The 144,179-nt window shown below is 35.2% G+C and overlaps 1 protein-coding gene across 4 annotated transcripts; it reads left to right on the top strand.

The window, feature by feature from the left end:
• The first annotated feature begins 45,275 nt into the window (after nt 1-45,275).
• LOC131145103 (transcription factor CSA-like) lies at nt 45,276-47,812 on the top strand. 4 transcript variants are annotated; one of them, XM_058094189.1, is made up of 5 exons: nt 45,276-45,593; nt 45,695-45,824; nt 45,915-46,377; nt 46,698-47,156; nt 47,352-47,812. In XM_058094189.1, exons 3-5 carry the CDS (start codon nt 45,948-45,950, stop codon nt 47,585-47,587), a joined length of 1,125 nt encoding a protein of 374 aa, XP_057950172.1. In that variant the 5' UTR covers nt 45,276-45,593; nt 45,695-45,824; nt 45,915-45,947; the 3' UTR covers nt 47,588-47,812. The 4 variants fall into 4 exon arrangements, with proteins under 4 accessions (XP_057950172.1, XP_057950171.1, XP_057950173.1 ...); XM_058094188.1 differs by having other exon boundaries at nt 45,695-46,377; XM_058094190.1 differs by lacking the exon at nt 45,915-46,377 and having other exon boundaries at nt 45,276-45,824.
• Nucleotides 47,813-144,179: the final 96,367 nt, after the last annotated feature.

Raw genomic sequence — 144,179 nt, 5'->3', positions numbered from 1 at the left:
AAGAAATTTGCTCAACTGCTCAAACATCACTAGGAGATTGCTTATGGGTACTTGACAGTGGAGCTTCCCGACACATGACCAGCAAAAATGACTGGTATGGTTCCCTTAAGCGTCTACATAAACCTATGAATGTGATTGTCGGAAATAATTCAAAGTGTCCAGTAGAGGGCACTGGATCCATTTCCTTAAAAACCACAAATGGTCAAGGTAAAACTCTTTCATATGTCCTTTATGTTCCTTAAATTAAGAGGAATATTTTATTTGTAGCTGCTATCACTACCCGTTACTATGAAGTACGATTTATGAAAACAAAAGCTAAGAACATTGATAGCAATGGCAGCATTGTGGGCGAAGGTATTCAAAAGAATAACCTATATGAGTTTGTGGCACTTGCTGCAACAACTAGAGATACAACAAGCAGACTTTGGCATGAAAAGTTTGGACACATCTCCTATGCAGTTTTGAAGGAGATGCAGAGAAAGGAAATGGTGGTTGATCTGCCTGTAGTAGTTGATACTGTAGAGCCTTGTGAAGCTTGCATGCTAGGCAAGCAACATCATACGCTATTTCCACAATAAAGCAACAACAAATCAAAGCTTCCTCTAGAGATGGTACATGCAGATCTCTATTGTAAAATGACTACTCCTGCACTAGGAGGATCTGTCTATTTTATGCTGTTAGATAACGATTATAGTAGAAAGATGTGGGCGTACATTCTTCGTGATAATGCTGAAGCTTTTGTAAAATTTAAAGTGAGGCATAAACTTGTTGAAAATGAGACAGGTTTGAAGTTAAAGAAACTTCAAACAGATCGAGGAGGCGAGTTCACATTAGGGGAGTTCAACAATTATTGCAGTGCATTTGGCATCAAGCACCAATTGTCGGCACCAAAAACTCTACAATAGAATGGCATTGTGGAACAGAGAAATCGCACTGTGATGGAGATGGCTAGAGCAATGGTGAAGGCACAAGACCTTCGAAAATCGTTTTGGGCAAAAGCTGTTAATACAGTTGTGTATATCCTCGACTGATGCTTAACTAAAGCTTTGGGGAAGAAAACACCTCACGAGGCTTACTATGGTAAGAAGCCCTCCGTTTCTCATCTTAGAACATTTGGTTGCAGATGTTTTATGCATGTTCTAGATGACAATCGAAGGAAGTTAGATGACAAGAGTCGCAAGTACATCTTCTTAGGATATAGTATAGAATCAAAGGCATATTGTCTATATGATGTAGAGGAAAAGAAGATCGTCACAAGCTGAGATGGGGTATTAGATGAAGGACCATGTTGACTTTTTGGTTAGATCCCTATTTTCATTATGACAAACCACAGTATCCCATCTGTGTGATTTGAGTATTTGAGTAGGTTTATGTTTTAGTTAGCATAAATGAAGATGCAATGTGGAAATCGTAAGAGCGCCTGAACAAGCATATCATGGTGTATTCCATGGAATTGCAAAATAGCCACGCATGAAGATCGATTTATATTTCAAGTTATATTATATTTTTATATTTATCATTTTGGGTATGTAATCTTATATGGTTTGTAATAATTAATGCATTGCATGCATGATAGGACTGATAAGCTCAAATGACAATAAGGATCTGAATGACCTTAGGGCACGCCTCGGTCGATCGACGCCAGATTTTTGGCGTTATCTCTCAAAGACCATAGATTGAATTTAGCACCCCAAAATATCACATAAAAATTATCCTATAACTTAGAAATAAGAATTATGTGAGAAGGGGTGACTTTATATAGAAATCAGAACTTAAATGCACAATTTTTGTATGTTTGGTCAACCGAACCAAAACATACAGAACACTTTCGATCGACTGAACCTCGCCAAGGTTGACTCTTGACCACTTGGTCGACCAAATCAAAACACTTATAGATCTTTGGTCGACCGAACCTCCATAGGGTTAACAAGTTTACTCTTTAATCAATAGACCAGAAACGAGCTACAACGTTTTGGTCGACCAAACCACCTCGGGGGAAGTCCCACTGTCCTAGTCGACCGAACCTTCAAGTTCAAAAGACCTTGGTCGACTGAACCTTGGAGATCAGAAATCACCTCAAGTCTAATTGACCAAACTTGTAGTTCAAAAATGCACTGGTTGATCGAACTAGGCAATATGGTTGACCGAACCTTAAAAATAGTCAACTGAACGTCTCGGGTTAGGGAATTTTTTACCGTAGTTAAACATGGTTATTTTTTATTAAACATAATTAATATTTTTCACAAATACCCTGCATGTCCCCAATGGCTATAATTTTTCCAAATTCTATATATAGCTCTTCATTTGCAAAATTAAGACAGATTAAAGGTTTTGAAATTAAGTAAATTCCTCTGAAAATATTTTTGGCCAAAATAATTTATACTTCCATATTTTTCATACTTACTACCAAAATCTCTTCTCCTACACTCATCTAGCCATTTATTTTGAGTAAAATTGTTTTTACATAATTTTCATACAAGCTCAAACTCTCTCTTATTTATATTTGTTTGTCTATTGATTCTTAGAGAGTTGCTTAAGAGTTTTCCCATAATATTTCACTCACAAAATATTTGATTGGGAAAAATCCTTGCTTGGCCTAAGATCTTGCATCCTCATGCAAGATTCATAAGCTTGATTTGTTCTTCAATGAAAATATTTTTAGCAAGCTTAAAACCGTATTCTCTACTGTGCTTTATATTTGAGAAATAATTCTGTGATATTCATTTAGGGTTGTAGAGGTTTTTTTATTATTCACACAAGAAGCATATTAGCTTAAGATCAAAAGTCTCACTCTCACTTACACACATTGATATATCAAGGCATTAATAAAATGAAATTTTATCACTAAAGATCGAGTAAATTGGCCACATCCAAATGAAAGAAAATAAACACTCTCATTAAGCATCAATCGAATGTCATGTAAACTAGTTGATGAAAATCATAGATTAAATCAAGGTTTTGATATGCCTAACGTCAACAACAATACAAGAAATAAGAGCTAGCGATTTATCAACGATACCTTAAATTTTCGGGTTCAACCAAATAAAAGTTTATCAATAATTTCTTAGGAGAACTAATAAACCATAGAAAGCAAACAACATCGACCCATACCCCAAGTTACCGAACTCAGCCACTCATGCTAACAATACACACTTTTCGGGTTAAATTAATTCCATGGTGGCTCATTGCATCAATAAAATGAAAAATTATAAGAAAAATACAAACTTTGATAAAACCAAACCTAATCTAAATTGAGTTTCAACAAAAAAATAAAAATAAATCTTGAACAAAAAAAACACAACTAATTTAATTTTCCAAAGGCAAAAACAACTTAACAATTATTTAAAATCTAAAATAAACCTTAATACTAATTTAACCATGTCCAACTTTCAATACAAAAAAAGTAAATAAATAAATAAAAGAGATAGAAAAAAAAAAAAAAAAGAGATAGAGAGAGAGAGTCCCCGGAGCTTGGCTGCTGGAGAATGGCCGAAGCTGGAGATGCTCTGTTCTGAATCATTGGTTGGTCTGTGGTATGGCTGGGCTACCGGACTTGGTTGCAGCCTACTGATTCCTGCTAAGGAGGCTGCTCCCTAGAGAGAGGACAGAGGGTGGAGAGCTGCTGTGTTGGGTCTTCGACTAGAGCTGGTGTGGCCGGAGCTGTGCTGGGTTGCAGAGAGACTGGAAGAGTGGCCGAGAGGATCTGCTGCCGGCTAGAGAACCTACTATAAGAGAAGGGGGCTAGTGGTTTGAACAGAGACCTAAGGGGAAAGATAGAAGAGAATAGAGGGTAGAGAAGAGAGGCAAGAATAAAAGAAAACTGAAGTAGGAGAGGAAGAAGAGAATGAAGAAAAAGAAGAAGAAGAGGGAGAAGAAGAGGAAGATGGAGAGCAGTCCGTAGGGCTGTCTAGGAAAGAAGGGAGAGAAGAATAAGAATTTAAAAGAGATTGGGGGAAGCCCTAGACCCGGTTTAGCCAACCCCACCCGACAACTTGACCCGACCCGGCCTGCATGGCCAGGTCACATTTTTGCTCTCTGTTCATCTCAATATTTGACCCTTCTGAAACCAGTTTCTCACAAAACTTAAAACACAAAAGTTGTAGATAATCCTTTCTTATTTTTCTAGAAATTTGAATCGCTTCGAGAAAAGTTTAGACGGAAAAGTTATGCATGAAATAAAAACAGGTGTTAGTTTTGGTTCCTGGGACTTTTCCTGCAATAAAAATTATCAAAAACTCGTAAATTGCACAATAAAACTCAAGCATGATAATTTCAGCACTTTATTGAAATATTGGACAAATTTGGACACTTAATTAAAAATATACGCCATAAAGACCGGGTTAAAGTACCCAATTATGCAATTTGCACACGTAATCATACCCCCCAACTAACATTTTGCTAGTCTCTAGCAAATGACGTGAATGAATTTCAGGGTAGTGCCTACAACTACAAACTCCAGTGATCATGAAATCAATGCACATGCGACACAAGCATACCGTTTCACATACAAGAATATAACTGAATTTCACACATGCTCGTTCATATTCGATGCACATTCTCCAAAGCACATCACTCATGCAAGTTTCATCATATATATGTCATTTAAGTGCAGTATACTCATATGAAGTTAAACAGTGACACATTCAGAGTTAATGCAGTCATATAAGTCCGCGTATAAACAGGTAGACTCTCGAGGTGTGTGTGTGTGTGACTCAATACACTTAAGATACTAGTGGACACCTACAGAACGGTCGCTTTGACTCGGTCTAACCGATATACCCTCAAAAACACTCAAAAGGAATGGGTTCACTCGTCATACGTGAGGAGGAGTGTCGCGATCAAACATCCCACATATTAAAAGGAACAAACACTATATATATGGAGTGGACTAGTCTGAAAAGGATCTAACCTATTTATGAGGTGTCGGGTCCTTCACCCTAGCATCTTCTTACCTACTCGCCATATCCAACCGAGACCACCCTAGATCAACTTATTCACAAACTTGTCGTGAACACATCTGAGGCATTAACTGGTTGAAGAATCTTCGTACGTAGAGAACATGTGTTGTGTCCTTGACTTTTTGTGATATTTCTATGGAGCAGACATTAGCATTTCATTTCACGCATATTTTTATTTCTTATCATTTCTTCTGCTCATTCTTTATTTTTCTGCCTTTTCTTGAACAATTAAGACAATCATTACACTTCATTTTTTATCTTCATACCATCAACGGGAATTGAGTTCGAATAGTGGTCCATGAACTAAGTTTGTCTCTAGGGGTGGCTCAGCCTTCAAATCTTGAGTAGGCTACAAGACCTAGGTTTCTATCTCCCGACTAGAAGTCACCTCTAGGCTAGCAAATCAAAAACAAAGACTAGTGTACAAGGAATCATCCATAAAAAAAAGAATTGAGTTCCATGAACTCTGATTTGATATTAAGGCTCAAAAGGACGATACATAGCTCAAGGATATCTCACAAGGTGTCATAGTCACCACAGGTGTTCTCTCAATGCTCACAGGAAACCCTAAGTGCAATGAATCACGTGAGTGTGTATTCAACCTCGTGAGATGTCATGTAAATACAGAAAATTAAATAACCAAATTAACACGAATGTACTAGCAATCAATTATTCATGGAGTCATAAAATCATATAATGAGAAACTACGCATAAATGACTCAAGTGTGCAGTTCTTAGGTTATATGCAAGTATGTGAAGGGTACAAGTCAATGTTAAGCATAGCATAATTCAATGTAATTCCTCACTACTCTTCCTTTCTTTCTTTCCTTCTTTTTGATTTTTGATGATTTTTTTTTTTGTTTATTTATTTGTTTTTTTTTTGTTTTTTGTTTTAAATATAAAACCCAATACGTATACGTGCATAGTGTCACATGTAAATGCTCACCCCCAAACTAAAATGGAACATTGTCCTCAATGTGAAAGCATAGAGGAAATAGAAAAGCTGTGCACGGGAAAAGTGGGGCGTACCTGGATGAAGAAATAATGGAAAAGGAAAACTGAACTAAAGGAAATTGTACCTATCAATAAACCAAAAATAAGACATAATGAAACAAAATGAAAACAAAGGAAAGCAAAACATCATAGTGTGTCTGGAGGAGGCTCAGGAGGAATTTCGTCCGGTGGGTGCAGATTTATAAATTGAATTGGAGGGTCTCCAAATTTGAGCCACCATGATGGGTCAGTTTTGTTATCTGCACAGAAGTGATCTTGGAATAAATCAATTCTCTCCACAATATCAGACAACACATTTTCAAATTGTCTTTCGTGTTTTAACAAGAAAGGATCCTTATCCAGTATAGTTTCCAGGAAATATACTTTTTTAAGAACCAATTTTTAAGGAAAATTTTTCGGAATAGTTACCTTTGGTTCTTCAAAAGCATCAACATTAAAATTTGTACCTGGTTCCTTAAAGTTAAACTCGCACCATTCTGCTCAACTTCTTCATCTGATGCACCAGTCACCTTACCACTGCTGAGATTTGCTTCAGCATTGCAATCATTGACATTTGCTTCAATAGAGGATAACGGTTCCCTGATTGCAATCTACACTTGAGTATCTAGTTGGGCTTGAAATTTAGATTCATCTATCTCCAAAGCATTCAATAATGTGTTCAGCCTAGTCAAATCAGTGCTTATCTCATTGAGGGCTTGAGAAGTTTGAGAGTTGATCACATTTTGGCTTGCCATGAATTGTTGCAAGCTAATGGCTAGCTGCTATATGGAATCTTCCATTTCCCTTCTTTGCATTGGAGGAGGCTGATTTGCAAAGTAAAAGGGTCCCGAGTCTTGGCCACATGCTACATAAGGAATGTATTGACTTTGTTCCTAGGGAGATGGCTCCACTTGGTCATTCGTCCAACTGAAATTTGAATGACTTCTACAACCTGCATTGTAAGTATCAGAATAAGGTTCATAAGAAATCTCAGAAACCATATACACCGGGTTAGACTGATCAAGCAAAACTTCCTTAAGAGCAGGAATAAATGGACATGCATCAGTCGCATACCCTGGATCCTCACATATGTTGCATTTTTTAGAAGATGATGGTAAAACATGCATTTCATTTACCTCCTTAAGCTCAATGGAATCTAACCTTTTGGACATCCATGCAAGCCTAGCATTCAAATCATCAACTTCTTCCAATTGATACTTACCACCCCCACTAATACATTTTTGCTTTTCAAATCTATCATACACATTAAAGACATCTCAAGATTGGGCATTTTCAGCCAAATAATCAAAATAGTCAAAAGCTTCTTCAGGCTCTTTATTGAAAAACTCACAATTGCACATTGTTTCTACAAATTGCCTCATCTTTGGTTGCAACCCCTCTTAGAAAAAACTGATGACCCTCCAATTCTCATACCCATGGTGAGGACATGCATTTAAGAGGTCTTTGAAACGTTCCCAACACTGATAAAATGTTTCCACATCATTTTGGAAAAATTCATGATTTGTCTTTTCAAAGCATTACTTCTTTGCATAGGAAAAAATTTCTTTAAAAACTCAGTTTGCATTTCTTGCCAAGTCCCAATGGATCTTGGCCTTAAGGAATAAAATCAGGTTTTTACCTTGTCTTTTAAAGAAAAAGGAAACAATTTTAGTCTTATTACCTCCTTAGTGCATGTTCCATCCATGAATGTGGCACAAACTTCTTCAAACTCTTTAATATGCAAATATGGGTTTTCAGATTCAATGCCATGAAAATGAGGTAATAATGGAATCATCCCAGGTTTAAAATTAAAAGCATTTGCATTCAAAGGTAGAATAATGTAGGACAAGGTGCTGGTCCTAACAAGTTGCAAATATTCTCTGAGTGTCCTATTAGGGTTCTCCATATCATGAGGTTCATTTTCAGCCATGATGCTACGCGTGTCAGATGGTGATTCAAGTGAAACAGGTTCACTCGATGATGAGATGGATGAGTCTGTCCTGACTAGTCTAAATGTGTTATCTCTAACCCAACCAGTCATACAACTCGGTATAAACGCAATAAAAGCAAACAGGTCAAAGGAGAGGAAGTAGATATCACCAAGGTTGTGAAGACGTTCACAGCTCTAAAACACCTCTCTGAAATCTGAGAAACACTTCGATGACACCAATTAGTCCCCGGCAACGAAGCTAAAAACTTGACTCGTTCTGAGTTGTGCTTCCAAGTGCAGAAGTGTCAAGTTGTATCAAGGATGAGTCCAGGATCGTATTCCATAGGGACTACTGAGTATCAAAGTATTTGCGAAAGTTTAGTGAAATCCTGTTGCTGTAAAATGTAAGTTGAAAATATTTTTGGTCTTTTATGATTTTAAAAACAGTAAACAAAGAGAAAGATGCTTGAGTAAACTATCAAAATGAGACTGAAATTTTATCAATTTTTCAAAAATGTAAATCTAATAACGCACCCAAAACTAAACAGATTAACTGAAACAATTTTACCAAACACTCGGGTTTCGGGTTCAACATCTGTTTGCTTCCACCGTTTACTAATTTCCTAGGCCTTACTCCACTTCTTGTTAATCCAATCAAGGCATTAATAAGATGAAATTTTATCACTAAAGATCGAGTAAATTGGCCACATCCAAACAGAAGAAAATAAACACTCTCATTAAGCATCAATGGAATGTCATGTAAACTAGTTGATGAAAATCATAGATGAAATCAAGGTTTTGATGTGCCTAACGTCAACAACAAAACAAGAAATAAGAGCTAGCGATTTATCAACGATACCTTAAATTTTTCGGGTTCAACCAAATAAAATTTTATCAATAATTTCTTAGGAGAACTAATAAACCATAGAAAGCAAACAACATCGACCCATAACCCGAGTTACCGAACTCAGCCACTCATGCTAACAATACACATTTTTCGGGTTAAATTAATTCCATGGTGGCTCATTGCATCAATAAAACGAAAAACCATAAGAAAAATACAAACTTTGATAAAATTGAACCTAATCTAAATTGAGTTTTAACAAAAAAATAAAAATAAATCTTGAACAAAAAAAACACAACTAATTTAATTTTCCAAAGGCAAAAACAACTTAGCAATTATTTATAATCTAAAATAAACCTTAATACTAATTTAACCATGTCTAACTTTCAATACAAAAAAAGTAAATAAATAAATAAATAAAAGAAAGAGATAGAAAAAAAAGAGAGAGATAGAGAGAGAGAATCCCCGGAGCTTGGCTGCTGGAGAATGGCCGAAGCTGGAGTGCTCTATTCTGAATCATTGGTTGGTCTGTGGTCTAGTTGGGCTACTGGACTTGGTTGCAGCCTGCTGATTCCTACTGAGGAGGCTGCTCGCTAGAGAGAGGACAGAGGGTGGAGAGCTGCTGTGTTGGGTCTTCGACTGGAGCTGGTGTGGCCGTAGCTGTGCTGGGTTGCAGAGAGACTGGAAGAGTGGCCAAGAGGATCTGCTGCCGGCTGGAGAACCTATTGGCAGAGAAGGGGGCTGGTGGTTTGAACAGAGACCCAAGGGGAAAGATAGAAGAGAATAGAGGGCGGAGAAGAGAGGCAAAAATAAAAGAAAACTGAAGTAGGAGAGGAAGAAGCGAATGAAGAAAAAGAAGAAGAAGAGGGAGAAGAAGAGGAAGATGGAGAGCAGCCCACAGGGCTGCCTAGGAAAGAAGGGAGAGAAGAAGAAGAATTTAAAAGAGATTGGGGGAAGCCCTAGACCCGGTTTAGCCAACCCGACCCAACAACTTGACCCGACCCGGCCTGCATGGCCGGGTCACATTTTTGCTCTCTATTCACTTCAATATTTGACCCTTCTGAAGCTAGTTTCTCACAAAACGCAAAACACAAAAGTTGTAGATAATCCTTTCTTAGTTTTCTAGAAATTTGAATCATTTCGATCGGAGTTTGGATGGAAAAGTTATGCATGAAATACGAGCAGGTGTCAGTTTTGGTTTCCGGGACTTTTCCTACGATAAAAAATTATCAAAAACTCGTAAATTGCACAATAAAACTCAAGCATGATAATTTTGGCACTTTATTGAAATATTGGACAAATTTGGACACTTAATTAAAAATATACGCCATAAAGACCGAGTTAAAGTACCCAATTACACAATTTGCACGCGTAATCATAAACAGTGTCGCTCCACCCGTTAAGTGAGCCATAGTGGAATCCTTGTGCTGGTAAGTCAAGGCGGGAATGTAGGCAGTATTGGCCAGACCCCGATGACATATCTAGTGTTGATTTTATTTTTCGCAATTTACTTTCTGCCCCTGTATGTTTATGTTTATTATTTGAATATTTATTTGGGATTGTGAATACATAGAAAGACCCTAGGTTTGTGAAATACTACCTACTGGATTAGCTAAACCTAGGAAGAATTTTTTAATTTCCAATTCACCCCCTCTTGGGAATACACCGAAGTCAACAATTGGTATTAGAGGCTCGTTGCACTAGGCTTAACAAGTTTTGTAAAAGATCACAATGGCACTTATTAGTGTATCCACATTCAGCAAAAGACGATCACCTTTTAGTCCACCATTATTTTGTGGTGTTGATTACACCGCCTAGAAAATTAGAGTGAGCATATTTATAAAATCAATGGACTGGAGGGCCTAGCAAGTGATTGTCAAAGGAATTTGTATGCCAGTAAATGAAAATGACTGGAGGGCCTAGCAAGTGACTGTGATTCATGCAAATTCACATACTATGGATATACTATTTTGCACTTTAGATACTAATGTTCTACTTGAGATTATGACATGTTCTAGCACAAAAGAAATCTAAGATGAGCTAGAAACAAATATGGAGAGCCCAAAGAGAAGAAGATCACTCCTCCAAATGCTCCAAGCTTATATGATCAGGAGGAGGTAAATCATGGGCTAGTAATATCAATATACACTGAGGTATGTAATCCTTACTCTGCTTTATTTACTAATTCGTGCAATAGTGCATGTGATGTTTCTTATGCTGAAGCCTGTGATATATCATATATTGAATCAGTAGTTGCCTCTAATGATTTCTTTGATGGTAATGCACATACTAATGATTCTCGTGCTGAATGTTATATTATATCATGTGTTGAATCATTTTTTAAATCTTGTGATGATACTGTAAATGCCACATGCAATGATTCATGTAATGATTGTGTTAAATTTTGCAATGAATCATGTGTTGAATTTGATTATGGAATCATGCTTTTGAATGATAAACTAGAAAATGTTTTATGTAAAATGCATAAGCTTCTAGATAGAGTGTCTAAACAAAAAATGATCTTGAAAAAGGAAAATGAAAGGTTGGCTGTGCAATTGGAAACTTTAAAAGATTAACATGCCACCTTAGATAAGAAAAGGAGTGTGAAAGTATTGAAAATCATTTGTTTAGAAAGAAAGATTAAAGATAATCATGAAATGATTTTCAAATCCAAAGATGGGAAGTATAGTTCAAATAAACTCTTAGGAGTTGGAAGAAATAAATCTTTTGAAAAGGGATCATCTTACAAATCTCATTGCCAAGTCTTATTGAGCAAAAACAGAATAAATAAGCATAGTCTTTAGTGTATATTCAATACCTGCTTATTTTTCAAAACTATGTGGCACTTATGGTTTAATTGTTTACTCAGAAGTGTCAGAGGCTTAGAAAATGAAATGAATTGGATAATCAGCAAAGCAAACCTCGTAGGACCTAAGGAAAAATGGATTTAAATTGAAATTATTTTCTAGTTAATCTTTCCTTAGTGTTTAGGTTTAAAGGTAGTGATGACTGTCTAATTAGGAAGTAGTTGGTGCTTAAAATGAAAATTTGTAGTAGATATGAATACCATGATCATTAGAAATTCAAGAAAATATTAAAATCCAAGTAATATATCCAATCTTATCACTAAATGTAGAAATATCAAAATGATTGGGTAAAATATGATATCATTGGCCATTGTATGATAGACTAAATCCACTTCAAAAATGGATAGAGGCATTCTTGCCTGCTATATATTTCTAAACACTTAATCCATGCTCGAGTATAAAAATCTTAAATTAAACATATCTTGTCCATTACACATAATTGAGCTTTAGGGAATTCGTCTTGCCTTATATCATTTTACCCTAAACTCATTGATCAAAATTGAGTCATCACTCAAGGTATAAGCACCAATGATAATAAATTTCATATCTATCGAGCATTAATAAGAAGTCATCCTCCTTGTAATCAAAATAAAAGGCATCCACCAGGGGAGTGTTACTTTTAAGTTTAAATTGTAAATCCTTTAATCTTTGTTCACTTCTTCCATAGGAAATCTTTACCATATCACAATCACATCAAGTAAGGATCCATCATCTCATTGGTTCGTATCCTTGCTCCAAAAATTGTCATCATAGTCGAAGGATACATTCCAAATCTCCAAAGAGCATTGGTCAAAAATATTCATAATCTCCTATATGCTCTTTGCCAAAACAATTAGGACATTTTCTTTAGAATGCTTATTTTGTATAATGTCCTACTACTACCAAAATACTCTGCTGAACATATTAATAATTTAATCTTTAAGAGTATTTATCCCTGCTAGCTTCATAAGCTCTCAAATGTTAACATAAAATTATTTAGAGCTTCATCCGATTTGATCAAGCTGAATGACTAAGTTGGTTGCACTAGGTCTTAATCTAGATGAATGCATAAACTTCAAGGAGACCTATGCACATGCATTTGAAATTCATAGCCATTCGAACTCGAGCCTCTCACTCCTTAAGATTCATAAAGAAAAGAGGCAATGTAGGCTTAGTTCACTTAAAGAAATATCTATTGTGACTTTTTGATCCTCTAAACCAAAAGCATTTAAAGCCAATATATAATCATGGAAACTTAAAACTCTTGGCTAAAGAACATGAATAATAAGAAAAGGCATAAAATGAATAAGTGCATAACTCAAGGGGAGCATCTTTCTTTGATTGTTATATTAACTAAATGCTCTCATAATCATACTACATGCTTGAATGCCTTAGTGAATAACAGCCTGTGCTGAACTCAAATCTATCCTCTGCTTTCTATTATATTTATTTATTGATAGATGAATTATATTTTGTTAAGTTGTTGATTACTACTTGATTGCATACTTAGTTTAGAGTACCTCCTACATGGCGGATGCAGTGGATGTGAACTGCACACAAGTAGTAGATATAGGTTCTTGTGTACCTTGAACTGAATTATAAATTGCTTATCTAAACCTACCAGGTACAGGTTTTATGAGAAAATGTTCGATTTACAGACGGCATGCTGCCAAAATTTCGACAAGATTTTTCCCAAAAGTAAAACCTTGTACAAAGATGATTATGATAAAATAAACGTTAAAATCTTTTTGAAAAGGACGAGTGAAAACTGAAAATTTTGAATTTCATCCTAGCATAATCATCAAACATTTAAAAATACTAAAATAAATCCCTATAGGAAGTGTATAAATGACTTATATGCATCATTTCGCTTTTTGAATGTTGAGGCTCTTCTGAAATCCCTGAACATTATATCTAGTGCTTAAAGGCTTTTGATTTGATATGGAATGTTCATGGGTCATGAACATTATTGCATGCCTTAATATATACTCTCTTATGCATCTATGGTCTATAGGGACGACTATACTAATCAAGTGACAAATGTAATTGACAAATACTCAGTATAGTTGATTTTAAAGATTTGGATTGATGGCTTATACTACTAAACATAATGAAATAATTCTCTACCTAGTATAAGCAGCTTATTGCATCTAAGTTAGAATTCAAATTGATAAGGGGAGCATCTAAAATTAAAATTCCTATCATATTATGCTCACAAACTTTTTAGCTTAGATATGTTGTTGAATCAAATGTGGCATGTGCTTGAATAAAATGGTTATATTGAAAATCCTAAGTTGAAATATGATGTTTTGCCCCAGTCACCCGTCTTTGCCATATGAACTTATTTTAATCTTTGAATATATCTTTAAGTTTCATATGGTTTTATTTTTCTGGTCATGAGATGTTCTATGCTTAAATATTCACTAGAAAAACTCTGCTTACATGTGTTTTAAATTAAAGTTTCTTTTTTAGCAAGCAACCCCCAGTACCTTTTTGCAGACATCATAAGGGGGATATATATTTATTATATACATATATATATATATATATATATATTTACATTGCATAACTAGGTCAATGACTTCACATAAAAATGCATGTAAACTTGTTGGACTGTTTTTATGCTCAAACCATCTATTTGCTTTCATATGTTGTGTGCTTTGAACTAAAATCTTTCACGGGTCTTATGAAATATTTGAACTAAAATGGTTTGTGGATAATTTTGGTTTGACTATGTTTTTCATGTCATTTAAATTTTTTAATGACCAGTTACTCTGTTTTTGTGCTTAGTTGCCATTTTTTCAAGAACACTTACATTTTTTATATGCCCTTTTGCTAATGAGAAAAAGGGAGATGTTTTGTACGAGCAAAATTAGTCCTTCTCCCTACACTTTGGTTACTCAAAATAGAAAATAATTGTTGCATTTAATTGCACAACTTGAAAAAATCTGTAGTCTTCGTGCTTGTATGTGAATTGTATTCGTCCCATGTTGCTTTCATTGTGGGCTTCTTTTTCTTCTTTTCCTTCCTAAGCTAAGGGTCAACTCGCTTGATGTGTCTGGCCTTTCTACAGTGATAGCAAGTGGGAGGTTCAATTTTGCTCTTGTATTCCTTTTTACTATTTTCACATTTTTCAGTTTTTGACCTTCTAAATTTTCTAGTGTATTTTTTGTTTCGTTTGAAGAATTTTCCAAGTCTTCTAGTTATTAAAGCTAATTCTTCATTGTATAAATCCCTGGAGTCATTATCTTCTTCATTTGAAAATTTTTTCGAGGCTTTTAGAGTTATAGACTTCTTATTTTTATTTTTAGTGTTTCTTTCTTTTATAGCCATTTCATAGGTTAGAAGTGATCCTATGAGTTCATCTAATGAAGTTGTTTTGAGATTTCTACCTTCCGTTATAGTGGTGGCTTTCGGTTCCCAAATAGGTGGAAGTGCTCTTAGAATTTTGTGAATCATCTAATGGGTGGAATATTTTTTTCCTAAAGAACTTAGTGAGTTTATTATATGTGTAAACCTAGTGTACATGTTTGATATGGTTTCATCGGAATTCGTCCTAAAAGTTTAGTAATCACTAGTCAACATGTCAATTCTATTGTCTCTAACATCTATTGTGTCTTTGTAGGTTACTTCCAATTTATCCCAAATTTATTTTGTTGTTTTACATGCCATCACTCTATTGAATTCATTAGCATCAAGTGCACAATAGCGGGTGTTTATTGCACTAGAGTTAACTTGCAGCATTTTGTGATCTATTTTGGTCATCTCCTTGTCTTCCTTAGGTACTTCTTTTCCATCCACTAGTTTAGTGGGGATTAGGTTACCATTTTTGACAACCTTCCATGTCTTCCAATCCATTGTTTGAAGGTACATTCTCATACGCTGTTTCCAGAAGGTGTAGTTAAGTCCACAAAAAATAGGTGGTCTAGTTGAGGATTGACCCTCACCAAAGGGAGCTAATCCTATTTGTACCATCTAGATCTTTGCATAGCTCCTTGTTAGGATTTACTATAACGAGGCTCTGATACCAATTGAAAACAAAGGTGTAGTCCCAAGAGGAGGGGTGAATTGGTTTTTTTTTTTTTTTTTAAATTAATCCTTTTCAATAATCCTTAACCTCTTTTAATTCTTTTGATGAAATATTGACTTATTGTTGATTTATCCAATACACAAAAAATACTTAAATCTTTATACATATCTCAAAAATAATATTCAATCCACAACCATATGCCAACAAAGTAACCAATCAATCAAACATTCAATCAAGAAAACTTTAGAACAATTCTCAGCTTTTGTTAACCGTCCTATGTATATAAATTTGATTTAAGTCCTGTAGTAATGAATATGTAGGCCCTATAGAGAATGCAATTTTCCTTTCAACTAATAATCAAAATAACATCCAATCACTCTTTTCAAAATCAGAATTCAAATAAACCTTCAACTAATAGGTTTTGGATTGTTAACCAACCAACGTACTCCCTTACGGTTTCCGCAAAATATTGATTAACCAACGTACTCCTTTTCGGTTTCTACGAGCCCAAGAACAAATTAAGCTTTCTATTATTTAATTTCCACTATAAGTTGTTTTTATGATTGAAATAATTACAACATCCACACAGTTTATATTTTTTTTGGAATTTAAAGAGAGTAAGGGAAAAAAAGTGATACCGTTGTTTTTATGAGATTCGTCTTATCCCCAAAGCAAATACTATGTAGAAAATACAAAACTCGAGATTTAGATGTCACCAGAGGTTCTTTCTTATAGATTGAGATAACTTAGGTGCAAATTAGAACCAAGGCTCTTAATCAACCAGCAATTTCGTAGAGTTCTCTTAGCAAGAGTGTAAGCATGTATGGATTTAGGAGAGTATGAATGTAGAATGATTTGTATTTTTTGGGCATTTATTTTCATTGAGCAAGGGAAGTATTTATAAACTCCTTTGTGGAAGAGTTTCCTTATTCACCAAGTTGACTTGGAGTGTTTGGTCAATTTCAAAAAATATTTGAAATCCTAGCATTAATTTTGAAAAACTTCCCGTTTAGTTTGAATTTCAAAAACTTCGTGGAGTCAGTCAGATGACTCACTTAACTGGGTCAAATTTTGTGTAGGTCAGTCGGCTGGGCAAGCGGCTGACAGCGTTCTATTTGTCCAAAAATTATTTCAATAAATAGTCAATCAGCTAACTAAATATAGTTCAAAAGACAGACTAGGGTGTTAGTCGGCTGGGCAGATTTTTCATTCTTTATGTTTGTCAATTGGCTGGCTAAACTTAGTTGAAACCTAGTCAGTCGGCTGGACAGACTAGGGTGTCAGTCGGCTGACTAATCCTAGTTCAAATTGTTAGTCAGCTGAGCAGGTTTTTCATTCTTTATGTTTATCAGTTGGCTGGCTAAACTTAGTTGAAACCTGGTCAGTCGGCTGGACAGACCATTTCTTTTCAAATATTTTCATTTTTGATTTTTAAACTCGAGTTTATTTTGAAAAACTCAAATACAACTTCATCAAAATCATTTTCAAGAGTTTGTTTAAGACATAGTCTCTAAGTCTTTTGATCCTAAAGAGCTTCATATATCTAAATAGTATTGGATTGAAGTACTTACAAGTATCTTTCTAATCATAAACTCATTTAGCTCTAAGTCTTCAAGTCTCTTGAGGTTCAGCTTTACTTCAAGTCCCACTTAGCCTTTAAGTTTCTTCATTTGTCTTTTATTGCTTCAATATTCTTAGAAGCTTTCACTTGATTGACTTTGATTTTCAACATGCTTCCATGATCATGAGTGTTGTTTTACTTAATCCTGAAATAAAGTCACTCAACAACATATGTTAAAATATCCTTCATTTATTATCATCAAAACAAGATTGAAAAGCCTAGTTAGGCCAACAATCTCTCCCTTTTTTATGATGACAAACGAGGAGCAAAGATAAGAATAAAATAATCTCCCCCTTACTATAAGCATTCTTGAACATGTGACATCAAATATATATAGAGTATGGAAATAATCAGTGTGCTCAAAGTCAAAGATAACAATATGCTCAAGTCAAATAAGGCTCATCATTGTTCAACATGTTCATCATAAATATTCCATACACATCATAAATATAACATCTTTGCTTTTCACAATCTCTCCCCCTGTGGTCATCATTCAAAAACAAAACTAAAGAAACAAGCAAAGCAACCAAGCTAAGTGGTTTGTCATACAACATGCCAAAATACAAAAAAGGTTACAAATTTCATATTTTTAAAAAACAACATCAGTTTTCTTCATCAGAATGATGTTCTTTTTTCAGCCGCATTCCCTTCTTCTTCTCTTGAGTCATCATCTTCTTCTTCTTTAGAACCATGCTCTTCTTCTATGTCTTCCTTATCACCATCATCTCCATTTTTGGAGTCATCATTATCACTTACATCATCACTAGAAGGAGCGAAACTTATATCCATAGGATTAGTGGTACGAGAGGAATTGGCTAAGTGTTTCTCAATGCGACTCAAACGGTCATCTAGTGACGAGTAATTAGCTTAAAGGGAAGAAAAGTTGATTTGAAGGGATTGGAGCCCTATTTGCATATTTTGGCTGAAGGTGGTCAATTGCTGGTAAAAAGGATTAAACCATGCACAAGGAACGGTAACAAGGGGTTGACGTACTTAACCACCACTTCCCTTTAGAATCCATCCATTGTCATACTTTCCATAACCCATTAATTTGAGAGTTGTGGAATTGAAAATGTCATATTGGGTGAATTTGACAAAGAAATCAGAAGAGGAGGATATGTGAAGTTTTTCAAAAAGCATATTTAGGATTCCTCCATAGGGAAGGGTAACTTGTTGTGCCTCTACATGCGATAGCATCCATTTAAGCATAAGACTCAGTAAGTCTAGTTTCTTGCCCTTGAGCAAGCACCAAATGACAAAGCAGTTAGCATAGGAGATATATGCATGGGATCCAACTTGAGGGTGTATATTATATATAATGATTTTTTGCAAAATTTGAGCTTGAAGATTCAAATGTTTGTATAGTGGAGGATTGTCAAAAGAAACGGACTCGAAATCTAATATTGAAGGAAGAAATTCTTCCGGAGTGAAGTCCTGTTCTAGAATCCAGGAAGTACCAAAAGTAAGACATTCAAAATCTCTATTGGTGATTTTAAAAATTTTGGCAAGGGATTCGAGACTGGGAGAAATAGAATTTCTCATTACTTTGGTAGAAAGTCTATGTTCTTCCTTAACAAGATTTGCGTAGAAAATTTTGACAAAGTTTGGGAAGTGTCCCTTCGCGTGATGGAGAGTGAAATTTTTCCATCTTTGGGCCTCGAATAAAGAAATTATTTGCAAGAAATTAGATGTGAAAAAAGAAGCATCAATGACTTTACCTAGGATTGGGTCCGCCATACTTAGAAGATTTCGATAAAAGCTTTTGGTGTGTGGGGCTACAAACCATTGCTCAATTGACGGATCTTCAGTAGGTTAAGATGAGGTGGAAGGTTTCTTACTTCCTACAGATTTGATCCTTGACATTGTGGAGCTTTTCTATGGAAAAACAAAGGTGGTAGTGTTAGATTTTGGAAATGGAAAATAAGGTTTTGGTGATTTTTGGAGGATGAAGAACTAAGGAAAGGAAGAGAACAAGAGCACAAGTGAGTTGAAACCCTAGGTTAGTTGGCTGACCACTTGAATGACTCGAGTTTTTATAAACAAGTCTAGGGTTTTTCCGTCAGTCAGTCGGCTGACTGCAAGGTCAGTTGGCTGACTGCTCTCAGTTTCATAAACCATAGCTCAGTCAATCGACTGGGTCATGGATCAGGCGGCTAATTGTAACGCTCTTCTCATTCATTTTTTCAGTCAGTCAGCTAGGCCTATGATCAGTCGGCTGACTTACTAATCTTTCTTAAATTTTGACTTTTTACTCAATTTCTTTACTATGCAATAGGCCAAGCTCTTTTCTAATGTTTATGAACCTATCTTCTGAGAGAGGTTTAGTGAAGATATCAACCCATTGATCATTTGTATTGATGAATTCAAGAGTTATATCTTCTTTTTGAACATGATCTTTTAAAAAATGATGTCTTATGTCAATGTGTTTGGTTCTTGAGTGTGAAATAGGATTTTTAGATATGTTTATCGCACTCCGGTTGTCACACTTAATTGGTATAGTTGTGTATTTTAAATTAAAATCTCTTAATTGTTATTTCATATATAGTGTTTGCGCACAACAACTCCCAACTGCTACATATTCAGCCTCAGCAGTTGACAGGGACACGAAATTTTGTTTCTTTGAAAACCAAGACACCAATGATCTTCCTAAAAAGTGGCATGTGCCACTAGTGCTCTTTCTATAAATTTTGAATCTGGCATAATCTACATTTGAATAGCTAATTATTTCAAATCTGGTGTCTTTTGGATACCATAGTCCTAGTTCAATTGTACCTAATAAGTATCTTAGAATTCTTTTTATAGCATTTGATGAGATTCCTTAGGTGCTGATTGAAAACATGCACATATACACACACTAAACATTATGTCAGGTCTACTAGCTGTTAAATATTGTAAACTTCCAATCATGCCTCTATAATACTTAATATCTACAGGTTTTCCTTTCTCATCTTTATCTAGGCATGTTGAGGTACTTATAGGGGTTCCTATGGGTTTACTATTTTCCATATCAAATTTTTTGATCATTTCTTTTATGTATTTGGATTGACTTATAAAAGTTACATTCTTTATTTGCTTAATTTGTAGTCTAAGAAAATAGTTTAATTCTCCCATCATGCTCATTTCAAATTCTTCTTGCATACATTTTGCAAATTCATTACATAGATGTTCATTAGTGGCACCAAATATTATAGTCTATCCCTTCCTCTTAGTTACACCCTTTAGCTACAAGTCTAGCTTTGTTCATAATGACTATACCATTTTCATCCTTTTTGTTTCTAAATACCCTTTTAGTTCCAAAGATCGAGTGATTTCCAGGTTTGGGTACTAATTGCCATACTATACTTTTTTCGAATTGATTTAATTATTCTTGCATAGCAATTATCCAAGAGGCATCTTTAAGGGCTTCTTCAACATTCTTAGGTTCATATTGAGATAGGAATGCATAGTGATTGCATAGATTCTTTAAAGAAGATCTAGTAGTTACACCTCCAAATGGTTCACCTATAATTTGATCTTGAGGGTGATTTCTTACAGACTTCCACTCTCTTGGTAATTCAAGATTTTCACTAGGTTTATCTCTTGAGGTTTCTTCATTTTCTTCATTTTCTTCATTTTCTTCCTTAATTTCTAGATCATCCTCCTTTTTGAAAATATCATCATTTTTTTCATTTTTGACTTCTTTTGAAAATGGGTTTGATTCATCAAAGTTTACATAAATTGATTCAATAATGGTTAGTGTTCTTTTGTTGTAGATCCTATAGGCCTTACTATTTGTAGAATATCCTAGGAAAATTTTTTCATCTGATTTAGCATCAAATTTTCCTAAGTCATCTTTGTTATTTAGAACAAAACACTTACACCCAAAAATATGGAAGTAAGCTATGTTAGGCCTTCTTCCTTTCCATAATTCATAAGGTGTCTTGTTTAGGCTTGTTCTAATAGAAACCCTATTAATTACATAGCAAGCTGTATTTACAGCTTTGCCTAAAAAATACTCGGGTAAGTTATTCTCATTTAGCATAGTTCTTGTCATTTCTTGAAGGGTTCTATTTTTCCTTTTAATAGCTCCATTTTGTTAAGGGGTTTTAAGTGCTGAAAAATTATGGATTATACCATGATCGTTGCAAAATTTTTCAACGTTCTTATTTTTAAACTCTCTTCCTTGGTCACTTCTTCGGTTTGAAACATTGTAACCTTTCTCATTTTGAAGTTTCTTGCATAGAGTTATTATCAAATCACAAGCTTCATTTTGTTAGCTAAGAACAATACCCATGTGTATCTAGAGTAGTCATCAACAATTACAAAGGCATATTGTTTTCCTCCTAAACTTTGAGTTCTAGTAGGTCCAAATAAGTTTAAGTGTATGAGTTATAGGGGTCTACTAGTTGATATATATTTCTTCTTTTTAAAACTTGTCTTGATTTGTTTTTCTAGTTGGCAAGCATCACAAACTTTATCTTTGATAAAATTAGCATTAGGCAACCCCTTTACGAAATTCCTTTTAGAAAGCTTGGATATAAGGTCCATGCTAGCATGTCCTAATCTTCTATACCAAAGCCAACTATTTTCACTCATGGCAGCCAAGCAAGTTACATCTTGAGAAATTAGGCTATCAAGGTTTATGCAATACACATTATTTATTCTATGTGCTGTGAATAGTATTGCATGATCCTTAGGATTTTGTATTATACATTTGTCTTTCTTAAAGATTATTTCAAATCCTTTGTCACTAAGTTGACTAATACTTAATACATTATGCTTTAGACCATCCACTAGCAAAACATTATCAATAGTGAGTGAAGAATCTTTACCTATTTTACCAATTTTGATAATTTTGCCTTTTGCGTTGTCACTGAAGGTTACATATCCTCCTTCCTTTTGAGTGAGAGAAGCGAACTTTGATTTATCCCCCATCATATGTCTTGAACAATCGCTGTCCAAGTACTTTTTTCTCTAGATGGAGTGGTCCTAAAGCAAACCTACAAGAAAGGATTTATGTTGTTACTTTTGGAACCCAAATTTTCTTAACTCTCTTTAAATCTTGTCTAGTTTTAGTGTTTATCTTCCATTCATTTTTTACTTTGATGTATTTTTTCTTGAGTGGACAATTAAACATTATATGTCCTTTATTTTTACACATGTAGCAAGTAGTATGTTCATAAATGTTTGTCGATGAAGTACTTGCATAGTATTTAGATTTATTTACAAAAAATCCCATGAAAAAATTTTTCTTTCTTTTGTTTGGTGATCCATTGTAACCAATTCCTTCTTTATTGTTAGCCATCCTTTGTTGTCCTACCATTTTTTGAAAGTTTTCTTTACCTCTGGTAAAGTTGTAAATAATCTTTTCCTTATCTTGAATTTGCTTTTTAAGGTCAACTATTTCTAGTTCTTTCTTGTCATCTTTATTCACTTGAGACTTTGCTAATTTTTGAGACAAGTAATTTACTTTCTTCTCAAGCTCATCAATTTTTTTAAGTCTTTCATTTTTCAACAATTTTTTAGGATTCAAGCTAATTTCTTAGTGAATCATTTTGTTTTTTTAAAATTATGTTCCCTTTTGAGACCTTGACAAACTTATTATGAAGAGAGAATAATTTAACTTGAAGTTCTTTACAAGAAGGCATACTTTCACATGAATCATTACATGATTCATCACACGAATCTTTTGAGAAGGAGTAATAAGAGTTTACCTTTTCGTTGTGTGCCATGAAGCACATGTTTGCCACTTCTTGTTCACTGGATTCACTCTCTAATTCACTTGAACTTGTGTCATCGCATGTTGCTTTCATTGCAGGCTTCTTTTTCTTCTTTTCCTTCTTAAACTGAGGGCAGTCTGGGTTAATGTATCTGGCCTTTTTACAGTGATAGCAAGTGGTAAGTTCATTTTTGCTTTTGTATTCATTTTTACTATTTTCACCTTTTCCAGTTTTGACCTTCAGAATTTTTTAGTGTATTTTTTGTTTCTTTTGAAGAATTTTCCAAGTCTTCTAGTTATAAAAGCTAATTCTTCATCGTCTAATTCACTGGAGTCATTATCTTCGTCACTAGAAAGTTCTTTCAAGGCTTTTAGAGTTATAGACTTCTTATTTTTAGTTTTAATGTTTCATTCTTTTATAGTCATTTCATAGGTTAGAAGTGATTCTACGAGTTCATCTAATGAGGTTGTTTTGAGGTTTCTACCTTCTGTTATGGTTGTGGCTCTCGGTTCTCAAATAGGTGGAAGTGCTCTTAGAATTTTAAGAATCATCTCATGGGTGGAATATGTTTTTCCCAAGGCCCTTAGTGAGTTTATGATATGTGTAGACCTAGTGTACATGCTTGTTATGGTTTCATAGGAATTCATCCTAAAAGCTTTGTATTCACTAGTCAACATATCAATTCTACTGTCTCTAACATCTACTGTGTCTTCGTCAGCTACTTCCAATTTATCCCAAATTTCTTTTTCTATTTTATATGCCATCACTCTATTGAATTCATTAGCATCAAGTGCATAATAGAGGGCATTTATTGCACTAGAGTTAACTTACAGCATTTTGTGATCTATTTCGGCCATCTCCTTGTCTTCCTTAGGTCCTTTTTGTCCATCCACTAGTTTAGTGAGGATTAGGTTACCATTTGTGACAACCTTTCATGCCTTCCAATCCATTGTTTGAAGGTAGATTCTCATACACTGTTTCCAAAAGGTGTAGTGGAGTCCACAAAAAATAGATGGTCTACTTGAGGATTGACCCTCACCAAAGGGAGCTACTCCTATTTGTGCCATCTAGATCTTTATATAGCTTCTTGTTAGGATTTACTATAACGAGGCTCTAATACCAATTGAAAACTAAGGTGTACTCCCAAGAGAGGGGGGTGAATTGGTTATTAAAAAAATTTCTTTTAATCATTTTCAAGAATCCTTAACATCTTTTAATTTTTTTATGAATTCTTGACTTCTTGTTGATCTATCCAATACACAACAAATACTTAAGTCTTTCTACAATTCTCAAAAACAATATTCAATCCACAACCATATGCCAATAAAGTAATCAATCAATCAAACATTTAATCAAGAAAACTTTAGAATAATTCTCAGCTTTTGTTAACCGCCCTGTGTATATAAAATTGATTTAAGCCCTGTAGTAATGAATATGTAGGCCTTGTAGAGAATGCAATTTTCCTTTCAATTGATAATCAAAATAACATCCAATCACTCTTTCCGAAATCAAATTCAAATAAACCTTCAATTGATAGGTTTTGGGTTGTAAACCAATCAACATACTCCCGTACAGTTTCTGCAAAATATTGATTAACCAACGTACTCCCTTTCGGTTTCCGCAAGCCCAAGAACAAATTAAGCTTTGGTTTATTTAATTTCCAATATATGTAGTTTTTATGATTGAAATAATTACAACATCCACAAAATTTATATTTTTGCTAGAATTTAAAGAGAGTAAGGGAAAGAGACTGACACCGTTGTTTTTACGAGGTTCAGCTTATCCCCAGCCTACGTCCTCGCCTTAGGCAAACCACCAAAGGATTCCACTAAACTTGTTTCTTTCTAGGTGGAACAAAATCGTTACAAATAACCTCTTTTTCAGGAAGAGAAACCTCTCCAAGCGACACCCCAAGCTTGGTCTAACGATCCAAATCAATCCTGAATCGTCAAAGAACTACTAAATAGAAGTAAGAATATGCGTACAAGAACACTCTCAAAATAGAGCAAATTTGTACAAGTTAGAGCACTTAATATACTTCAAAGCAAATACTATATCAAAAATACGAAGCTCAAGATTTAGATGTCACCAAAGGTTCTTTCTTATTGATAGAGACAACTTAGTTGCAAATCATAGCAAGGCTCTTAATCAACTAGCAATTTCGTAGAGTTCTCTCAACAAGAGTGTAAGCACGTATGGATTTAGGAGAGTATGAAGTAGAATGCTTTGTATTGCTTAAGCGTTTATTTTCATTGAGCAAGGGAGGTATTTATAGATTCCTTTGTGCAAGAGTTTTCTTTTTGACCAAGTTGACTTGGAGTGTTTGGGCAATATTACAAAAGATTTGAAATCCTAGAATTAATTTTGAAAAACTTAGAAATGAGAATTATATGAGAAGGGGTGACTTTATATAGAAATCAAAACTTAAATGGACAATTTTTGTATGTTCGGTCGACCGAACCAAAACATACAGAACATGTTCGGTCGATCGAACCTTGCCATGGTTGATTGTTGACCACTTGGTTGACTAAACCAGAACATGCATAGATCTTTGGTTGACCGAACCTCCCTGGTCAATTGAATCTTCAAGTTTAAAAGACCTTGGTTGACAGAACCTCAGAGATCAAAAATTGCCTCAAGTCTGGTCGATTGAACTTGTAGTTCAAAAATGCCTTGGTCGACCGAATTGGGCAATACAGTCGACCGAACCTCTCGAGTTGGGAAATTTTTTACCGTAGGTAAACATGGTTATTTTTTTATTAAACATAATTAATATTTTTCACAAATACCCTGCGTGTCCTCAATGACCATAATTTTTCCAAATTCTATATATAGCCTTTCATTTGCAAAATTAAGACAGGATAGGGTTTTGAGATTAGCCAAATTCCTTTGAAAATATTTTTTGCCAAAATCATTTATACTTCCATATTTTTCATACTCATTGCCAAAATCTCTTCTCCTATACTCATCTAGCCATTTATTTTGAGTGAGATTGTTTTTACATAATCTTCATACAAGCTCAAATTTCTCTCATTTATATTTTCTTGTGTATTGATTTTAGAGAGTTGCTTAAGATTTTTCCCAAAATATTTCACTCGTAAATATTAGATTGGGAAAAATCTTTGCTTGGCTTAAGATCTTGCATCCTCATTGCAAGATTCATAAGCTTGATTTGTGCTTTGACAAAAATATCTTTAGCAAGCTTAAAATCCTATTATCTACCGTGCTGTATATTTGAGAAATATTTTTGTGATATTTATTTAGGGTTATAGAGGCTATTTGATTATTCACACAAGAAGCATATTAGTTTAAGATCAAAAGTCTCACTCTCACATACACACATTAATATATCTTGTGTTGAGAGTTAACAAAGTGGTTAACAAAATCTCACATGAGCTTAATATCCTATCATATGTGAGTGCATTATTTGGTTGAGCATATTGTACATATCTGCTTAGTGTACGAAGCACATTTCTGTGTACATAAATTTTTTATATCATTTGTTGTATTCCAGGCGTGGGCCTGAAGAGGGAGACTAACCCTATTGAATAGTCTCAGATTGGCTTAGACCCGATTAGGAAAGTTAGGTGCACCATCCTGGTAAGGTGCGGTTGTAGGTTGAGGTCAGTCTCGCTAATTGACCTTATTGTAAATGGTTCCGCTTCACCCGTTAAGTGAGTCATAATGGAATCCTTGTGCTGGTGAGCCAAGGCAGAGACGTAGGCAATTTTGGTTGAACCCCGATAACATATCTCGTGTTGATTTTATTTTTCACAATTTACTTTTCGCACCTTTATGTTTATGTTTATTATTTGAATATTTGTTTGGGACTACGAATACATAGAAAGACCCTAGGTTTTTGAAATACTATCTACTAGATTAGCTAAACCTAGGAAGAATTTTTAAATTTCCAATTCACCCCCCCCCCTCTTGGGAATACACCAAAGTCAAAAGACCACACTCAATGGGAGATAGAGATCGACCCACTTTATCATCGACTGATAAAGTAACCCACCATGTGCCTCACTCAGAGCAGCAAATTGAGGTGATTAATGAAGAAATTCAAAACCAGCCTGTTGTACCAATAGCACCTGTTCAGAAGCAACACCCCAGGTGGGTACAACAGCTCTTTGACAAAGGCAATCCAGAACCTATGAATCAAAGTTCACAACCTAATGGACCTCGAAGGTCAACAAGAATAAAGAAACAACAATGATCAGAAGAACACTTGGTAAATATGGTCTTAATGGCTGATATAATCAGTATAGTTGAGGAATCAAGTAGCCTAGATGAAGCACTGGCTGATCCGCAGTGGAGAATGACCATGGAAGCTAAATATGAAAGTATCATGAAAAATGATACTTGGGAGATTGTGGATCGTCCCCCTCATAGGAAGGTAATCGATGCGAAGTGGATATAGAAGGTAAAATATAAAGCTGATGGTACTTTAGAGAAGTACAAAGCATGTCTTGCTGCCCAAGGATTTTCTCAGGCAGAAGGTTTTGATGTTACTAAACCTTTGCATCAACAACTCGCATGGAAATAATCCATCTGGTTTTGGCTATTACTGCACACAGAAGCTGGGTGCTATTTCAAATGGACGTGAAGTCTGCATTCCTCAATGGTCATCTTAAAAAGGAGGTCTATGTGATGCAACCATCTAGATTTGAATCGCTAAGTGTGCAGGTTGAAGAAAGCCTTGTATGGGCTAAAACAACCCCTCAGAGCTTGGTACTAGAGGATTGATTCTTTTTTCACCAATTATGGATTTTGTAGAAGTACCTCTGATGCAAATTTATATGTACTGAAGGAGAATGGGATGTATGTAATAATTGTACTATATGTAGATGATCTTGTGCTTACAAGTGACCACAAGGAAAAGATCAACAACATCCATGAAGGCCTATGCTCAAAATTCAAGATGACGGACTTGGGGCTACTCCTCTTCTTCTCAGGCATTGAAGTGTGGCAGCATCGAAGAGAAATCTTTATTTCTCAGCAAAGATAAGCTTAGGAGTTATTGAAAGCATTTGGGATGGCAGAATACACTCCATTGGTTACTCTAATGGAAGTAAACATTAAGCTCTCCATTGAAGATCCCTCTCTATTTATTGATACAAAGAAGTACATAAGCCTAATTGGGAGTTTGGTGTACCTGTGCAACACAAGGCTCGATATCAGTTTTGCAGTTGGTATTCTGAGTAGATTTTCAAATAAGCCACGAGAAATTCATTGGAATGCTGGAATGATGGTCCTCAAGTATATAAAAGGGACTCCTTATTTTGGCATCTCTTGTACATAAGGGAACTCCCTAATTGGATATTGTCACTTCGATTGGGCAGGAGATATTGATTCTAAAAAGTCAGTTTTTGGATATTGTTTTCTCTTTGAGAAAGGAATTATCTCGTGGACAAACAAGAAGCAGCCAATAGTGTCGTTATCATCCACAGAAGCCGAGTACAAGTCAACTAGTCTCACCTCATGTGAAGCTGTCTAGATAAGAAGACTTCTTACTGATATTGGGATAACGATAAATGCCACAACTCTAATTCATTGTGACAATCAAAGTTGTTTAGCTATTAGTAAGAACCCGACGTTCCACGCAAGAACCAAACACATTGAGATTCAATATCACTACATACGAGAACTCATTGAGGATGAGGTTGTTAAGATGGAGTATTTCCCAACAAAAGATAATCATGCAGACATCTTCACCAAAGCATTAGGTAGTTTCAACTTCTAAAAGCATCAAGATGCTCTTGGTATTGGTCCAAGAGTGTAGGTGGACATTGAGGGGGGTGTTGGTGTGCCCACCTTCCACATATTAATTGGCACACTTACCTGACATATGGTTCAGATGAGGTCGAAGCGGTAGACTGCAATGGTACTACGAAGATAGAAGACGTTCCCCTCTGAGACATAGGGGTTCAAGGGCAGTGCCCCCGGTGTGGGGTACGGGGGGCAACGCCACCCCCCCCCCCAAGAAGGTATGGCCTATCTTGTGTGAACGGTGGGCACGGTATGTCAAAGACAGACACTAATGTCAAAGATGGCCACTAAGGTCAAAGATGGCCACTGATGTCAAAGTCGGCCACTAATGTTAAATATGACCACTAATGTTAAATCTGGTCACTAATGTCAAAGCTGGTCATGGTAGGTGAGCCACCCATGTGCTTCTTCCACAGACCAGAGGCTATAAATAAGACCCCCCCCCTCCACCGGAGCACTACACACATCTCGACTGCAAGATTGTGTCTTCCTTTGTTTTTCTCTTTGTTGACCTTTTGTCATTGAAGCTTATTTAGTGAGTGCATGGCTGGACAGATTGTTTTTATCTGATTGTTGTAATAAAACTTTGTGTGATCTCCTCAATCATTTCTTCAAAACAGATCATGGTGTTGTTATTTTACAGGATTTTGTAACTAGGTTACCATCAGAACTGCGTGGGCAACATGCCATTTGAGTAGTGGTTGACCGTCTGATAAAGACTGCCCATATCATTCCGAGTAAAGTTAACTACTCCATGAATAGGCTGACAGAGTTGTATGTTCAAGAGATAGTTAGATTGCATGGCATGCCAGTGTCCATCACATCAGATCGAGACCCACAGTTCACCTCCCAGTTTCAAAAAAGCTAGTAGAAAGCCTTGGGATCACACCTTACCTTTAGCACAATATTTCATCTCTAGATTGATGGACAATCCAAGAGAACGATTCAATTATTGGAGGATATGTTGCAGCCATGTGTGCTGGATTTTAGAGGTAGTTGGATTCAATGTCTGCCATAAGTGAGGGTCACTAATAAATTTGGGATGAGGCCACTATGTGGGTGGCTGCTAGCTCATTCTAGAACCGAGTGAACATTTTAGTAATTCCAGAAGTTGTGACAAATGTTGGTTAACAAATTTCAAGGATGAAATTTTTATAAGGAGGGGAGGATGGAGTGATCCTAAAAAAATAATTAAATTTAATTAATTAATTAATAAGAATTAGTAATTAAATAATATAAATACTAATATATTAATATTATATTATATTATAATGGTACCTCACTCTCTCTCTCTCTCTCTCTCTCTCTCTCTCTCTCTCTCTCTCATCAATCTCTTTCTTCACTCCCTCTTCCTCTCTCTTAATTTCTTGGTTATTTCTCAGCTAAATCGAAAAACTAACATTATTTTTGGGTCCCAACTTCGCTCCTGAACGTTTTAACCGGAATGATTTCGTCATTTAGACGTCGTAGGCACCACGTCAGGGTTAAGGTAAAGGGAATAGATTATGTCAGGTTTTGTTTTTTAATATGCCTTGTTTAAATTGATTATTTTTATTTTAATTATTTCCATATGCCTAGGTTAAACTAAACTGTGGGAATTTATTTGAGTTAAATTAAACTGTAGGGATTTGATTCAATCGGATTTTTGGGAATATATTTGAATTAAGTTAAACTGTTGGGATTTATTCGGTTTTTTTTTTTTGTATAATTAAACTTGTTGGTTTTTAATGTATTATATAGTGAAAGATAAGGTTTTATATGGATCTTATAAAATGTTGAGAATGACATGGATTTATGATATGACAGTTTTATACCGATTTATGAATATGACAGGTTTTGTATTGATTTTGTGAATATGTCGGTTTTATACCAAGTTGTGAAAATGAGATCATGTTATTGTTTTTATTATATAAAATGCATTATATGGTATAAGAATCCTGATGGACCAAATATGTTGAGAGCATGATACCGTAGCTAGTAAGTTATGTCAATGCATCCAAACTATTTTGGCCTGAGAAGAGCAGGATACCCTCCTGGGTCTAGACCAGGTTGAGGCAGATGAATCTTACTTTAGAATATGTTATGTTGACCTAGTAGTGATCGGCCAACCAAATTGCTAGGTCTAGTCTTCGAACCGCACAACCTAATCATGTGGGGTTAATACATGATGTTGTATGATTGTCCAATCAAGGAGGTTCTTTTATGCATATATGTAGATTTATGTAAATAGAGTTATTTATTGAGCCAAAGTATGTTTTGAGAAGAAAATGAATATTTTCAATTATATAAGCATGAGTACAAATTTCAAGTGCTATTTCATTTAAAGATAAATTAATAATTATATTTTTCTTATATAAAAACTCATTTGCTACACACTGATAATAATCTATTTTGTCTTACTAAGAAGTGTCTCACCCCAATAATTTGATCACATTTTAGGAAATACAAGGAGCTGAGCCTAGCGTGCTATGGGGTTGGGATTAGAATTTAGAGTTTTATTGTAAGTACTTGCGAGATACTGGTTGTATTATGTTTTTTTCTATTTTGGGATGTAATATGAATACTTGAAGGTATATGTATAATTATTGTGGTATTAGAACTCTGGTATAGTTTTTTTGAGGTTAAAAATATTTTTCGCTACCCTAATTTTAAATTGAGTTATGGATAGGTGTACCCGGTACCCCACTTTGGGTTCAGGTCGTTATAATTATGGTATCAGAGATATATGTATAGAGAATAGCACTCCGGGCCCCACCGGGTTCAAGGCGTTACAGATGGTGCTTTAAATACCGAACGTGAGCAAAACCCTAACTTTTTGAAAGCTCGGGCACCTGACGTTGTTTCTTTCTTCACCTCCACCTCTTTTCCTTCGATCCCAAGTGCTCCTTCACTCAAAATCCTCCATTTAATCTCTAAGTAACATCATCCTACTTCATTCTCATCATATTTTAAAGGATTTCATCGTTCATATTTTTTGAAATCATCATGCCAAGAATGAAAAATACGGCAACAAAAGGTTTTACTTCAGGAAAGGATGACAACAACAATAACAAGAAATGGCTTGTAGCTCCATATGCAAAGCGGCTATACAGAGAGCATCTTCGTTCAATTTATCCTTGGTAAGATCTTAGACACGAATTTCTTTGAAGAAGACTTTAACAACATTTTACCCATGTTTAGAACCTTAGGATGGAAAAAGTTTATTACTTATCTTGCTAAAGGACTATATCCAAACTTAGTCAAAATTTTTTATGCAAATATGGTTAAAGGAGACACAGTAACCACTACTGAAGTCATGGGAAAAGCAATTGCCTTTACACCATAGACCTTAGCAACAATTTTCAATATCCGATAAGGTGAGTTTGAGTGTCTCCATTTTTTGGAAAATCTGGGATTATGGCACAAGATTTCACCCCTGGAGAATTTCTACCACTGGTCATGACTGAGGAACCTATCTATTTTGGTCATCCTTCATTATACAAAGAACTTAATCTTCAAGCACATATCCTCCAAAAGCTTATTATGTACAACATTTTGCCTCAAGTAGGATCACACAACTACATTTCATATTTAGATTGTTTTGTCATGTGGTGCTTACTCAAAGGGAAAAAGCTTGATTTACCAAACTTAATTCTCAAATGGATGATCTCTCAAATAGAAGCCTGCAGAGTAATTCTTCCATATATATATGGTGGCATTTTGAATCTCATATTTGCTCATCTAAACATCACTTCTCCATCTGAACTTTTCATTAAGTGAACCCATTATGATCTCTTTTCATCCACTACACTTAAGCAAATGGGTTATGAGAAACTTGATCAAGTTTGGTTTCCTAAGTATAATCGTAGACGACTATAGGCTCAAGAACAACAACAACCAGTTTAGCAACCAACTCTGCAACTTGCTCCTCAAGTTGGTGATGTGCCTTCATGTTTCCTTACTTATCATCAATAGTTCATTGATTTTAGTGGAGAAATGAGATTTAGACTTAGCACACTTCAGGACAATTTTGCATGTCTTCAAGTTAACTACTCTTCACTAGATCAATGACCTGGTTGTATTGTGCAGCATATAGCTGGTTCTTCACAAAGAAAGGACCCAATGGAAATAAGTGAAGCAGGAACTAAAGATGATGAAAACGAAGAAGATAATGCTGAAGAAGGAGATGATAAAGAAGGAGAAGATGAAGATGGCAATGATGATGATGATGCAGATACTAGAATTACTTAGATTTACTTTTCATTGAATATCCAATGCTTTTATTACAAACCAGCTTTGTATCATGTTCTTTTTACAAGCTTTTTGGATTTATTGCTTATATGTTTAAGCATGCTTCATCACATTAATCTTATGTGCTTTTACTGCTCTTTGCCTTAGCATTTTATATTTTTTTCTTCATATCTTACTCTTTTTTATTGATGTCAAAAGGGGGAGAATTTTTGGGCAAAAATTAAGCATTAAGTATAATCCTAAATTTTGATATGATGTGATATTAAGCATGATATTACTAAGCATGATCCCAAATATGACGTGACATTAAGTATGATATAAGTAATCTTGATATATAAGTATAATATTGAAATTGATCTTTGAAATATACACTGAGTTAGTATGCATTCATGATATATATGTTTAAATACTGACATACCTTACAAATATTGTTGAGTTGATGCTTATTGTAAAGGGAAGCCTTATAAAGGCTTACTCATTTTTGCTCCTTGTTTGTCATCATAAAAAATAGGGAGATTATTAGCCTCAAAAGGCTTAGAATCTTTTTTTTATGATAACAAGTCAAAGGAACTTAACATATTTGGTTAAGTGAAGATTCAAGACTCAAGTGTTTTAGATCAAGATCAAGTGATTCAAGTGTATCGAATCAATATCAAGTGTTTGACAAGTCTTTTGAAAGCTCGAACTCAAAAGTAGAATACGTGGTGAAGCTAAAGACTTTTGAAGCTTGAAGTCAAGTTAAACATGAAGAATGAAAGCAGTGCATGAAGACTTAGTGATTAGAAAAGTCATAGTCATTAAGAAGTCTCATGTAAGTACTTCGCAAATTTTGATAAAAGTGTTTGAAACTCTTAGGAATCATTATTGACTTAGAGACCTATTTTTGAAAACCCCGAAAAATGTTTTAAAGTCTCATTTAAGTTTTCCAAAATTAAAGATTAAAGTGGCAAAAATCAAAGTTTTTGGAAAATTGTAAGATCAGGAAACTAACCTGAATCCACCAAACAACTGACATATTTATGCTAAATAAAGTGAACACACAAAACAAGATCAGGTGGCTGATGAAACACTAACAAGTGACTGACATTAGTATGCTGTTAAAATCTGAACAGATGAAATAGAGACAGGCGACTGACCTCATAGGCTTAGACGACTAACCCCATTCTGTGTTTGAAAATTTGCTGAATCATAAAGCATCAGGCGACTGACCATGTGAATCTCAGTTGACTAACCTTAGTATTTTCAAATTTAAAACAACAAGGGAAAGTTTCCAAACTTGATTACTTGGCCCCCAAACTTTGAGAAAACTTGGAAAATACTACAAGTAACATGGGGAATACGAAAATATACTTTTTCTATCTATAAATACATGTTAAACCTAAGGATCAAACATACCAACAAGCATCAATCAATCAAATTCTCATACAATCTAAGCTATCTTTTTGAATACTTTTGCTGAAAGTTTTTGCTAAGTTCTTACTGATTAAAAGCTCATGATTCTTGCTCTTTCATTAAGATTTTCAAATGTAAGATAGAACCCCGATGATATCTTCTTGAGTTTCATTCATTATATTGTTATTTTACTGAAGTATTTTGATCTTTTTTGTACAAATTTTATTTAACTGAGAGTGTTTATTGTACGACACAAAGTTTGCTTCTTTGTATTGTTCTTTTTGACGATTCAAGGTTGTTGGATCGTTGCCTAACAAGAAGGGGTATTCTTGTTAGAGAGAGATCTCCATTTGAGAAGGAGAGAGGTTGTAACTTTGCCTAAGTAAGAAAATTGGAATCCTCACAGCGGTTGCTTGGGACAAAGACGTAGGCTGCAGGCTGAACCTTGTAAAAAATCTAGTTTTTAGCTCCTCTCCTTACTCTCTTTAATTTTCTGCAAGACTATTATATGCATGTATGATCTTTACATCTTATTGAGTTTTGCGGATTGTTGGTGTAGTAATCCTAAAAAAATAAAAAATGAAAAATAAAAAATAAAAAATAAAAAATAAAAAAAGTTTAAAATTTTTTTAAAAAAATTAATTAAAAAATCATTATTATTAAAAATAAAAATAAAAATAATAAAATAAAATAAATTTAATTTAATTTTAAATTTTTTTAAAAAATAAATAAATAATTAATATTAATTAAATAATATAATACAATAATAATATAATATTATAAAACTTACCTTTCCTGAAGGATAAAGATCCTTGAGGAACCTTGCAAGATGAACAGGCAACGCCCCCCGCACCCTTCTTCTTCTTCTTCTTCTCCTCTTCCTTTCTCTACCGCTCTCCTCCATCTCGTCTTCGTTATTTTGCTGATCAAAAATTCAAAAATATCGTTGGGCTTTGCTCGCCGCCACCGACATTTCTACTGGAGCGGATCTGTTGTGGGAGCGGTGTAGGCATATCTCCTGGGCTAATGTCAAATTTCAAACTTACCTCAATTTCTCGTAAACTATAAGCCCCATTAACGAACGAAAATTGTCAGGAGACTCGTGAGGAGATTCTCTACAATCTAACCGGAGAGGATTTTCGAATTGTAGCTCTGGGGTACCAATCTTAAATTGGGGGTAAGTTTGATAATTTAGGCTTTTATTAGCCTATTTAGAGTATTCAAAATTTAGGGAAATTTTAGGGAAAGTTTATCTAGGAATTATGACGAATAATATAGTGAATTTAGAATTTCAGGGCTTAGGGATTTTTTTAACGCATGGGGCGTAGGCCAGGGTATTAGCGAGCTTTTTCAGGAATCAGGTAAGGGGATTAAGTTAAGTCAGTAATTTTATGAAATTTGAATTAATTAAATTGTTATGTTTATATAAATATATTTATTTATATATATAATTTATTTATTTATTCATTTGGGAATTTAAAGGCTATTTTGGAAACCAACCGTTCAAAATGGATTTTACAAACTTAGGATATATGGTATGATATTTTTGAATAAAATGAACGGTGGAAAGCTTGTTTGTTTATAAGGATTTGTTAAAATGTGAAAAATCGTGTGGCAGATGATTTAATTTGTATGGATTATTATATATCTAGATTTGGGATTTTGAAATACTGAATTGTTTGTGAACTACTAAATTATTTGTGAAATAATGGAAATGCTTGTGAAAATACTGGAATTGTTTATGAAATGCAGGTATTTGAATTAACGACTAGTGGCTGAGTATTGTTTGATTGGCCAAGGGCTAGGATTATTATTTGATGGCCGAGGGCCGAGTTTTAATTGATGGCTATATGCCGGATTGTATTTTGTGTCCAAGGGCCAGGATTTTGGAATAACAGGAAATATATGTGAATTAATGTTTTAAATGGTGATTTTTATTATTTAAATGGCATGATATGCTTTACGAAACCTGGGGACCAGTGTAATGTGAGCATGGTATCGTTGCTAGTTAGATCATGTGCACCTACACTGTCTGGATAGAAGTGTAGGGGGTCCATCCGACTGCCTGCGTGAGATTGAAGTAAGGGCCTCAGACCTGCAATTTTGCTGTGGATACCTATAGATGTGTTTGCAGAGGATGTTGTATTTGATTTTATTTGGTCTGATCATCCAAGCTTAGTCCAGCCTTTGGGCTTCACAACCCGTGCCATGGGAATGTAAATGGCGTGTTTGTCACAGGGAGTGTCTTATATGCATATCTGTTAATTTATATGAATACGGTTAATTAATAAAATAATTTCGAGGGCTTACTGAGAAAGGTGAGTGCCTTGGTAGTAGTAATGGTACTAGAGCAGAGGGATGCTACTTGTATGGGCGGGTAATCTTCCCTATCCTTGGCTAATTGTGTGTGCGAGTGTAAAATAAGAATGTTTTCATAAATGTATTTATCTATTTAGTGAAGAGGTTATTTTCTGTACACTAAATGCATGCTGGCCACACACTGACATTAACTAAGTCTTTCCCTTACTAAGTTGTGCCTTACCCTACTTTACAAACTATTTTTTTTAGGAAATCCTAGAGATCGGGTCTAACAAGCTAGAGGAGTTGGGCTAGAGGTGTAAATTCATGTAGGTAGTGTGTAGATAAAGCTTCTATTTTTGTTTAGTTTTATGTGATATAGTTATATGGAAATGGATATATTTGTGTATAAAGATAGTTAGAACTCAGGTAATATAGTTTGAGGATTTCATATTTTATTTCCGCTGCGTATGTGTGTTTTATATTTGATGAATAAGGTATTAGGTACACTGACGTCACTAAGGTAACACTCTAGGCTCACGTGGCGGGTCGGGGTCATTACAGGTGGCATCAGAGCCTAAGTTTGCTAGGTTCTGCAGACTTTGAGGATTGATAATTACTAGAGTATAGGTTGAGATAAGATAGGGATAAGAGTGGGTAGGTTAAGATGGGTTTTAGTCTGGAAGCTTGGAGGCAGAAATCTATTGATGAACTTCTGTGATTTTTTTAAATCAGTCATGAGTTTTAGAAAACCATGGTAAATCCATAGATGGTTTCGTTTCTAGGTTGAGGGACTTGAACTCAGGAAATTTAGGTTGGAATGTTAGGATGAGTGGGTATGTGTGTGAAGTTAATGTTGGGATGGAGATTTTACCTTAATGGTTTAGTGATAGAATTGGAATATGAATTATTAAATTAGAACTCGTATATTATATCAATTTCATTATTCCATATTTGCATTAATTATAGCAAAGGCGAAATTTCTAAGTCAGGTTATATCCTATTTACATGCTGTCAGATAGTGTCATTGTATTATTTGATTTAGGTACAACCCACTCATTTGTGTCTCGGGGATTTGTTAAACTATATGGGTTAGAGGCTCAATTGTTAGAGACAGAGTTAGTAGTGGGCACATCAACAGGGTCAGTGCTAGTTTGTAGCAAGGTGATTAGGAATTATCCAGTTGAGATTCAGGGTAGAGAGTTGCCTGCTAGTTTGATAGTCCTTGATATGCATGGTTTTGTTATTATTCTAGGCATGGGCTGGCTAGCATCCAGCTACGCGAGCATTGACTGTCGTAGAAAGGAGGTGGTATTCAGACCTCCTGGGGAGCAAAAGTTTGTATTTGTTGGGTTGTGTGTGCGTTCGGCACCACAGATCCTTTCGGCTATCCAGGCAAAGAGGTTACTTTTGGGGGGATGCTAGGGTTACCTTGCAATAGTGAAGGAAGTTTCGAAGGGAGAGCTCAAGTTGGAAGATATCCTAGTGATAAGGGAGTTCTTTGATGTTTTTCCAAAGGATTTACCAGGGTTGCCTCCTAATCGGGAGGTGGAATTTGCCTCCTAGGTACAACACCAATCTCCAAAGCCCTATACAAAATGGCTCCAGATGAATTAAAGGAGTTAAAGGAGCAACTATAAGAGCTTCTAGAGATGGGGTTTATCAGACCGAGTGTATCGCCCTGGGGTGCAACGGTGTTATTTGTGAAGAAGAAGGACAGGTTGATGAGGATGTGCATTGACTACTGGGAGATTAATAAAGTAACGGTGAAGAACAAGTATCCATTACCCCGAATTGATGACCTGTTTGATCAGCTTCAAGGTACGCAGATTTTCTCTAAAATCGATTTGCAATTTGGATATCATCAGGTGAAGATTAGATCAGATGATGTACTGAAAACTACTTTTCGAACTCGGTACGACCACTACGAGTTCTTGGTTATATCATTCGGGTTGACAAATGCTCCAGCGGCATTTATGGATTTGATGAGCAGGGTATTCCACGAGTACTTAGACCTGTTTGTTATTGTTTTCATAGATGATATTTTGGTTTACTCGAGGAGCCTTGAGGAGCATGAAGCTCATATGAGACTAGTACTTCAGGTGCTCAGGGAAAAGAAGTTATTTGCTAAACTTAAGAAATGTGAATTTTGTCTGGAGCAGGTAGCATTTCTGGGTCATGTGGTATCCAAGGAAGGGATTTCGGTGGATTCGAGCAAAGTAGAGGTTGTGGTTGATTGGGCAAGGTCGAGGAACATGCAGGAAGTTAGAAGTTTTCTAGGTCTTTCCAGATACTACCACCGATTTTTCAAGGGGTTCTCCAAATTATCAAGGTCTTTGACATGAAGAATGTGAAGTTTAACTGGACCGATGAATGTAAGCAGAGCTTCTAGGAATGGAAGCAATGTTTAGTCACTACCCCAGTGTTAACTCTTCCATCAGGTGAGGGTGGATTTGTAATTTATAGTGACGCATCACATAAAGCACTTGGTTGTGTTCTAATGCAGCAGGGGAAAGTCATTGCATATGCGTATCGCTAGTTGAAAGAGTACAAAAAGAACTATCCTATGCACGCCCTTGAGCTGGCAGCAGTTATGTTTGCATTGAAGATCTGGTGACACTACCTTTATGGTGTAAGGTGTGAAATCTTTACTGACCATAAGAGTCTCAAGTATTTCTTCACCCAAAAGGAGTTAAATATGAGGCTGCGCAGATGGCTCGAGTTGATAAAGGATTACGACTGCACCATTAGCTATTACCTAGGAAAGGTGAACGTGGTAGTCAATGCATTGAGCCGGAAATCTAGGGGTACGTCAACCTCAGCAGTTATGGATTCTCATCATATTGTGATGGACCTGGAGAGGTTGGGTGTAGAATTGGAAGAAAGGGAATCATCAGGTGTTCATTTATAGTCTAGTGGTTCAACCGACTTTATGGGAGAGAATCAGAATAGCTTAGTTGAAAGATGCAGAGTTGATGAAGATTGTAGATAAGATGCAGGATGAGCAACACACGAACTTTAATGTTGCTAGGGATAAAGTTCTCAGATTTCACACTCAATTGTGTGTGCTAGATGACGCAGAGATAAAGAGGATAATTCTAGGGGAAGCTTACCGTTCTCTCTATACTGATCACCCAGATAGCACGAAGATGTATAGAGACTTGCGTGAAACATTCTGGTGGAGTAACATGAAGAGGGAAATTGCTAAATTTGTGAGTCAGTGTTTGACATGTCAGTAGGTGAAGGCAGAACACCAGAGGCTAGCGGGACCACTTCAACCACTAGACATCCCTACGTGGAAGTGGGAGCATATCTCGATGGATTTTGTATCGGGATTGCCTTCAGCGTTGCATGGGCAAAATGCCATATGGGTAGTGGTTGACAGATTGATGAAGATTGCCCATTTCATTCCAGTTAGAACTAGTTATTCCATGGATAAGCTGGCATAATTTTATGTTCAGGAGATAGTTAGAATACATGGCATACCTGTGTCCATCGTTTCAAATCAGGATCCGCGGTTCACTTCCCATTTTTGGAAGAGTTTACAGGGAGTGTTGGGTTCTCAACTCACTTTCAGTACTACATTTCACCCTCAGACGGATGGACAATCCAAACGAACCATTCAGATTCTTAAGGATATGCTATGGGCATATGTGTTAAATTTTGGGGGCGATTGGATCTGATATCTACCATTAGTTGAGTTTGCATACAATAACAGTCAAGAGACCAACATTGGAATGGGACCATATGAGGTTTTGTATGGTCACCGATGCCAATCTTTGTTGTATTGGGATGAAGTAAGCGAGCGGAAGATTTTGAGACCAGGACTTATTCAGCAAGCCTCTGCAAAAATCGAGCTTATCAGGGAAAGGATCAAGGAAGCCTAGAGTCGACAGAAGAGTTATGCAGATACTCGCTGACGAGAGCTAGAATTCGAAGTAGGCGATGTGATATTCTTAAGGATTGCTCCAATGAAGGGGGTGATGAGGTATGGAAAAAAAGGCAAGCTGAGCCCTAGATACATTGGACCGTTCGAGAGTCTGAAGAGGATTGGTTCGGCAACATAAAAAATAGCACTACCCCCAGTGCTGTCCACGATACACGATGTGTTCATGTTGAGGAGGTATGTTCCACACCCCTCACATATGATTAGTTATGAGTCGTTGGAGATCTGTGATGCTCTAGCATACGAGGAGGTATCAGTTCAAATTTTGGATCAAAAAATACAGGAACTGCGTACTAAAGATATACTGTTAGTGAAGGTGTTGTAGCGAAATCATATAGTTGAGGAGGCTTCTTGGGAATTAGAAATGGAAATACACCAGAAGTACCCATAACTGTTTAGCGAGGGCTAGTGCCAGACGGGTAAGGGTATAGTTGTATGCAGAGGGATTAGAGTAGGTTGTGTGGTTAGTTATGTATAGTTTTAATTTTGGATAGTTTTTGAAAAAATTTGTTATGGATATTGTAATTTCCCAAAGACAGTATTGTAACCACGGTATTCTTTCGTCATAAGTGAGGGTAGTTAATAAACTTGGGATGGGACCGCTATGTGGGTGGCTACCGACTCTTCTGTAAACATGGATCGTGAGTTAAGGATGTGATCGATAGTAGTTAACAAATTTCAAGGACTAAATTTTTGTAAGGAGGGAAGAATGTAATAATCCTAAAAAATAAAATTAAAAATTAAAAAAAAGTAAAAAAACATTTTAAAAATTACAAATTTTTTTAAAAAATTAATTAAAAAATCATTCATTATTATTAAAAAATAATAATAATAAATTAAATTAAATTAAATTTAAATTTTTTAAAATTAATTAATTAATATTAATTAAATAATATAATACAATAATAATATAATATTATAAAAATATATTATATATATATATATATATATATATAACCTTACCTTTCCTCAAGGATAAAGATCCTTATCCGAAAATATCGTTGGGCTTTGCTCGCCGCGACCGACATTTCTACTGGAGCGGATCTGTTGTGGGAGCGGCGTAGGCATATCTCCTGGGCTAAGGTCAAATCTCAAACTTACTTCAATTTCTCCTAAACTATAAGCCCCATTAACGAATGAAAATTGTCAGGAGACTCGTAAGGAGATTCTCTACAATCTAACCGGAGTGGGTTTTCGAATTGTAGCTCTGGGGTACCAATCCTAAATTGAGGGTAAGTTTGATAATTTAGGCTTTTATTAGCCTATTTAGGGTATTCAAAATTGAGGGAAATTTTAGGAAAAGTTACTCTAAGAATTATGACGAATAATATAGTGAATTTAGAATTTCAGGGCTCAGGGATTTTTTTAACGCCTGGGGCATAGGCCGAGGTATTAGCAGGCTTTTTCAAGAATTCGGTAATGGGATTAAGTTAAGTTAGTAATTTTATGAAATTTGAATCAATTAAATTGTTATGTTTATATAAATTTATATATATATATATATATATTTATTCGTTTGGGAATTTTAAGGCTATTTTGGAAACCAACCGTTCCAAATGGATTTTACAAACCTAGGATATATGATATGATATTTTTGAATAAAATGAACGATGGAAAGTTTGTTTGTTTATATGGATTTGTTAAAATGTGAAAAATCGTATGGCAGATGATTTAATTTGTATGGATTATTGTATATTTGGATTTGGGATTTTGAAATATTAAATTGTCTGTGAAATACTGAATTATTTGAGAAATACTAGAAATGCTTGTGAAAATACTGGAACTGTTTATGAAATGCAGGTATTTGAATTAATGGCTAGTGGCTAGGTATTGTTTGATTGGTCAAGGGCCAGGATTATTATTTGATAGCCGAGAGCTGAAATTTAATTGATGGCTATATGCCAGATTGTATTTTGTGTCCGAGGGCTAGGTTTTTAGAATAATAGAAAATATATGTGAATTAATATTTTAAATGGTGATTTTTATTATCTAAATTGCATAATATGCTTTAGGAACCCTGGGGACTAGTGTAATGTGAGCACGGTACCGTTGCTAGTTAGACCATGTGCACCTACACTGTCTGGATAGAAGTGTAGGGGGTCTAGTCGACTGCCTGTGTGAGGTTGAAGTAAGGGCGTCAGACCTGCAGTTTTGGTGTGGATGCCTACAGATGTGTTTGAAGAGGATGTTGTATTTGACTTTATTTGGGCTGATCACCTAGGCTTAGTCCAGCCTTCGGGTCGCACAACCCGTGTCATAGGGATGTAAATGGCATGTTTGTCACAAGGAGTGTCTTATATGCATATCTATTAATTTGTATGAATACGGTATTAATAAGATAATTTTGAGGGTTTACTGAGAAAGGTGAGTGCCCTGATAGTAGTAATGGTATCAGAGCCGAGGGAAGCTACTTGTATAAGAGGGTAATCTTCCCTATTCGCGGTTAATTGTGTGTGTGTGTGTGTGTAAAATAAGAATGTTTCTATAAATGTGTTTATTTATTTAGTGAACTGGTTATTTTTTGTACACTAAATGCATGCTGGCCACACACTGACATTAACTTAGTATTTCCCTTACTAAGCTGTGCCTCACCCATACTTTACAAACTATTTTTTTCAGGAAATCCTAGAGATCGAGTCTAGCGGGCTAGAGGAGCTGGACTAGAGGTGTAAATTCATGTAGGTAGTGTATAGATAAAGATTCTATTTTTGTTTAGTTTTATGGGATGTAGTTATGTGGAAATGAATATATTTGTATATAAAGATAATTAGAACTCTGGTAATGTAGTCTGAAGATTTTATATTTTATTTCCGCTGCGTATGTGTATTTTATATTTGATGAATAAGGTATCAGGTACACTGACGTCACTGAAGTAACACTCCGGGACCACGTGGCAGGTTGGGGTCGTTACAGTTGGAATCTTGTTTTGATCAATACTAAATCAACATATTATAAACTATTGGTTGGTTTGATATTTTAAATAAAAGGCTGATTTTTTAAAATAAACAACTGAAAGATAATTTGAACTAAAAGTTTTACAAAATCAAATCTGAAAATTGTATTTGATTGATTGAAGTAAACGAAAATAATTATGAGTTTGAGTTTAAACGCTGAAGTTTATTTTTAAACTATCTTAATTTGATTCTTGAAGTTTAGCAGTTGGATTTCAATATTAAAAATTAAATTTGGGTTGAATATAAATTTATTATTAAGAGAATAAGAATTGTAAAGGCTAATTAATTGCTAAAAGCAAATATTGCTGAAATTAAATGGGAATTTATAACACAAAGCAAGTAAAGAAATTTGAAAATTTCAATTCACCCCACCTCTTGAGAGTATACCTAGATTCTCGAAATACAAAAATCATATAGAAATCAAATTAATTTGTGAAATAATAATAATAATAATAATAATAATAATAATAATAATAATAAAGAAAGAGAAAAAAAATAAAAAAATAAAAAGAAAGAAAGATGATGCAAGGCACATATTGCCTTGTTTGGGACAGAACAGGATGTAATTACAGTGTCCATGCCAAATTAGAATATGTATTCCTTTGTTCTGCTGGCATGAACAAGTCCTTTGGATGTATTATAATAGTTGCCTGAACAGGACTGATGCTTGATCGAAGAGAGCGGGGGTGATATTTATTGATCATGCATATGTCACTATTTATTTTTTTTTTTAGTATTTCTTTTTCTACTTTATATGGAAAGTCCGTGTTATTTTATTTATTTTTTCTTCAGTCCAAAAATCAATCAGAACTAATCATTCAATCCGCCGGGAAAATAGTGAAAAGGGAAAAGTTAACAGAAAGATTATTCCTTAATAGTAAAAATAATCAAGTAATATATGTACGTCTGACATGACCCAAAACGTTTTTCTCTCTCAGAAGTCTCTTTACTTCAACTGGTAAATGTTAATGTATATAGGCAGACGACTGAATGAGAGATCAGCCCTATTTAATGATCTAGAATGCATGCTCCTAAACATAATTAATAGTTTAACGATCTCAGATATTTTTGTTATGACCAAAAGATTATATTTTTAGCGACAATGTTTTAGATGCTGTCGCTAAACATCCAAACTGTGGCTATATGACAGGACTGAAATGATCCGCTCTCCGGCTCAATCTCAAATGAAAATTAACTATCCCGTTGCTCTTATATGTGTGTGTGTGTGTGTGTATGGAGCATATATCCCTTGCATGCAACTCCAAAATAATTGAATGCGGTCATTTACTGCTACTGGAGGGCTAATTCATAGTAAGAACATATTAATAGAAGACTCTCTGTCTAGTAATTGCGTTGTTGACTTGTAAAATTTTGAACTATCTGGAGAGTGAAGGATTTTGACGTCAGCAAGAATTATATAAATTTTGAATCTAAATTATTTCCTTTCAAATTTGGAAACAACTATGTGTTAATGAGTATACATAATACTTAATAGAGTCATTGATATTAAATCAGTTATATAAATGAGGCACTTTATATATATATTCGCTTGATGCTCAGCAATTAAAGCAAGAAGCAAGAATTGGTATGTAGAGGAGGATCCAGTTTGTCTAACAAGCTCATTTTAATTATTTTCTATTTTTTTAAAAAAATATGTATTAAAAAATAGTGAAAAGATCATAAAGGGACAAACATATTCTGGTTTTCCAGAGGCTAAAAGGGACAAACTAACAACATAAAGCAGATGTTTAGAGGGACTCCCAGGCCCACCACCCACACGAGCAGTTTTCAGATGCATGCACGAACTCTAGATAGGAGAGAAAACAAAGCTGGAGAGAGAGGGAGAGAGAGACGTGAGAGCCCTCTTCTTTTTGTTTGGATTTCTCTTTCAGCAGAAAAATCCATTCTTTTCTGTGTCTATGAAGCGTTATTGTTTCCTGTGATAACCTTCCAGGCTATGTAGCGTAGTCTCATATTAAAGCTGGCCACGAACCTCGCTGTTTTCACCTCTTCTTCTTTCTTCCTGCTGTGGAACCGAACCTTATGATTTCTGAACGCTACGAGAGAGAAATCAAGAAATGGGGTCTGTTAAATAGCAGGAAGAGATATGTGTTTAATCTCAACAGGGTCTCAGTACACTCTGTTTTCCGATCCTCTAATCAACTGTTTTTTTTTTCCTTACAGGTCTTTGATCCTTCAATCATTTTGCAGTTATTTTCTTGCCATAAAGGGATTTTGAGAGGAAGAACACGTCTTCTTTTTTTCTTCTCCCTCTTCTTATTCTTCCAGTGGAAATGTTGTGTTACTGATTCAGGTCAATGCCCTTCAGTCCATCTCATTTTCTTTGTATGAATTTGTTTTATAGTGGTTTGCACTGACAATGAGTCGTCTGCAACATTTCAAGAGTGATTGTGATAGTTTCAATGGGTTTCCGGATATGAACTTTCTAGTGCCCCCTCCTCTTCCTCCTCCTCCTGGCACTCAACGTTCTTTTTCGCACGTATCCACTTTTGGATCCATAACTCGCCCGAGAGAGAGCGAGCAAGATCATTCTAATGTGGGGTTCCCAATTCTGAGCACTCCATTGGAGAAGCAGAATCATGTTTGGGAGTTTCAGGGCGGGGAAAACTTTGAGTCAAAAAGATTGAGTGATGGGAGTATTAATGGGTATTTTCTGGTTGAGAAGAAAGATTGTGCTTCTAACATGCGTGAGTTAGGAGAAAACTGTGGTGGAAGCACTGGGCATACTAAACTTTGTGCCAGAGGTCATTGGAGGCCAGCTGAAGATGCCCGGCTTAAAGAGCTAGTTGCCCTATATGGTCCTCAAAATTGGAACTTGATTGCTGAAAAGCTTGAAGGCAGATCAGGTAATCCAAAAACTTAATTAATAGGAAAAGGATACAAGAACATGAGGTTTTGCTAGGGAGAGGTTGGGAAATGGTCATAGAAGTATTAACCACATGGGATGATGATCAGATATATAGAAAAAATTAATTGATTTACCTTTTTTTCTTTCATCTTTGTTTAGCGTACTTGGAGAACAACTGGGGGCTTTGAAAAGAATGCAAAAGGTGTAATTAATCGGTTTAATCGCCCAGTTCTTACATTCCCATTTTTAGACCGATGAAAGAAAAAACTATTTAGAATCTATATATTCATTCTTGCATTTCATTTATTATATATACAGGTAAAAGTTGCAGATTGAGATGGTTTAACCAGCTAGATCCAAAAATTAACAAGACGGCTTTCACCGAGGAAGAAGAGGAAAGGCTTTTAGCTGCCCACAGAATGTATGGAAACAAATGGGCTATGATAGCCAGGCTGTTCCCTGGGAGGACTGATAATGCAGTTAAGAACCATTGGCATGTAATCATGGCCAGAAAACACAGAGAGCAGTCCAGTTTTTACAGGAGAAGAAAGCCCACTTCCTCCCATCATGAGCCTCTCCATACGGATTTTGCTATGACTAATCTCAACAATGCACCAAGTGAATCAGTGATAGCAAGCGCCGCTGACGATCCCAGTTCGACGTGCACAGATCTATCCCTCTCTACCTCTTCCCCCAGGGTACCTCCTTCTGTTTCCGCTGATTTCAGTGCATTTCATGGCCATCTGCACCAACCTGCAGCTTACGGTTTACATTTGGGTATGACTAATTAATTTCTCCCCCTTTCTTCAATTCCTCTCCCTTTTTAGAATTTAAATTTATGATTCATCTTATGTGGAAATCTTCGTTTTTAATTTTAAAATTCTCATATTTTTGTTTGGGACTGGGGTATTGATTTAATTTGTAATTAAAGTAAAGGCTCATCTAGAAAAAATGTTGTGAAAATGAGTGCAGCTGAGGGTCTCAACAAATTAAATGGCAGTGGCAACTACGGGTGTCATCTGAGGCTGAAGGGAATGCTTGCGGGAGTTGATCAATGCGGTCATTCGGATTCAAGCGTAGAAGTTTCTGCAACCGAGGAGCCAAACACCAGCACCCACCACCATTTTATGCTTAGAGAAAATGAAAGCCGGAATGAGAAAATGGACACTTCCTCCTTCATTGATTTCCTCGGAGTGGGTGCCACTTAGTTAAAATAGTGAGTTTTGGGTTTTGGGCTAAGACTCTTGAGAGGAGCGAAACCAAGTACAAGAATAAAGCATATATTGAGGATAGATAACATTGTCTCGTTCTCTAGCCTTTCATGTACAGTGAGCTCCAGAGGGGAGAGAGAGAGAGAGAGAGAAGTGGCTTCTTATGGTCAAAACTTTCTTGTAGCTAAGGAGGAATAAATCTGTTGCCAATAATTTTGATCATGGCTTCTGAATGGCCTGTTTCTGTTTAATTTGCAGTGATGGCACAGAGAGAGAGAATCAATTTGGGTTTCAACTAATTTGTAGAAATCAAGAAACCCAAGAGTTTAAAGTTTGATTTTTGATCACTTAAAAACCTCAAACACATGAAATATGATCAACGAGACACTTTACATTCTGTCTATCCCTTCTATTCCCTTGAATATATATCACAGCATTAAACCCAACATATCACTTCTCATAACAAGTCTTATAATTTGGAGAAGAATCTAGTCTTTACATTTGGTAAAAAACTTTTAAATGATTTGAAACTTTTATCCTAAGAGTAAAATGGATATATCGTTTAAGTACATGTAAATAATATGTGAATAATTTTAGAATATTAATTTTTTTTAAATATAATAACTACGGAATTAAATTACCTTTGAATTTCTAAAAATTTAAAATCCATAAATTTTAAAGACTCTCCAAAAAATTAAAATGATTACTTTTTAATAGTTAATGCATTATTTTCCTTTAAATTTTAAAGAATTAAATTAATAATCTTTAATGACACTCCATAAAAGTTAAAATGTTTACCTTTTAAAAGTTAGTGAACCTTTTGAGTTTTTAAAAAATTCAAGTCCATAAATTTTAAAGAATCTAAAAAAAAAAATTAAAATGACTACTTTTAAAAGTTAGTGCATTATTTACCTTTAAATTTTCAGAAATTAAATTAATAATCTTTAATGACTCTCTAAAAATGTTAAAATGTTTACCTTTTAAAAGTTAGTGAATTATTATGAATTTGTTCTTCCAAGTAAATATAATTTTCAAAAAGGTTAAGCATACCAAAAATTGAAAAAAAAAAAAAAAATTGGGATGCAGGAACTCATATCAGAGAAATACAAATTTTGTCCAAGTCAAATTATGTAAATGACAATCAAAATGAATTTAGGAGAGGATAAAAATCATCCTTGCAGAGCAGAATTTGATTATTTTTGCAAAAAAAAAAAAAAGAATTTATTCTTAAATGTTCAAGAACAGATAATTTATTTTTATTTTGTTAAATGTTTCACATTTCACCAAATAAAGGACTTAATTAAGTTGGATAAATCCTTTCTTGAAATGTTAATTAAGGATCAATTTCTAATCTTTTTAGGGTGTTTTACAATTAATATATGTATGTACAAATATTTTAAGAATTAAAACTTAAAAATAGTGCATAATTTTCTTATTGTTTAAAAGAGATGAAAAATGATTGAGATGTTTTAAAATTTTCTTTAGCTGAAAATAAAAAAAATTTATACGTATTTTCATATTTTAGTTACTATTTAAAAATGTAAGGGTGTTGCGATTTTTTTTTTCTCGTTACCACAATTGAACAAAAATTACAATAACAACAACAAAAAAATCAAGTGTCAGTTTCACTAAGTATGGTCGGTTATATGAATCATTTTTCGTCAATTTATGCGGTGATTGACTATTTTTTTTATAGATTCAAGTATATTAAATATTTAGTTACTATCTTTTTTAAAGTTATTTTAAGTCTACCTTACTCCTTCTACTATACCCACGTAGTAGAACGAAAATTGTGATGGAAAATTGTTTTGAATTTATTTAACTAATAATACGTAACTAATTAGAAATTCTGGCAGAAATACATTGCTGTTAAGGGGGAAAATTTTAAATAGCAACAAGACGTGGTGGCCATACACGTGTGCAATGATGATTGATCCGCACGTGTAACGGCTTTCTCGTCATGCAGAAAAAGGCGAAACGACCTCTGCGGCAAACCAGCCAACTGAAATAAAGGTGTGGGTGGTGAGAGAGAGGAAAAAGTGATGACAATAATAAAAGCGAATTTGGAATGAGCGTTGCGAACAAATACAGAAGTAATGCGTTTGCCTAAACACAAAACGAAACCGCTCCTCTCTGACACGGTCGTTTCTTCACACGCGTGCGCTTATCATGCGCAACGCACCGTAACGACTCCCTTTATCTTTGTTTTTTTTTCTTTTTCTTGTCCTACTCACGCTACTTTTGAAAGCCAAAACAAGGGTATTGAACTGTAACAGTTGAAATACTAAGGCGCTTCTACACACATAAATACTATGAGTTTTTCTTTTTTGGCCTTTTTTAATTTTTTTATAATAAAATATTAAAGGACGATTCAGTGAAAGCTTTATTTTTCAATTTAATGCGTTAGGAAAAATTTCGCTGAACCATCCAGTGAACTTTAAATAACAAGGGTTACACGCTGGTTGACGCGTAGCAGCCAAAATACGCTGGATGGTCTAGTGAGATTTGACTGGAAAATGAGCCGTCCTTTGACGCGTGGAAAAACTCGTTGCCACGCATTTTTGAAGTCTTCTTCCTCCTCCATTTTCCTCGCAAAATTGCAGAGTGGCAGAGCAGCAGCAGTGCAATGGCTAGACGATTGGACGCTTGTAGCAAGTCGCCATTGTCAGGAGGAGCCAAACATTGTGAAGCCTCGCCGAATGTTGGGAAGAAAGGTATAAAAAATGGAGATGAGATATGCATTTTACGTAAGCTGAAATTCTTATATTATTTCATTAAGATTCGTTAGTTTGATTAAAAAATTATGTTAGTTTGTGCTACAAACTAGTATTTGATACATTCATTTTTTGTTGTATTGAACCAAAATTTATGATTGGAAGCATCATTCGAAAACCCCCATTTTGAGGTTAGGGTTTATTCTATTTTCCTGTTTAACTTATTTGAATTTGTTATTATTTTTATGTGTAATTGTTCTTGGGCAATTTTTTGTTAGTTATAAGTTTGGATTTTAGATTCTAAATTTAATTTTGTACGAATTTGGATAAAATTTGAAATAAATTTCTATCTAATTTTATTCAAATCCTCATAAACTCAATTTTAGAGACCGGAAATAATGCTTCTAAGTATAATATTAAGTTTTGTTTGAAACTAGCTTGGACTACTTTCTATTACATTAGAGAAAGAACTATATGAAAATATTTACTTTTTGATGTTTAGTAATTAAGAAAAGTGAGCAGAAATAAAATGTATAATGAGTTATGAATAAAATTTAAATTTTATGCATTATTAATGTTCAATTTTTTATTTCATAATGTTAGTTACGGAGGAGTCCATGGGTGGACTTGATACACATGAGTGAACACCAACTTAACCCAAATGCTTAAGCCTATTGGGTCTTGGACCCAACAATGTATATAAGCACTCATTATCTACTCAAATTTTTCAATGTAAGACAAACTCACAAGTGAAATTCTCAACAATCTCACAATCACTTGTGAGTTCCAACTACTCCCCCTTGAATGGAAACCGTCTCTCTTATGGGAGTAAGCTCAATTCCCCAACAGTTGCTTAAGTGGACCTTATCACTGGTGCCTTGTGTGCCTCGGATTGCATTCCACATGCCTCCAAACCAATCCTACCTCTCACGACTTGACCTTATTTGGATCTATCTTAGGCCTAGATTATGCTTATTGGTCTCGGTCACACACTTGGTCCTCCAACTATTAGCACGTCAAGAGAATTAGCTTCACATCTCGACTTTTTTATGATGCCGCTCATCCAGAGTTACGAACCGTCGGCTTTGATACCACTTGTTAGGACCAGAGGAGCTCATGGGTGGGCTTGATACACATGTGTTAACACCAACTTGACCCAAAAGTTTAAGCCTATTAGGTCTTGGACCTAATCATATATATAAGCACCCATCATCCACTCTAATTTTCTAATATGGGACAAGCTCACAAGTGAAATTCTCAACAATCTCCCCCTCACTTGTGAGTTTCAACTGCTCCCCCTTGAATGGAAACCATCTCTCTTATGTGAGTAAGCCCAATTCCCCAACAGTGCTCAAGTGGGCCTTACCACTGGTGCCTTACGTGCCTCGGATTGCATTTCATATGCCTCCAAACCAATCCTACCTCCCACTTCTTAACCCTATTTGAATCCATCCTTAGGCTAGATGATCCTTATTGGCCTCAGTCACACACTTGGTCTTCTAACTATTAGCACGTCAGGAAGAATTAACTTCATGTCTCTACTTTTAGGATGTTTCTCACCCAGAGTTACGAACCGTCGGTTCTGATACCACTTGTTAGGACTGGAGGAGTCCATGGGTGGACTTGATACACATGATGCACATGGGTGAACACCAAAGTTGATATGTGAAGCTAATTCTCCTAACGTGCTAATAGTTGAAGGACCAAGTGTGTGACCGAGGCTAATAAGGATCATCTAAGGCTGGGATGAATCCGAATATGGTCAAGATGTGGGAGGAAGGATTGGTTTGGAGGCATGTGGAGTGCAATCTGAGGCACATAAGGCGTCAGTGGTAAGGCCCACTCGAGCAATTGTTGGCAAATTGAGCTTACTCCCATAAGAGAGACGGTTTCTATTCAAGGAGGAGCAATTGGAACTCACAGGTGAAGGAGAGATTGTTGAAAATTCCACTTGTGAGATTGTCCCACATTGGAAAATTAGAATGGATGATGGGTGCTTATATACATGGTTGGGCCTAAGACCCAACAGACTTAAACTTTTGGATCAAGTTGGTGTTCACCCATGTGTATCAAGCCCACCCATGGGCTCCTTCAGTGCTAACACTTAATTATATTTATATTTAAATATGATTTTTTTATTTATATTTTGTTATATATGACAGGTAAATACAATGGAAGATTTATTTTCCTTAAATAATGTAATTCTTAAATTCAAAATAGAACATAAATAATTTAAAAATAAATGGATTTTAAGTCCTTAGGTAAAGTGTTGAGAAATTAAACATTTTTTTTAGATTGAAACACTTTTAATTGATATTTTAGATTGGATCAACAAGAGTTCTGCTTGGATCAACAATTTTATCCGAGAAAAAAAAATATTAACTTTATTATAGTTTCTCTTTATATAAAAGCTAGGAAATATAAAAAAAATTTTAAACAAAATTAAAATTAAAAAATAAATATTAAAGATGTGTCAAATAAATACAATAACTTTGTGTTATGTTATGTGCTTATATAGACATTTTTATTTTTCGTAGGTCTTTACTATTTCCTGAGGTGACATCTAAATGGTAGAAAGCTCAAGTAGTGTTCTGATGACTATGTTGTTGTATATAGGGTGGGGGGGGGGGGGGAGGGAAAATTATTACATGAGTAGAAAGTGTTAGTTATAATACTAAGTCTGTTCAAGCAAGTCGAATTGGCAGTAGGGCTAAATTAAACAAATTGTATGCGAAGATATACAAATATTTGCATATTGATCCGAACTAATATGTATTGCGGGTGATCGCAAGATACCCTATACGGATGATTATGGTCAGCGCATTTTGTTAGATGCACATAATTCCGCGCACTACACATATAATTATATAGCTATATGTGGAGACAATTCCTCAAATTGGTGTCACCGATGATAGGCAAACAATGACGCTTAGCGAACATGTGGTTGAAATGGAAGAAGGCATCCAACAAACACATCATTATGAAATGAATGTGTGTGGCATGGATGAGTAGTACAAGAGCGCACAATTTGGTAGGACATCTGTTGTGGATTTGAATGAAGGTCCGAGATCATCGTTTAATCCGTCGACATATGAAATCCTTGTTCCTAAAATTCTTGTTGAAGGTTTGGGATCGTTGTTTGCCATCGTGACCATTCTGTTAGACAAGGGGATGCATATGACGAATGATGTTAATTTAGAAAATGAATAAACGTACAAGCCGAAAATTGCTAAAGGGTTAAATGAGTTCACTGACGATGTGAACCCACGCCTTGTGAAATGAATAATGTCATCTATAATGTTCAATTTATGGACGAACCTCCAATGTACACTAAAATTGATGTAAATGTTGCATATTTGTCATGAGAAAAGGAGCTTCCTATATAAGTGACTCGTTGGGATGAGAACATGACCACTAATCTCGTGGAGGGTTTCACCATCATCCTAAAAGAAGCTCGTAACCTCCTAATAATGGCCCTTGTGCAACTAACATTTTATCGCGTTGCACATTATTTCAATAGTGGACGGGAGGTTGCTCATAAGGCAATTGCTGGAGGAAATGCATTTACTTTACATATACTACTAGTCATGGAAAGAGGGAAGCTTAAGGCAACTAGACATCAAGTCACAACATTCAACGGGTCCACTAGTACCTTTAGCATCACAACCGCGTCGATGTGAGGTTCAAGGAAGAGGATAAGGCATTGATGCTACTAAATTCCCTATCGATGGCTCCAACATTCAAAAACCTGGCTACAACCCTAACTTGGGGAAAAGTAACTTTGGAGTTAGAGGATATCATGAGTGCATTACTAGGGTTTCGCCAAAGGAAAAAGGCTAGGGACGAGGGTTTATATACTAAAGGGCTCCTGGCAAAGGGGAATCATGATCGAGGGAGGAGCGGTTTTCGGAGTGGATCGAGTGGTCATAGGGCTTGGTCTAAGTCCAAGAAGAATAAGGACGTGCGGTGTTTTAAGTGCAGTAAAAGAGGGCACATAAAACCTGAGTGTCCGAAAAGGAGGAAGGGAGGTTCCAAAAATAAAGAAGGTTCGTCAACAATGGTGAATGTAGTTGAAGAATGAGATTTTGGGAGCAGTGATGGTGATATGCTCTCGGTTTCATCGAGGTCAGATGAGTTTGTGGATTCTTGGATTTTGGGCTCTGCATATTTGTATCATATAGTTCCACATAAAGACCGATTCTGTAAGAACCCGAACTGTGATAAGTGGGTTTAAATATTCAAAGAGAGGGGCATTTTGATAAAAGAGCAAGCCTCGTCAATGAAGCCAGATTTCATTGACGAAGTCTTTGTCCTTCTCGTCAATGAAATTCAAAGACTCGTCAACGAGGGGAAGCCGAGGAGTTTCAGAAACCAGGAATATCAGGATTTGTCGACAAAATTCCTCGTCTCGTCAACGAGAAGACTATAAGGCCTCATCAACGAGGGCACCATTTCGTCGATGAGTTTTCCCGGGTCAAAGGGCTATAAATATCATTTTCCTTTACTTCTTCATCAAGAAACTCAAATTCTATCTCTCTCTTTCTCTAGAACTCTCCCTACTCTCTCTTTCTCTAGATTTATTTGCCGATCATTGTTGGAATCGTGAATCTAAAGTTACCATGAGAATCATGGAAGGATTCTCTACAAGTTCTACGGATTGGAATCCCGTTTCAGAGATTTTTGGGTTTTGGCGTAAAACCAAGGTAAGGCTCGGTTTTCAATTCTGATCTGGTAGTTTTGTAGGAAACTATCTTGTTAGAAAATTTTGTACTGTGATTTGTAGATTTTGGAACTTGATTCGCTATTTAGGGGCCTTGGAGTTTGGGATTTGTTATCCGGGGAAAAGGTAAGGGGAACTGTGTTTATATTGGTTATTTTTGAAATCGGACTTGGTGAAACTGTGGTTTACGGTCCTGTGTGTGTTTTGGCTACTCATTTGGGGGGATCTAATGGGGAAAATTATGAGTTTTTCACTATTACAGTTTTGGGAAAAAGGGGGTGACGGGCTGCATCCCTGATTTTGTTGAAAACCGAGCGTATATGTTGATTTATACTGTGATATTGGGATGGTCGTGCCTTGACTTATTTAAACTGTATTTGTTTAGAAAACCATGATTTATATTATCAAATGGATGTGGTTTGTTTGGTTATATGAGCATGCATGTGTGTGTGATATGTTAAAATGCTAGTAGGAACGGGGTTCCGAATTGTTATACGTACTGAGAGTGTCTAGCTTTATATCTGAGGGCGTGTGTTTATCGCCTGCCATGTAGGCAAGAGCGTCTGAGTCTATATCCGAGGCCGTGAGCCTATTCCGACAGATCAGGACGAAGGGTGTGGATCCACCAGTTTAGCACGAGTACGATGCCATAGGATTCGGGGACTAGCCATGTGCCGGTGGTGCCATGTTCGTGGGTTGGCTATGGGCTAACACCGTATGTCACGAGCTGGCTTCGGGCCGAAAGGTGTGACGACACCAGGATTGCTGATCATGTGTATATGTATGTGTGCATGTATGCACTGTGTAAACTAGTATTGGATTGCATTTAACTGCGTGTATGTTGTATCATGATAACACTCAAATTCCATACACCGATATAACATGTGTTCTTCCTTACCCCTACTGTACGTACATTTTTACAAGTCCTTCGAGTAACTGAAACTAGCCTCCTGGTGTAGGGAGCGTAGTGGCTGATGTACTGCGTTAGTGCTTGGGTAAGTGTTAGGACTATATTTTTGGTGGGTTGCCATTTTGAGATGTATTTGGGAACTCGTTTGTACGTTGTGATAGAACCATGTTTTGCTCTTGTATAGACTCTAGTATGATAATACATAAATATATATAGAACGACCTTTTTTCACTGCATATATGATTGTGTTTGGATGTGTTTAGGGTGCGTGGGAACCCCACGGGGTTGGACCCTCATCCTTTGTACTATATATTTGGATGTTTTATTGGATACAAGGACAGGTTAGATTACATTTTCACCCTTGGATCCCATTTCAAGGTTCGGGGCGTGACAACTTAGTATCAGAGCTAACCAGGTTACTAGATCTTGTAGACTTGGTTAGGCTTAGTTGTGAGTACATACCAGAGTATAGGATTTTGGATATGGGTAGAGTTGGTTGAGGGTTGTTCGGTTGCTAGACCAGGATTTGTCGACGGTATTCCGTGTTTTTCCTAGGATGACGATTCTAATAAAAGCAGGGCATATCATTGATGACTTTCGTGTCGGTGTGATAGGACGGACCTAGACCTAGCAGGGAGTAGTTAACACGATTAGTGTAGATCATTGTGTTAACTGTATGTGTCGTAGGGGATACTGATAGATTCCTATTGTACTGCAGAATGGAGCCCAAGGATAAAGACCTGGGAAGTGGCTCTGAGGAGACTGCAAGTGATGAGTCTCCTTCTGTGCCTCGTGGTTTGACGAGACAGGTATTGTGAGAGATCGGGCGGAGTGTGAGGAGATGCGAGCACTCTCGTACTACTGCGGGGTGCACCATTGAGAGGTTCACACACATGCATCCTCCGACGTTCTCTGGAGGACCTGACCCAACGACAGTAGAGGACTGGATGGAGAAGACTGAGAGGATTTTGGAAGTCCTACACTGCACAGATAGGCAGCTAGTCCTCTATGCTACTTTCTAGCTATATGGGGAGGCGAGTCGATGGTGGACTGCAATGAATCTGCTGGAGAAGCAGAGGGTGGTCCTGAAGAGATGTCATGGAGCCGTTTCAAGGAGGTGTTCTTTGACAGATACTTCCCAGCTTCTGTACGTGATGTGAAGGCAGATGAGTTTTCTGCTTTTACTTAGGGGAGTTTAACAGTGCAGGGGTATGCAGCTCGATACATAGAGCTGTCCCGCTTTGCACCATGTATGATTTCGAGTGAGTATGAGAAGACTCGGAGGTTCGAGAAGGGTTTGAGGAAGGATATCCGTAGACTAGTGCGTATGCTTCAGATCCGCGAGTTCTCGATGTTGGTGGATAAAGCCACGGTGATTGAGACTGGTATCCGAGAGGACGAGGCGGATCAGGAATTGAAAAAGAGGATAGTACCTTCTGGTTCTCAGATAGGATCTCGTCAGGGATCGTGGAAGAAGAGGAGCAAAGGCTCGGGTTACCACCAGAATACCGAGCGCTGGGATTCTCAAGGGAGCCAGACTGGTGGTCGTTGTACCAGGTGCTTCAAACGGCACGAGCGTGAGTGTCGATCTTTTGATGGTAACTGCTATAACTGTGGTCGACCTAGTCACATGGCTCGTGATTGTCGTGCACCGAGGCGAGATGTGCCTGTATTCACTAGGAATCGAGGGAGCAATCAGATACCTCGGGGAACCTTTCAGACGAATACAGCTCCAGCCATAGTATATTCTCTTACTTTAGTAGACGCAGAGCATGTAGGTATTATGGTGACAGGTACCTTATTATTGCTTTCGAATAAAGCTTCTGTTTTTTTTTTTTTTATTCGGGTGCAACCCATTCCTTTGTATCTATGAATTTTGTGGGATGATATGGGCTTGAAACCCGAGACATGAATGAGGTGTTATCTGTTACTACACCATCTGGGAGTGTATCTTTCTATAGGAAGATGTGCGTAGACTGCCCAGTGGAAATTCAGGAGAAGCTGCTACTAGCGAATCTTGTGGTATACAACATGTCAGGGTTCGATATCATTTTGGGAATGGATTGGTTGTTCTCCAGTTATGCTGTGATCGACTGTCGTAGGAAGGTGGTAGTTTTTAGACCTCTTGGGGAGCAAGAGTACGAATTCATTGGGTCATGTGTGCATTCAGCGCCACAGATTCTTTCGGCACTACAGACAAGGAGGCTACTCTTGGACGAATGTTAGGGGTACCTAGCTTGTATGAAGGAATTGCCACAGGATGAGTTGAGACTCGGGACATTCAGGTAGTCAGCGAATTCCCGGATGTGTTTCCAGATGATTTACCCGGTTTACCTCCTGATCGTGAGGTGGAGTTTGCGATATAGTTGCTACCTGGTAAGGCACCGATCTCTAAAGCTCTGTACCGGGTGGCTCCAGCAGAATTTCGGGAGTTAAAGGAGAAGTTACAGGAATTACTGGACAGGTGATTCATTTGACCTAGTGTTTCATCATGGGGAGCTCCAGTACTGTTTGTGAAGAAGGACAAGTCGATGTGGACGTGCATTGATTACCGTGAGATTAATAAGGTGACTGTGAAAAATCGCTATCCTTTACCTTGTATAGATGATCTCTTTGATCAGTTATAGGGAACGCGAGTCTTTTCGAAGATCGACTTGCAGTATGGATATCATCAGGTGAGGATTAGAGCAGAGGATGTAGCGAAGACAGCTTTCTAGACTAGATATGGCCACTATGAGTTCTTGGTCATGCCATTTGGGTTGACGAATGCTTCGGCAGTTTTCATGAATCTGATGAACAAGGTTTTCCATGAGTACCTAGATCGATTTGTAGTGGTATTCATTGATGACATTCTGATATACTCGAGGAATATGGAAGAGCACATGGAACGTTTGAGGTTAGTGTTATAGATTCTATAGGAGAAGAAGTTGTATGCTAAGTTGAAGAAGTGTAAATTCTAGTTGAGTCAGATTGTGTTCTTAGGCCCTGTGGTTACTGGGGATGGTATATCGGTTGATCCTAACAAGATTGAAGATGTGATCGACTGGGTAAGGCCAAAGAATGTGCAGGAGGTTCGGAGTTTTCTGGGACTAGTGGGTTACTATCGTTGATTCGTAGAGGGTTTCTCTAAACTATCTAGACCTTTGACATGATTGACCAGGAAGGGAGTTCAGTTTGAGTGGACCAGTGATTGCAAGCAGTGCTTTCAGGAGTTGAAGCACCGGCTGGTTACTACTCCAGTGTTGACCATTCCTTCGGGGGATGGTGGGTTTGTGATTTATAGCCTTGCGTCTCTGAAGGGCTTGGGATGTGTGCTTATACAGCAAGGTAAGGTAGTGGAGTATGCTTCTCAGAAATTGAAAGAGTATAAGAAGAATTACCTTACGCATGATCTGGAATTGGCTGTTGTGGTATATGCACTAAAGATTTGGAGACATTATTTGTACGGGGTGCAGTGTGAGATCTTACTGACCATAAGAGCCTCAGGTATTTCTTTACACAAAAGGAGTTGAGCCTAAGACAGAGGCGTTGGCTAGAGTTGATTAAGGACTATGATTGCACGATCAGTTATCACCCAGGGAAGGCTAATGTGGTGGCTGATGCGTTGAGTTGGAAGTCAGAGCCTATGACTGTATTTGCGGTTTTAACTCAGTATCATGTCAGGCGGGATCTAGAAAGCCTTGGCGTGGATTTGGTGATTGGTGATCATTAGGCTTATCTTGCTGGTTTGGTGGTCCAACCAACCTTATTTGAGCGTATAAAAGCCGCGTAGGCTAGTGATGCAGAGTTAGCGGAGGTTATGGAAAAGGTACAGCGGGGACTGGCTACCGAGTTTAACATCTCTGAGGGAGGTGTGTTGAGGTTTGGGACCAGGTTGTGTGTTCCAAATAATGCTGAGATCAGAAGGACGATTCTAGAGGAGGTGCATTGTTCTTTGTATACGGTACATCCTAGTAGTACAAAGATGTATCGGGACTTGCGCGAGACCTTTTGGTGGTCTGGTATGAAGAGGAAGATTACTCAGTTCGTGGAGCAGTGTCTGACGTGTCAGTAGGTGAAAGCTGAACATCAGAGGCTGGCAGGGCTATTGTATCCTTTGCCTATTCCGGTGTGGAAATGGGAGCATATTTCCATGGATTTTGTGACTGGACTGCTGCCAGTACTTCACTGGCAGAATGCTATTTGGGTGATCATGGATAGATTGATGAAATCTGCTCATTTCATACCGATGAAAGTTGGCTATCCTTTAAGTAGGCTAGCGGAGTTGTATGTGCATGAGATTGTGAGAATGCTTGGGGTACCGGTGTCCATAGTATCGGATTAGGATCTGAGGTTTACTTCCCGATTCTAGATAAGCTTACAGGAGGCATTGCGGACGAAGCTTACTTTTAGTACAGCGTTCCACCCCCAGACTGATGGACAGTCAGAGAGGACGATACAGATTTTGGAAGATATGTTGCGATCTTGTGTGTTGGACTTCAGTGGTAGCTGGATACAGTTTACGCCACTTGTAGAGTTCTCTTATAATAACAGCTTCCAGTCTAGTATCGGGATGGCACCGTTCGAGACTTTGTATGGTCAGAGGTGTCGATCTCCTTTGTGTTGGGATGAGGTTGGTGAACGTCAGGTGTTAGGACCTAAACTCATGCAGCAGGTGTCTGAGAAGGTGGTTTTGATCCAAGAGAGGATTAGATCAGCTCAGAGTCGGTAGAAGAGTTATGCAGATGTTCAACGCCGTGATTTAGAGTTCGAGGTGGGAGGTAAGGTATTTCTACATATTGTTTCGATGAAATGGGTGATGAGATTCGAAAAAAAGGGTAAGATGAGCCCGAGGTATATCAGACCATTCGAGGTACTTGAGCGAGTGGGTCCGGTAGCCTACAAAGTTGCATTACCTCCAGCACTCTCGAGGATTCACGATGTGTTTCATGTATCTATGTTGAGAAGGTACGTACTAGATCCATCACATGTTATCAGTTATGATGAGCTGGAAATTAGGGATACTTTAGCGTATGAGGGGATACCTATTCAGGTTCTAGATCGTAAAGTTCAGAAGCTTCGTACCAAAGAGATACCGTTAGTGAAGGTATTGTGGAAGAACCATAAGGTTGAGGAAGCTTCTTGGGAACTGGAAAAGCAAATATGCCAGAAGTATCCACAGTTGTTTTGAGCACTTGTACATGATCCTACTATGGGTTGGGATAGGTGGTTAGTCATCGGGAGTGTATGTATTGTGAACTTATGAGACAGTTGCATATGTAACCATGGTATTCCTTTGCCATAAGTAAGGGTATGTATGTGTATATGTATGATGGGGCTACGCTGTAGTGGTCACCAATTTTTCTCTAGAATGGTATATATGTGTTTGATTATATGTATGAGTCTGTGAATGAGAGATAGCAAATTTCGAGGACGAAATTTTTGTAAGGAGGGGAGATTGAATGAGAGATGGCAATAAGTGGGTTTAAATATTCAAAGAGAGGGGCATTTTGATAAAAGAGCACGCCTCGTTGACGAAGCCAGATTTCATCGATGAGGATATGTCGAGGAGTTTTAGAAACTGGGAATATCAAGGTTCGTCGACGAATTCCTTGTCTCGTTGACGAGAGGACTATAGGGCCTCATCGACGAGGGTACCATTTCGTCGACAAGTTTGCCCGGGTCAAAGGGCTATAAATATCATTTTCCTTTACTTCTTCATTAAGAAACTCAAATTCTATCTCTCTCTCTCTAGAACTCTCCCTACTCTCTCTCTTTCTCTCTCTAGATTTCTTCGTCGATCATTGCTGGAATCGTGAATCTGAAGTTACCATGAGGATCGGGGAAGGATTCTCTACAAGTTCTACAGATTGGAATCTCGTTTCGGAGATTTTTGGGTTTTGGCGTAAAATCGAGGTAAGGCTCGGTTTTCAATTCTGATCTAATAGTTTTGTAGGAAACTGTCTTGTAAGCATATTTTGTACTGTGATTTGTAGGTTTTGGAACTTGGTTTGCTGTTTAGGGGCCGTGGAGTTCGGGATTTGTTATCTGGGGAAAAGGTAAGGGGAATTGTGTTTATATTGGTTATTTTTGAGATCGGACTCAGTGAAACTGTGGTTCACGGTCCTGTGTGTGTTTTGGCTACTCATTTAGGGGGATCTAACAGGGAAAACTATGGGTTTTTCATTATTACAATTTCAGGAAAAGGAGGGTGACGGGCTGCATCCCTAGTTTTGTTGAAAACAGAGCGTATATGTTGATTTATACTGTGATATTGGGATGGTCATGCCTTGACTTGTTTAAATTGTATTTTTTTGGAAAACCATTATTTAGATTACCAAATGGGTGTGGTTTGTTTGGTTATATAAGCATGCATGTGTGTGTAATATGTTGAAATGTTAGTAGGAACGAGGTTCCGAATTGTTCCAGGTATTGAGAGTGTCCGGCTCTATATCCGATGGCGTGTTTTTATAGCCTGCCATGTAGCCAAGAGTGTCCGGCTCTATATCTGAGGGAGTAAGCCTATTCCGGAAGATCAGACCGAAGGGTGTGGATCCACCAATTTAGCGCCAGTATGATGCCATGGGAGTCGAGGACTAGCTATGTGCCGGTGGTGCCGTGTTCGCGGGCTGGCTAACGGCCAATGCCGTATGTTGCAGGCCGGCTTTGGGCCGAAGGGTGTGATTACACTAGGATTGCTAATCATGTGTATGTGTATGTGTGCATGTATGCACTGTGTAAACTAGTACTGGATTGCATTTAACTGTGTGTATGTTGTATCTTGATAACACTCAAATGCCACACATCGATATAACCTATGTTCTTCCTTACTGAGAGGTGTCTCACCCCTACTGTACGTACATTTTTATAGGTCCTTTGAGTAACCAGAACTAACGTCCTGGTGTAGGGAGCATAGTGGTCGATGTACTACGTTAGCGCTTGGGTAAGTGCTAGAACTGTATTTTTGGTGGGTTGCCATTTTGAGATGTGTTTGGGCACCCGTTTGTACGTTGTGATAGAGCCATGTTCTGCTCTTGTATAGACTATGGTATGTTACTGCATATGTATATATAGAATGACCTTTTTCTGCTGCGTATATGATTGTGTTTGGATGTGTTTAGGGTGCTTGGGAACCCCACGGGGTCGGACCCTAATCCTTTGTACTGTATGTTTGGATGTTTTATCGGATACAAGGATAGGTTAGATTATATTTTCACCCTTGGGTCCCATTTTAGGGTTTGGGGCGTAACATTTTCAGTACATATAGACCGGTTAGTTTTGGTTCCGTTCTGGTGGGGAACGATGCTATGTGCAAAGTGATGGGGATAGGGAATATTACAATCATGATGTATGATGGTGTCTAGTGGACGTTGTGTGATGTGAGGCATATACTAGAGTTAAGGATGAATCTAGTTTCATTAGGCACTTTGGATTGTAATGGGTTCATTTACAAGTCTGAAGGTGGGGTAATGAAGGTGAGCAAAGGAGTTCTAACCGTGATTAAGGGGAAGAGAGTGCCGGGTAATATTCACACACTACTGGGTACCATGGTTGTAGGTGGAGCTGCAGTCGTAGAGTCTGAGTCTGACAGTATTCTTCTATGGCATATGCATTTATGGCATATGGGAGAGTGTGGGATGCATGAACTTTTTAAGACATATCTTCTGAAGGGGCTAAAATCATGCAAGCTGGAAATCTGCAAGTTTGAGGACTGATGAGAGTGGAATCACGAGCGGGATAAGTGTATTTCATGAGTTTTATCGATGACTACTCACAAAAGTTCTAGGGGTATCTTGCACAGCACAAGTTGGAGATGTTTGCTAGGTGTAACTTGTGGTTGTGGTGGAGTACTAGACCAGGAGAGTGTTCCTTAAGCTAAATATTTTTTTTGAGTATGCTAGTGTTCAGGAAGTTTTGTGAGCAGGGCATGGTGTATGCAGGGCTTGCAAGGGACTTCTTGGTGAAGTCACCATGTATGACATGTTTCTCACTTAATCGATAGCCTAAGGAATCACTAGATGGAAGAGTTGTAGGAGAGGAATGGAATGGTTATGCAGTATATTTTGGAGGTCTAGCCATGCACGTTTTTAGTGATATGAGATCTCGGTTTGGTGTAATGTCTAGACGGTGCCTCTTTCTAGTATATAAGAAATATGGGTTCAAGTTGGGCAATGGAATGGCAAAAAGGGTGGCGATTGGTGGAGACATGGTTTTAGGTGTTAAAGTCATGGGATAGCATACTCATGTGTGTGAAGAGAAACAGGTGCCAAAAAGCTGCAGTAGCAGCAATGAGTGTTTAATTCAAGTGGAGTTAGAGACTCAGGGAAGACATACATGGACTCCTAACCTAAGAGATCAGCCATCGGTGCAAGTGGAGTCAGAAACTTACGATGGAGATGACATAGGGAGTTCTAGCTTGGATAACTAGCAATCACGTCAGAGCATAGCTATAGATAGACCTAGACGTGTCGTGAGGTCACCCCCAAGATACAGTTTTGACGATATGGTGTCTTATGCGCTTATCACTTGCAACGAGAATCCTACTACCTATCAGGAGGTGACGCATGGCTAGGAGAGAGGTAGCTGGATAGGCACTATGGTGGAGGAGATAGAGTTGTTGCATAAGAACCAGTGGGACCTAGTGGGGCTTCCATATGGGAAGTGAGAAATTGGATGCAAGTGAGTATATAAGAAAAAAAAAGCCAATTTAGAAATGGTAAAGGGACGTACAAGGCTCGTTTGATAGCGAAGGGTTACTCGTAGAGGAAAGGAGTAGATTACAATGAAATCTTCTCCCCTATGGTCAGGCACACTTCCATCAGGGTAGTGTTGGGGTTGGTGGCGCAACATCATTTGCATCTGGAGCAAATGGCCATAAAGACAGTGTTCCTTCATGGTGACCTGGAGGACCTAATTTACATGACAGAGCCAAAAGGGTTCAGCCAACATGGATAGGAGCATTTAGTATGCAAACTGAACAAGTCACTTTACGGTTAAAGTAGTCTTTAAGGAAGTGGTACAAGATGTTCAAAGCCTATATAACCCAGATTGGCCATAGAAGGCGTGAGTACGATTGCTACATCTATGTAAGGGAACTTGTGGATGGGTTTCTTAATTTTCTACTGCTATACATAGATGATATGTTGATTTTTGCTAAAGATATGACCGACGTAAATTAGTTGAAGACTTTATTGGGAAAAGAGTTTGACATGAAATACTTGAGTGCAGCCAAGAGAATACTTGGCATGAAGATTCGTAGGGACTAAGCTGCAGGGAGACTATGGTTATCTCAGAGTGGCTATGTGGATAAGGTGTTAGAGAGGTTTACCATGGCCAATGCTAAATCGGTGAGCACGCTTTTGTTGAATCATTTCAAGCTATCTACCACCCAATGCCCAAGTATGAACGATGAGATCTAGGATATGTCGAGGGTCCCCTACGCTAGCACAATGGGATGTCTGATGTATGCCATGGTGTGTACGAGATCGAACCTACCACATGCTTTCAGCATGGTGAGCAAGTTTTTCCTTAATACGAGTTGACAACACTAGGATGTTGTGGTAGGAGGTCTACCACGGGGTATGTATTTACCCTTGTGAGGGAACCCATTTTTTGGAGGTCTACGGTACAGTCGCTCGTGGCATTGTCTACTACCAACTCAGAGTACAGTCAAGGAAGCGTTATGGCTTACAAGGTTGGTCAGAGAGTTGGGTGTCTAGTAAGGTGGAGTTTGGCTGCAGTGTGATAGTCAGTGTCATTTACTTGGTGAAGAATTAGGTGTACCATGCAAGGATGAAACACATTGATGTGTGGTATCATAGAGTTAGGGAACTGATTGCTTCAAGGGAACTTTTTCTTGAGAAGGTCCATACATCTTGTTGACCTTATAAGTCACACCCGGTTTTGATTGTGACAAATACTCATTGTGACTAATGAGTGTTTGAGACCTTGTGTAGGAACTTAAATTGACAGATCATAATGCACATGGAGAGAGTAAAGCTTGCAGATCAAATTTCTATTCAAGACCAAATTACTTTGTGTTGTAATATATATAATTCAGTCATGTAATCGATTTGTAATAGTAATTAGGATTTTTACTTGTAACAATCACACACATCACACGCATGGTCAAATATGTATGCTCATAATGAAAATGACCTTAGAATGACCTTCGGTGTTTTCAAAAAGGTCTAAAATGACCCTAGGACACTCACTCTTGCATACATATGATTGATCATTTGATTTGAGTGATTGCATGCTTGAAAAATGATAGAAATGTACAAGTTTTGTACTTTTGGTCGACCGACCTACACAGGTCATTTTCTCCTGGTCGACCAAAATCGGTCCGGGTCAACAAGTTCACCACTGTCCGGTCGACCAAGCCACTACAGCTCATTTGACACCAGTTGACCGAACCACCCGAGAGGTAATATTTTGACCTTCCAGTCAACCGAGAGATTTTTATACTACGCCAACCTGGTCGACTGAATCCCCACGTATGGGATCCAACGGTCTGGTCAACCGACTAGTCTAGTTCATTCTAGTCCTGGTTGATAGAACCTCGGGGAATCGAAAAATCGCCTCTTTCCGGTCAACTGAGACTTTAGTTCATTTTTACCCTGGTCGACCAAATATCGACAATTTAGAAAAATCACCTCGGATATACTGATCTAGTCGACCGACTCTGAAGTTCATTTTTGGCCTGGTCGACCGAACCATGTGAACTTAGGGTCGACTGAAAATGTTTCTAGTTGACCGGTGCTCTCAGGTTATTGTGAAAAGTTTCCATATTTAACTATATTAACTACTAAAAACGATATTATTCTTTTCTAATAATTCCGATCGTGTCCCCAGTGAGCATCATTTATGGTATACCTATATATACATGCTATTTAGAGAAATTAGATACGGATTGAAAATATACGATTAAGAATATTTCTCCAGAGCTTTTACCTTGCGACTTCGAATATCCATCCACTTATAATTACCTGCCACTATTGTCTAAACACGTTGTAAGTCGATTGAGTGTTTTTCTTGGAAAGGTTTGTTCTCCTTGATTTGTTTGATTGACACGATTTTCTTGAGAGCCAAACCAAAAAGGATTCTTAGGGAACTTTACTAATAAGTTCATCCTAAGAAGACTTTATCTGATCTTCTGAGAACTGCACTTTCATTGCAACATCTTAAAAAGATTGTACTTATTTTTGGTTGCAAAATATTTTCAAAATACTTTCAAATATCTAGTGTGCTTTGTTTTGATAAATCTTTGAATAGATATTTGTTTATGTGATAAAAATATTTGTGACATGCATTCATTGAGTTATATCTTTTATTGGATACAAAGATTAAAACCTTTTTGCCAACCAAACTTATACAGAACTTCATATACTTATATTGAGAGAACTTATTGTTTGAAATATATGAAGTGTGGTTGACATATTTGTGTGAACACGATTGCTTGAATATCTTGAGATACAAAGATTGTTTTTTGATACTCTCACGCACTCATTACACTGATAGTAAACTTACTTGAGAGTTAAAATATAAGATCACATTGAGCTTACATATTGAATCATATTATGGTGTATTTGATTGTGCTTATTTGGGTACATATCTGCTTTACATGAAAGCATTTTGATTGTACCATTTGATTGTAATTTTGAGAGTTCTAGGCGTGGCCTGAGGGGGCGGTAATCCAGCTTGGTAAGAATTGTGTAGGTTGAGGTCAGCCCTGTGATAATTGACCTAGTTGTAAAGGTTGAGGTAAGCCCTGTGCTAATTTGACCTGTTTTGTATAGGTGCTGCTCCACCCATTTAATTGAGCAAGTTATAGTGGTAATCCTTGTGCTTGTTAGTTAAGGCGGGGACGTAGGCAATTGGCCGAACCTCGATAACATTTATGTGTGTCACCCTTACTTTACTGCTTTTTGGTGCATGTATGTTTGATTAAATTGCTTTATCTACTTTCTGGTATACATTTACATAACTTGCACTAGATTGATCATATGATTGTGAATATACTGGTATTAGGTGATTGACCTAGAGCTTAAAATATAAAAATTCCAATTCACCTCCCCTCTTGGTATCACGGTAAAGCTAACACATCTAACAATGCGGCTAATATACTGACGAAATTAGTCGCGACAGACAAGTTCAAGCATTGCTTGGACTTGATCAACGTCACCAAGTGTTAGAGGGGAGACAAACCTAATCTACAGGCCCAGGAGAAGCAGCAATTGTGCTTTTAGATTTCTAAGGTGGTGAATATTCGCTAAGGTGGAGATTGTTGGAGATTTGGCTAATATTCTGAGCGGATCACATGTACAGGAGAAAGCTACATACGATGAGGGACAATTGCATGAGAGGCGTATGTAGCATTGGAGCAAATCATCAATTGATTAGGCCAAATCATCAACGGTTTCAGGAAGTACGAAGGAGTATTTTATTAACACCAATCAGTTGACCATTTGGCCTAAACAGTCGATTGATTCAGTTGGCACAGATACAAATTTTGAATTCGGGGGCTTGTAGATTGGCGTTGTCTGGAGGATTTTCTTTTGAGGGATCACTATAGATGTAGTTTAGTTTTACTAGAACTCTTCTATAGGCATTGGGTTCATACTTAAACACTATTGTAACCCAAAGATGTAAGCTTTGACATTGTTCACAGTGAAAGCCGAAGTGCTGCTCTCGTGGACATAGGCTATTGCTGAACCACGTATATCTTATGCATTCTAGTTGTGTTTTGTTTGTTGTTATTATAATTTGATTACTTCTTTAGTATATTTCATCATTGAGTGTTAGCATTAGTGATTGTTGAGTGACGTGATTGATTGTGTGCTTCTGCTACGCATTTTCAAGTCAGAAGAAACACCAACAAACCGCCACCCTATTTGCAATTGGATCATCCAGCTTAAACCCATCTTTCTTATAAACCAGGAAGATGTATTGTCTAGAAATCACACCAAGCCTATATCCCACCTTACTAGAAACGTGCATAACTGGACCTCCAAAGTCTACCGCACAACCAATTCAAGTCTTTTTAGTAACTCTCTCATCTAGTGATACCTTTGGCGATTGATTAACCAAGAAACACACCATACTCGTTGACTTGACAAAGAAGTCCTTTGCAAGCCCTGCAAACACCATGTCTTGCTCATAGAAATCCTTGAATGCTAGTGTACTCAGCAATAATATCTGACCTGGGGAACTCTCTCCCGGTTTAGTACTCTACCTTAGCCACAAGTTACACCTGCCAAATATCTCTAACTTGTGCCGCATGAGATACCCCAAAACCTTTCGTGATAACCTCACGAAATACCCATGTCCAACCCGTGATGTTGCCCTCACCGGTCCCCAAACATCCGCAACCATGTTGTTAAGAATACCTATCATTTTGTGTGTGGTTACATTACATAAAATAGTATTTCCTAACTCAAAACTCTCATCTGTAGCTCCACCTACAACTATGTTACCCAGAAGTGCATAGAGATTTCCTGCTATCTTCTGTCTCTTCATCACCATCAATATGCAATCACACACCATTATCGTCCCACCTTTGGACTTGTAACTATATGTGTCACAATCCAAAGCACCCAATGATATCACGTTCTTTCATAGATCGGGTACATTCCTTGCCCCACATAAAGTCCTTACTACACCATCATATATCTTGATCCTGATATCCCCCATTTTGATAACTTTGCAAACCACACCCCATCAGAATGGAACCAGGACTCACCAATCTATAAGTGGTGAACTAGGATTTGTTGGGTGACATGTGAAAAGAACATCCCAAGTCTAAGATCCAAGAACCCGTGAGGCGTTCTAAACCTGATGAAACAGTGAGCATCTCACCATCACTGCTCCCTGAGTCCCCTTCTTAAACTACATTCAAGGATTATGACGAACCCTCTTAAGATTTTGCCTTTCCATTTTCTTACTTCGGAGATTCCAATTTTTTATGCCCGAGTTTCCCGCACTTAAAAGAATAAACATCCTACTTCCTCCTAGACTAAGTTTTATTACCACTCGGTCCACTCCAAGATTTGTCTCTTCCATGATCCTGATTACCCTTTGCCACGATCCCTTCACCATGTGAACCCTTATCGCTAGTCTTCTTCCTTTGGTGGAACACCAACAATGCACTCGTGATGTCCTCCAACTTTAGGGTTTTTTTCCCCTAAGTCAGCGTTGTAACTAGATTCTTGTATGTAGGCGATGTAGGTAGGGAATTCAACAGCATCAATGTTTTGTCCTCCTCCTCGAACTTCACATCAACTCACCCCGGATCACTAATGATATTGTTAAATGTTTTGATGTGCTGAGTCAAATCCGAACCCTCCGCCATCTTAAGCCAATAATGCTTTTGCGTCATTTAAAACTCGCTGGACCATCCAGTGAGATTTGGAACACATCAACTGAATCGTTATTTAATATTTTATTATAAAAAAATAAAAAAAGAAAAAACTCTAAATACTATCCATAAATTTTTAATATTAATTTAAAAAGTATAATTTTTTTTTTTAATATCTCAAGTAAGGACCATGTTTGAAAATATAAATTTTTGAATTTTAAATTTTTTTTTGAATTTGATTCAAATTCAATATAATTTTTTATTATGATCTGTACAAATCCAAAAAAGTATATATATAAATTTAAATCCTTGAATGCAAGTTCTTAAGTACTATTTAACTTTCAAGTTATTTACTAATTACAATATTTACAAATCATAAATATATAAGCAATTAAATAAATTATTTTCTATTTTAAAATTTAATTAAATTTTTGTAACTTTCTCTTTTCTTTTTAACTATCTATTATTTCCTAAAGAACATTCTTATGCACCATTTGGGTCAAAGGTTTTGTTTAACTTAAAAGAAGAAAAGGAAAATGAAAAAGTATTTGTAATGCATTTTTTCTCTGCAGTATCGAATTTGTTCTAAAATGATGAGTCAAGAAGAGTAAATATTAATTATTTGTAAAATCAAAATTTATTTGTTAATTTGATACATATTTTATTTTTTTCTCACTTTTCTTGATAGTCTAATATAAAAAAGTAAATTCATTCATATTTTTCATTCTTTTTTCTCATATTTTCTGAGTTTCAAATGAAACCTTAAAATATTTCAACTGTACGAGTTATATTTATAATATCTAAAGGCATAAATATTTTAACAATATAATTTTACTTTTTAAAATAAAAAGAAAACTTATTAATTCCCTATTGCATTTTCAACTCATTTTCTTTTCAAATTTATTATCTTTTAAAAGATAACAAAAAGTCATAAAAACTTTTTAAAAATTTAAATTTCAAATTATTATATATATATATATATATATATAAATCATAATTAGAATATAACTTGTAAATATGAGAACAATTTTTAAAAAATGAGGAAAAAAATATGAAGTTAAAAAATCTTTGCTTCTCTCTCTCTCTCTCTCTCTCTCTCTCTCTCTCTCTCTCTCTCTCTCTCTCTCTCTCTGTCTCTCTCTCTCTCTCTTTATATATATATATATATATGTATGTATGCATGTATATATATATGTATGTATGTATGTATGCCACTTAATTAATTGCTAGGAAGAGCAAGTTGTATATTAAATATCACTTGGAGTACTGCACTCACCATATTATCACATTAATAACATACTTAATTTGTCTAGTAATTTGCCTTTTTTAGCATCCATTTAACTATACAACTTCACCAGTATTTCTAACTGAATTATGTTTATTTTATTTAATTTGCAAGTGAGTATTTATGACATATTAGAGTTCTACATTAAATTTGGACTATAAAACATATACAAAGTAGTCTTCTTTTTCTATGAAGTATATTTGAAAAATTGTACATCCATCATTATTATTCTACTTCATACTTTAAGTTTTATTACATTTATTTTCTTAATTAATTACATATTTTTTTAATATTAATTACTTAAAACATTTATAATCTGTTTGGTATCGTTTCTACTTTCTTTTTCTATTTCTATTTCAGCATAGTGTAAAAACATATTATAAAAATACATTTATTTCTGTTGTCGATTATGTTATCGATTTCTAATTGTTTGTAAAAAAAAATTTAAAATCAAAATTTGGGGATTTTACTTGTTTTCATAGCTTGTTGTTAGAAATTTTAATGCCCATAAATAGTTCTTTTAGATTAAATCATTCATTTTATATACTTTAAAATTAAAGTTACAATTAAATGATTATATGAGTTTAAATATAATTAAAAAGTATATGAAAAATTAAAAAATAGTAATAAAGCTAATTACAAAATATTTTTTTAACTATTTTTCAATTGGCATGTCCAACAAAATTTTTATTGTAAAGTAAAAGTTGAAAGTATAACAACTAAGTAAATAATTATAATAATTCTTTTTATTATGGTTATTTTTAATGTCTATTGTATGTAATTTTTTTTTTTAACTTTTTTTTTTACAACATTATTTGATTTAAAGACAAAAATGAATATTTTCATTAATAATACAAACCGTCACTAATACTTTTGTCACTAAAACCACTTTTCCTAGTCAAACTATTGTAGGAAACTACTTTTCGCGCTGAAAATATCCCGAAAAAAATATTAGCATTAGTTATTGGGGAATTAGTGATGAATTCAAGGTGTCACTAAAAGATCTTATTAGTAGCAGTTATTTACTCGTCACTAATGGTGTCGTATTAGTAAGGATTCCATAAACCGTTACTAATAATGCATTTCTTGACCAGGAAAAGTGTATAATAGTAGTGACAGTTTATAAGTACCGTTACGAATAACCTATTACTAGCGACCATTTATGAGGACTGCCACTAATATTCTTGTATTAGTAGTGAATTAGGAAAGCATCACTAATAATGAATTTGTTGATCGAGAAAAGTCAACAATATCAGTGACAGTTTATAGGAATCATTATTAATGTCCTATTATTAGCGACGGTTTATAAAAATTGTCACTAATAGTATTGACATTTTCAATCCTATTTCGTTTTTGATAATGACAAATATAAGATATTTAATGTTTGCCGAGTTTGTGTGCAGGATCAATTAGCAAAATCATATGATGACACATGATGACTCAAAGGAAAAATGAAGACCCAAAGTGTTTTAATTGTTGTATTTTATAATCAATTCACTGGGTCTGTAATAATTATTTCAAGGTCTGTAATAATTAATGCATATCATGCATGTAGGGATTATAAGGTCAAGACCATAGATGGACCTTAGGGATATGCCAGATTTTTGGGGTTAACTCTCAAATACCATAGACTGACCATAGGTCCCCATATGTTGCATGAAAAAGCCCCCATATATCTTAGAAGTGATAATCATATGAATAGGGGTGACGTCAAATGAAATTAGGACTTGAATGCAAAAATTTTATATGGTCGGTTGACCAAACCAAAATATACTAAGACCTTTGGTCGATTGAACCTCCCTAGGGTTAATGGTTTGACTAGTTGGTCGACCGTTCTTAAAATGAGCATCAATGCCCTGGTCGACTGAACTAGCACATGAGAAATCCCAACATCCTAATCGACTGAACTCCTAGTTGTAAAATGGCCTAGTTGACCAAATGTTCAACTTCGGTCAACCAAACTTAGCTCGGTCGACCGAACCTTGGAGGTTCAAAAATCACCTCAAGTCTAATCGACCAACACTTCAATTCAAAAACACCTTGGTCAACTGAACTGAGTAATCTGGTCAACCAAACCCTAAAAATGGTCGACCGAACCTCTCGAGTTGTTCAATTTTTACCGAGGTTAAACTAGGTTATTTTTAATTAAACTCAATTAATCTTTTTCCAAAATACCCAGCGTATCCCCAACTTCTATAATTTTTCCCATCTCTATATATAGGTCCCTATTTGCAAAAATTACGACAAGATTAGGGATATAGTTAGCAAATATTTTCTCTGAATTTTTGAAAACCCTTCTTCATACTCCAAGCCAAAATACTCCTCATTTGATAATTCTTTTGAAAAATCCATTAAAGTGAGAGTATTTTAAATCATCCTACATTGCTTTCCAAAGCTATAACTCTCATTGTGTTTGATTGCTTGTTGATTTTTGATGTAGAGTTGTTAGCCAAAGTTTTTCCCCCTGGTTTAATTAATAAACTTATTGAGTGGGGAAAACTTTTAGCTAGCGAGTCTTAGCACTATTGTTGCAAGACTCATTAAACTTTTCTTGCATTGTGTTCTTGCGAAAACTATTTTGGCAAGCTTACATTACAAATATCTCTTGTGCTAGATTTTTTGAGAAAATCATTATTGAGATATTTTAACTACGTTATTTTGATATCTTTGAAACCCTACGTAAGATTGAGATATATTGATTTATTGTTTCAAAGATTGTTTGAGAATACACTCTTGTGCATGATTGACTATTGACATTAGATTGAGTGTAATCACACTTCATTAGCATTGAACTTATAGTTCTTATCATATTGATGTGCATTGATTATACTATGTTGTATCAATACAAATCTACTTGTGTTTAGAAGCATTAAAATTGTGTGCAAATTTAAATTATCTATTGTATTCTAGGCATGGCCTGAAGGGGTTTGATCTAGCCCGTAAGGATCGGTTGTTAGGGCGTTCTCTGCCCTGTAAGGACAGTGCGTAAAGGTTGAGGTCAGCCTAGGGAATTTGACCTGTTTATAATCGGTGCCGTTTCACCCGTTAAGTGAGCAATAGTGGTAATCCTCGAACTTGCGAGCTAAGGCAGGGATGTAGGCACAATTGGCCGAACCCCGATAACGTATCGTGTGTGCAATTTAAATTTTCACAATTTATATTCCTGAACATGTATGTTATTGTGTGAATGTTGTGCATGATTTAAATTTCCACATCTTACATTTATCTGCGCATTTGGGATTGCATAGATAGACCCTAGGTTGCGTAATACTATTGATTTAAATTGACCTAGGGAGAACATTTTTGATTACCCAATTCATCCCCTCTTGGGAATACACCAAAGTCAAAAATTGGTGTCAGAGTCTCGTGGCATTGATTTAAACATTTTTGGTAAAGATCGAGATGACTCAAACTAGTGTATTCCCATTCGGTGAGGGACAATCACCTTCTAGTCCTCCTTTATTTTGTGGTTTCAATTACACCCATTGGAAAATTTGAATGAGCGTATTTTTAAAATCTATGAATTGGAGGGTTTGGCAGTTGATTGATAAAGGAATTTGTATGCTTGGAAATGAAAATGATATTAATTTGATACATGCAAATTTATATGCCACGGACTTGTTATACTGTGCTTTAGAGTCTAGTATTTTGCTTGAGATTTTGGCATGTGCAAGTGCAAAGGATATATAGTATGAGCTTGAAAGGAAATATGGAGAATCCTAGGGGAATGAGACCACCACTCAGGAAGTGGTAAATAATAAGGCAATTGCATTAATAGACAGAGAGGTATATGTTCCTATCTCAGCCTCTATAGATGATTCTATTGTTGAATGCTATGATTTGTCAAATGCTAAATCATCTATTGAATTTCATGATAATTTTGTTAATGATGCATGTGATGATTCTCATGGAAAATATTGCAATATATTGTATGTTGAATCATCTGTCAAACTTTGTGATAATACTGTAGGTGATTCATGTGATGTTTATTGTGATATAACTTATGATAAATCATCCATTGTTTCTATTGATGTTGGTGCATGCAATGATTCATTTGTTAATGATTATAATAATTACTGTAATGAATCATGTGCTGAATTATATGATGAAAGTATGCCCATATATAGAAAACTAGAAAAGGCTTCATCTAAACTATATAAGCTTCTAGGTAGGATACCTAAACATAAAATCTTCCTGAGAAATGAAAATAAAAAGGTGGTAAAACAATTAAAAGAATTGAAAGCTTATCATACCACCTTAGAGAAGAAAAACATGAACAAAATATTGAAAATAATCTGCTTGGAAGAAGTAATGGATGATTATTCTAGCATAACACTCAAAGTTGAAAATGAAAAGAATAATCATAATAAACGCTTTGGAATTAAAAAGAAAAATCACTTCAAAAAGGGTTCAATCTTGATTCATAAAGACCGTAATCATTCAATTGCCTCATCAAATGAAAATAGGAGATATATGCAAAATTCTTCACATACATATGATACTTGCTTATATTACAAAAAGAAAGGGCACATCAAATCTTCTTGTAAATTTAGAGATGCCAGAGAATTAGATAGGGAAATGAAATGGATAATTAGCAAAGCAAACTCCGTAGGATCTAAGGAAGATCGGATTCCAATAAAAATTATATAAATATTTTAATCTTCCCTTAGTTCCTAGGCTTAGGGAGTGGTTCAGGGTAATACATATAAACCTAGTATCTGCATCCACTTCCAAATGGACTTGGCATCTTTTCTAGGTAAATAATTCTCAATGCTTAACTCAAGCTTAAATATGAATATCTTAAGTTAAGCAACTGCTGTCCATTGCAAAGAGATGAGCTTTAGGGGTCCATCCTATTCTACGTATCTTTAACCCTAATCTCAGTGATCAAAATTTTAGTTATCACTCTAGGCTTTAGCATTATTGATCACATCTCCTTATTCTCTTGGTGCTTATTAAGAAGTCATCCCTCATAAAAAAATTAGAGGCATTCACTAGAGGATTTGAGTCTCATCGTTAAATCAAAATATTCCCTCAACATTTCTAATGCAAAAATCCTCCAATTATTTGTTCACCTTCTCCATCATAGGAATTCTTTGCCATACCACGGTCATATCTAGTAAAGATTCTTCTTTCTTTGGATCATATTCTTGCTCATAATTGTGATCATATCTATAGGATACTTTCCATTCTCTGAGGAGCATTGTTCAAGAAAATTCATATACTCATAAATGCTCTTTGCCAAAATAGTTAGGACATATTTGCTAGAATGAAAACATTCTAAATGATGTCCTGCTTCTTCATGAATACTTTTTCTGAACTTAAAGGAAATTTAATCATTAAGAGTATTCATTCAAATTCTCTCATAAGCTCTTAACTTTCAAATCAAATCCTTTAGAGCTCTATATACCTTGATTGCATTAAATGGCTGAATTGGTTGCTTAGGTTTGAATCTAGATAAATGCATAACATTCAAGTAGACCTATGCATGTGCATTTTTAAATCGAAAGCCATTTCAGCTTGTGCCTCTCACTTGTTAGGATTCATGAAGAAAAGAGGAAATGTAGGCTTAGTTCATTTAAAGAAATACTCATTGTGACTTTTTGGTCCTCTAAGCCTAAGCATGTTTAGCCAAGATTAAATCACGAAAAATCTAAAACACTTGGCTAAGTAATTAGAAAATGAAAAAGGCATAAAATGATTAAGTGCATAACTCAGGGAGAGTATTACTCTTTCATGACTATATAAATTAAATGCTCTTATTATCTTATAACATCTATGCCTATATGCCTTTATGAATTACAATACTGTACTAAACTCAAATCTATCCTCTGCTCTCTACTGTTTATATTCTTTGATGGATAGATTATTATTTACGAATTGATGTATACTACCTGATTACATGCTTAGTCTATAATGCCTCCTGCATGGCAGTTGCAGTGGATGTATATTGCATGCTGGTAGTGGATTTTAAGTTGTTGCATAATTTACATGAATATCTTGTTGAAAACAATCAGCTATCAGGTATAGGTTTTATGGGAAAAAGTCCAATTTACAGACGGCATGCTGTCGAAATTTTGACATGAAATTTTCCCAAAATAAAACCTTGTATAAAAATGATTATGATAAAATATTTTTGAAAGGATGAGTGAAAAAAAATTGGATATTAAATTTCATCCTTACATAATCATCGAAAACATTTGGAGGAGCTTAGCTCATTCCCTAGAGATTGAGGATAAGAGGCTTATATGCATCACCTCGTTTTTTGATTATTGAGGTTCTTCTAAGTACCTTGAACATCATTTCCAGCTCCTAAAGATTTATAAATAGATATGGATTGTTCTTAGGGTTCTAAGCTTTGCAATGCCTCGATATCTATCTTTTTGATGCATTTTTAATCTCTAAGGAGGCTATACTAGTTGCAATGTTTGAAATAAATTAGTTAATATCCAGCATAGTTATGTCAAAAGTTTTCAAATGACTGCTTATACTACTTGCCCTGTTAAATCAAAGGTTTTTTTTGATATATATAAGCACTTAAAAGCATTTAAGTTAGAATTCAAATCAATAGGGGGGAGTATATTGACCTAGAATTTTTAAAATCTCCAATTCACCCCCCTCTTTGGATTACACCAAAAATCATATTTTGAATCAGAGCCTTGTTGCATAGACTTAAACATTTTTGTAAAATATCACAATGGATCATACTGGTGTAACCCCTTTTGGTGAGGGATAGTCTTCCACACGTCCTCGAATTTTCGTTGGTGTTAACTACACCTTCTGGAAACAAAGGATGTGCATTTTTCTTCAAAATATTGATTGGAAGGTGTGGAAGGTTGTCTCCAAAGGAGATTTCGTCCCAAGGAAAATTGTTGAGGGTAAGAGTGAACCTAAAATAGAAGATGAATATACTGATGACGATATAAAGGGAGTTAATGTAAATGTTACTGTAATTAATGACCCATATTGTGCTCTAGGCGTTAATGAATTTAATAGGGTTATGACATGTACATTTGTGAAAGAAATATGGGATAAACTAGAGGTTGCATATGAAGGCACTAGAGATGTTAAAGATAGTCGTATTAACATGTTAACTAGTGAATATGAAGCATTTAAGATGAACTCTAGTGAGTACATACAAAGCATGTGCACTCGGTTCACACATATCACCAACTCTCTACATGCACTTGGTAAGACTTACCCAACATATGAAATTATTAGGAAAATACTTAGGGGTTTACCGCTAATCTGGGAGGCAAAAGCCACTGCTATAGCTGAGGGGAGAAACCTAAAGGTAATGACGCTAGATGTGCTTATTGGATCGCTCATCATATATGAAATGATAGCAAAGGAGAGGTAGAGCGAACATAACGAAGTAAAGAAGGTGACTACTTTAAAAGTATCTACTAGTAGCTCCAGTGGAGATAGTGATGAGGAGTCAAAAGAGGATATGGCACTGCTGACCAAGAAGTTTAGTAGGTTCTTTAAGAAAAACGTGAAACCATCCTAAAAGCTTCGGAGCTCAAAATCTGAAAAAGGAGAGTCAAGAAGAAGAAAGAAAAAATCAGATCCTCTCATTTGTTACAATTGTAATGAAACCAGACATATTAGACCATATTGCCCGCTACTAAAAATGACTTGAAAAAAAAGAAGAGAGCAATGAAGGTCGGCACGTCTTAGGATAGACATTGTACCGGTGGCTCAAACACGAAAACCAGTGACATTGAAGTTGCAAACTTATGTTAATGGCACACGGTGACCACGAGGCTAATTCTTCATGCTCTTTGTCATCTTATTATTCTAGTGATTATTCTGATGTTGATAGCATTCCTGCATATAAAGAACTATAGCTTGAATATATTCGTGTTCATAAATTTCTTGATAAAATGACTAAGAAAAATGATGATTTTAAAATAAAATGTAAAGATTTTTCAAATGCCTTTGAAAAGGAAAAAGAAATCTTGTTCCTCTCTATTAAAAGAAAAATTTTTGAAAATTGTCAGTCTAGAGAGGAAATTGGAGGATAACTCCAAAATAATTTATAAATTCACGGAGGTTCAAACCAACTTTCAAAAACTCCTTGAGGCCCAAAGAAATTCTCTAGACAAAAAAGGCCTTGCATTTAATGGAAAGGAAAATAGGAGGCAGAAAATTCTCTATATGGGATATTTTGTAAAAGAATCAAGATCATTTATTCCATCTAAAAACTCATATAGGCCTACAACATGTTTCAAATGTAAAATAAAATGCCATATACAACTTGATTGTCCATTTAAGAATAGGCATGTTAAAAATAAGAAGGTCTAAAGAGTTAAGGGAGAATCAGGCACTAACCCCAATGGACCCAAGAGAAATTATGTACCAACAGTAGTCACTTAAATGCTTTTTGTAGGTTGTCTTGAGGTCGTCCTCCTCTAAAGATAAGTGGTATATGGATAGTGGCTGCTAACGGCACATGATGAGTGATAAGGCCAAGTTCGCTTCCATTACACCCAAAGATGGAGGATTTGTGACCTTCAAGGACAATGCAAAGGGCAAGATCATCAGAGTAGGTAAGATAGGTAAGGAACCTTCTCTTGTTATAGATAATGTTCTACTTGTAGATGGTTTGAAACAATATGTTGAGCATAAGTCAATTATGTGACAGGGGATATAGGGTGTCCTTTGAGCATGATAAATGTCTAGTAGAAAACATATCAAAAAATAAAGTATTATTTATTGCGGAACGATATGAAAATGTGTATACTACTAGCTTTGATCATTTAACTTCTCAACATGTGAAATGTTTTTCCTCTATAAATGAGGCTAGTTGGCTTTGGCATAGGAGAGTAGGGCATGCTAGCATGGATTTATTGTCAAAAATGAATTAGTCAAAGGGTTACCAAAGACACAGTTTACGAAAGATAAAATTTGTGACGTATGTCAATTGGGTAATAAAACTAAATTTAGCTTTAAGAAAAAGAAAAACATCTCCACTACTAGGCCACTTCATTTGTTGCATCTAGATTTATTTGGTCCTAATCAAATTAAGAGTTTAGGAGGAAAATCTTATGCTTTTGTAACTGTTGATGACTACTCTTGATTCACATGGGTATTATTCCTAGCACAAAGAGATGAAGCATGTGAAAATCTTGTTAGATTATGTAGAAAAATCCAAAATGATAAAGGGTATTAAATCTCACATATCCGCAGTAATAAAGGAGGAGAATTAAAAAATAGGGGTATGGAAGAATTTTGTGATTATCATGGTATTTCCCATAACTTCTTAGCATCTATGACTCCCCAACAAAATGGAGTAGTTGAGAGAAAGAATAGATCTTTACAGAAGGTGGGTAGAACAATGCTTAATGAACATAAATTACCCAAATATTTCTAGGTCGAAGCAATAAGCATTGCTCACTACGTAATAAATAGAGTTTTTATTAGGCCCACTCTTAAAAAAACCCCTTACAAATTATGGAATGGCTATAGACCTAATATTTCCTATTTCCACGTTTTTGGTTGTAAATGTTTTGTGCTAAGGGATAATGAGAACCTAGGAAAATTTGATTTGAAATCTGATGAGAGAATCTTTCTGGGTTATGCATTAGTTAGTAAAGCCTACAGGGTGTATAATAAAAGAACATTGACTGTTATAGAGTCCATCCATGTAGTGTTTGATGAGTCCAATCTCATCTCTAAAAAGTCTAATGATGATGATATTGAAATAAGAAAGGGATTAGAAAAATTACCAATTGAAAATAATAAAGATGAGAGCATAGAAATTAAAGAACCACCTGCTGAGGATAATCAGGTAGAAAGTGAGATACATGAATTACCTAAAGAGTGGAAATTTGTGAAGAACCACCCCAAAGATCAAATCATAGGTTGCCCATCACAAGGTGTAGCTACCCGATCATCCCTTCGAAACTTATGTAGCCACTTTGCACTCTTTTCTCAGGAGGAGCCTAAGAATGTGAATGAGGTAATTAAGAATGAGTCATGGGTGATGTCCATGCAAGAAGAGCTTAATCAATTTAAGAGAAACAAAGTCTGGACCTTGGTTCCTAGACCCGATTATCATACTATTATTGGAACTAAATGGGTATACAAGAACAAAAAGGATAAAAATGAGATAGTAATTAGAAACAAAGCCAAATAAATAGCCCAAGGGTATAATGAGGAGGAAGCTATAGATTTCAAAGAAACATATGCTCCTATAGCTAGGATGGACGCCATTCGAATGTTACTTGCATATGTTGCTTTTAAGAACTTCAAATTATATCAAATGAATGCTAAAAGCATATTTCTAAATGGCTACATCGATGAGGAGGTATATGTAGAACAACCTCCAGGATTCAAAAACAAAAAGTTCCCTAACCATGTTTATCGATTAACAAAAGCCTTGTATGGATTGAAGCAAGTTTCTAGAGCTTGGTATGAGAGGCTTAGTGGTTTTCTATTAGATAATGGGTTTACTAGAGGGAAGATAGACACAATACTCTTTATAAAGGCTAAAAATGATCGTATGCTCCTAGTACATATATATGTAAATTACATCATTTTTGGAGCTACAAATGATGAGTTGTGTAATAAGTTTGCCAAATGCATGCAAAATGAATTCGAAATGAGCATGATGGGTGAACTGAACTTCTTCCTAGGACTTCAAATAAAGTAGGCCAAATATTGAACATTCATATGCCAATCAAAATATGTTAGAGAATTGCTTGAGAAATTTAATATGGAGGATGGTAAATTTTTAGGAACACCTATGAGCTCCTCCACAAAGTTAGACAAAGATGAGTAAGGTATACCTGTAGATGTCAAGCTCTACCATGACATGATTGGTATCCTATTGTACCTAATTGCTAGCAGGCCTGATATTATGCTTAGTGTTTGTATGTGTGCTAGATTTCAGGCTGCACCTAAAAAGTTTCACTTATTAGTAGTTAAGAGGATACTTAGGTACCATATTGGGACTATTGAATTGGGATTAAAGTATCCTAATCATACCTCATTTGAGATTGTCGGATATTCTGATGCCGACTTTGACAATAATAAAGTAGATCAAAAAAATCACATGTGGCACTTGTCATTACTTAGGAAAATCTCTAGTTTCTTAGTTCTCCAAGAAATAGAACTCAATTGCACTATCCACAACTGAGGCTGAATACATAGCAGCTAGGATTTGTTGTACTCAAACACTTTATATGAAGCAACAACTTATAAACCATGGATTGCACTATGATACAGTTTCTCTAAAATGTGATCTCTCAAAGAAACCCATATCACATTCACAAACTAAGCATATAGAAATTAGACATCATTTTATTCGTGACCATGTACAAAAAAGAGATGTGGCACTTGAATTCGTGTGCACTGATGAACAATGGGCCAATATATTCATGAAACTACTTCAGGAGGATAGGTATATCCAATTTAGATGTGAATTAGGTCTAATGCACAGTAGAGAAGTTGCCTAGGAATATGATGAAATACATAAACTGAGGTGGAGCAACATAACTTAGAATCACTACGGCTCTGAAAATTAAGCTTCGCTCACAATCTTATTTTTCCTTGTACATATGTCTTAAGACTTGTGAAGAATGCAATTACTATTCATTACGTATTGATTGCTTAAATCTATTTAATGGATGTTATTATCTAGAATTTTGAACTATTATTGACTATATGGATTGAGGATACATGATTGCATGCTTGTATGAAACGCCATCTGCAAGGCAGTTGTGGAAATTGTGTATGCATGCTAATAGAGGACTAGGTTATTGCATAATAAAATTGAATTATCATATCTAGAGATTGATGCTGCCTAGTTGTATGTTTTGGGGAGTTTCTCTAAACTAAGGACGCATTTAACTACTTACATTTTTACCTCAGCCCTTTTTGCAGATGCTAAAAATGAGAGAAATAGTGTAACAAAATTGGGTAATGGGGCAAAACTGAGTGCGGGGGAGAATTAACTGAGCATAACTCTTCATATTGTATTTTTCTACATACTTTTACTCTTGGTATCTGAGCTTAAATGACAAACTTTAAATGCATATATATATATATATGTCTTTGGTCATGGATATGCTTGAACTACTCTAGACTTTTTATTTTGTGCATATTCTTAGAGGGAGCCTTGTAAGGTTGTACCCATTTTTTTCTCTTGTATTTGTCATCATCAAAAAAGGGGAGATTGTTGAATTTATGAGTCCTATATTGTTTTAATTATGAAAAATCCAATGTATCTCACTTGTGCATCTAATGCTTGAACAAATTTCCTATTAGAAGGTTGTGGAGTCGAGGTACGATCAAAGCCATGGGAAACTAAAAGATCACTTCACCTAACATATGGCTTAGCAAAATAAAAAGCAAAGAGTTGAAGACGTGTCTATATTTTATATTGTAATTTGCATTTAAGTATCAGTATGTAATAATGCATTCATGCATGATGAGATTGACAACTCAGCATAGGTCATAAATTGACCTTAGGTCCTAAAACCTTTCATGAAAAAAAAATCCCTCACTAAAAAGCCATACTCATATATATAGGGGTGCAATCTTCAAAGTCAATTTTGGGCAAAAACTTGGTTTTTCATTGACCTCAGTCGACCGACCCTTCACATTTAAAACTGCTCAATCCACCGACCATGCCCTAGGGGTAAAATGGTAATTTTATTCAACCAATTGGCCCAAAAATGAACATAAATGGACAGTCGACCAATCATAAAAATCTTGGCAAATCTAATGCTCATTTGACCGGGCTAAATGAGCTAAATTTAGCCTCAGCCGACCAACCTTCATGCTCTATTGAGCATTCATAAGGCTCAGTCAGCCGAAGTATCTTAACTTTGGAAATCACCTGTGGTCTGTCGACTGGCCTCTTCCTTAGTCGACCGAACCATAAGAAAATTCAAAATCTGACTTAGCTCACGTCAACCAATGCTTTGCTCAGTCAACTGACCCTCTCGGGTTGCCCAATATTTTCAGCGCAAAACATGCTTATTTTTGTAATTAAACTTTTCCAATATTCCCACCATGTCCCTAACAGTTATAATTTTTGGGAATTCTATATATATACTCCATTACAAAGCTTGTTTAGCACCTTGATTAGATTGAAAAATTCTCTCAACATATTTTGTTCTATTCTTGTTATACTCTCTCACACAAGCATTCATTTTACTATCTTTCTCATACTTATTTGCAAAATTCATATTGAAAGAGAGCATTAAACTCATTACCTTCACTTGCATATGGATTGCAACTTGAAGAGAGGTTGAGTACTCATTCTTATGATCATTTCACATTCATTTCAAAGCTTGTACTTATACATTCATCATTGAAATTATTTTTAGAGAGTAAGTTTGAGTTCTTCCCATGTTATTTGATTTATAAATATTTTTGGGAAGACTCTCCATAGCTTGTGAATCTTTGCATTCTTGAGCTTAAACTCCCATCATACAAGAGTGCGTTGAACTTCATTTTGTACATAATTTTCTTATTGTAGAAGCATTATACTTGCATACAAAACTTTCATCTTTGTATTCCTGACATGTGGTCGGAAGAAGAAGGCACTAACCTATAAGGTGCATTGGTTTGGCTCTAGCCTAGTTAGGTAAGCTAGGAAGCACCATTATGTAAAGTGTAGGCATGGCATTGCCCGTAAGTAAGCTAAGGAGACTCAATCCTATAAGGAGTAGTGTAAAACAGTGCCACTCTACCCGATTAAGTGAGCATTTAGTGAGTCCTTAAGTGAGTTGGCTTGAGACAGGGATGTGGGCACGGTTGCCAAATCTCGATAAAAATCGAGTGTCACTCTTTCCTTATACTCTTTGCATTCCTGCACTTGCTTGCTTATTTTACTTGTTGATATTACTGCTTATGCACTTAACTATTAATTTGAGTTTGATTGGGAAATACTGATATTGTTATATTTGCTTAGTTTATTTGGACATTCATATTATTGTTGGTTTGGTATTTGGATTAGAAAGAATTTAGGTTGGGAAATGCTAATCTTGATCTTAATTTGACCTAGAATTTTTAAAATCTCCAATTTACCCCCCCTTCTCTTGGGATTATGCAAAAAATCATAGTTGTGGCCTTCATTGTCTTCTTCTTTTTCTTTTTATATTCTTTCTTGAGTTATGGAGAGTTAGGTTTTATATGACCTACCTTTTTGCAATTATAACATGTTGGAGGTTCTGCTTTTGTTTCTTTCTTGCTAGTTTCACCTTTGTCCATCTTGGATCCCATAAATTTTCTAGCAAATCTTATTCTTTTTAAAGAATCTACCCAATCGTCTGGTGAATAAAGCTAGGTCATCATCATCCATCTCTTCTTCTTCCTCATAACTCAAGCTTTCCTTGGAAGCTTTAAGTGTAATGGATTTCTTTGATTTTCCAACATCAATTGATCTTTCATTAATGGTCATCTTGTATGTGAGAAGTGACCCATTGAATTCATTTAAGGTTATAGGTTTTAGATTCCTACCTTTAGTTATAACTGTGGCATTGGGTTTCCAAATTGGTGGAAGTCCTCTAAGAATTTTCCTAATTATTTTGTAAGTTGGATAGTTTTTCCCAAGTGCATTCAGGGAGTTTATAATGTGGGTGAACCTAGTATACATACTCAATATAGATTTGTCTGGGTTCATCCTGAAGGCTTCGTACTCTTTGGTGAGCATGTCTATTATACTATCGCTAACATCTATGGTTCTCTCATAGGTTATCTCTAGTTTTTCCCAAATTTCCTTGGAAGTTTTACGTACCTATTATCTTATTAAATTTATTTGCATCTAATGCACAATACAAGACATTCATAGAACTAGAGTTTATCTGTAATTGTTTCATACCAGCCTCCTTCATTTCATTTTCTTCCTTAGGAATTTCATTATTCTCAATAATCTTAGAATAAACATAGTTCCATTGGATTACGACTCTCCATACTCTCTAATCCATGGTTTGTAAGAATATCCTCATTCTTTGTTTCTAGAAGGTGAAATTTACACCACAAAAGATTTGGGGTCCAGTGGAGGGTTCTCCTTCATCGAATGGGGATACACCTAGATTGGCCATTGTGATCTTTGTGCAACAACCTATTAGGATATGTTACAACCTATGCTCTGATACCAATTGAAAGTAATGGTGTAGTCCCAAGAGGGGATGAATTAGGTAATTTAAAATTTTAATGCGCGGAAGCTTGATTTATTTTAAAACTTATTTATCATGTCCCCTAACTATTTCAATCACAACAAAAAAACTAAGTAGCGAATGGCTATACCAATCAGCAATCCTAAATAAAATCAAAACTCAATATTAACAATATTCTTGACTAATTAATTTGAATACCAATATGATCAATCACAAGTATTTGTTCTTGAATTTAAATAGTTAATCAACCAATAACAATCAACCCTAGCAAGTTAAATATGATCTGAATGTGTAACTACAACAGATTAATATTGGCAATAAGATTATTTAACCACACAAATATTATCCTTGAATTTTAAAAATTTGCCAATCGATATCAATCAATATTAAATTATTTCATTCGATCAACTCAATTCTGAATTTACAATTTGAGTAGCGTTTGATTTACAAAGGAAACTTAAATCATTCACAATATCCTCAAGTCTATCTCAACATTCAAACAATTCCCAAATCAAAAAATCATTCAAAGCAGATAACAAAAAATTTATATGTGTTAGAAAATAAAGAGATTAAGGGAAAGAAGAACACTCAGACTTTTTATAAGGTTCGGCACCCTGCCTACGTCCTTGCCTTAAGCAACCTACTGTGAGGATTTCTTTTACTTTCTTCGTTCAATAGGTAAAGTGTCCTATTTCTTTTCAATACATAGAGACATATCTCTAGCAACAAAAACCCTCTTGCTAGGCTAATTCTATCACTGAATCGAATTTTCAAACGCAATACAATAGATTTTCGTACAAGTAAAATACTCTCTAAGAAGAGCATATTTGTAAATAACCTCTTAATAAGAAGATGTAATGAAGCTCGGGAGAATTGTAGGGTTTTTTGGATTGAAAAATATGTAAAACGAAGATCAAAACCAGAGTTTGATTTTCAACAATGAAAAATGACGCACAACACCTATAGAAATATGAAAACAATATGATTTGTGTGTGATTTGATTAATTCGGGTTTTCCTAACGCGATTAGGGTTGCCTTTCAATAGTGGGTTTTGAAATATGATCACTTTCCTAAAATTTGGAAACAATAGTCTTAAAATGGTAAGATCACTTTGCTCGCCTGAGTCCTTGACTTTAGTCATCCAAACCTACACTGTTGGACTTTTTCATGGCAATGCCAGTTTAGTCGCCGTAACCAATAGTTTGATCGCCAGAACACACTGATTCAGACCATTTTTTTGTAAAATTCAATGTTCTTTATTTCAAAACTCTTTTGTGTTCTTTTAAAAACATATTTCAACTTTAAAAAGACATTTTCTGAGTTTTAGAAATAGGTCTCTAAGTCCAATTTAATCCTTTGATCTTCATAAACATACTTAACCTTGAGAAAAAATTACATGAGACTTCTAAAACAATACATATCAAATAAAAGTTAAGTCCTCATGTCTAGAAGCTTTATCTTCATCTAAGATATAGCCAATATTCATTTATCTTGTATCCTTCATGTATTTTAAGCTTTAAGTGTAATCCAATGTGCTTGCGAGTTATGATGCCTATAAATTTACTTGAAGAACAATTAGATTCCTTAGTTTGTTACCATCAAAATAGAGATGAAGCCTTGTTAGGCGAACAAATAGGTTGTAAAATCATAGTACATAAGAGAAAAATGAATGAAAGGGTAGCCTAAGTCTAGTATCAAAATAGTCCGTGTATAAGCAAACCTAATTTGAATTGGGCTGTAGGGAAGATCCTAAGCTACTGGGTAGCCTAAGGTGGATATTGTATGGAATAATGAATAGGCGGCGCAGGTCAAACAAATCTTCATAGGTGTGACGAGACCTAGTGTTACTTATGCTAACTACGATTAAGGACTAAACCTCAAAGGTCTCCTTCTTAAACAAAGGGGGAGGTTTTAAAGTACAAGAGGAAAGACAACTTTTACTTTTCCTGATATTGATAAAAAACAAAAAATTCAACAATCTTTTGAAAAACAAGTAAAAAAATGAAAAAAAAAAAAAAAAACAAAACGTGTTAAGAATATAGAAAAAGTGATGAATGCAAGACAAACAACAGGCTAAATAAAAAAAACAAAACAAAAAGGAAATTCGAAGGAAAGGGAGAAAGGCGTACCTAGCAAATGCCAAAAACTTCCGTTGGAGACAAGGAACGCATGAGTAGAGAAGCCCCTTTTATAAAGCAAAATTGGCGCCAAAATGAACTTGTTGCATGAATGCCATAGAGCACAAATCACAACAAGGTGCAAATTACTAGGATGTGAAAATCCAAGACAAGTACAAATATCAATGGGGTTAAAATACTAAACAGGTACAAAGCCCAAAAGAGCTATGAATCCCAAAAAGAATCATATCCCAAAGAAGTGGCCCAACTAATGAGAATATCTTATGAGGGCTGAAGAAGCAAAAAAATTGATGAGCACAGCTCGAAAGGCCTGAAGAGACAGCCCAACTGATGAGCACAACTCTTAAAGCCTGAAGAGATGACCCAGCTGATGAGCAAAAACTCATGAGGCCTGATGAAACAACCGAACTAATGAGCAAAGCTCATAAGGCTTGAAGAAATGGCCCAACAGATGAACAAAACTTATGAGGCATAAAGAAATAGCTAACTAAAGAGCCAAGCTCACGAGGCCTAAAGAGATAACCCGACAAATGAGCATAACTCATAAGGCATGAAGAAATAGTCGAATAGATGAGCACAACTTATGAGGCATGAAGAAGTGGCCCAATTAATGAGCATAGCTCATGAGGCCTAAAGAAACAGCCCAACAAATGAGCACAACTCATAAGGCATGAAGAACCAACGCTATTGATAAGCATAGCTCATGAGGCCTAAAGAAACCGCCCAACTGATGAGCACAACTTGTTGGGCTTAAGAGGTAACGCATTTTCTGGTCTATGAAATCCAACGAAGGAGTTGTTCGGACTATGAAATCCAACCAAACAGCTGCTCGGACTAAAGAATACAGCCAAGGAGCCGAGTGGTTTTTGAGCTGCTTGGATTAAGCAATCTAACAAATTAAAGAGCTGATTAGGTCATAAGTTGCTAGGATTAAGATCTTTTTGGATTATGAAATCTAGCCAAGAAGATGCTCTGATTAAGATCGAATTGCTCGGATTATGAAATCTAGCTAAGAAGGTGCTCAGTTTAAGAACTATCTGAATTATGAAATCTAGCCAAGAAGCTGCTTGGATTTGAAATTAGAATAATGTTCCCAAGAGGGGGGTGAATTCGATTAATTAAAAAAATTTAATTTCTTTTTCAACTTCTTATTCTTTTTAATGCAACAACAAGAATGTAAGTTAATCAATTAACTTATGATCACAACCAAATCACACCTCAAAGTACTGAAAATTTAAAAGCACAATCCAATCAACCAAAAAATGAAAATCAATCAATCATTCAAGACTTCTATGCTTTTTGGAAGCAGCCCTGTATTTATTTGCAAACCCTGCTTTGGATGAAGTTTTATTGCGTTTGTCTTGATTAAGATTTACGAAAATTAACTAACGTACTCCCTTATGGATTTTCGAAAACAGTTAATTGAAACATACTTTCTAAAATCAAGAGTCTTCTTTGAATTTTGATTTTAACCCTTACAACCTGCACTCAACATACACAATAATATATAGTGTAGAAAATAAAAAGAATAGAGATGAGAAGAACACCGATATTTATAAGGTTTGGCTTATCCCCAGTGTCGCGATGTCCCGGGAGTGCGTGTGCCCCGGGCGGCGAAATTAAAAATGAATTTTAAATTTTCAATTAAAGATTTGAATGTCGGAGTCGCCACTAACCTTTTAGTGTGGTTAGAACACATGATTACTACCCCGTTAGGGGTAGAATGGGTCTATGTTACCAGAGTTAGGCTCGGGAGTTCGGTTACACGAGGGGAAAGTACAAGCACCCCCTATGCGCCCGTTCTTACGAACGGTACCTAATTAATTTGAAATTATCCCTAAGTTAATCTAATAAGTCTTTAAATTATTCCTTTTTATGAATTTATAAATATAGATAAATAAATAAATAAATAAATATAATATAATATATATACATATATTCCCTCAGAGGTTAAAGTACGTGATGCCCGAAGGCTCATACCCCCGCAATAAAATCATAGGGATATACACACATGAAAATAATATAATATTATAAAATAATAAATACAATAATACATAATACAAAATATAAATATACCATAGAAACAAAAATACTAAGAATATCTACTATGGATATTAATAGGAAATGATAACAATGGTAACAATAATAGAGACATACTACTATAATAACAACCCTATACTAATAATATTACATTAATAATACAACTGGATACTATAATAGCGTGCACATAATAATATCACAATACTACTACATAAATAATAATACTATAATAATTATATAACACGCACTAACAACACATAATCACAATAACACTGCCCTGATAGTAATCTCATATTAACAATAATAACACATCAATAATATAATAGTAATGATACCACAATGATTCAGCACATAATAATAATAATAATAGTAATAATAAATGACAATAATAGCAATAAGATATGCACAAAACACACATATGTAAACACTTAAGTAAGGAAACCAATCGAACTTAGGATTAAAATATGTAAACTAATGAAAAGGGCAAGAAAATGATTGAATTTATGGAAACAAGTTATCTTTAAAATTAATACGTACCTATTTAATATGACTACCAAAATTAACATACAACCTTAACTATACAAATATTAAATATAAAGTGAGTACAATAATGACCAAAAACCCTAAGTACATAATTTATATGGAAGCAATTTCAACCCTAAAAGTTCACAAAGATACTATGAAGTGATCAAAACCCTAATAAATATGAACATGACATAATCCAAACTCTAAAAAAAAAAAAATACCTAAACCGTAATAATGTGAAATACTTAAAATCCTATTAAATATAAACATTGAATAATCAAAACCCTAACGATACTACTACATGATAATGAACCATAGTATATACAACATAAAATAATAAATCATAATATTATATAAATATGTACAATGACAAACCATAATAGATATGAATATGTATATATGATAATAAAACAATATGAAACAATGAGCCTTAATATTACATGATAATACAAAACAAATGTAATAATAAAAGCATATCATAAGAAAAGATATATATATGCTGATAATACAATATTAGATAGTAAACCATAATATTACATATTAAAAAAAAGATGACAAGAAAATTCAAATATTGACACTTGAGACCTGATAAAACAAAAAGGAATCCTACAAAAACAAAATAAACCAATTAGTATTTATAATAAATATGACAAAAACCTAAACATGGATATTAAATACTAATATTACAACACTAAAATCCTATAATAATAATATTAATTTATTTAATATACATAATAAATACGACAAAGATATAAACGTCCCTAAAATAAAAAAAAATCAATACGTGTGTGTGTGCTGTGCGTGCAGAGTGTATGGGTGTGAGTGAATGCCATAAGCATTATATACACATAGATACACATAAAAAAAACAGTTTAAACTTTAAGTATTAAAATCCCCAAACAAAACCAATATGTACGTATATATATATCAACACTAATAAAATAAATATATAGATATATGTGTGTATTGTGTGTGGTAAGTGTAGGCATGCAGAAACTTACCTGGGTGCTGCCGTAGTCTGCTGTTGATGGAGTGCTCATGGCAAGGCAGCGGAGCAGTGGTGGCTCGGGAGCTGGAGGTTGCTGGAAGTGAGATGCAGAGAAAGAGAGGTCGTGGTGGTGATGCAGTGGCCCAGTGCGCTGGAATCTGCAGAGCTATCAGGCGTGCCGGCGATGACAAGGGCAGAGGAGGCCGGAGAAGAGGGCTCGGGTCTGGCTGTGGAGGATGGAGCGGCTGCTGCGTGAGGGATGGCCGTGATCTGTCCGTGCTGGCGAGAGGGTGGTTGCAGAAGTGGTGATGACGGTGAGGAGGGGGGCTGTTGCACTGTAGAAGGATGGTGGAGTGTTGTTGAAGGAGCTCTCGGCTATGGTGGTCGGCCGGAGTTGCAGAGGACTTGGAGGACTGCTGGACGGCGACGGCAGGAGAGTAGCAGAGGACTTAGAGGATGGCTGTGGGATTGAGTGAAGAAAGAAGAAGAAGAAGAAGAAGGAGAAGAAGATGGTGCCCAGCCGTGGTTGTGTGAGTGCTGTGAGGGAGAGAAGAAGATGAAAAGAAAATTTTTTTTTTTTTTGGTTTCTTTGGCCATTTGTGCGCTGCCCCTCCCCCTTGGCTCCGTGCCTTACTGCCCTTATATAAAAAAAAATTGAAAACCCTAAAACAAAACTTCCCTTTTTTGAATTTATTTTTCTTTTTCTTTTTTTTATGCTTTTATTCTTATGGTAATAATGAAAATGGAAATAGTAATAATAATAATTATTATAGTAATAATATAAGGATAATAAGGTAATAATAATAATAATAATAATAATAATACTACTAATAGTAAATAATAATAAATAATTATAGTAAAAAATAAAAATGAAGTTACCATCGATAAAATAATAATAATATTATTAATATTAATAAAAATAAAGTAATAATACTAATATTAAAAGTAATAAATAATAATAATAATAATGATAACATTACTAAAAATAAAAAAATAAAAATAATAATAAATAATAATAATAATAATAATAGTAGTAGTAGTAGTAGTAATAATAATAATAATAATAATAATAATAATAATAATAATATATCAAAAACAATAAAATAAATGAAAAATAAAAATAATTATAGTAAAGTAAAAATAAAATAAAGGTAACAAAAGTACTAGTAATAATAATAAAAATTAAAAAAAATAATAATAATGATAATAAAAATACTAGCAAAATAATAGTAAAGTACTAATAATATAGGAAAATAATAATAATAATAATAATAATAATAATAATAATAATAAATATATCCAGTAAAGTAATATTAATACTACTAGTAATAAAAATAAAAAAATGATTATAAGAAAGTATAATACTAATAATAATAATAACAATAAAATAATAATAATAAAAATAAGGTGATAATAATGAAAATAATAAGAGGGGATCCCTTGTTCTATTTGGCTAGGGCAAGAATAGGGTGTTTACACCCAGCCTGCGTCCTTGCCTTTGGTCAATTCCACCAAAGTATTCCACCAAGTATGCTCCTTTCCGGGTGGAGCAAGCCTTTTACAATATTCCTTCTTTTTCAGGAAGAGAAACCTCTCCAAGCGATCAACCCCCCACTTGGTACAACAGTCCAAATCAGCTTTGAACCATCAATAATACAATGAGAAGGCTACTAAAATCTGAGTACAATGAAACTCTCAAAACAAAGTAGAGTTGTACAATTTAGAGCACATAATATACTTCAAACAAATAATAATAAAAAAAGTATGAAGCTCAAGTATAGAGATCACCAAAGGTTCATTAAGTGATTGAGACAACTCAGTGTGAGAACTGTAGTTTGATGATTCAACAACGATTTCAGAGGTTATCTCCCAGATGGAGTGTAAGTAATAGAGAGCTTTGAGAGAGATTGTAAGCTTGAATACAAGAGTGTTGTGTGATTACTTTATGATTAAATTCTTGGGATTAAAGGAGTATTTATAAGCATTTTAGGATTAGTTTCCTTATTCCCTAAGTGACTTGGAGTGTCCTCCAAGTTTTTATAATGTTCATATTTCAAAAACTAATTTTAAGAAATTTCTCATTGAGTTCAAAAAATTAAAATTTCATGGAGTCAGTTGGCTGGACAGGCGACTAGGTAGTATATTTCCACAGGGTCAGTCAGCTGGACAAGTGGCCGACACCCTACTATCTACTAGAAATTAACCGTGAATAATTGTCAGTCGGCTGGCTCGACACAGCTCAAAATGGGTCAATTCACTAGGTAGAGTCAGTTGGATGGGTAGTGTTAGTCGGCTGAGTGATTTCAGTTCATTGTGTCAGTTGGCTGGGTAGTTATCTTAGCTATTGATTTTCTGTCAGTCGGTTGACCAGTCCTCTTTCTGGTTTTTCATTTTTAGTTTTCAAATTTAGTTTTGCTCTCTTGCTTTGATCTTTTATAAAACATTTTTCGGGGTCTTAAAATAGGTCTCTAAGTCCATGTATCCCCTGAAGAGCTTCATATTTCTAAATTATATTTGATTTAAAGTACTTACAAACAACTTTACTGAATATAACTTTTAATTACTAAGTCTTCAAGTCTCTTGATCTTCATCTTGGCTTCAAGTCCCTCTAGGTTTTTAAGCTTTTTCATTTGCCTTTTAATGCTTAAATACTCAGTGAATCTTTCGCTTGATTTGGCTTTTGATTTCCAACTTGCTTCCATGACAAACATGAGAGTGGAGTTATGTAATCCTTTAATAAAGTCACTTAACAACACATGTTAAAACATCTTCATTTGAAATCATCAAAACAAGATTGAAAAGCCTAGTTAGGCAAACAATCTCCCCCTTTTTCATGATGACAAATGAGGAGCAAAGATGAGGATAAAACAAACTCCCCCTTACTATAAGTATTCTTTAACATATGGCATCAAATATGTATAGCATATGGAAATGTTAAATATGCCCAAAGTCAAGGATATAAATATGCTCAATAAATATAATCATATCATAAATTTCACACCTCCATCTTTGCTTTTCAACCTCTCCCCCTTTGGACATCAATGAAACAAAAGGGGAAAAGAAACAAGCAAGGCTACCAAGCTAAGTGTTTTATCATACAATGTGCCAAAATACAATCAAAAAGTTACAAATGACAAATTTTTAAGAAACACATCAGTTTTCATCATCAGAATGACGTTCTTCTTCAGCTGCATTTCCTTCTTCTTCTCCCGAGTCATCATCTTCGCCTTCTTCATAACCATGCTCTTTTTTTGTGTCTTTCTTCTCATTATCATCTCAATTTTTGGAGTCATCATCATCACTTCAATCATCACTAGCAGGAGCAGAACTAATATCCATAAGATCAGTTGGACAAGAGGAACTGGCTAGGTGTTTCTTGATGCAACTCAAACAGTCATCAAGGGAGGAATAATTAGCTTGAAGAGATGAGAAGTTGGTTTGAAGGGATTGGAGCCCTATTTGCATGTTGTGGCTGAAGTTGGTGAATTGCTGGTGAGATGGATTAAATCATGTAGGAGGAATGGTAACAGGAGGTTGATGTACTTGACCTCCGCTTCCCTTAAGAATCCATCCATCATCATACTTTTCATACCCCATTAATTTAAGAGTTTTAGAATTGCAAAATGTCATAATGGGAGCGTTTTACAAAGAAATCAGAAGAAGAGGATATTTGAAGTTTTGCAAAAAGCATATTAAGGATGCCTCCATAAGGAAGTGTAACTCTTCATGCCTCTACATGTGATAGCATCCATTTAAGCATAAGGCTTGGTAAGTCTAGTTTCTTGCCCTTGAGCAAGCACCTGAGGAAAAAGCAATTGGCATGAGAGAAATATGCATGGGACCCAGCTTAAGGGAGTATATTATATGTAATGATTTTTTTGCAAAATTTGAGCTTGAAGATTTAAATGTATATATAGTGGAGGATTATCAAAAGAAATGGGCTCATGGTCTAATATCAAAGGAAGAAATTATTCCAGAGTGAAATCCTGTTTGAGAATCCAAGACGTACCAAAAGTAGGACATTCAAAATCTCCATTGGCAATTTTAAAAATTTTGGCAAGGGATTCGTGAGTGAGAGAGATAGTATTTCCTATCATTTTGGTCGAATGCTCATGTTCTTCTTTAATAATATTGGCATAGAAAATTTTGAAAAGGTTCAGGAAGTGTCCCTTAGCTTGATAGAGAACAAAATTTTTCCATCCTAGGGCTTCGAATGAAGAAATAATTTGTGGGAAATCAAATGTGAAAAGGAAGTATCAAAGACTTTACCTAGGATTGGTTCTGTCATACTTAGATGATTGCGATAAAATTTTTTGGCATGTGGGGCTACAAGCCATTGCTCAATGGATGGATCTTCAATGGGTTGAAAAGAGGTGGAAGGTTTCTTACTTCCAACAGATTTGATCCTCCGCATTGTGGAGCTTTTCTATGGAAAAATGAAGGTTGTAGTGATGGATTTTGGAAATGGAAAATAGGGTTTGGTAATTTTTGGAGGAGAAGGAGCTGAGGAAAGGAAGAGGACGAGAGCAAGAGAGAGTAGAAACCTAGGTTAGTTAGCTGACAACTTGAATGACTCATGTTTTCATAAACAAAGTTAGGGTTTTTCCGTCAGTCAGTAGGCTGACTGCTGGGTTAATTGGTTGACTACTCTCTATTTCAGAAACCACAGCTCAGTTATTCAGCCGGGTTTTGAGTTAGGCAGCTGACTGCAATGCTTTTTCTTATTTATTTGTTTAGTCAATCAGCTGGGTCTATACTCAGTCAGTTGACTGTTCAATTTTTCTTAGATATTGAATTTTTACTCAATTTCTCTATTGTGCACTAGGCCAAGCTCTCTTCTAATGTTTACAAATCTATCTTCCGAGAGAGGTTTAGTGAAGATATCGGCCCATTGATTATTTGTATTAATAAATTTGAGAGTTATGTCTTCTTTTTGAACACGATCTCTTAGAAAATGATGTCTTATGTCAATATGCTTGGTTCTTGAGTGTGAAATGGGATTTTTAGATATGTTTATTGCACTTGTGTTGTCACACTTAATTGGTATTGTTCGATAATCTAGGTTGAAGTCTTTTAATTGTTGTTTCATGTATAGTATTTGCACACAACAACTCCCGGACGCTACATTTTCAGTCTCAGCGGTTGATAGGGCCACGAAGTTTTGTTTCTTTGAGAACTAAGATACAAAGGATCATCCTAAGAAGTGACGTGTGCCACTTGTACTCTTTCTATCAATTTTACATCTGACATTATCCACATTTGAATAACTTATCATTTCAAAACCAGTGTTCTTTGGATACCATAAGCCTAGATCTCAAGGGTTGCTATCAAGTATCTTAGAATTCTTTTGACTACTACTCGAATGAGATTCCTTAGGCGCTGGTTGATATCTAGCGCCCATGCATACACTAAACATGATGTCGAGTCTACAAGCAGTTAAATATAGTAAACTACCTATCATTCCTCGATAATGTTTTGTGTCTACTGGTTTTCCCTTTTTATCTCTATCAAGGCTAGTTCAGGTACTCATAGGGGTTCCTATGGGTTTACTTTGTTCCATATCAAAATTTTTAAGCATATCTTTAATATATTTAGTTTGATTTATGAATGTTCCATTTTTGGCTTGTTTGATTTGTAACCCTAGGAAATAATTTAACTCCCCCATCATACTCATTTCAAATTCTTTTTACATACATGTGGCAAAATCTTTACATAGTTCTTCCTTTGTAGCACCGAATATGATATCATCCACATATATTTGAACAATGAGCATTTCCTTATTTTTAGTCTTAATGAATAGAGTGTTGTCTACCATTCCTCTTTAAAAGTCATTTTTGAGTAAGAATTTACTTAGTCTCTCATACCAAGCTCTAGGAGCTTGTTTTCATCCATATAAGGCTTTAGTTAATCTAAATATGTGATTAGGACGTTTTAGATCTTCAAAACTTGGTGGTTGTTTGACATAAATCTCTTCATTTATATATCTATTTAAGAACACACTTTTTACATCCATTTGATATAGTTTGAATTCCTTATGGGCTGCACAAGTTATGAGCATTCTAATTGCTTCCATGATTGCTACAGGGGCAAAGGTTTCATCATAGTCAATGTCTTATTCTTGATTTGTATCCTTGAGCTACTAGCCTAGCCTTATTCCTAACAACTACGCCATTTTCATCCTTCTTATTTCTAAGGACCTATTTAGTTCCTATGATTGAATGTTCTTGGGTCTAGGTACTAGTTGTCATGCTTGACTTCTTTTAAACTGATTTAGTTCTTCTTGCATAGCCATAATCCAAGAATTATCATTTAAGGATTCTTCAATGTTCTTGGGTTCATCTTGAAATAAAAATGCATAGTGGTTGCATATATTTTTCAATGATGCTCTAGTGGTTACTCCTTTTGATGGTTTTCCAAGAATTTGATCTTTTGGATGACTTTTAACATTTTTCCATTTTTTTGATAGTTCTTGGTTTTCTGTGGTGTTTTTAGTTGAAGTTTCATCATTGTTTTCCTCTTTTATTTCAAGATTTTTTTTTTCTTTTTGTGAGATATCTTCTCTTTCATCATTCTTAATTTCTTTTGTAGAGTGATTTGATTCATCAAAAGTTATATGCATGGATTCAACGATAGTAAGTGTTCTTTTATTATAAACCCTATAGGCTTTACTATTCATAGAATATCCTAAGAAAATATTTTCACCTGATTTTGCATCAAATTTACCTAAATCATCTTTATTATTGAGTACAAAGCATTTAAATCCAAATACATGGAAGTAAGCTATGTTGGGTCTTCTACCTTTCCATAGTTCGTAAGGTGTTTTATCTAGACTTGATTTAATAGATACCCTATTTACAACATAGCAAGCTGTATTTACAGCTTCATCCCAAAAGTACTTAGGTAAATTATTTTCACTTAACACGGTTCTTGCCATTTCTTGAAGGTTTATATTTTTTTTGAAACACTCCATTTTGTTTTGGAGTCTTAGGTGTTCAGAAGTTATGGTTTATACCATGATCATCACAAAATTTATCAACATCTTTGCTTCTGAACTCTCTACCTTGATCACTCCTAAAGTTAGTTACGTTATAGCCTTTTCATTTTGTAGTTTCTTACATAAAGTTATTAACAAGTTACAAAATTCATCTTTATTTTCTAAGAGCAATACCCAAGTATATCTTGAATAATCATCTACAATCACAAAGGCATATTGGTTGCCTCCTAAGCTTTGGGTTCTAGTAGGACCAAATAAGTCTAGGTGCAAGAGTTCTAAGGGTTTACTATTTGATATGTACTTCTTCTTTTTGAAACTTGTCTTGACTTGTTTTCCTTTTTGGCATGCATCACAAACCTTGTCTTTTATAAGTTTTGTATTTGGTAATCCTTTTACTAAATTTTTCTTGTATAGTTTAGATAATAGGTCCATGCTTGCTTGTCCTAGTTTCCTATGCCAAAGCCAACTAGTTTCATTCATGGCAGCCAAACATGTCACATTTTGATTAACTAGGTTATCAAGATTTATACAATATACGTTATTTATCCTATGAGTTGTGAATAAGGTTTCATCATTCTTAGGATTTTGAATAATGCATTTTTCTTTCTTAAAAATTATTTCAAAACCTTTGTCACTAAATTGACTAATACTCAAAAGATTATCTTTTAAACCATCTACCAACAACACATCATCAATCGTAAGAGACGGTTCTTTATATATTTTACCAATGCCAATAATTTTACCTTTGGCATTGTCACCGAAGGTCATGTACCTCCCATCTTTTTGTTTTAGTGTGGTGAACTTGGTCCTATTTCTGGTCATATGTCTCGAATATCCACTGTCCAAGTACCACTTTTCCCTTGATGGTGTCGTACTAAAGCACTCCTAAAATGAAGGATTGATGGTGTTTTTTTTGGAACCAAAATTTTCTTAACTTTCTTTGAATTATTTCTAGTTCCATTGTTTACTTTCCATTCACCTTGAACTTTAACATATTTCCTTTTGAGTGGTTAGTTAAACATGACATGTCCTTTATTCTTGCACATGTAGCAAGTAGTATGTTCATGTATATTGGTTGAGGAAGTACTAGCATGGTACTTTGCTTCTTTAGCAAAATATCCTATGAATAACTTCTTACTTCTTTGATTTTTTTTTCCCATTATATCTGACTGCTTCTCTATTTCCATGCATTGAGGAAGTACTAGCATGGTACTTTGCTTCTTTAGCAAAATATCCTATGAATAACTTCTTACTTCTTTGATTTTTTTTTTCCCATTATATCTGACTGCTTCTCTATTTCCATGCATTCTTTGTTGTCCAATCATTTTCTCAAAGTTCTATTTTCCTTTTGTGGAGTCGTAGATAATATTCTCTTTATCCTCAAGTGTCTTCCTAAGTCCTTATTTTGATCATCTACTTGTATTTTGACTATTTCTTGAGTCATATCTTTTATTTTCTTATCTAACTTTTCAATATGAGATTCTTTCTCCTTTTCAATGGATTTAGAAAATTCAAGTTGTTTCATTAGTTTTTCATTTTTTTCTTTCAAGATTATGTTTCTTTTGGAGACTTTGATAAACCTTTCATGTTAGGCAAATAATTCAGCTTGTAGTTTTTTATAGGAAGGCATGTTTTCCCAAGATTCATCACAGGATTTGTTACTAGATTCCATTGATGTAGAGTAGTAAGAATTTACCTCTTCATTATTTGCCATGATATACATATTTGCTATCTCTTGTCCGCTTGACTCGTTCTCCATTTCGCTTGAACTTGAATCATCCCATGAAGCTTTTATGGCTTCCTTCTTCTTATTTTTATCCTTCTTGAGTAAAGGATAGTCCGGCTTGATGTGTCATGGTTTCATGCAATGATAACATATAGGAGGGTCATTTTTACTTTTGTTTTCTTTCCTACTAGTTTTTCTTTTTTTAGATTTCTTTTTACTAAACTTTCTGGGGAACTTTTTATTTCTCCTATAGAACTTGCCAAGTCTTTTAGTGATGAATGATAATTCATCTTGGTCTAGATCACTATATTCACTTTCATCTTCACTTGAGCGTATACTAGCTGCTTTTTAGGCAATGGATTTCTTATGCTTAGGTTCAAGATTTCTTTCTTTTAATGTCATTTCATAAGTGAGTAGTGAACCTATAAGTTCATCTAGTGAGGTAGTCTTAAGGTTCCTACCTTCTGTTATTGCTGTGGCTTTTGGTTCCCATATGGAGGTAAGGCCTCTTAGTATTTTCCGAATCATTTCATAGGTAGTGTAGGTCTTTCTTAAGGCACTTAGAGAATTTATTATGTGAGTAAATCTAGTATACATACTAGTGATTGTTTCATCTGAATTCATTTTGAAAGTTTCATACTCACTGGTTAGCATGTCAATCCTATTGTCTCTAACATCTACCGTTCCTTCATACATTACCTCTAACTTGTCACAAATTTCTTTGGCCGTTTTGTAGGCCATGACTTTATTGAATTCATTAGCGTCTAAAGCACAATACAATGCATTTATGACACTTGGATTTATTTGAAGCATTCTGTAGTCTATAACAGTCATATCCCTTTTCTTTTTAGAAATTTGTTTTCCATCCACTATTTTGGTAGGAATTAGATCTCTATCCATGACAACTTCCCAAGCTTTCCAATCCATATGTTGAAGATAGATTTGCATTCATTTTTTCCAAAAAGTATAGTTATGTTCACAAAATATTGGTGGTCGGGTAGAGGATTGACCCTCTCCAAAGGGAGCTACTCTTATGTGTGCCATTTGATATTTTTATAGCTTTTTGTTAAGATTTACTATAACTAGGCTCTGATTCCAATTGAAATTAGAATAGCATTCCCAAGAGGGGGGTGAATTGGATTAATTAAAAATTTTAATTTCTTTTTCAACTTGTTATTTGTTTTAATGCAACAACAAGAATGCAAGTCAATCAATTAACTTATGATCACAACCAAATCACAACTCAAAGTACTGAAAATTTAAAAGCACCATCCAACCAACCAAAAAATGAAAATCAATCAATCATTCAAGAATTTTATACTTTTTGGAAGTAGCCTAGTATTTATTTGCAAACCCTACTTTGGATGGAATTTTATTGCTTTTCTCTTGATTAAGATTTCCTCAAATTAACCAATGCACTCCCTTGTGGGTTTCCGCAAACTGTTAATTGAAACGTACTTTCTAAAATTAAGAGTCTTCTTTGAGTTTTGATTTTAAGCCTTGCAACCTGCGCTCAGCATACACAATAATATATAGTGCAGAAAATAAAAAGAGTAGAGATGAGAAGAACACTGATATTTACGAGATTCGGCTTATCCCCAGCCTATGGCCTTGCCTTTGGTCAATTCCACCAAAGGATTCCACTAAGTATGCTCCTTTCTAGGCGGAGCAAGCCTTTTACAATGTTACCTCTTTTTCAGGAAGAGAAACCTCTCCAAGTGTTCAACCGCCACTTGGTACAACGATCCAAATCAGCTTTGAACCATTAATAATACAACGAGAAGGCTACTAGAATCTAAGTACAATGAAACTCTCGAAACAAAGTAGAGTTGTAAAATTTAGAGCACATAATATACTTCAAACAAATAATAATAAAGAAAGTATGAGGCTCAAGTATAGAGATCACCAAAGGTTTGTTAAGTGATTGAGAAAATTCAATGTAAGAACCATAGTTTGATGATTCAACAGCGATTTCAGAGGATATCTCCCAGATGGAGTGTAAGTAATAGAGAGCTTTGAGAGAGATTGTAAGCTTGAATGCAAAAGTGCTGCGTGATTACTTGATGATTAAATTCTTGGGATTAAAGGAGTATTTGTAGCCATTTTTGGATTAGTTTCCTTGTTCCTCAAGTGACTTGGACTGTCCTCCAAGTTTTTATAATGTTCATATTTCAAAAACTAATTTTTAGAAATTTCCCGTTAAGTTCCAAAAATTGAAATTTGGTGGAGTCAGTCGACTAGACAGGCGATTGGTACTATATTTCCACAGGGTTAGTCAGCTGGACAAGCGGCTGACACCCTACTGTCTGCCAAAAATTAATCGTGAATAATTGTTAGTCAGCTGGCTCGACACTGTTCAAAATGGGTAAATAGGCTGGGTACTGTTAGTTGGTTGAGTGATTTCAATTCATTATGTCAGTCGGTTGGGCAGTTATCTTAGCTATTGATTTTCTATCAGTCGACTGAGTAAACTCAGTGTTTTTCTGGTTAGTCGGTTGACTAGTCCTCTTTCTGGTTTTTGATTTTTAGTTTTCAAATTTAGTTTTGCTCTCTTGCTTTGATCTTTCATAAAACATTTTTCGGGCTCTTAAAATGGGTCTCTAAGTCCATCCATCCCCTGAAGAGCTTGAAATTTCTAAATTATATTTGATTTGAAGTACATACAAGCAACTTTACTGAATATGACTTTTAAGTACTAAGTCTTCAAGTCTCTTGATGTTCATCTTGTCTTCGAGTCCCTCTAGGTCTTTAAGCTTTTTCATTTGCCTTTTAATGCTCAAATACTCGGTGAAGCTTTCGCTTGATTTGGCTTTTGGTTTCCAGCTTGCTTCCATAACAAACACGAGAGTGGAGTTATGTAATCCTGAAATAAAGTCACTCAACAACACATGCTAAAGCAACTCATTTGTTATCATCAAAACAAGATTGAAAAGCCTAGTTAGGCCAACATGATTAAAAGTTGCTCGGATTATAGAATATAGCCAAGCAGCTACTCGGATTAAGAAATCCAACCAAGGAGCTGCTAGAATCATAAGATGCTCATATTTTTTATTGAAGAGCTGCTCAGCCTATTATCTCTGAATAGTTGCTGAGCTCATTCAGAAGCACTAACATATAGTCAAAAAAATTGCTCAGTTTGATAGAAAAAAAAAAATATATAAGCCAAACAGCTACTTGGATAGTTTTGACACCAAGATACAACTGAAAAGCTGCTTGGAGTGCACCAAACTCTCGATTAGATAATCATCTTGGACGAACCAAAGTCATCTCGACAATTCGTGAAAGGCTCAAATGAGTTAAGATGTCAAGAATGGCTCGAAAAATGACCACGTGGCTTGGACGAGTCGATAACAATGTGGAAAGGTGAGAACGATGCGAATGAGATGTAGGAGTCTTGGATGACTCGTAGACGGCTCAGACGAACCGTAGACAACTCGGATGAAGGAAAAAATGACTCAAACAAGCTGATAAGTTGTTTGGTAGAATTCGGAACATCTGGGATGAATGCACGACTTGGTTAAAAAAAAAAAGGTTATGTTCCTATAGCATTAAAAGTCTTCAAACTTTGGAAACATTTTTCAAAAATTTGAAACTAGAGTGGGGGAAACTGATATACCTCAAAATATCCTCCTTTAAAAGGAGGAACGACTTAAACTCTACCATAAAACCTCCTCCCATAACCGATAGATAGACTTAATTAATTACACACACTGATAAGAGGGATGGTTATGAAATCATATTCAAAACCTCCACACAAGTGCCCATAAAATTTATGTAACTCCCACAAGCACAATAATGCTCATTAATACATAAACAATAAAGGGTCAACCTCCACCACTATAATAAGGAACTTCGAGAAGAGATAAGGCTTTTCATTCATACTCATTCTTTCTACTATTACAATTCATAGCCTCTCAATAGTCCACTACTTAGGCATAAGAGTGATCACCCGGAGTACACCCCGGGTCATCCAAGTCATCCCCACTTTCTCTCTTTCAGGCTAGTTTGTATGAAACTCAATGTTCTTTATGTTGACCTTATAGGTCATACCTTGTTTTGATTATGACAAATACTCTGATATTTAATGGTTGATGAGTTTGTGTGTAGGATCAATTTGAGGTTTCAATATGATGAACATGCACTTCAAGAAGCTAAAGACCTAGTCCATTTATTTGTTGTAATTCAATTAAGGTTTATTCAGGCTTGTAATAATTAAAGATCAATGGTCTGTAATAATTTAATGCATTGCATGCATGATAGGATAGATAAGCTCAAAGGCCTTAGGTTGACCATAGGATTCACAATGTTACATAAAAAAGTCCCCCCTAACCTTAGATTTAACCATCATGTGAATAGGGACAATTTTATAAGAAGAATAGGACCGAAATGCACAAGTTGGCATGTTCAGTCAACCGAACCCCAATACTATGTGCACTTCGGTCGACCAAACCTCCCCAAGGTCAATGGTTTGACCCTTCAGATGATTGACCTCAAAATAGGTTGTGAGGCCCTGGTCGACTGAACTTTTAGTAGAAAATTTACTTGATCGACCAAACATCCATGTTTGATTAACTGAACTCAAACCAGTAGACCGAACCTTAGAGGGTTTGAAAATCGCTTTAGGCCAGGCTGACCATCTTCCTAGTTCAAATACATCATGGCCAACCGAACTGGGCAGCCCAGTTGATGGAACCATAAAAATGGTCGACCGACCCCCTTGGGTTGCTTGGATTTGGCTTAGATTAAAACACTGTTAATCTTTGTTAACCATACTTAAAATTTTCCAAAAATGCTAGATAGGTCCCAAACGATTATAATTTTTAGGGGTTTCTATATATTCCCCCTCATTTGCATGGATTAGGACAAGATTATCAAAAACGATTAGCAATTTTTCTTCAAAATCCAAAAGTTCCATTTCTCACATTCATGCTTCCTAGATTCATTATTACTCATTCTTATTGCTAAAATCACTTAGTAAGAGAGCTTTTGTGTTCATCTCATTAAGCTTACACTCTCATCTACTTGTGTTGATTGAGATTCATTTTATTTTGAGATTAAGCATAAAGTTTTTCTATGAGACTTCGTTTATAAGTCTTCCGTAGGAAAACTTCTTTGAGCTTGTGAGTTTTGCATATTCATTGCGATACTCAAGAGCTTGTATTGCATTTTGTGTGTAAAATAAATTTTTGCAAACCATTTTCAAATATCTCTTGTGCTTATTTTTGAGAAAAATATTTTTGAGATATTTGCTTGTGTTGTGAAAGATATTTGTTGTTGAATATTGTGATTGATATTATTGTCTTGACACAAAGATCCTAACACTCACATTCTCATGCACTGATTTATATACTTGCATTATTTTTTAGAGTAGAAATGAAAACTACATTGAACTTATCATATCTTATCATTCGGTAGTGTGTTGATTATATTGGTGCAAATCTACTTGATTGAGATGCATATATTTTGCGCGTAAATTTTATTGTAAATCTATTGTATTCTAAGCGTGGCCTGAGGGGGTGATAATCCAGCTCAAAAGGATTGGTTGTAAAGGTTGAGGTCAGCCCTATGCTAATTGACCTAGTTGTAATTAGGTGCCGCTCCACCCGTTAAGTGAGCCTTAGTGTAACCCTTGTGCTTGTGAGCCAAGGCGGGGACGTAGGCACTGTTGCTGAACCTCAATAACATATATGGTGTTATCTCTCTTTTACTATTTTATTGTGCATGCTTAGTTAGTTTACTTGTGAAGTTTAATTTCTGCTAAATATATACATTGATTTATTTATTGTTATCTTTGTTGTAATCCTAAGAGGGGGCTAAATATATACATTGATTTATTTTATCCGCAGTAGATTTATCTTAGGTTTGTGTAATACTATTGCTAGTTGATTGACCTAGGGGATTAATTTTTTAAAATACCAATTCACCCCCTCTTGGGATTACAACAAAGATAACAATTGGTATTAGGGCCTAGTAGTATAGAAATAATAGTTATTTTGCAAAAGATCTAGATGGCTCATAACATTGTAACCTTTTTTCCCTAAGGGACCATCTTCCACATGACTTCCTATTTCCAGTGGTATCAATTACACTTTCTGGAAATAGAGGATGCGCATATATCTTCAGAATATTGACTGGAAGGTGTGGAGAGTTGTCTCTAAGGGAAACTATGTTCCTATGAAAATTGAAGGTACAACTAGATTTCCTAAGACTAAAGAGGAATATACTGATGATGGTATGAAATCTGTTAGTTTAAATGCAACTGCCATGAATATTCTATACTGTGGTCTTGATGTTAACGAATTTAATAGAGTTATGGCATGTTCATCTGCTAAGGAGATATGGGATAAGTTAGAGGTCACATATGAAGGTACTAGAAATGTAAAAGATAGTAGCATTGATATGTTGACCAGTGAGTACGAAGCATTTAGGATGAACACCGGTGAGTCCATTCAGAGCATGTATACTAGATTCACAAACATCATTAACTCACTACATGCATTAAGTAAGACTTATCCTACATATGAGATGATTAGGAAAGTCCTTAGGGGTTTGCCTTTTGTTTGGGAAGCAAAGGCTATGACCATATCTGAGGGTCCTTAAGGCTATGCCACTAGATGAACTGATAGGTTCACTTATCACCTATGAGTTAGCTGTTAATAGGAGACTAAATGAGCACAATAGAATGAAGAAGGTGAATGCATTAAAAACATGTATTAATACATCTAGTGAGTGCAGTGAACCCGAATCTGGAGATGACATGACTATACTTACTAGAAAATTTAGCAGGTTCTTCAAGAAGAACAGTAAACCATAAAGAAAGTATAAAGAGTCTGCATCTGAGAAGGGAGAGTTTGGTAAAATTAAAGAAAAATTGAATGCTCCCACATACTATAATTGCAACAAGGTCGAGCAGATCAAAATTGATTGCCCGCTGCTGAAGAAGAAGTCTAGAAAAAAGAAGAAGGCTATGAAAGTAGGCACTTCATGGGATAAACAAAGTAGCAATGACTTAGACTCAGACCGCAATGATTCAGAGGTTGCTAACCTGTGCTTGATGGCACACGGTGATCAGGTATGCCTAAGGTCATCTTATTTGAAGGAGAAATGGTACTTGGATAGCGACTGCTCATGGCCCATGACTGGAGACAACACTAATTTTGCATCCATCACTCCGAAAGATGGAGGATACGTGACATTCAGAGACAATGCAAAGGAGCGAATCATCAGTGTAGGTAACGTTGGTAAGGAACCTTCCCTGGTTATTGATAATGTATTATTGGTTGATGGTTTGAAACATAATTTGTTGAGTTTTAGCCAATTGTATGATAAAGAGTATAAAGTATATTTTAAAAATGATAAATGCATTATTGAGAGTGTTGAATTAGGTGTAATCCCAAGAGGGGGGTTGAATTGGGTATTAAAAAAATTCTTTGACACTTATTTACCACTTAAACCCTTCTTATATATTTACCAATAAATTCTTGTTACTCAATTTCTTATGTATAAGACTATCCAACCTATGCATGCAATATACACAATGTGAATGCAGTGCTGAAAATAAAGAGTAAATGGAAGAGAGAAGACAAACACAGTTTTACGAGGTTCATCCGACTCGGCCTACGTCCTCGCCTTGAGCAACCACTCAAGGATTCACTAAACCCCTGCTCCTTAAATTGGGATGGAGCTTCCCTTACAATCCGCTGCTTACAAGAGGCACAGCTTCCTCCTACTCAACTGCTTACAAAAGATACAACTCTCTCCTCTCAAGCACCGGTTCACACACCGAACCGTGTATACATTAGAATCTGAAAATTAACACTCAAAACAATGCTTCTAACAAAAACTGGTGAGTACCATTCAAAATCCTAATACAATAACCTATGATATAACTTGAAGGTCATGAATGTATATGTATGATGTGCTTCAACACACAAATCCCTATTAAACTAAAACTCCCAAGTATAGATATATTCAAAATGTTTTGGAGTCAACTAGGGTTCTTGGTTTACTTTGCACAAATGCACAAGTATGTTTGATGTGATCTAGTTAACAAAAAAAAAAAAAAAACTTTATCTTGAATACACACTCAATCAAAATCACAAAGTTTTATTTCAAGTATTCAATGACCAATTGAGTATATTAATTTTCAGAAAATATCCTTCAATTGAATGTATAGTTATAAGTACCAAGGATATTTAATCAAACTTTAATATATCTAAAATATAAATCCTTTAGAAAACACCCACTTGAATCAAAAGTCAATCAACCAAGTTAAACAAGTTTTCTCAAGTAATGATCTTTTCAAAACTTAATTTTTATATGAATATGCACACTTAAGATCGAAACTTCTTTAATGATAGTCAAGAGCACTTGATAAGATGAGATGAGATGTTCTTAAGAATAATAACTTGAAAGATCAAACCTCAATACTAGATTGAAGTACAGTTGATTAAATAAGTTCCCTTTGAGAATCTGAGTTGATTTGCTGAAGCTTGAAGATTAGAGATTGAATAGTAGACAATCGTATAGCACTAGGAGTAGATTTTCAACATTTTTGCAACAAGGTGTGTTCTTCTCTTTCTTGTGTGTCTAAATTTTTGTTCTAGGGTTTAGATATTGAGAATATATAGTATATTACCATTAGGATTGATCTCAGCCGTTGGATCAATGAATAGCTCGTGAGTCCTTTTAATAAAAATATGATTTTTAGACTTTCCCGCGACTTCAGGCAACCAAAGTGGGGTTCAGGCTCCTAAAATGACAACTTCAGGTGCCTGAGGTTCCAGGGTTAGGCGGCTGAAGTACCTTTGCTAGGTTTTGTTTTCCCATTTAATTCTTCAGGCTACTAAACTTAATCTTCAGGAAACCGAAGAAATTCTTCAGGCGCCTGAGGTTGAGTTCAGGCTACCAAAGTCCCCTTTTTCTCAATTATTAATTTCCAATTTAAAATTATGCTTTGCTTCTTTGCTTGGGTCTTTCATAAAACAAGTTTTCCATGATTTTAAAAACCTTTCTAAGCCCATGTAAGTTCCCTAATGGTGTACATGAAATGCATGAATCCTAACAATCATTCTAAGTTATGTTGAGCCTTAAATTAAATCATACGAAAATGTAAGTACATGAGTTCTAAATACCCATTCCCAAAATATTCTTGAAATTTGCTGCTTGCATCTTGATTCTCGTAATCTTTGAGTTCCATGGTGCTTTCCAAGAATTGTAAGCTTTACTTAAAGGCTTCCATGACTCGTTATCTTTCCGTGCATGCTTAGTGTAAGTCCTGTTGACAAACTCAATGCACAGATCAAATACCAAGTGATTTGTCATTATCAAAACAAGATTGGACTTGTAGAGTCAACAATCTCCCATTTTTTTATGATGACAAATGCACGAGCAAAAATATATAATGAGTTACACCTAACAAGGCTCCCCCTCAATTAATGCATCAAATAATCAGTAAATGACAATATGCTCATATTTATATACACAATGTTTAACCTGAATCCAAATGAGATATGAAATATGCTCATGATGAATATGCTAGATTTCTCCCCCTTTGTATATCTCACCCTGCTAGATTTCCATTTGTATATCTCACTCTTTGCATAACTTCAATAACAATTTTTGCTCCCGATTTTTTCTTTGCTTCTAATTTTTGTGTGTTATCATTTTTGCTCCCGATTTTTCTCCCCCTTTTGACATCAACAAAAAGGTGTAAATAAATAAATCATGAGTAAACGTACCCTTATGTTCTTCTCCCCTTAGAAATCTTAAGGTTTTAAATATGTCCAATTATTGAATAATGCAATACCAAGTGATTATATCGTAAGTGATGTTGCTTCCCTTGAATTATGTCATCTAACATGATTCCAAGCAGCCTCTCGACTATGCATAAGACCTAATTCACGCCTAATTTGGATAAACCTATCCTCTACAAGTGGTTTCATGAATATATCTACCCATTGTTCATTCGTGCATACAAACTCTAGTGCTACATCCCCTTTTTGTACATGGTCATGAAGAAAGTGATGTCGTATTTCTCTGTGCTTAGTTCATGAATGTAATATTGGATTCTTTGAGATATTTATTGCACTTGTATTATCGCATCTTATTGGTATTTTTTCATAACTTAATCCAAAATCTTTCAGTTGTTGCTTCATGTAAAGCGTTTGAGCACAACAGCTACTTGCGGCTATGTATTCAACCTGAGTTGTGAAAAGTGCAACTGAATTTTGTTTCTTGGAAAACCAAGAGACCAAGGAATGTCCTATGAAATGACAAGTACCACTAGTGCTCTTGCTATCCACTTTGCTACCCGCAAAATCAGCATCTGAATAACTAAGAATTTCAAAGGATGTGTATTTAGGATACCATAACCCATTGTTCACGGTTCCTATCAAATATCTAAGTATCCGTTTAACAGCTACCAAATGAGACTTTTTTGTAACAGACTAAAATATTGCGCACAAACATACGCTAAACATTATATCTAGTCTATTGGCAGTCAGGTATAACAAGCTACCTATCATTCCATGATATAGCTTAACATCTACAGGTATACCTTGTTCATCTTTATCTAATTTCAATGAAGCGCTCATCGGTGTACCTAGTATTTTTCCATCTTCCATTTTAAACTTTTTGAGTAAGTCTCTAATATACTTTGATTGATTTATGAATATTCCATGATTTGCTTGTTTGATCTGAAGTCCTATGAAGATGTTTAGTTCACCCATCATGCTCATCTCAAATTCATTTTGCATGGTATTAGCAAATTCATTACACAATTCTTTATCTGTAGCGTCAAATATGATGTCATCTACATATACTTGCACTAGGAGAATATCATCTTTCTTAAACTTTATGAACAGGGTTGTATCTATCTTTCCTCTTATAAATCCATTTTCTAATAGAAAACTGCTTAGCCTTTTATACCAAACTCTAGGAGCTTGCTTTAAACCGTACAAGGCTTTCGTCAAACTTTCCTAGATGCTCATTGTCTCTAAGTACAAAACACTTACAGCCAAAGACGTAAAAATATGATATGTTTGGTCTATGGCCATTCCATAATTTGTAAGGAGTCTTATTAAGTGATAGTCTAATCAGGACTCTATTTAGCACATAGCAGGTGGTATTCACAGCCTTAGCCCAGAAGTATTTAGGTAAATTATGTTTGTTAAGCATAGTTCTGGCCATTTCTTGTACAGATCTATTCTTTCTTTCAACTATGCCATTCTGTTGTGGTGTTCTAGGGGCTGAAAAATTATAGGCAATTCCTAGTGAGTTACAATAGTCTTCCATGCCTTGATTTTTAAATTCTCTACCCCTATCACTTTGAATTTTAGTAATTAGGTATCCCTTTTTCCATGATTTTAAAAACCTTTCTAAGTCCATGTAAGTTCCCTAATGGTGTACATGAAATGCATGAATCCTAACAATCATTCTAAGTTATGTTGACCCTCAAATTAAATCATATGAAAATATAAGTACATGAGTTCTAAATACCCATTCCCAAGATATTCTTGAACTTTGCTGCTTGCATCTTGATTCTTGTACTCTTTGAGTTCCATGGTGCTTTCTAAGATTTGTAAGCTTTACTTAAAGGCTTCCATGACTCATTAGCTTTCCGTGCATGCTTAGTGTAAGTCTTGTTCACAAACTCAATGCACAGATCAAATACCAAGTGATTTGTCATTATCAAAACAAGATTGGACTCGTAGAGACAACAGAGAGTATATTTGATAACAAAGTACTTTTTACTACTGAACGTTATGAAAATGTGTATATAACTAGTTTTGACAATTTGCCTTCTTAACAAGTCACATGTTTTTCTGCAATAAATGAAGCTAGTTGGTTGTGGCATAGACGTTTAGGACATGCTAGTATGTATCTCTTCTCAAAACTTGTGAAAAGGGACTTAGTTAAAGGCTTGCAAAAAACTCATTTTGTGAAAGATAAAATTTGTGATGCATAACAAATGGGTAAGTAAATAAAATCAAGTTTTAAGAAAAAGAAATTCATATCCACCACTAGACCACTTGAAATGCTACATTTAGATTTATTTGGTCCTAATCAGGCTCAAAGTCTAGGTGGTAAATTGTATGCCTTTGTTGTTGTGGATGATTATTCTAGGTTCACATGGGTGCTATTTCTTTCTCATAAAGATGAATCATGTGAACAATTCACTAAATTATGTAGAAGAATTCACAATGAAAAAGGCTATAAAATCACACACATAAGAAGTGATAGGGGAATTGAATTCAAAAATGATGGCATAGAAAACTATTGTGACTTAGAGGGCATTTCACATAATTTTTCTGCACCTAGGGCCCCACAACAAAATGGAGTTATAGAACAAAAGAATAGGTCCTTGCAAGAAATGCGTAGAACAATGCTAAATGAACATAAATTGCCCAAATATTTCTGGGTAGAAGCTGTGAATACTATATGTTATGTCATGAATAGAGTGTTAATCAAGCCTTCACTTAATAAGGCTCCATATGAATTGTGAAACAACCATAGGCCAAATATTTCCTATTTTCATGTTTTTGGTTGTAAATGCTTTGTACTTGGAGTTAATGAGCACCTAGGGAAATTTGACTCCAAATTTGATGAAGATATTTTCCTAGGTTATTCACTTAACAGTAAACCATACAAAGTTTTTAATTAAAGAACATTAACTGTTATTGAATCTATCATGTTGTGTTTGATGAATCTAATCTATTTTCTAAAAGAGATTATGAAGATGATATTGATATTAAGAAAGGACTAGATAAGCTATCCATTAAAAATAACGTGGACGAAAATTCAAAAATTAATGATAAATCAATTGAAGAAAACAAAGTTGAGAGTGAGGTTCAAGAATTTCCTAGGGATTTGAAATTCATTACGAACCATCCTTTAAATCAAATCATAGGTGAACCTTCATGTGGTGTAGCCACCAGATCTTCCTTAAGAAACCTAGTAAGTCATTTTGCATTTCTATCTCAGGAAGAACCCAAAAACATTAAGGATGCCATAGAGGATGAATCTTGGGTAATGTCTATGCAGGAAGAGCTTAACCAATTAGAAAAAAGTAAAGTGTGCACCCTAGTTCCTAGGCCCGATGATCATATTATTATTAGAACTAAATGGGTCTATAGAAATAAAAAAGAATGAAAATGGGTTAGTCACTAGAAATAAAGTTAGGCTAGTTGCCTAGGGATATAATCAAGAAAAAGGGATAGATTTTGGGGAAACCTATGCTCCTGCAGCTAGAATGGAAGTCATTCGTATGTTGCTTGCATATGCTGCTTTTAAGAACTTTAGATTGTAATAAATGGATATTAAAAGTGCATTTCTAAATGACTATATTAATGAAGAAGTGTATGTAGAACAACCTCCTAGTTTTGAAAATCATAAATATCCTAATCATGTATACCAGTTGTCCAAAGCCTTATACGGATTGAAACAAGCTCCTAGAGCTTGGTATGAGAGGCTTAGCGGTTTTCTACTAGAAAATGGGTTTACCGATGGCAAAATTGACACTAAACTTATCATCAAATCTAAAAATGATGATATGCTCATTGTTCAAATATATATTGATGATATTATTTTTGGAGCAACTAATGATGATTTGTGTAATGAGTTTGCCAAATGCATGTAAAGTGAATTTGAAATGAGCATGATGGGTGAACTGAGTTTCTTCTTAGGATTTCAAATTAAACAAGCTAAACATGGAACCTTTATACGTCAAATCTAAATATGTTAAGGACTTGCTAAAGAAATTTAATAAGGAAGATGGTAAAATTCTTAGTACTCCTATAAGTTCTTCCACCAAACTTGATAAAGATGAGCAAGGAATCCCTGTTGATGTAAAATTATATCGTGGCATGATTGGTAGGCTCCTATACCGTACATCTAGTCGACCTAATATCATGTTTAGTGTGTGTATGTGTGCTAGGCTTCCGGACGCTCCTAAGGAGTCTTATCTATTGGTTGTGATAAGAATAATTAGGTACCTAGTTAGAACTATAGAATTAGGTTTACGGTACCCTAAGCATATGACATTTGAGATTGTGAGTTATACTGATGCTAACTTTGTTGGTAGTAAGTTTGATAGGAAGAGTACTAGCGACACTTGTCACTACTTAGGACAATCTCTTGTTTCTTGGTTCTCCAAGGAACAGAACTTAATTGCTTTATCCACAATCGAAGCATAATATATTGCGACTAGAAGTTGTTGTGCCCAAACACATTATTTGAAACAGCAACTTATGGATTTTGGATTGCACTATGATATGGTTCCAATTAAATGTGATAATACTAGTGTAATTAATATTTATAAAAATCCTATTTCACATTCATGAACTAAACATATTGAAATTAGACATCATTTTCTTCATGATCATGTGCAGAAAGGGGATGTGGCACTTGAGTTTGTGTGCACCAATGAGCTGTGGGCTGATACTTTTACCAAAACCCTTCCAGAAGATAGGTTCATATAGATTATACGAGATCTAGGTATAATGCATTGTAGAGATGCCTCCTAGATTTTTAATAGAGTGCACGAACTTAAGGGGAGCTTCTTTACATAGAAACATATGGCTCCGAGCTTTAAATCTATCATTGCTTTATACTTTATGAGTCTGTATGTGTTTTTCAAATGCATGGCTATCATATATATTGCATTTTGATAGTTATATTACGTCTTATGTTTTAATTCATACTGAACTGTTTGAGTTGTTAGTTGTGGATAAACTATTGATCTAACACTCAATCAGGTCATTTCTATATAGGCATTTTTGGGAAAATGCTCTATTTTCAAATGGCATGCTGCCAAAATTTCTAAAAACTTTTCCTAAGCATATCTTGTATTCAAATGATTCATACTCAATGCCTATGCCTATGTGCTTTATGTTTATTATAGCCCTTTTTGCTATTGCCAAAAGGGGGAAAAGAGGGCAAAATTAGGTACTTTGAAAAATGCTTTGTGAACTTTAAATTCTTAAACTTCTCATTGTGTATATTGTCAGGGGGAGCCTTTCAAGGCTGTACCCACTTTTGTGTGATGTATTTGTCATCATCAAAAAGGGGGAGAATGTTGACCCGATAGCTCATACCCTCTTTTGATTGTGACAAATACTCCGTTATTTAATGGTTGATGAGTTTGTATGCATGATCAATAGGAGGTTTCAATATGATGCACATGGACTTGAAGAAGCTAAACAACCAGTCCATTTATTTGTTGTAATTTAATTAAGGTTTACTTGGGTCTGCAATAATTAAAGATCAATGGTCTGTAACAATTTAATGCATTGCATGCATGATAGGATAAATAAGCTCAAAGGCCTCAGGTTGGCCATAGGACTCAAAATGTTGCATGAAAAAGTCCCCTATAATATTAGATTTAACCATCATGTGAATAGGGACAACTTTATAATAAGAATAGGACTGAAATGCATAAGTTGGAATGCTCAGTCGACTGAACCCCAACACTATGTGCACCTCGGTCGACCGAACCTCCCCAGGGTCAATGTTTTGACCCTTCGCTCGACCAACCTCAAAATAGGTTGCAATGCCTTGGTGAACCGAACTGGCACGTGGGAAATCCTAATGCCCCGGTCGACCAAACTTTTAGTAGAAAATTGGCCTGGCTGACCGAACTCAACCCTGTTGACCGAACCTTGGAGGTTCTGAAAATTGCCTTAAGCCTAGATGACCATATTCCCAGTTCAAATTCATCCTGGCCAACTGCACCGGGCAACCTGGTCCATCAAACCATAAAAATGGTCGAGCGACCCTCTCAGGTTGGCCAGATTTTACCAACATTAAAACGCTGTTAATCTCTATTAACCCTATTTAAAATTTTTCAAAAATGCCAGATAGGTCCTAAACGGTTATAATTTCAAGGGTGTCTATATATACCCCCTCATTTGCATGGATTAGGACAAGACTAGAAAAAAAAATTAGCAATTTATCTTCTAAATCCAAAAGTTCCATTTCTCATATTCAAGCTTCCTAGATTCATTTGTACTCATTCTTATTGCTAAAATCACTTAGTAAGAGAGCTCTTGTATTCATCTCTTTAAGCTTACACTCTCATCTGCTTGTGTTGATTGAGATTCATTTTATTTTGAGAGCAAGCATTAAGTTTTTCTAGGAGACTTCATTTATAAGTCTTCTGTAGGAAAACTTCTTTGAGCTTGTGAGTTTTGCATAATCATTGCAATACTCAAGAGCTCGTATTGCGTTTTGTTTGTAAAATATTTTTTTTACAAATTTGAGAAAAATATTTTTGAGATATTTTCTTGTGTTGTGAAATATCTTTATTGCTGAATATTGTGATTGATATTATTGTCTTGACAAAGATCCTAACACTCACACTCTTATGCACTAATTGCTATACTTGCATTATTTTTTATAGTAGACATCAAAACTACATTGAGCTTATCATATTTTATCAATCGGCAGTGTCTTCATTATATTGGTGCAAATATGCTTGATTAAGAAGCAAAAAATTTGTACGCAAATTTTATTGTAAATCTATTGTATTCGAGGCATAGCCTAAGGGGGTGGTAATCCATCCCGAAAGGATTGGTTGTAAAGGTTGAGGTCAGCTATGTGCAAATTGACTTGGTTATAATTAGGTGCCGCTTCACCCGTTAAGTGAGCCTTGGTGTAATCCTTATGCTTGTGAGCCAAGACAGGGACATAAGCACCGTTGCCCCGCCTCGATAATATATCTGGTGTTATCTCCCTTTTACTACCTTATTGTGCATGCTTAATTAGTTTCCTTGTGAGGTTTAATTTCTACTGAATATATACATTGATTTATCTTATCTGTACTAGATTGACCTTAGGTTTGTATAATATTGTTGCTAGTTGATTGTTCTAGAGGATTAATTTTTTAAAATACAATTTCACCACTCCCCCCTCTTGGGATTGCAGAAATGCTAACACTTATTTCAAAACTCTTTTGTGTTCTTTAAAAACATATTTCAACTTTGAAAATACATTTTTTGAGTTTTAGAAATAAGTCTCAAAGTCCAATTTTATCCTATGAGCTTCATAAACTTACCTAACCTTGAGAATTACTTACATGAGACTTCTAAAATAATACATATCAAATAAAAGTTAAGTCATGATGTCTTTAAGCTTTATCTTCATCTAAGATATAGCCAATATTCATTTAACTTGTATCCTTCATGGATTTTAAGTTTTAAGTATAATCCAATGTGTTTTTGAGTTATGATACTTGTAAATTTATTTGAAGCATAATTAGATTCCTTAGTTTGTTGTCATCAAAAAAGAGATGAAGTCTTGTTAGGCCAACAAATAGGTTGCAAAATCATAGTACATCAGAGAAAAAGGAATGAAATGTTAGCCTAAGTTTAGTATTGAAATTGTCCACATATAAGCAAACCTAATTTGAACCAAAGTGTAAGGTATATTCTAAGCTACTGGGCAGCCTAAGGTGGATATAGTCTGGAATAAAGAATAGGCGGTAGAGGTTAAGAAAATCTTCAAGGGTGAGACGAGACATAGCATTACTTATGCTAATTATGATGGAGAACTAAGCCTCAAAGGTCTCCATCTTAAACAAAGGTGGAGGTTTGATCATAATGGTGTGATCTCAAGAGGGGGTGAATTGGGATTTAAAAAATATTTTGCTAATTTAAACATCACCGATTCACCACATTAAATCTTATTCAAAAATTAAATTATATGCCATGAATGCTTCAATTTAGATCATATGATATGCATGCACACATTAAACCTAAATAATTATTACAACTTAGAAAATAATAAATAAAGTCTTCAAGTCTTCTGCTCCTTTGATTGTCCACGGAATACACCTTGGAATATGATTGTTGGTATACATTCAAGGCTTCTATATTGCATCTCTCATTTGTGCCTTCTGCATTAAAAATTTGTTAAAAGACTAAATGCACATAGGAGATATCATGGTTTATCATAATCAAAACAGGGATTGGACTCAAAAAGTCAATGGGGTTTTAGAGGATAAGAAGAAAGACAACTTTTAATTTGCCAAAATAATCATTGAAAAAAAAATTCAGCAAACTTTTGAAGAAATCGTGAAGAACATGAAAAAAGTGTGAAGAACATGTGAAGAACATAGAAAAATTCTTATATGTAAGACAAACAACAAGCTAAAAAAAAAAAAATAGGACAAAAAGGAAATTCAAAGGAAAGGGAGAAAGGCGTACCTAGTAGATGCCAAAAACATCCGTTGGAGACAAGGGAGGAATGAGCAGAGAAGCCCCTTTTATAAAGAAAAATTGGCTCTAAAATGAACTTGTGGCGCAAATCCCAGAGAGAACATACACAACAAGGGGTAAATTACTAAGATGTGAAAATCCCAAACAAGTACAAATCTCAATGGGGGTGAAAATCCCAAATAGGTATGAATAAAAAAAAAAGCGATGAATCCCAAAAGGATTCAAATCCCAAAGAAGCGGCCCAACCAATGAGCATAGCTCATGAGACCTGAAGAAACAACCTAATTGATGCGCACAGCTCATGAGGCCTAAGGAAATGGCCCAACTAATGAGCAGAACTAAAAAAGCCTGAATAGATGGCCGAATTGATGAGAAAAGCTCCCGAGGCCTGAAGAAATGACTGAATTGACAAGCAAAGCTCATAAGGCCTGAAGAAATGGCCTAATAGATGAGAACAACTTATGAGGCATTAAGAAACAGCCCAACTAATGAGCAAATATCATGAGGTCTGAAAAGATAGCCCAACAGATGAGCATAGCTCATAAGGCATGAAGAAACTGTCCAATAGATGAGCACAACTTATAAGGCATGAAGAAGTGACCCAAATAATGAGCACAACTCATCAGGTCTAAAATAACAGCCCAACATATTGGCAGCTCTTATAAGGCATGAAGAACTGGTTCTTCTAATGAGCACAGCTCATGAGGCCTAAATAAACCGCCAAACTGATGAGCACATCTTGTAGGGCTTTAGAGGTAATGCATTTTTTGGTCTATGAAATCAAACCAAGGAGTTGTTCGAACTCTAAAATCCAACCAAACAACTGCTCAGACTATAGAATATAGCCAAGGACTCGTGCGGATTTTGAGCTTCTTCGATTAAGAAATCTAACAAATTAAGGAGTTGATCAGGTCATAAGTTGCTAGGATTAAGAGCTTTTCAGATTATGAAATCTAGCTAAGAAGCTACTCTAATTAATATCAAACTACTCGGATTATGAAATCCAGCTAAGAAGGTGCTCGGTTTAAGAGCTACTTGAATTATGAAATCTAGCCAAGAAGCTACTTGGATTAAAAGTTGCTCAGATTATAGAATATAGCCAAGGAGCTGCTTGGATTAAGAAATCCAACCAAGGAGCTCCTCGAATCATAAGATGCTCAAATTTTTTATAGAAGAGTTGCTCAAATTATTCTCTCCGAATAGTTGCTTTGCTCATTCGGAAAGACCAATGTATAGTCTAAAAAATTTCACAATTTGATAGAAAGAAAAATATAAGCCAAACAGCTACTCAGATAGTTTGGACACCAAGATACAGCCGAACAATTGCTTGGAGTGCACCAAACTCTCAATTGGGTAACCAGCTTGGACAAACCGAAGTCGACTCGATGATCCGTGAATGGCTTGGATGAGTCAATATGCAAAGAACGACTCGACAAATGAGATGTAGGAAGCTTGGATGACTCGTAGACGGCTCGAACGGATTAGAGATGACTCGGATGAAGTAGAAAATGACTCAAATGAGCTGATAAGTTGTTTGGTAGAATCTGAAGAATCTACAATGAATACATGGCTTGGTAAAAAAAGCTATGTTCCCATAGCGTTAAAAGTCTTCAAACTTTGGAAACAAGTTTCAAAAATTCAAAACTAGAGCAGGGGCAATTGATATACCTTAAAATATCCTCATTCAAAAGTAGGAACGACTTCAACTCTGCCATTAAACCTCCCTCCATAACTGATAGGTAGACTTAATTAATTACACACATTGATGAGAGGGACAGTTACGAAATCATATTCAAAACCTTTACACAAATGCCCATAAAATTTATGTAACTCCCACAAGCACAATAATGCTCATTAATACATGAACAATAAAGGGTCAACATCCACCACTATAATAAGGAACTTTGAGAAGAGATAAGGCTTCTCATTCATACTCATTCTTTCTACTATTTCAATTCATGGTCTCTCGATAGTCCACTACTTAGGCTTCAGAATGGTCCCCCGCAATACACCCTGGGTCGTCTAAGCCATCCTCACTTTCTCTCTTTCAAGCTAGTTTGTATCAAACCCAATGTTCTTTATTTCAAAATCCTTTATGTGTTCTTTTAAAAACATATTTCAAACTTGAAAATACAATTTTTGAGTTTTAGAAATAAGTCTCTAAGTCCAATTTTATCCTATGAGCTTCATAAACATACCTAACCTTGAGAATTACTTACATAAGACTTCCAAAACAATACATATGAAATAAAAGTTAAGTCATGATGTCTTGCGGCTTTATCTTCATCTAAGATTTAGCCAATGTTCATTTAACTTGTATCCTTCATGTATTTTAAGTTTTAAGCATAATCAAATGTGCTTGTGAGTTATGACACATGTAAATTTACTTGAAGCAAAATTAGATTCCTTAGTTTGTTATCATCAAAACAGAGATGAAGCCTTGCTAGGCCAACAGATAGGTTGCAAAATCACAGCACATCAGAGAGGAAGTAATGAAATGTTTGCCTAAGTTCAGTATTGAAATAGTCCGCATATAAGCAAACCTAATTTTAACTAGGTTGTAGGGCAGATTCTAAGCTACTGGGCAGCCTAATGTTGATACAGTCTGAAATAAAGAATAGGCGGCAGAGTTTAAGCAAATCTTCTTGGGTAAGATGAGACCTAGCGTTACTTATGCTAATTACGATTGAGGACTGAGCCTCAAAGGTCTCTATCTTAAACAAAGGGGGACGTTTGAGAGTTATTGTGTGATCCCAAGAGGGGGGTGAATTGGAATTTAAAAATTTTTTTGCTAGTTAAAACTTCACCAATTAACCACATTAAATCTCATTCAAAAATTAAATCATATGATATGCATGCACTCATTAAACGTAAATGATTATTACAACATAGAAAAAAATAAATAAAGTCTTCAAGTCTTCCACTTCTCCGATTGTCCATAGAATACACCTTAGAATATGATTGTTGGTATGAATTCAAGGCTTCTATATTGCATCTCTCATTTGTGCCTTCTGCATTATAAATCTGTTCAAAGACTACATGCACACATGAGATACCATGGTTTGTCATAATCTAAATAGAGATCGGACTCAAAAAGTCAATAGGGTTTTAAAGGACAAGAAGAAAGACAACTTTTAATTTTCCTAGATAATGATTGAAAAAAAAATTTCAAAAAATTTTGAAGAACATGTGAAGAACAAGAAAAACGTGTGAAGAATGTGTGAAGAACATAGAAAAAGTGGTGTATGCAAGACAAACAACAAGCTAAATAAAACAATCAAGACAGAAAAGAGTTCAAAGGAAAGGGAGAAAGGTGTTCCTAGCAGATGCCAAAAACTTCCGTTGGAGACAAGGGAGGAATGAGCAGAGAAGCCCCTTTTATAAAGAAAAATTGGGGCTAAAATGAACTTGTGGCACGAATCCCAATGAGAACAAATCACAACAAGGCGCAAATTACTAAGATGTGCAAATGCCAAACGAGTACAAATCTCAATGGGGTGAAAATCCCAAACAAAAGAAGAGGCCTAACCGATGAGCACAGCTCATGAGGCCTAAAGAAATGACCTAACCGATGACCACATCACAAGAGGCCTAAAGATATGGCCCAATTGATGAGCACAACTCATAAGGCCAAAAAAGATGGCCCAATTGATGAGCAAAGCTCATGAGGCTTGAAGAAATGACTAACAAAATAGCAAAGCTCATAAGGCCTAAAGAAACAACCTAATAGATGAGCATAACTTGTGAGGCATTAAGAAGTAGCCCAACATATGAGCAAAGTTCATGAGGCCTGAAAAGACAGCCTAACAAGTGAGCATAGCTCATGAGGCATGAAGAAACAATCTAGTAGATGAGCACAATTTATAAGGCATGAAGAAGTGGCCCAACTAATGAGCACAACTCATAAGGACTAAAATAACAACCCAACAGATGAGCACCACTTATAAGGCATGAGGAACCGGCTCTTTTGATGAGCACAGCTCATGAGGCCTAAATAAACTGCCCAACTAATGAGCACAACTTGTGGGGCTTAAAAGGTAACGCATTTTTTGGTCTATGAAATCCAACCAAGGAGTTGTTCAAACTATGAAATCCAACCAAACAGCTGCTCTGACTATGGAATATAGCCAATGAGCCATGCAGATTTTGAGCTTCTTAGATTAAGAAATCTGACCAATTAAGGAGCTTATCAGGTCATAAGTTGCTAGGATTAAGAGCTTTTCGGATTATGAAATCTAGCCAAGAAGTTGCTCTGATTAAGATTGAACTGCTTGGATTATGAAATCTAGCTAAGAAGGTGCTCAGTATAAGAGCTGCTTGGATTATGAAATCTAGCCAAGAAGCTGCTCGAATTAAAAGTTGCTCAGATTATAGAATATAGCCAAGGAGCTACTAGGATTAAGAAATCCAACCAAGGAGTTGCTCGAATCATAAGATGCTCAGATTTTTTACAAAAGAGCTGCTTAGATTATTCCCTCTAAATAGTTGCTCAGCTTATTCAAAAACACCAATGTATAGTTGAAAAAGCTGTTCAATTTGATAGAAAAAAAATATATATATATATAAGCCAAACAGCTACTCGGATAGTTTAAACACCAAGATACAGCCGAACAGCTTCTTGGAGTGCATCGAACTCTTGATTAGATAATCAGCTTGGACGAATCGAAGTCAACTCGACGATCCATGAATGGCTTGGATGAGTTAAGATGTCAAGAATGGCTCGAAAAATGACTACGTGGTTTGGATGAGCCGATAACATTGTGGACAAGCCGAGAACGGTACGAACAAGATGTAGGCAGTTTGGACGACTCATAGACGGCTTGGACAAATCGTAGATGACTCGGATGAAGAAGAAAATAACTTAGACGAGTTGATAAGTTGTTTGGTAGAATCAAAAACATTTGGGATGAATACACGACTTGGTAAAAAAAAAAAGGTTATGTTCCCACAGCATTAAAAGTCTTCAAACTTTGGAAACAAGTTTCAAAAATTCGAAACTAGAGCGGGGGCAGCTGATATACATTAAAATATCCTCATTTAAAAGGAAGAACGACTTCAACTCTACCATTAAACCTCCTTCCATAACCAATAGGTAGACTTAATTAATTACACACGTTGATGAGAGGGACGGTTACGAAATCATATTCAAAACCTCAACACAAATGCCCATAAAATTTATGTAACTCCCACAAGCAAGATAATGCTCATTAATACATAAACAATAAAGGGTCAACCTCCACCGCTAAAATAAGGAACTTCGAGAAGAGATAAGGCTTCTCATTAATACTCATTCTTTCTACTATTTCAATTCATAGCCTATCAATAGTCCACTACTTAGGAATCAAAGTGATCCATCCTCACTTTCTCTCTTTCAGGCTAGTTTGTATGAAACTAAATGTTCTTTATTTCAAAACTCTTTTTTGTTCCTTTAAAAACCCTTTTCAACTTTGAAAATACATTTTCTGAGCTTTAGAAATAAGTGTCTAGTTCAATTTTATCCTATGAGCTTTATAAACATACCTAACCTTGAGAATTACATATAAGAGACTTCTAAAACAATACATATCAAATAAAAGTTATGTCATGATGTCTTAAAGCTTTATCTTCATCTAAGATTTAGCCAATCTTCATTTAACTTGTATCCTTCATGGATTTTAAGTTTTAAGTATAATCCAATGTGCTTGTGAGTTATGATACCTATAAATTTACTTGAAGCATAATTAGATTCCTAAGTTTGTTATCATCAAAACTGAGCTGAAGCCTTGCTAAGCCAATAGATAGGTTGTAAAATCACAGTACATTATAGAAAAAGAAATGAAATGTTAGCCTAAGTTCAGTATTGAAATAGTTCGCATATAAGGACACCTAATTTGAACTGGGTTGTAGGGCAAATGCTAAGCTACTGGGTAGCCTAAGCTGGATACAGTCTGGAATAAAGAATAGGCGGCAGAGGGTAAGCAAATCTTCATGGGTGAGCCAAGACCTAATGTTACTTATGCTAATTATGATTGAGGATTGAGCCTCAAAGGTCTCTGAAATAATCTTAAAATTCCAATTCACCCTCCCTTTTGGGAAGCTATCCTAATTTCAATTGGTATCAGAGCCTAGTTATAGAAAATTCCTAACAAGAAGCTATAAAAAGATCTAAATGGCTAACATAGGAGTAGCTCCTTTTGGAGAGGGCCAATCCTCAACTCGTCCACCAATCTTTTGTGGACACAACTACACCTTTTGGAAAAAGAGAATGCAAATCTACCTCCAACACATGGATTGGAAAGCATGGGAAGTAGTTATGGATGGAGACCTTATTCCCACCAAGATAATAGATGGAAAACATATTCCAAAAGAGAAAATGGATATGATCGATTCAAATTATAAAATGCTTCAAATAAACTCAAGTGCTATAAATGCATTGTATTGTGCTTTAGACGCTAATGAATTTAATAGGTTCATGGCTTGTAAAACAGCTAAAGAAATATGAGACAAATTAGAAGTTACATATGAAGGAACTATTGATGTTATGGACAATAGGATAAACATGTTAACAAGCGAATATGAAACATTTAAGATGAATTCAGATGAATCCATATCAAGTATGTACACAAGATTCACCCACATAATTAATTCCTTAAGTGCCTTAGGAAAAACTTATACCACCTACGTAATGATTAGGAAAATTTTGAGAGGCCTTCACTCCATATGGGAACCTAAGGCCACAACAATTACTGAAGGAAGAAACCTTAAGACCACCTCTTTAGATGAAATCATAGGTTCACTCCTTACCTATGAAATGGCTCTAAAAGAAAGAAATCCTAAACCAAAGCATAAGAAATCTATTGTACTAAAAGCATCAAGCCACAGCTCAAGTGAAGAAGAAAGTGAAACCAGTGACTTAGATCAAGATGAATTAGCATTCATTACAAAGAGACTAGGAAAGTTTTATAGAAGGAATAAAAGATTTCCTAAGAAGTTCAACAAAAGGAAAACTGAAAAAGGAGAATCAAGTAGAAAAGAAAATAAAAGTAAAAGTGAACCTCCTATATACTATCATTGTAAGAAACCATGACATATCAAATCGGACTGCCCATTGCTCAAGAAAGACAAGAAGAAAAAGAAGGAATCTATGAAGGCTACTTGGGATGACTCAAGCTCCAGTGAAACAGAAAACGAATCAAGTGGACAAGAGATGGCAAACATATGCTTCATGGTGAATGATGAAGAGGTAAATTCCTACTACTCTTCAACAGAATCTTGCAATGAATCTTGTGACGAGTCATGTGATAATATGCCCTCATACAAAGAATTACAAGCTGAATTATTTTCCTTACATAAAATATTCATAAAAATTTCCAAAAGAAATATAACCTTGAAGGATTAAAATAAAGAACTATTGAAGCAACTTGAATCATTCAAAACCGTTGAAAGAGAAAAAGATTCTTGTATTAAGAAGTTAGAGGAGGAAGTAAGTAAAGCAACTCAAGAATTAGGCAAAACTCATAAAGAAAACTTGAATAGAAAGGATCTAGAAATAAACGAACTAAAGAAATTAGTAGAGGATAAAGAAAAAAATCATATATAATTTTACAAAAGGTAAAGATAGTTTTGAAAAAATGATTGGATAGCAAAGGCTACATAGGAATAAAGAAGGAATAGGTTACAATGGTAAAACAAACAAAAAGAATAAGAAATTATACATGGGATACTTCGTCAAGGAAGCCAAACACTATGCTAGTACTTTCTCAAACAACAAACATGAACACACTACTTGCTATATGTGCAAGACTAAAGGTCACGTAATGTTTGATTGCCTACTAAAAAGGAAGTATGTTAAAGTACAAGGAGAATGGAAAGTTAATAATGGAACTAAGAACAAAACAAAGAAAGTTAAAAGGATTTGGGTTCCAAAGACTAACACAATGAATCCTCCATTGTTGGTTTTTAGGACAACATCATCAACAGACAAGTGGTACTTGGACAGCAGGTGTTCAAGACACATGACCGGTGATAAGACCAAGTTTTCCTCTCTAAAACAAAAGGATGGAGGATATGTCACTTTCGGCGATAATGCCAAAGGTAAGATCATTGGCATCGGGAGAATAGGTAAAGAACCTTCTATTACTATTGATAATGTATTATTAGTAGAAGGTTTAAAACACAATCTTTTAAGCATTAGCTAATTGAGTGACAAAGGGTTTGAAATAATCTTTAAGAAAAAAAATTGTGCTATTCAGAATCCCAAAGAAAATAAAATCTTGTTTATAGCTCTTAGGATAAATAACGTTTATTGTATAAACCTTGAGAATCTAATGAATCAAAACACAACCTGTTTGGCAGCCATGAATGAAATAAGTTGGCTATGGCATAGGAAGTTAGGACATGCTAGCATGGACTTATTATACAAATTATCAAAGAAAAACCTTGTAAAAGGATTACCAAATACCAAATTCGTAAAAGATAAGATGTGTGATGCATGCCAAAAGGGAAAGCAAGTTAAAACAAACTTTAAAAAGAAAAAAATATATATCTAATAAAAGACCCCTAAAACTATTACACCTAGACTTATTCGGCCCAACTAGAACCTTAAGCCTAGGAGGAAATCAATATGCTTTTATAATAGTGGATGATTATTCAAGATTCACTTGGGTATTATTCCTAACAAATAAAGATGAAGCTTGTGACATGCTAATCACCTTTTCTAAGAAATTACAAAATGAAAAGGGCTATAATGTAACAAATTTTAGAAGTAATCAAGGTAGGGAGTTTAGAAACAAAGAGGTTGATAAATTCTGTAATGAATATGGAATAAACCATAATTTCTTAGCACCTAAAACTTCACAACAAAATGGATTTTTAGAAAGAAAAAATATAACTCTACAAGAAATGGCAAGGACAATGATAAACGAAAATAACCTGCCTAAATACTTTTGGGCTGAAGCTATAAATATAGCATGTTATATTTTAAATAGGGTATTTATAAGATCAAGTATAGATAAAACACCGTATGAACTATGGAAAGGAAGAAAACCTAATATCTCTTACTTTCATGTATTTGGATGCAAATGTTTCATTCTTAACACTAAAGATGATTTAGGAAAGTTTGATACAAAATTTGATGAAGGTATCTTTTTAGGCTATTCTACAAATAGCAAAGCCTATAGGGTTTATAATAGAAGAACTCTTACTATCACTGAATCAATACATATAACATTTGATGAATCAAACAATTATGAAAAGAAAATTAAGAATTATGAAAAAGAAGACATTCCACAAAAAGAAGAAGATCTTGAAATAAAAGAAGAAAATAATAATGAGACTTCAAATGAAAACATTGTAGAAAATCTAGAACTACCTAAAGAATGGAAATATGCTAAAAGTCATCCAAAAGAACAAATACTTGGAGAAACTTCAAAAGGAATAACCACTCGAGCCTCATTGAAAAATATTTGCAACCATTATGCCTTTTTATCTCAAGATGAACCCAAGAATATTGAAGAAGCCTTAAAAGATGACTCTTGGGTTATAGCTATGCAAGAGGAACTAAATAAATTTGAAAGTAGCCAAGTGTGGGAACTTATACCTAAACCCAAAGATAAATCAGTCATAGGAACTAAATGGGTGTTTAGAAATAAAAAGGATGAAAATGGAGTTGTTGTAAGAAATAAAGTTAGGCTAGTAGCACAAGGTTATAATTGAGAAGAAGGTATCGATTACGATGAAACCTTTGCCCCTGTGGCAAGAATGGAAGCAATTAGGATGCTCTTAGCTTATGCAGCCTATAAGGACTTCAAATTATACCAAATAGACGTAAAAAGTGCTTTCTTAAATGGATCTATAAATGAAGAAGTATATGTAAAACAACCTCCAAGTTTTGAAAATTCAAAAAATCTAGATTATGTATTTAAGTTAACTAAAGCTCTATATGGATTAAAACAAGCACCTAGAGCTTGGTATGAAAGACTAAGCAAGTTCCTAATTCAAAACAATTTTTCAAGAGGATAGATAGATAGTACTTTATTTATGAAAACCAAAAAGAAAGACATGCTTATAATACAAATTTATGTTGATGATATTATTTCTGGAGCAACTCATGAGGATTTGTGTAATGAATTTGCTAAGTCTATGCAAAATGAGTTTGAAACGAGCATGATGGGAGAGTTAAATTACTTTCTAGGATTACAAATCAAACAAGCAAAAAATGGAACTTTCATAAATCAAACTAAATATATTAAAGACCTGTTAAAGAAGTTTGATATGGAAGAAAGTAAACATATAGGATCTCCTATGAGCACTTCGACAAGTCTTGACAAGGATGAAAGAGGGAAACAAGTAGATACTAAGCATTACCGAGGCATGATAGGGAGTTTACTTTACTTAACAGCAAGTAGACCAGATATTATGTTTAGTGTATGTATGTGTGCTAGGTTCCAATCAGCTCCTAAGGAATCACACCAATCAGCAGTTAAAAGAATCCTTAGATATCTACTAGGCACACTTGAACTAGGTTTATGGTATCCAAAGGAAACTGAATTTGAAATGATAAGCTATTCCGACGCAGACTTTGTTGGATGCAAGATAGATAGAAAAAGTAGAAGTGGAACGTGTCATTTTTTAGGACACTCTTTAGTCTCTTGGTCTTCAAAGAAACAAAACTTTGTAGCATTATCCACAGCAGAAGCAGAGTACATAGCAACAGGGAGTTGCTGTGCCAAAACATTGTATATGAAACAACAACTAAAAGATTTCAAAATTCAATATCAAACTATTCCAATAAAATGTGACAACACAAGTGCCATAAATATTTCAAAAAATCTGGTATCTCACTAAGAACAAAACATATTGACATAAGACATCATTTCTTGAGAGATCATATGCAAAACAAAGACATAATGCTAGAATTTGTAAATACTAATGACCAATTAGTAGATATATTCACAAAACCACTCTCTGAAGAGCGATTCATATTCATTAGAAGAGAATTGGGAATGATGCATATTCAAGAAGTAAACTAAAAATTTTTCTGCTTGGCAGGCGAATGCCAGGCTACTGACTTTCAAATTTTTTATTGACAGGTGCCTGCCTTATCCTAGTAGGCAACTGCCTCGTGGCGGGTAGGGTTTAATACCCTGTTTTATGTCTTTTTAACTTCCATCAGGTACCTGCTCCTTCTTCTCTCTCTCTCTCCGAAAATCCTCTTTCCTACTCTTTCCACATAGATTCTTCTTCCAAATCAACCTGAAACCAAGCATCACACCTTCCCTCTACATCAAATCGCAAATACAACATAGGGTTTATCAGCCTTCTTCTTCAAAACAAACATGTCATGGATAAAATCGATTGGTAACAAGGGTTCTTCCTCTTTGACAAGGATCAACAATGATGAAGTAGGAAATGGTTAGTAACTCCACATGCTAAGCAACTTTATAGGAATCAAATCGTTTCAGCTGAACCCATCCTAGGTAAAGTTCTTGATGTTACTTTCTTTAATTCAGATTTTCCTAAAATTATGGAACTTTTTAAGGAAATTAGGCGGGATCTGTTTATCACTTATCAAGCAAAAGGATACTATCCAAACGTGGTTCGGATTTTCTATGCAAATATGGAATGGTTTGAAAATGGGATCAAAACAAATCTTCTTGGGCAAAATATTCATCTTACTCCCATATCTTTGGGAAAAATTCTTTGAGTCAAGTTAGGAGATTTTGAAGTCCACATTGTTGAGAAACAATGGATAATGTCCCAAGGATTTATTCCAGAGGAATGTTTACCCCTAGTCATGATAGATACACCTATTTCCTTTGGGCATCCACGTCTTTACAAATAGCTCAACCTCTAAGCCTTAATCCTATATAAACTTATTACATATAATATCCTACCACGTTCAGGTTCTCATGATCATATTTCAATCTTAGATCATTTTGTTATGTGGTGTATTCTTAAAGGAAAGAAGCTGGATCTTCCAAGTTTACTTATCAAATGGATTATTATGAAAGTCAATGCCCCTCGTTTCATTCTACCATATGCTGGGATCTTAAATATAGTATTTGCTCATTTTAATGTTCTTACACCATCATTTAACTTCACTAGCAAAACCTATTACGATATCTTTTCTGATACTATTCTTAAGCGTATGGGATATAAGAACTCTCCTCAAGGATGGTTTCGTAAGGGACATCGTCATGTATCATCTGCACCACCACCTCAGCCTTCCTTACCAGCTTCTTTAGTTCAACTTGACCCAGAAACTTTTCTTGGTTCGTTTCATTTTTTAATCACTATATGACCTTCAATGATGGAATGCAATCTGGACTTGGTACACTAAGAGAGAAGGTTTCTACTGTGGAAACTCATTGTTCTAGCCTTGTTCAGCATGTTGACAAGATTGAGAAACATTCAACTAGTTCTTCTAAAGGTAAATCTTATATGGATATCAGCTCTACTCCATTGAGTGATGATGAATCTAGTGAACAAGAAGAAGAAGACGATGAAAGTGGGTCTATGGAAGCCTCCGATTGATGTGTCTTATCTATGTGCTATTTACCGCTTTTATGTATTAGTGCTTCACCAGATAATAAGTTCTTTATGTTTGTAAGATCTATAAGTACTATGTATTGAGCACTTCACTATGTTTTTTTTGTATTACTCTTTTCTCCCATTTAATTGATGTCCAAAGGGGGAGATGTTTGAGCAAAGGAAGTGCAAAAATGAAAAATGCTAATGTGTATGGATTATCTTGTATGGATGGATATATATGAATATATAATTTTGCAAGTAACATGAATTCATTACTTATGTGACTATGACTATGAACATATCATGTTTGTTGAAAGGGGGAGCCATGAGTATTATCTCTTATTATTTTTGCTCTCGATTTGTCATCATCAAAAAGGGGCAGATTGTTGGCCTAACAAGGTTTATAATTCTTATTTTGATAATAACAAATCATGATGTGTTTAATATGGTTTAAGTGAAAGTTTTTCAGGAAAAAGGCAAAGCTTAAAGGTAGTGACAAAGCTCAAAAGGATGATAAAGAATATGGATCAAAAAAGGTCTTGAAGAGCATGAGGATTAAAGATAATTTGATGAAAGTTCAAAGAAAAGATTAGAAAGTCAAAGATGATGGAAGAACAAAGACTTACTTGAAGATCAAAGGAATAAAGTTTTAAGGATGTTTGTATGTAAGTACTTCAAGTTAATTTCAAGTATAAACTGAATTGAAGCTCACATAAAATCAAAAAAATCTTATAAATATATTTTCAAAAAAAACCCTAAAATATGTTTTTCAAATCATAGAAAAAAAGGTTTTTTTTTTTAAAGAAAAAAAAAAAGAAAAGTTCTTTAGCAGAAGGGCCAGGCGACTGCCTCCTTGTGGTAGGCGACTGCCCAAATTAAAAGATGAATTTTCAAAGAGACAGTGGCATGCTAGGTGACTGCTAGTGTTCTAAGTTTCAAAATTCTTCTATGATAGGCAACTGCCATTCGAACGTTGGCTTAAAAACATCCAACGAGAAGATCTTTTAAATGGATTTTTTGGCACTACTATTTTAAAAAAACTTGGGGATTATTTCAAGGAAACTTGGGAGACAAGGAATTACTCTTAAACTTCTATAAATAGCCCCAAACTTCAAAGATTTTATACACCAAGAAATTTCCAGCAATCAAAGTTCTCTAAAAAGCTCTCAAACTTTCTTGTGTTCATTCAACTTCAAATACTGAATTGCTGCTGATTCAAACTCCGAATTAAAGCCTTCAAAGTCTGAATCTTTCAATATTTAAAAGATATTTGGTGATCCAAAATAAGTATTGAGCTTCAATCCTTTTATATTTGATTTACTTTGAAGTATTCTTGTGCTAAATGTTGTACTAACCTACTTTACTATGAGAGTGTTTTTTTGTACACAAACTCTTCTCTATCTTGATTCTTATTTATAGACGATTCAAGGTTGTAGAATCGTTGGACCAAACGAGGGAATATCGTTTGGAAAGGTAGGCTCTAGCCTAAAGGAAGGAGTGATTGTAATCGGTATTATTCCACCTATTAACGGAACTGAACTAGTGAATCCTTTGGTGGTTTGCCAAAGGTGAGGACGTATGCTGGGTATAAGTCGTACCTCGTAAAATCTTGTGTCTCTCTTCTTCCTTACTCTTTATTTTTTAGCAATACTTACAACCTGCGTGTATGCTTTACATTGTTAATTCTGAGTGTATGGTTGTTAAATAGACCAGAGGATAATTTGTTTTGACTTGATCAGCAAGGGACTACGTTGGTCGATCATCCTAAACTTATGAATCTGAAAGTTTGTTTAAAAGCTAAACACAAAGAAGAATTGTGACTTTGGAATAAACACAGATCTTACATAAATTCAGCGGGCTTTACAATTTATTACAAGGCTATTGATGCAAAGATCAAGATTTTGATTATCTTGTTGATTGGTTGTGGTTGAATTATTTTTGTATTTACTTGTTGTGCTTGATTATCTTGTTGATTGGTTGTGGTTGAATTGTTTTTGTATTTACTGGTTGTGATTGTTCAAAATCTTGATCTTTATATCAATAGCCTTGTAATAAATTGTAAAGCCCGTTGAATTTATGTAAGCCCTGTGTTTATTCCAAACTCACAATTCTTCTTTGTATTTAGCTTTCAAACAAACTTTCAGATTAATAAATTTAGGATGATCAACTAACGTAGTCCCTTTCAATTTCCATAATCAATGCTCATCAAGCCAAAACAAATTATCTTCCCGTCTATTTAACAACCATACACTCAGAATTAACAATTTAAAGCATACACGCAGGTTGTAAGTATTGCTGAAAAATAAAGAGTAAGGAAGAAGAGAGACACAAGATTTTACGAGGTTTGGCTTATACCCAGCCTACGTCCTCTCCTTTGGCAAACCACCAAAGGATTCACTAGTTCATTTCCATTGACGAGTGGAACAATATTGATTACAATCACTCATTCCTTTAGGCTAGAGCCTGCCTCTCCAAACAATATTCCGTCGTTTGGTCCAACGATTCTACAACCTTGAATCGTCTCTAAACAAGAATCAAGATAGAGAAGAGTTTGTGTACAAGAAAACACTCTCATAGCAGAGTAGGTTAGTACAACATTCAGCGCAAGAATACCTCAAAGTAAATCAAATATAAAACAATTGAAGCTCAATACTTATTTTAGATCACCAAATATCTTTCAAATATTGAAAGATTTGGACTTTGAAGGCTTTACTTTGGAGTTTGAATCAACAGCAATTCAGTATTTGAAGTTGAATTAACACAAGAAAGTTTGAGAGTGTTTTAGAGAACTTTGATTGTTGGAAATTTCTTGGTGTATAAAATCTTTGAAGTTTGGGGCTATTTATAGAAGTTTAAGAGTAATTCCTTGTCCCCCAAGTTTCCTTGAAGTAATCCCCAAGTTTTTTTTTTTTTTTAAAAATAGTAGTGCCAAAAAATTCATTTAAAAATCTTCCCATTGGATGTTTTTATGCCAACGTTCGAATGGCAGTCGTCTGCCACAACTTGGCAGTCGCCTGTCATAGAAGAATTTTGAAACTTAGAACACTGGTAGTCGCCTTCCAAAACCAAGGCAGTCCTTGGCATGACCACCCAGGCGCCTGACTATGTTCAGGCAGTCGCCTGGCATGCTACTGTCTCTTTGAAAATTCATCATTTAATTTGGGCAATCGCCTGCCGCAAGAAGGCAGTCACTTGGCCCTTCTGTTAAAGAACTTTTTTTTTTTTTTTAAACCCTTCTTTTCTATGATTTGAAAAACATAATTTAGGGTTTTTCTAAAAATATATTTCTAAGTTTCTTTTGATTTTATGTGAGCTTCAATTCAGTTTATATTTGAAATTAACTTGAAGTACTTACATACAAACATCCTTAAAACTTTATTGCTTTGATCTTTAAGTACGTCTTTGTTCTTCCATCATCTTTGAGTTTCTAATCTTTTCTTTGAGCTTTCATCAAATTATCTTTAATCCTCATGCTCTTCAAGACCTTTTTTGATCCATAATCTTTATCATCCTTTTGAGCTTTGTCACTACCTTTAAGCTTTGCCTTTTTCCTGAAAAACTTTCACTTAAACCATATTAAACACATCATGATTTGTTATCATCAAAATAAGAATTTTAAGCCTTGTTAGGCCAACAGTCTCCATCTTAAACAAAGGGGGAGGTTTGAGAGTTATGGTGTGATCCCAAGAGGGGGTTGAATTGGGATTTAACAAATAGTTTGCTAACTTAACCTTCACTGATTCACCACATTAAATCTCATTCAAAAATTAAATCGTATGATATGTATGCTTCAATTTAGATCACATGATATGCATGCACACATTAAACCTAATTTGTGTCTTGGAAGGCAACTGCCAACCTTTCGGATATATAGTTTTGACTATGGCAGGCGACTGCCACTTGAACAGAAGTTTAGAAAACTCAACGGGAAGATTTTTTAAATGGATTTCTTGGGCTCTACTATTTTTGAAAACTTGATGTTTACTCCAAGAAAACTTGGGGGGGGGGGGGGGGCAAGGAATTATCTTTTAAACATCTATAAATAGCTCCAACTATAATGATTTTAAAAAAACCAAGAAATTTTCTAGCAATCAAAGTACTCTCAAAATCTCTCAATCTCTCTTGCGCTTATCCTGCGTTCACTATTGAATTACTACTGATCCCAACTCCAAATTTGAGTCTTCAAAGTCTAAATCTTTCAATACTTGGAAGATAAATTTAGTGATCTAAATTTAATTGAGCTTCACTCTCTTTATATTGATTTACATTGAAGTATATTTTTTGATTGTGTTTTGTTTATTGTTGTAATATAAAAACCTTTTAAAAAAGGAACATAAATCTTTTAAAACCCAATTCACCCCCCTCTTGGGAACTATATCCTATTTTCAATTGATATTAGAGCCAGGATATAGTAAATCTTAACAAGAAGATATAAAAAGATCAAATGCACACATAGGAGTAGCTCCCTTTTGAGAGGGCCAATCCTCAACTTGACCACCAATATTTTGTGGACATAACTATACTTTTTAGAAAAAAAAAAAAAGAATGCAAATTTATCTTCAACATATGGATTGGAAAGCTTGGGAAGTTGTCATGGATAGAGAGCTAATTCCTACCAAAATAGTGGATGAAAAACAAATTCCTAAAGAGAAAAAGGACATGACCGATATAGATTACAAAATGCTACAAATAAATTCAAGTGCCATAAATGCCTTGTATTGTGCTCTAGATGCTAATGAATTCAATAAATTCATGGCCTACAAAACGGCCAAATAATTTTGGGACAAGCTAGAAGTAACTTATGAAGCAACAATAGATGGTAGAGACAATAGGAATGACATGCTAACCAGTGAGTATGAAGCTTTCAAGATGAGTCCGGATAAAACAATCACTAGCATGTATACTAGATTTACTCACATAATAAATTCTCTAAGTGCCCTAAGAAAGACTTACACTACCTATGAAATGATTCGGAAAATACTAAGAGGTCTTCCCTCCATATGGGAACTAAAGGTCACTGCAATAACTGAAGGTAGGAACCTTAAGACTACCTCACTAGATGAACTTATAGGTTCACTACTCACTTATGAAATGACATTAAAAGAAAGAAACCCTGAACCTAAGCATAAGAAGTCCATTGCCTTAAAAGCAGCTAGTGAAAGCTCAAGTGAAGATGAAAGTGAATATAGTGATCTAGACCAAGATGAATTATCATTCATCACTAAAAGACTTGGCAAGTTCTATAAAAGAAATAAAAAGTTCCCTTGAAAGTTTAGTAAAAAGAAATCTGAAAAAAGAAAAACTAGTAGGAAAGAAAACAAAAGTAAAAATGACCCTCCTATATTTTATCATTGCATGAAACCAGGACACATCAAGCCGGACTACCCTTTACTCAAGAAGGATAAAAATAAGAAGAAGGAAGCCATAAAAGCTACATGGGATGATTCAAGCTCAAGCGAAATGGAGAACGAGTCAAGCGGACAAGAGATAGCGAATATGTATTTCATGGAAAATAATGAAGAGGTAAATTCTTACTACTCTTCATCAACGGAATCTAGTAACAAATTTTGTGATGAATCTTGCATTAGCATGCCCTCATATAAAGAACTACAAGTTGAGTTATTTGCTTTACATAAAAGGTTTATCAAAGTCTCCAAAAGAAACATAAACTTGAAAGAACAAAATGAAAAACTAATGAAACAACTTGAACTTTCTAAATCCATTGAAAAGGAGAAAAAAATCTCATATTGATAAGTTAGAAGAAAAAATAGAAGATATGACTCAAGAAATAGTCAAAATACAAGTAGACGATCAAAATAAAAAGGATTTTGAAATAATTGAACTTAAGAAGTCAATAGAGGATAAAGAGATAATCATTTATAACTTTACCAAAGGTAAAGAAAATTTTGAAAAGATGATTGACCAACAAAGATTGCATGGAAATAGAGAAGGAATAGGATTTAATGGAATAACAAATAAAAGAAGTAAGAAGTTATTCATGGGATATTTTGTTAAAGAAGCAAAGCACTATGCTAGTACTTCCTCAACCAATATATGTGAACATACTACTTGCTACATGTGCAAGAATAAAGGACATGTGATGTTTAACTGCTCACTCAAAAAGAAATATGTTAAAGTTCAAAATGAATGGAAAGTAAACAATGGAACTACATATAATTCAAAGAAAGTTAGGAAGATTTGGGTTTCAAAAACTAACACCATGAATCCTTCATTGTAGGTGTGCTTTAGGACAACACCATCAAGGGAAAAGTGGTACTTGGATAGCGGGTGTTCAAGACACATGACCGGAGATAGGACAAAGTTCACAACACTAAAACAAAAAGATGGGGGATATGTGACCTTCAGTGACAATGCTAAAGGTAAAATTATTAGCATTGGTAAAATAGGTAAAGAACCCTCTCTTACAATTGATGATGTGTTGTTAGTATAAGGTTTAAAACATAATCTTTTGAATATTAGTCAATTAAGTGACAAAAGTTTTGAAATAACTTTTAAGAAAGACAAATGCACTATTCAAAATCCTAAGAATGATGAAACCTTATTCACATCACATAGGGTAAAAAAGTATATTGTATAAATCTTGATAACCTAGTTAATCAAAATGTGACATGTTTGGCTGCCATGAATGAAACTAGTTGGCTTTGGCATAGTAAACTAGGACATGCAAGCATGGACATATTATCTAAACTATCCAAGAAAAATTTAGTAAAAAGATTACCAAATACAAAATTTATAAAAGATAAGATTTTTGATGCATGCCAAAAAGGGAAAAAAGTCAAGACAAGTTTCAAAAAGAAGAAGTAAATATCAACTAGTAGACCCTTAGAACTCTTGCACCTAGACTTTTTTGGCCCTACTAGAACACAAAGCTTAGGAGGCAAACAATATATCTTTGTGATTTTAGATGATTATTCAAGATATACTTGGGTATTATTCTTAGCAAAAAAAATGAAGCTTGCAACATGTTAATAACTCTATGCAAGAAACTACAAAATGAAAAAGTCTATAACGTAACTAACTTTATGAGTGATCAAGGTAGAGAGTTCAAAAACAAAGTTGTTGACAAATTTTGTGATGATCATGGTATAAACCATAACTTCTCAGCACCTAGGACTCCACAACAAAATGGAGTTGTTGAGACGAAAAATAGAACTCTTCAAGAAATGGCAATAACCATGTTAAATGAAAATAATTTACCTAAGTACTTTTGGGCTGAAGCTATAAATACAGCTAGTTATGTTATAAATAGGGTGTCTATTAGATCAAGTCTAGATAAAACACCTTATGAACTATGGAAAGGTTGAAGACCCAACATAGCTTACTTTCATGTATTTGGATGTAAATGTTGTATTCTCAATAATAAAGATGATTTAGGTAAATTTGATGCAAAATCAAATGAAGGCATTTTCTTAGGATATTCTACAAATAGTAAAGCCTATAGGGTTTATAATAAAAGAACACTCAATACCGTACAATCCATGCATATAACTTTTGATGAAACAAATCACTCTGCAAAAGAAATCAAGAATGGTGAAAGAGAAGATATCTCACAAAAAGAAGAAAATCTTGAAATAAATGAGGAAAACAATGATGAAACTTTGAACGAAAATTCCATAGAAAACCAAGAACTACCAAAAGAGTGGAAATATGTTAAAAGTCATCCAAAACATCAAATTCTTGGAGAACCATCAAAAGGGGTAACTACTAGAACATCATTAAAAAATATATGCAATCATTATGCATTTTTATCTCAAGAAGAACCCAAGAACAATGAAGAAGCCTTAAATGACGATTTTTGGACTACAGCTATGCAAGAAGAACTAAATCAGTTTGAAAGAAGTCAAGTATGGCAACTAGTACCTAAACCCAAAGCACATTCAATCATAGGAACCAAATGGGTCTTTAGAAATAAGAAGGATTAAAATGGGGCAGTTGTTAGAAACAAAGATACGCTAGTAGCACAAGGTTATCATAAAGAAGAAAGTATCGACTATGAAGAAACTTTTGCACCTGTAGCAAGAATGGAAGCAATAAGGATGCTCCTAGCCTATGCAACCTATAAAGATCTTAAACTATATCAAATGGTTGTAAAAAGTGCATTCTTAAATGGATATAAAAATGAAAAAGTTTATATTAAATAACCTCCAGGTTTTGAAGACACAAAAAATCCAAATCATGTATTCAAGTTAACAAAAGCTTTGTATGATTTGAAACAAGCTCCTAGAGCTTGGTATGAAAAACTACGCAATTTTTTACTCAAAAATGATTTTTCAAGAGGAAAGATAGATAGCACTTTATTCATAAAAACTAAAAATAAAGATATGCTAATAGTACAAATCTATGCTGATGATATTATAATCGGTGCAACACATGAAGAATTATGTAAAGAATTTGTTACATGTATGCAAAGAGAATTTGAAATGAGTATGATGGGAGAGTTGAATTACTACCTAGGGTTACAAATTAAACAAGCTAAGAATGGAACATCTATAAATCAAACTAAATATATTAAGGATATATTCAAAAAGTTTGATATGGAAGAAAGCAAACCCATAGGAACCCCCACGAGCACCTCAACAATCCTTGACAAAGATGAAAAAGGAAAACAACTAGACACAAAATATGACTGAGGCATGATAGGAAGCCTACTATATCTGATAGCAAATAGACCCGACATCATGTTTAGTGTATGCACGTGTGCTAGGTTTCAATCAACACCTAAGGAATTACATCAAATAGTTGTTAAACGAATACTTAAGTACTTTCTAGGCACACTTGATCTAGGTTGGTGGTATCCAAAGGGAACTGATTTTGAAATTATAAGCTATTCAGATGCAAATTATGCTGGGAATAAAATAGATAGAAAGAGCACTGGTGGGACTTATCACTTTCTAGGACACTCACTAGTCTCTTGGTTTTCAAAGAAACAAAATTCCATGGCATTATCCATAGCTGAAGCAGAATACATAGAAACTTGGAGTTGTTGTGCCCAAACGTTATATATGAAACAACAATTAAGAGATTTCAAAATTCAATATCAAACAATTCTAATCAAGTGTGATAACACAAGTGCCATAAATATTTCAAAAAATCTTGTATCTCACTCAAGAACAAAACAAATTGACATAAGACATATTCACAAAACCACTCTCTGAGGATCGATTTATATTCATTAGATGAGAATAAGGAATGATAAATGTTCAAGAAGTTGTTTGAAAAGTTATTTTAAAATCTTCTTGGTAGGTGACTGCCACCTAGGTGTTAGGCGATTGTCATGCTACTAACTTGGTGTCTTTTTGGTTGACAGGCACTTGCCTCCTTGTGGCAGGCGACTGCCTCGTGGTGGGTAAAGGTTTAAAACCCTGTTATGTCTCATTTTAACGGTCCTTAGGCTCCTGCCACTTCTTCTCTCACCTTTAATCCTCTCATTCCTTCTCTTATTCAAGCCTATTTCTCCTCCAAATCCGTCCAAAATCCAGATCCAAACTCAAAACCCACATCAACCTCACCAAATTCTAGGGTTTCTCAGATTCAAATCTCAAAGGAAACATGCCATGCACAAAATTGGTTGCTAACAAGGGTGCTTCCTCCTCCACACGCATCAACAACGATGAAGTATAAAAATGGTTAGTTACTCCTCAAACCAAACTTCTTTATCGAAATCAAATCGCTTCATCAAAACTAATTCTAGGCAAAGTAATCAATGTTGTATTTTTCAATTTTGATTTTCCTAAAATCTTAGAGCTTTTCAAAGAAATTGGATAGGAAAGATTCATCACCTATCAAGACAAAGGATATCATTCAAACTTGGTAAGGATATTTTATGCAAACATGGAGAAACAAGAAAATGGGTTAAAAGCGAACCTATTAGGGTAGAATATTCACCTCACTCCCCTGTCTTTAGGAAAAATCTTTCGTGTTAAACTGGGAGATTTCGAAGTTCAAATTATTGAAAAACAATGGATAATGGCACGAGGATTTTCCCCAGAGGCATTCTTACCTCTTCTAATGACTGAAACACCCACTTATTTTGGAAATCCACCCATCTATAAACAGCTAAACTTTCAAGCTATAAATCTTGCATAAACTCATTACGTATAATATCCTACCACAATCTGGTTCACATGATCATGTTTCCTTTCTAGATTGTTTCATCATATGGTGTATTTTGAAAGGGAAAATGCTGGATCTTTCTAGTCTTCTCATCAAATGGATTAATATGAAAGTTGACACTTCTCGCATCATTCTACCATATGCTGGAATATTGAGTATGGTGTTTACAAATTTTAACATCCTCGCACCATCTTTCAACTTCATTATAAAAACCCATTACAACCTATTTTCTGGCACAGTTCTTAAGTGCATGGGTTATAAAAAAAACCACTCAAAGTTGGTTTCACAAGGGCCGTCAACACCTCACATATGAACCTCCACCTCAGCCTTCTATGCCAGATACTTCAGCATAGCTAGGCCCAGATACTCCCTCTTGGTTTCTACCATTTTCCACTCATTATATGATCTTCAGCGATGGAAGGCAATCTGATTTTGGTACACTTCAAGAGAAGGTTTCCACTGTGGAAACTCATTGCTCCACTCTTGCTCAGCGGATTGATAAAATTGAGAAGTATTGGCTAGCTCTTCTGTACAACACCGATGGATATCAGCTCCATTCCATCTAGTGACAATGAATCTGCTGAAAATTCTAAGGAACAAGAAGATGAAGATGATGCGAGTGGATCCAAGGAAGATTATGAATGACGTGCTTGATCATTGTGATGTTTTATCTTATGTATTAGTACTTAATCTTTCTATGTATTTCATCGGCCAGCATTTTTTTTTTTTGTATTATATTTTGAATGGCCTTAAGAACTTTGTAGTTCAAAACTTAACTATGCTTTATGATGGATCACCCACTTTTCCTTTTTAATTGATGACCAAAGAGGGAGAGTGTTTGAGGAAGAGCAAAAAGAAAAATGTGCTTGATACTTGATGATACTTGATGCATATGTGCTTGATACTTGTTGATACTTGATGCATATGTGCTTGATACTTGATGCATATGTTTGATGCTTGATACTTAAGAAATATGAATGTACTTTATGATTAAAACCATTTTTCACTCATGCTTATTGAAAGGGGGAGCCATGACTATTGTAAAAGGGGAGTACTATAAGGAGTATTTTCTCATTTTTGCCCTAGATTTGTCATCATCAAAAAGGGAGAGATTGTTGGCCTAACAAGCCTTACAATCTTATTTTGATGATAAAAAATCAAGACAAGTTTGATATGGCTTTCAAGTTAAGCTGTTTCAGGAAGCAAGCAAAGCTTAAGTATTTCAAAAGCCAAACTCGAAGGCCAATAAAGCTCATGATGGACATACTTTATAAAAGCTTGAAGAATGAAAAATGATTGAAAGCTCAAAGATGATATATGATCATGGAAAAGCAAGGATTTACATGAAGATCAGAAGTTTGGAGTTTTAAGGATGTCTCCATGTAAGTACTTAATGTAAACCTCAATATAAATTGAATTGAAGCTCATACGAATAAAAAGAAACTAAGAAACAAATTTTTTAAAGACCTTAAATTATATTTTAAATCAAAATAGAGGTCCCAAGAAAGGAAGAAAGTTTTCAAAGTAGAAAAAAAAAAAAAAAAAAAGGGATTTTTTGAGTGCCAGTCGACTGCCCAATATAGGCAGTAAACTGCCAAAATTAAAGAAATTTGAACTTGGGAAGCAGTAGGGTCCCAGGCGACTACCTGAACCCTATCAGGCGCCTGAGTGGTCAAGCCAGGCGGTTCCCTGTGTCCTAGCTAGTGATTGCTAGCCTTCTGGATATATAGTTTTGACTATGGCAAGCGACTGGCACTCGAATAGAATGTTAGAAAACTCAACGAGAAGATTTTTTAAATGGATTTCTTAGGCTCTACTCTTTTTGAAAACTTAATGTTTACTCCAAGAAAACTTGGGGGCAAGGAATTATCTTTTAAACATCTATAAATAGCCCCAAATATAATGATTTTAAAAAAACGAAGAAATTTTCCAGCAATCAAAGTACTCTCAAAAGCTCTCAATCTCTCTTGCCCTCATCCTATGTTCACTACTGAATTACTGTTGATCCCAACTCCGAATTTGAGTCTTCAAAGTCTGAATCTTTCAATACTCAAGATAAATTCGGTGATCTAAATTCAATTGAGCTTCACTTTCTTTATATTGATTTACATTGAAGTATATTTGTGCTAAATATTGTACTAACCAGCTTTGTTGTGAGAGTGTCTTTTGTGCACAAACCTTTCTCTACTTGTTTCTTGTTTCTAGACTATTCAAGGTTGTT

The sequence above is a fragment of the Malania oleifera genome, chromosome 12 (assembly GCF_029873635.1).
Source record: "Malania oleifera isolate guangnan ecotype guangnan chromosome 12, ASM2987363v1, whole genome shotgun sequence".
NCBI classification, from domain to species: domain Eukaryota; kingdom Viridiplantae; phylum Streptophyta; class Magnoliopsida; order Santalales; family Ximeniaceae; genus Malania; species Malania oleifera.
Note: the sequence above shows the minus strand (reverse complement) of the source record. Positions and strands in the feature narration are given on the sequence as shown.

Coding starts and splice junctions, on each gene's coding strand:
- LOC131145103 (XM_058094188.1), top strand. CDS start 45,891: ATGAGTCGTCTGCAACATTTCAAGAGTGATTGTGATAGTTTCAATGGG. Junction 46,378..46,697: donor AAAGCTTGAAGGCAGATCAG/GTAATCCAAAAA, acceptor TTATATATACAG/GTAAAAGTTGCAGATTGAGA. Junction 47,157..47,351: donor AGCTTACGGTTTACATTTGG/GTATGACTAATT, acceptor AAATGAGTGCAG/CTGAGGGTCTCAACAAATTA.